Source organism: Rhizophagus irregularis, chromosome 2 (assembly GCF_026210795.1).
Source record: "Rhizophagus irregularis chromosome 2, complete sequence".
Taxonomy (NCBI): Eukaryota; Fungi; Glomeromycota; class Glomeromycetes; order Glomerales; family Glomeraceae; genus Rhizophagus; species Rhizophagus irregularis.
This window is the reverse complement of record NC_089430.1, coordinates 3713667-3854616: the sequence shown is the minus strand read 5'-3', so window position 1 is coordinate 3854616 and position 140950 is coordinate 3713667. Positions and strand designations below refer to the sequence as shown.

The 140950-nt window shown below is 29.8% G+C and overlaps 28 protein-coding genes across 28 annotated transcripts; 12 read left to right on the top strand and 16 right to left on the bottom strand.

Moving 5' to 3' along the window:
- Positions 1-26472: 26472 nt before the first annotated feature.
- On the top strand, positions 26473-27849 carry OCT59_012203 (uncharacterized protein; the record flags this gene model as incomplete). The annotated part of the gene is made up of 3 exons (XM_066134310.1): positions 26473-26625; positions 26852-27640; positions 27841-27849. The coding sequence occupies 3 exons, from the start codon at positions 26473-26475 to the stop codon at positions 27847-27849; spliced, it is 951 nt and encodes a 316-aa protein (XP_065989587.1).
- A 10679-nt stretch (positions 27850-38528) lies between these two features.
- On the bottom strand, positions 38529-39388 carry OCT59_012202 (uncharacterized protein; the record flags this gene model as incomplete). Its single annotated transcript, XM_066134309.1, has 4 exons — positions 38529-38534; positions 38608-38964; positions 39144-39175; positions 39265-39388. 4 exons carry the CDS (start codon positions 39386-39388, stop codon positions 38529-38531), a joined length of 519 nt encoding a protein of 172 aa, XP_065989586.1.
- Positions 39389-39711: 323 nt separating this feature from the next.
- On the bottom strand, positions 39712-40185 carry OCT59_012201 (uncharacterized protein; the record flags this gene model as incomplete). Its single annotated transcript, XM_066134308.1, has 1 exon — positions 39712-40185. The coding sequence occupies one exon, from the start codon at positions 40183-40185 to the stop codon at positions 39712-39714; it is 474 nt and encodes a 157-aa protein (XP_065989585.1).
- Positions 40186-42054: 1869 nt separating this feature from the next.
- OCT59_012200 (uncharacterized protein) lies at positions 42055-44857 on the bottom strand (the record flags this gene model as incomplete). The annotated part of the gene is made up of 12 exons (XM_025321809.2): positions 42055-42185; positions 42259-42436; positions 42493-42594; positions 42661-42742; positions 42811-42977; positions 43066-43152; positions 43228-43446; positions 43517-43793; positions 43890-43974; positions 44039-44491; positions 44557-44642; positions 44709-44857. 12 exons carry the CDS (start codon positions 44855-44857, stop codon positions 42055-42057), a joined length of 2016 nt encoding a protein of 671 aa, XP_025167855.1.
- A 534-nt stretch (positions 44858-45391) lies between these two features.
- Positions 45392-47554, top strand: OCT59_012199 (uncharacterized protein). Its single transcript, XM_025321810.2, has one exon. The coding sequence runs from the start codon at positions 45473-45475 to the stop codon at positions 46442-46444; it is 972 nt and encodes a 323-aa protein (XP_025167856.1). The 5' UTR covers positions 45392-45472; the 3' UTR covers positions 46445-47554.
- A 259-nt stretch (positions 47555-47813) lies between these two features.
- OCT59_012198 (uncharacterized protein) lies at positions 47814-52682 on the top strand (the record flags this gene model as incomplete). The annotated part of the gene is made up of 6 exons (XM_066134307.1): positions 47814-48231; positions 48443-48551; positions 48642-48724; positions 48789-48974; positions 49060-49206; positions 49296-52682. Exons 1-6 carry the CDS (start codon positions 47926-47928, stop codon positions 52680-52682), a joined length of 4218 nt encoding a protein of 1405 aa, XP_065989584.1. The 5' UTR covers positions 47814-47925.
- A 116-nt stretch (positions 52683-52798) lies between these two features.
- Positions 52799-54211, bottom strand: OCT59_012197 (uncharacterized protein). The gene has a single exon (XM_066134306.1). It carries the CDS (start codon positions 54176-54178, stop codon positions 53717-53719), a length of 462 nt encoding a protein of 153 aa, XP_065989583.1. The 5' UTR covers positions 54179-54211; the 3' UTR covers positions 52799-53716.
- A 289-nt stretch (positions 54212-54500) lies between these two features.
- On the top strand, positions 54501-60698 carry OCT59_012196 (uncharacterized protein; the record flags this gene model as incomplete). Its single annotated transcript, XM_066134305.1, has 32 exons — positions 54501-54611; positions 54683-54880; positions 54987-55171; positions 55249-55375; positions 55449-55529; positions 55600-55755; positions 55821-55936; positions 56021-56115; positions 56196-56344; positions 56412-56476; positions 56542-56631; positions 56709-56855; positions 56927-56975; positions 57058-57127; positions 57247-57380; positions 57463-57648; positions 57728-57818; positions 57881-57947; positions 58029-58149; positions 58249-58407; positions 58479-58544; positions 58658-58800; positions 58896-59019; positions 59101-59235; positions 59330-59375; positions 59454-59559; positions 59649-59763; positions 59859-60005; positions 60076-60159; positions 60230-60333; positions 60407-60605; positions 60666-60698. 32 exons carry the CDS (start codon positions 54501-54503, stop codon positions 60696-60698), a joined length of 3699 nt encoding a protein of 1232 aa, XP_065989582.1.
- Positions 60699-64775: 4077 nt separating this feature from the next.
- On the top strand, positions 64776-66980 carry OCT59_012195 (uncharacterized protein; the record flags this gene model as incomplete). Its single annotated transcript, XM_025321813.2, has 11 exons — positions 64776-64790; positions 64862-64981; positions 65064-65384; positions 65460-65552; positions 65611-65742; positions 65816-65901; positions 65977-66091; positions 66162-66245; positions 66323-66464; positions 66538-66669; positions 66745-66980. The coding sequence occupies 11 exons, from the start codon at positions 64776-64778 to the stop codon at positions 66927-66929; spliced, it is 1425 nt and encodes a 474-aa protein (XP_025167861.1). The 3' UTR covers positions 66930-66980.
- Positions 66981-67014: 34 nt separating this feature from the next.
- Positions 67015-69201, bottom strand: OCT59_012194 (uncharacterized protein; the record flags this gene model as incomplete). Its single annotated transcript, XM_025321814.2, has 10 exons — positions 69015-69201; positions 68844-68941; positions 68697-68766; positions 68435-68620; positions 68211-68362; positions 68020-68138; positions 67878-67946; positions 67579-67735; positions 67403-67503; positions 67015-67210 (listed from the first exon to the last, which is right to left on the bottom strand). The coding sequence occupies exons 1-10, from the start codon at positions 69142-69144 to the stop codon at positions 67015-67017; spliced, it is 1278 nt and encodes a 425-aa protein (XP_025167862.1). The 5' UTR covers positions 69145-69201.
- A 600-nt stretch (positions 69202-69801) lies between these two features.
- Positions 69802-74098, bottom strand: OCT59_012193 (uncharacterized protein). The gene is made up of 16 exons (XM_025321816.2): positions 73966-74098; positions 73709-73765; positions 73427-73591; positions 73237-73361; positions 72947-73168; positions 72705-72869; positions 72441-72634; positions 72221-72370; positions 72032-72138; positions 71820-71947; positions 71489-71739; positions 71295-71396; positions 71055-71224; positions 70690-70953; positions 70262-70622; positions 69802-70185 (listed from the first exon to the last, which is right to left on the bottom strand). The coding sequence occupies exons 1-16, from the start codon at positions 74089-74091 to the stop codon at positions 70106-70108; spliced, it is 2667 nt and encodes an 888-aa protein (XP_025167864.1). The 5' UTR covers positions 74092-74098; the 3' UTR covers positions 69802-70105.
- A 122-nt stretch (positions 74099-74220) lies between these two features.
- On the top strand, positions 74221-75931 carry OCT59_012192 (40S ribosomal protein eS4). Its single transcript, XM_025321817.2, has 7 exons — positions 74221-74301; positions 74590-74667; positions 74734-74914; positions 75025-75355; positions 75435-75576; positions 75657-75682; positions 75751-75931. The coding sequence occupies exons 1-7, from the start codon at positions 74299-74301 to the stop codon at positions 75770-75772; spliced, it is 783 nt and encodes a 260-aa protein (XP_025167865.1). The 5' UTR covers positions 74221-74298; the 3' UTR covers positions 75773-75931.
- Positions 75904-77695, bottom strand: OCT59_012191 (uncharacterized protein). Its single transcript, XM_025321818.2, has 11 exons — positions 77569-77695; positions 77428-77494; positions 77288-77342; positions 77131-77209; positions 76975-77051; positions 76865-76895; positions 76743-76804; positions 76654-76662; positions 76534-76579; positions 76388-76444; positions 75904-76315 (listed from the first exon to the last, which is right to left on the bottom strand). Exons 1-11 carry the CDS (start codon positions 77606-77608, stop codon positions 76182-76184), a joined length of 657 nt encoding a protein of 218 aa, XP_025167866.1. The 5' UTR covers positions 77609-77695; the 3' UTR covers positions 75904-76181.
- A 3706-nt stretch (positions 77696-81401) lies between these two features.
- OCT59_012190 (uncharacterized protein) lies at positions 81402-83773 on the bottom strand (the record flags this gene model as incomplete). Its single annotated transcript, XM_025321820.2, has 2 exons — positions 81402-83040; positions 83119-83773. The coding sequence occupies 2 exons, from the start codon at positions 83771-83773 to the stop codon at positions 81779-81781; spliced, it is 1917 nt and encodes a 638-aa protein (XP_025167868.1). The 3' UTR covers positions 81402-81778.
- A 709-nt stretch (positions 83774-84482) lies between these two features.
- OCT59_012189 (uncharacterized protein) lies at positions 84483-87308 on the bottom strand. Its single transcript, XM_025321821.2, has 2 exons — positions 86681-87308; positions 84483-86516 (listed from the first exon to the last, which is right to left on the bottom strand). Exons 1-2 carry the CDS (start codon positions 86996-86998, stop codon positions 84900-84902), a joined length of 1935 nt encoding a protein of 644 aa, XP_025167869.1. The 5' UTR covers positions 86999-87308; the 3' UTR covers positions 84483-84899.
- Positions 87309-89420: 2112 nt separating this feature from the next.
- On the bottom strand, positions 89421-90877 carry OCT59_012188 (Cilia- and flagella-associated protein 20). Its single transcript, XM_025323330.2, has 2 exons — positions 90320-90877; positions 89421-90205 (listed from the first exon to the last, which is right to left on the bottom strand). Exons 1-2 carry the CDS (start codon positions 90365-90367, stop codon positions 89939-89941), a joined length of 315 nt encoding a protein of 104 aa, XP_025167870.2. The 5' UTR covers positions 90368-90877; the 3' UTR covers positions 89421-89938.
- Positions 90878-91063: 186 nt separating this feature from the next.
- Positions 91064-91935, top strand: OCT59_012187 (H(+)-transporting V1 sector ATPase subunit F). The gene is made up of 5 exons (XM_066134302.1): positions 91064-91135; positions 91214-91292; positions 91381-91463; positions 91550-91637; positions 91707-91935. The coding sequence occupies exons 1-5, from the start codon at positions 91079-91081 to the stop codon at positions 91757-91759; spliced, it is 360 nt and encodes a 119-aa protein (XP_065989581.1). The 5' UTR covers positions 91064-91078; the 3' UTR covers positions 91760-91935.
- On the bottom strand, positions 91918-95084 carry OCT59_012186 (uncharacterized protein). The gene is made up of 5 exons (XM_025323331.2): positions 94700-95084; positions 93965-94633; positions 92796-93885; positions 92168-92718; positions 91918-92088 (listed from the first exon to the last, which is right to left on the bottom strand). Exons 1-5 carry the CDS (start codon positions 94892-94894, stop codon positions 92035-92037), a joined length of 2559 nt encoding a protein of 852 aa, XP_025167871.1. The 5' UTR covers positions 94895-95084; the 3' UTR covers positions 91918-92034.
- Positions 95085-95170: 86 nt separating this feature from the next.
- Positions 95171-97159, bottom strand: OCT59_012185 (uncharacterized protein). The gene is made up of 7 exons (XM_025309596.2): positions 96747-97159; positions 96516-96676; positions 96186-96437; positions 96005-96119; positions 95845-95911; positions 95717-95766; positions 95171-95650 (listed from the first exon to the last, which is right to left on the bottom strand). Exons 1-7 carry the CDS (start codon positions 96981-96983, stop codon positions 95267-95269), a joined length of 1266 nt encoding a protein of 421 aa, XP_025167872.2. The 5' UTR covers positions 96984-97159; the 3' UTR covers positions 95171-95266.
- A 1963-nt stretch (positions 97160-99122) lies between these two features.
- OCT59_012184 (uncharacterized protein) lies at positions 99123-99782 on the top strand. The gene has a single exon (XM_025321822.2). It carries the CDS (start codon positions 99140-99142, stop codon positions 99728-99730), a length of 591 nt encoding a protein of 196 aa, XP_025167873.1. The 5' UTR covers positions 99123-99139; the 3' UTR covers positions 99731-99782.
- On the bottom strand, positions 99690-100406 carry OCT59_012183 (uncharacterized protein). Its single transcript, XM_025321823.2, has 3 exons — positions 100226-100406; positions 99989-100163; positions 99690-99920 (listed from the first exon to the last, which is right to left on the bottom strand). Exons 1-3 carry the CDS (start codon positions 100325-100327, stop codon positions 99817-99819), a joined length of 381 nt encoding a protein of 126 aa, XP_025167874.1. The 5' UTR covers positions 100328-100406; the 3' UTR covers positions 99690-99816.
- A 96-nt stretch (positions 100407-100502) lies between these two features.
- On the bottom strand, positions 100503-103082 carry OCT59_012182 (uncharacterized protein). Its single transcript, XM_066134301.1, has 7 exons — positions 103042-103082; positions 102684-102959; positions 102536-102605; positions 102332-102457; positions 102160-102243; positions 101799-102087; positions 100503-101723 (listed from the first exon to the last, which is right to left on the bottom strand). The coding sequence occupies exons 2-6, from the start codon at positions 102905-102907 to the stop codon at positions 101806-101808; spliced, it is 786 nt and encodes a 261-aa protein (XP_065989580.1). The 5' UTR covers positions 102908-102959; positions 103042-103082; the 3' UTR covers positions 100503-101723; positions 101799-101805.
- Positions 103083-106188: 3106 nt separating this feature from the next.
- Positions 106189-107903, top strand: OCT59_012181 (uncharacterized protein). The gene is made up of 3 exons (XM_025321824.2): positions 106189-106359; positions 106434-106510; positions 106584-107903. Exons 1-3 carry the CDS (start codon positions 106281-106283, stop codon positions 107664-107666), a joined length of 1239 nt encoding a protein of 412 aa, XP_025167876.1. The 5' UTR covers positions 106189-106280; the 3' UTR covers positions 107667-107903.
- A 1035-nt stretch (positions 107904-108938) lies between these two features.
- Positions 108939-109417, top strand: OCT59_012180 (uncharacterized protein; the record flags this gene model as incomplete). Its single annotated transcript, XM_066134300.1, has 2 exons — positions 108939-109088; positions 109154-109417. The coding sequence occupies 2 exons, from the start codon at positions 108939-108941 to the stop codon at positions 109415-109417; spliced, it is 414 nt and encodes a 137-aa protein (XP_065989579.1).
- Positions 109418-109488: 71 nt separating this feature from the next.
- Positions 109489-109952, top strand: OCT59_012179 (uncharacterized protein; the record flags this gene model as incomplete). The annotated part of the gene is made up of 2 exons (XM_025311836.1): positions 109489-109680; positions 109755-109952. 2 exons carry the CDS (start codon positions 109489-109491, stop codon positions 109950-109952), a joined length of 390 nt encoding a protein of 129 aa, XP_025167877.1.
- A 4979-nt stretch (positions 109953-114931) lies between these two features.
- Positions 114932-120354, bottom strand: OCT59_012178 (uncharacterized protein; the record flags this gene model as incomplete). The annotated part of the gene is made up of 1 exon (XM_025321825.2): positions 114932-120354. One exon carries the CDS (start codon positions 120352-120354, stop codon positions 115066-115068), a length of 5289 nt encoding a protein of 1762 aa, XP_025167880.1. The 3' UTR covers positions 114932-115065.
- An 86-nt stretch (positions 120355-120440) lies between these two features.
- Positions 120441-122922, bottom strand: OCT59_012177 (uncharacterized protein). Its single transcript, XM_025321826.2, has 2 exons — positions 122511-122922; positions 120441-122413 (listed from the first exon to the last, which is right to left on the bottom strand). The coding sequence occupies exons 1-2, from the start codon at positions 122725-122727 to the stop codon at positions 120786-120788; spliced, it is 1845 nt and encodes a 614-aa protein (XP_025167881.1). The 5' UTR covers positions 122728-122922; the 3' UTR covers positions 120441-120785.
- A 2396-nt stretch (positions 122923-125318) lies between these two features.
- Positions 125319-126802, top strand: OCT59_012176 (uncharacterized protein; the record flags this gene model as incomplete). Its single annotated transcript, XM_025321827.2, has 6 exons — positions 125319-125433; positions 125515-125554; positions 125630-125756; positions 125835-126049; positions 126131-126362; positions 126446-126802. The coding sequence occupies 6 exons, from the start codon at positions 125319-125321 to the stop codon at positions 126800-126802; spliced, it is 1086 nt and encodes a 361-aa protein (XP_025167882.1).
- Between the last annotated feature and the right edge of the window lie 14148 nt (positions 126803-140950).

Here is a 140950-nt window from a genome sequence, read left to right as displayed (position 1 = left end):
AATACTCTATAAAATTTTATTTAAATAAATATAATATTATACTTTTTCAGTAAATTTTTAAATTTATTTTATATATTTACAATTGCTATTTATCATTTCCTTCTTTCTTTCTCTATTTATTACCTATATTTTTGTAAAAAGTAGCATTGCACCTTATTTTATTACAAATATAACATTTATAAAAGCCTTTAATTTTAGGTATTTTTTGTACTTTTTTACTTTTTTAACACTATTCATATATTTTCACTGAAGTAATTACTCTTTATTATTGAAAATTTTATTTAGATTTTTCACATTTTGAAAATTTAATTTAACATTAGTATTACTTTTATTTATTAGTATTTTATAAGAAATATTAAATATTTTACTAATAAAAATAATATTTAATATTTAAATCCAAGTTTTTAATAGGTAAATAAGTTGATCCATTAAGGTAATATAAATTTGAATTGGCACCTGCTAAGAAAAATTTGACACAGTTTCTTACTAGGTTAGTTAATAGACTGATAATAATTAGTTAATGATTTAATAAAGATTAAATAGCAGGATTTAAGAGGTTAATAATAGTTTTAATCAATTAAATACATCATATAAAATGCAAAAAGCTTTTCAACTAAACTAATAATCTAATAATCCATTACAAACTGATATATATTAGTTATTTAATAGGAGGTTAGAATATCACTGAACTGTGAAGCAGTTTAGATAATATTTTAATATCCCTATCAAATAATTGTATTATTCAGCAGCCACTAATGATCATTGTATAAATATAATAAACTATTGATTAAACAACGTAAAAAATATCAATAATAATTATGCAATAGTAATTTATTTATATCTTAATAAAAAAAATATCAGTATAATGATGAAAAAAGCATGATTCTATTTAGCTGTAAAATAACTAATATTTATTTATTAGTTATATTTGATAATCAATTTTTGAATTTAAATAGAATTTGTCAATTAAATTTAAAATTATAAACCTGATATTAACAGATATCAGTTATAATTTATTAATAATAGATTATAGGTTTAAACACTAGTAATATTATCAATAGTAAAACTTTTATTAATAGCAAATATTTTATTAATTGTAAAAATAAAAGGACTTAAAATTTTAATAATAGTGATAATATTTTTATTAACTTTTCAATCAGATTTTCTTCTAAATATAATTTTAGAGAAAAGTAGTTATTTCATTATTTTCTTATTCAATTGCAAATAAAGTGGTAATTTACACAGGTTGAAAAGTGAAAAATCAGGCATCAATCAGTCACTAATCGGTCACCAAGCCATAGCACGACATGCCATTCGATTTGCGTGATCGAGTTGCGTTTTTGCCAAATATCGTCGCACTGCAGCAGCTGCTAACTTTTGATCCTGCTGATCAGAGAATCGAAATATAGCTCATTGAATCGTCAGCAAAGACCTAATCTAATGGTAGTAAAATCGCATTTTTAGGATTAATAGTTAGTAAAAAATTAAATAAAATATAAATGATACATTTTTATTTTTATATTTTACTTAATTTCTCATCAAGTATTAATCCTAGAAATGAGATTTTACTACCATTAGATTCGTCATGTTAAGACGATTCCAATGAGCTATATTTCATTCTTTTCTGATCACTGGATCAAAAGTTAGCAAACTGCCTGATTGGTGATGATATTTGGCGAAAATGCCAATCAGGCACTAATCAGCTACCTGATTGGTGACCGATTGGTGCCTGATTTTTCACTTTTATGCTAATTTTCATATATGATTATATAAGTTTTTCTTATAAATAGCTTCTTTAAATATAGGATAATAGTTGAAATTATTATAAATTTTTATATTAATAAGATACTCTTATTTATAAATTTATTATAATAAATACCAATAATTTTTTTGCAAATTTAATCCATCTTGATATATATCTTTATACTATCATTTTTAAAGTATCATACTAATTAAAGTTGTTTATTAAAACTAAGAAGTTTAGCAAATTAATAAAATAATAATATCAAAATGTTAAAAAATACCATATATTACTCAACACCAAAAAGTATTGAAATACAAACTTTTTATCAATTAATGCTACTTAAAAACATTGAAAAATATATAATACAATACATAAATACTGAAAATCAATATGGCTATTAAAAAATGTATATACAGTCAACTTTCTTTATAGTCACACATTTGGGACAGTCCATATTTGGTGATAATGAGCAAACAGTCTTTTGACTTTATCTTTTATTATAATTTTTAAACGAAAAGTACAATAATCAAATTGAACAATATTACAAATAGAATATAGAAAAATAAACATAAAAAATAAAAGAACTAGCTTCACGATTCATACAAGTAAAGAAATCTAAACAAAATAAAATTAAGTAAAGAAAAACTAAACTATTACAGAAACGCATACCCCAACTTTACCCGAAGGCCAGTGAGAGTCAACTATCCAGCATATCCTAAGAACCAATCCGTTACCAAAAAGAAATCCTAAGTAGAGGCTGAACTGTTAAGCGGCGCCAAAAATCCAAATGCGAAATCCAAGATCCCCCACGGATTATATAAAAGGAAACCCAAGAAACCCAGGAATCCAAGGAAGCTGTTGCCAGAGAAGGTGTTGAAAATTCAGGAGAAATTTGTGAGGAAGGATGAGAAATAGGAGAAGGTCCAATAGCGGACGATTTCATTTTATTAGTGATGCCTTGAGCTGATTCCCAATGATGAAAGAAAACGGAACGGCACAACCAAATTTGAACATAAAGATCAAAGTGAAAGTCATGCAAAGGTGCATCTAAAATAGACCGTATAATGGATGATGAAAAGTAAGTTCCAAGAAATCCTGTAAGGGATATCGGTATAAGACCACGTGCGAGCCTCAAAACAGAAGGCGAAGGAGGGTCACAATCCCAACAATCAATAGCCATGAATTCTGCAACAAAGAAGTCTGGTAAAGATATCAAAGGAGTCGCGGAAAGAAATTTATCAAGATAAACAGTTTGAAGATCCAGTAGAAGTGTTTTGAAAGTATTAAAAGGACTAAATTCTGGTAAAATATAAGGACAAGTCCATAAGTGGTCTAAAGTCTCAGGAGAAGAGTTGCATTGAGGACAGAGCCAACTCGTATCATAAACATGAGGTTTTCATTTCTGGAGAGTTGTGAGTGTCGGAAGCATATCCAATAAAATCTTAATACGGAAAGCACAAAATTCCGAACGGCCATTCCGATAGGAGAAAAATAGCTTTTTGTTGTTAAAACAAAATTTGGTACAAGCCCAATCAATGTTTGAAATAGAGGAATTAAGATTGAATCTTGGTAATAAAGCAAGAGTCAAGAGATTCTTGGCATCAAAAATGTCTCCAATAAATTTCCAGATATTCATATCCACAGGTAAAGAGTTAAATTGTAAGATGCAAGGAGCCAAAAGTGCGGGCGATTGAAGGGAAAGATGTGAGTCTGTATGGGCAGCTTTGCTAAATCATCAACATGATTATTCAAAGAATCGTCAGCGTGAGCAGGAACCTTGATTAAAGTAACTTCTAGACTTTTCTGTGAAATAATAGCTTGTACCGAGAACCATAAAAGGTGGTTGGATTCTTTAAGCATTTTTGGAATAAACGGAGTGTCCATATATGTAGACCATAAGGAAATTAATTGAGCACAGTCAGTAGTGACAGTAATCTTGGAATTCTGAGGGAGGGAGTCCAATCCATGTAATAAAGCAAAAATTTCAGAACGCAATGCAGAAGGAAAAAGAGAGGGAATGATATTATAATGAGATTTAAGAATAAATCCATCAGAATTGATAGCAGTCCATGCATAAGCCATCGAAGGTAACAAATGACTAGAAAGGGGAAGGAAAGAGCCATCGATATAAAATGTAGACACCGAAGAAGGAAGTTGGATATCGGAAATACCAGGCACTTGTTTGTTCATAGGAAGTGGCCGGACTGGAGCAAAAAGATGAAATAATAATAGAGATTTGGCATAGTCTAACGAGGCGGAAAGTAAGACCGAACGAAAGTATCCGCACGTGCATGTAAGTCAGCGCGCTTCGTAGGTAATCTGATAAGACTTGATAGAGGCACATAAGAGAAGCACTTTTCAGAGGGACATCGTTTAAGCAATGTTTTGGAAGTAGAGGATCGCGGGATAGCAGAGGTACAACCTTGGCATGCAGTGAATTTGGATAATAAGTCATCAACAGATGACGCAATCCAATGTGAAATAAGAGCTTCATTTCGCGAAGCAGGATAGGTAATGATCACACGGCCAACAAGGAAAGAGTTAGTAATGCAATTAAAAGAAATAGCCCATTGAGGATTAAACAAATAATTTTGACTAATATCTATACAGGAAATAGAAGCTACAGTATGAGAATTAGGTATTCTAAATTGCGGTAAAACAAAAAAGGAAAGAGAATTAGAAATAACAATAAGATTAAATAAATAATTAAACCAAGCAGGCACAGATCCTTTGTTCGAAACTCGTTTAAGAAAGCGTAAATCTTTCCATGAAAGAAGCCGAGAGCCACACGGAGTAACCAATTGGGCAAGAAAACGAGTACAAAATTTTTTTGAACATTTTTCATGGAAATAAATAAATCTTTCGGTAAAATCGACCGGAGTGAAATCGCCGGGCGTAAATCTTTTCTCAGAAGTCGGAACAATAAAGACCACGTGATATTCAATCGAGAAGAGAATAGTAAAGAATTGAACAAAGAATGCGTTCGCAAGGAAAATGTATGGGACCATAGTTCCAAGTCAATAGTAGAAGGACAGGCATCACAGTCCAAAAAACCTTGGAGATAAGTAATCATATAATTGGCAAAAAGTTTATATGAAGGATGAGAAAAAATTTTCTGCCATAAAGCCACATGAGATGATAGAAATCGACCAAATGCATGTTGGATAGAGAACGGCAACAATGTAAAAAGCGCGGAAAGAGGAGTGACTGAGACCAAACCAGCCTTCTGTCGAACAAGAGAAAGTATTGGAGAAACCATGCGATTAATGGTAGATTCAGCAAATACTGTGGTTTGTACTAGGCGAAATTTTAGCTTTGGAAGTAAAACAACGTTATAAAGATATGTCACATGTTGTGCCAAAAGTTTTTTAGGACTGAGTAGAGCAGCCATGTCTTTGACCATGGAAATACTTTGATCATGAACAAAGCGAGAGGAAGCTGAAAGGCAAAACTAGACACCTAAAAAACGAAAAGATTTGGATAAAGCTAAAGCTTTTAAAGTAAGGGTACAAGTTGGGATTAAAGGAGATGGGAAAAGATCAAACACTACAGTTTGAGAAAATTGTTCAGAAGAAAGAAGGATATATTTAGCTGAATTGGCTTGAGTATTATTTAAAGTATAAAATTCAGCTGTAATGGAAAGGCGATCTTCAATTCCTCGTTTAGATGAAGCAATCAAAGTAGAGTCATCCATAAATGTAATATGTGAGACAGGAAGGTTATGTTGTTCATATTCAATCGGGGAATAGTCCAATAATGCAGAAGATTTCAAAAGGAAGGGATCACAAGCTTCTCGGTTAAGTGTTGTAAGCAAAGGATCCGAATAAATCACCCATAATAACGGGGAAATAATTTCACCCTGGTCGATACCGACTCTAACTCTATATCCGGAAGTATCACCATAATGAGTAATAATTTTGTTATTGCGTCTGGTGAAAAGATTGATAATAAATTTTATCAACAAAGGCGGGATATGTAAACGGATTAAAGCCAATTTGAGCATATTTAGATCAATTGAGTCAAAGGCCTTAGAAATGTCCTGGGAAACAATCCATAATTCTTGGTCATCAGTTTTATCAAAGCGGCGTTGATGAATAATTGCATCAAGCATTTTGATAGGAATGTCAGTGGATCCACCTGGTAATCCTGCAAAATTACCACCCTGAAGTATTTGGTTATCAGCTAGGATTTTTGAAAGACGAGTTGTAACGACCTTGACCACACATTTCCGAACGGTTTCTAATAAAGTGATAGGTCGCGTATTCTTTAATTGAGCGTCAAATTCATGAGGCTTCGGAATGAGATAAACAAGCGCTTCACGCCAATCAGCAGGAATATCTCCATGAACGAGGCAGGCATTGGCTAATACAAAGGACAAATTGAAAGCTTGTTCAGTTAAATGTTTGAGCATCTCATAAGAGATCTTAGAAGGAACCGGAGCTTGTTGGTAGGCGCCAGATTGATAATTGTTCGCCCATTCACTTAGGATAGGAGGCATGACCGAGTGATATAAAGACGAGTCAATATCAGAAATAGGAGTATATGCTCTATGCCAACGTGGAGGAAATTCGTCAATAGAAAAATATTGGATCAAAGGAGGAGTAACAACCGATTGGAAATGTTTGATAGCAGCTTGTTTGATATCTGAAGGCTCGGTAAGTAGTGTGGGTTTGGAGTCAATTACAACCAAGACTCTATCAAGAACGATAGAGCGATGTTCCACTGACAGGGCTGAAGAAATAAAAGAACCCGACGACGTAGAGAAATGTTCGTCTCTAAGAGCAATATAGTATTCAATGGAATCTACACGATGTTGATGAAATTGTGTGGAAAGATAAGCAGAAACCAGAGCTTTTTGTGAACGCAAAAATTTGACAAAAGCAGGAAGTGGCGTTGTACTATAAGTAGGTATAGTATAATCTGTTAAAAGAGATTTCAAAAGAATCAATTGTGTAGGTAAAGAATTAATCATTTGCGAAATTTGAGCGGGACGACTAATCCTAGTTGTGGTCAAATTAAACAATAATCTATCCAAGAATTTGTTGATAGCAATAAACATTGTAAGCTCAGGAGAATATTTATGGTGATGAGTATTGGATACATGTTGAAATGGTAAAGAATCTATGGCACCTCCAAGCATAGAACGTTTAAGAGCGTGCCAAAGTTTGTCCAAGGAAAGAGCTGAAAGTGAAGATATGGAAGGATGATGTCCCTATAAAAAATATATATACGGTTAGTATCCTGTATTTTCGTATTTTGCAAACAGTATATTTATAGTATTATTACCATATAATTACAGTATTTTCACATACTGTATATATTCGGTATTCTGCACACCGTATTATATATACGGTTTGCATACAGTATATTTTTCCAGTTTCACCCGTATGTTTTATACTTGTAAACAGTAGAAAAACCGTATGTTTTATACCAATAAACAGTATATTGTTTTATATTTTATATTGCGAACAGTATACTTTTCCAGGATAAACCGTATATTTTATACTGATAAACAGTACTTTTTTCCAGTTTAAACTGCATATTTTGTACTGATAAATAGTATATATTATTCAATTAAATCGTATATTTTATATTTGCAAACAGAATTTAAAATGCATTTATAATCAATAAAATTTTTATTAAATAATATTAAATATACAAATATTTTTTTATAAATAATATAAATAAAAAACTAGTATAAAATAATATACTATTTGTAAAAAAAATAATATTAGCAAAATATAAACAAAAAAAAAGAAATTTAATTAGTAATATTATCATTATTTTAAATATAAAAAAGGAATAATAAAAGGTTAGTAAAAAAAAGAAATTTAATTAGTAATATTATCATTATTTTAAATATAAAAAAGGAATAATAAAAGGTTAGTAAAAAAAAGAAATTTAATTAGTAATATTATCATTATTTTAAATATAAAAAAGAAATAATAAAAAGTTAGTAATATTATTAATATATTAGTTAGATATAAAAAAGTAATAAAACGATAGTAGTAATGTTAGTAATATATTAAAAAAATTAAATAAAATACATAAAAGTAAAAAAAAATATAATTAATATATGTTAACATATAATATTAATATAAAAATAAAAACATAAAACGGTGTACATATAGTTGTTTAATTAATATTGTTAAAATTCACCATTACAATTCCAGAGAGATATTAGTGAAAGTAATTGTTAATTGATATACGAGCATATCACTTTTTGTATAATTAGTAGTTTGGTACAAATATATATATTATATATTATCAAAATAAGTTTTTTATTTAATTTTTATTATTATATGTTAAAATAATTTTGGTATTCATTTTTATTGTCTTTTTTTTTCTAAAAAAAAAGAAGAAAAAATAAACAAAAAATAAACAATAACGTGTTATTAATGCATGTGATCGGCGATCAGCTGAATTTTAATTGGTTAAATGTAGAAATGCGAAAATTAAAAAGCAGAAGTATTTTTTTTAAAATTTAAATCATACAGATTGTTTTTAAAGTTTAATTAGTAATTTAAAAGTTCTTTTTTTTAATAAGAAAATTTGTAAAAATTTTTCTTAATACTGCTTAATTTTTAAATTAAAGCCTTAATACTAAATTAATTAAATTAGAATTAAGAAAAATTTGTGAGAATTTTCTTTGATACTGCTTAATTTTTAAATTAAAGCTTTAATATTAAATTAGTTAAATTAGAATTAAGCAGTATTAAGAAAAATTCGCAAGAATTTTCCTTGATACTGCTTAATTTTTAAATTAAAGCCTTAATACTACTAAATTAGTTAAATTAGAATTAACATATGGACTGATTTATGGAATTAAGTTTTTATATTCAAAAAACTAACTTTATTAAGAAAATGCTAATACAATTTACATGAAAATGATAGATTCACACCGCTGATATAAATAAAATTGATTTGATTATATTATTTTTTGATTTTTTTAATAATATCATTAAAATTAAAAAATTTAAATATAATTGTCATGACAAAATATTGAATAACTTAACGTGTATGTGTGCTAGACGAATGAATTTATATTCATTAGAAAGAGGTAATCAAGAGCTATCCATAAACCAAATATCACATGAATTGGATCACAAGTTGCTGAATAATTACGTTCAATATATTTATTTTTAACCTTTGACTTTGATCGTTAATATCTTCACATCTAGTAATTCGATTTGAATAATCTTTTTTCGTTCAGGTAGAGTAGATTCTGGGCTTTCATATGAATATAAATATATGTGTTTAACATACATGTACGCCGAGATATTAACGATTTTGTTAATTGAATAAAACTCTGACACAAAAATTTTTAAAATTATAATTCTTACCAAAAGATGATCTTTACAGGTATTATTGGGCTCTTTTTACTTTACTTAACAAGTTTTTATTTGCCATTTCTGTTTTAAATTGAATAAATTAATAAAATCAATTTTAAAAAGTAATTAACAAGTAGAATAAAATTAGTATAGTAAAAAACAAAAAAAACCATCTCAAAAACTCTAAATCATAACTCACATTTTTATTTTGTATATATTTTTACTAAAAAAAAGAAGGGAATAAGGTTAAAAATAAATGAAAAAAGATTTTTCTAATTAATAAAAATTATTAATATTTGTTTTCTTACTTACTGATTAAAAAAAACCTGCTATATATGCCTATAAACTTTTCTAAGTCACCTAACAAAAATCTGATTGAAAAGTGATTGAAAAGTGATTGAAAAAGAAAGTAGTTGCCATTGTTATTTTTGAATAAACGTTAAAAAATTTTTTTTTATTTTTTGATAGATTTAGATCATCTGATTATGTAACACATACAATTTAAGCTTGTGAAACATAATTCTTGTTAAAATGTGCAAATCTTTATGTTTGGCTAATTTCACGAATTGGCAGATATAAGCAGTATTAAGAAAAATTCGCAAGAATTTTCCTTGATATAGTGCAGAACCTCTATACTCAACTACTTATGTATAGTAACAATTGATTGATTATAAATTTCTAAAAAAAAAATTTTTTATATTAAAGTAAAAAATTTAACCGATAATTTTTATAGATATGATCATTAGCTTTAAAAATTATCAGTTATTTTTTTTCTAAATTAAATTTTGGCTAAGTTTTAGCTGTTTAAAAATCTGTAATTTAAATATACTGACAAAATTTAGTTAAAATTGAGACTAGTCTAATTTTTGCATTACAGATCTTTTTTAACCACATTTAATGTAATATTAATTATTATTTTACTTCAGATTTTTTTTTCAATATGCTAAAAAGAAAAAAAAGTTCTAATATTGCAAAAAAAAAAATTAATAAACAAAATTATTTAAGTATAGGTTAATTTAATGTTATAAATAATGATATTTAAAAGACAGTTCAGATGATAAATTTATAAACAAAAGAATTCAAAAATTAAGTAATTTTACTTTAATTTAATCAAAAAATGCATATAATAAAATATAAATCTCATTATTATGTACCTGATTCATCAATCATCAGTTTATAATGAAATACAATAAACAAATATATTATATAAATTTTTATATCATATAATTAATAAAATCCTAATTTCTGATTGGCTAATATATGTATCACATGATGCTTACATAATCTAAAAAATTGAGACTTTTTTTTTATTTTTTAAATAAATTCCTTTTAACAAATAGAGTTTAATTCTTTTTATAAAATTAAAATTCAATCATAGAATCAAATTTTATTTAAATTTTTTTAAGTTCCTATTATAGAGGTTCTGCACCGTACTGCTTAATTTTTAAATTAAAGCCTTAATACTAAATTAGTCAAATTAGAATTAAGCAGTATTAAGAAAAATTCGCAAGAATTTTCCTTGATACTGCTTAATTTTTAAATTAAAACCTTAATACTAAATTAGTTAAATTAGAATTAAGCAGTATTAAGAAAAATTCGCAAGAATTTTCCTTGATACTGATTAATTTTTAAATTAAAACCTTAATACTAAATTAGTTAAATTAGAATTAAGTAGTATTAAGAAAAATTCATGAGAATTTTCCTTAATACTGCTTAATTTTTAAATTATAATTTATAAAAATGATTTATAATTGAGTTTTGAATTTAGTATTATCAATCGGACTTTGAACTTAAAAATTAAACAGTATTAACAAAAATTCTTGTGAATTTTTTAATAATTGTGATTTTACATCAGTGAGTTTTAGGGTAGTACATATTAGCAGATACTAGTATTGTTTGATGCTTTAAAGTGTAGAAAAACTTACTCTATCACACGTCAAATAAATAAAAATTGGCTGATTTTAGCTATATTTGTCCGATCTGTGACTTTTTACAGCCGTATTACCAATTCTTAACCACATTTTTCAGTTTTTTCACTATACAAAAAAATTGTATATACATTATGAAATATATATTTTTATAAAAAATTATATTGTAATATTGAATTAAAATTTAAAAAATATTTTATTAAGCAATATTAAATAAAAAACTAATCTTAAATAATTAAATTTTAAACAAAATACATTAAGAATATAAATTTACTTGTAATTTAATGTAATACGCACAATTATAAAAAATTAATAACTCCACAAATATTAACTGTGCCTTCATTAAAATAAATATTCAAGTAGATTCTAAGCTGCTGAACAATTTTTAATTAATAAAAGAAGTCGATTTACTTTGGCTAAAGTGCTTAAAATACGCTCTGAAGTAACAAAATGGAAAAAATAAAATTCGTAAATGAGTACTGTTGTGAAAATCGTGAATAACTCATCAAGTATTAACTGTACCTTTGTAAAAATTAATATCCAAGTAGATTTTGACATGCTAAACAACTTTCAATTAATAAAAGAAGTCAATTTACTTTGACTAAAGTGCTCAAAATATGACAAAACGGAAAAAAATAAAATTCGTAAATGAGTACCATTGTGAAAATCGTGAATAACTCATCAAGTATTAACTGTACCTTCGTGAAAATTAATATTCAAGTAGATTTTGACATGCTAAACAACTTTCAATTAATAAAAGAAGTCAATTTACGTTGACTAAAGTGCTCAAAATATGCTCTGAAGTGACAAAACGGAAAAAAATAAAATTCGTAAATGAGTACCATTGTGAAAATCGTGAATAACTCATCAAGTATTAACTGTACCTTCGTGAAAATTAATATTCAAGTAGATTTTGACATGCTAAACAACTTTCAATTAATATAAGAAGTTGGTTTACTTTAGATAAAGTGCTCAAAATACGCTCTGAAGTGACAAAATGAAAAAAATAAAAGTCGTGAATGAGTACTGTTGTGAAAATTGTAAATAACTCATCAAGTATTAACTGTACCTTCGTGAAAATTAATATCCAAGTAGATTTTAACTTGCCGAACAACTTACAATTAATATAAGAAGTTGATTTACTTTGGCTAAAGATCTCAAAATACGCTCTGAAGTGACAAAATGAAAAAAATAAAAGTCGTGAATGAGTACTGTTGTGAAAATTGTAAATAACTCATCAAGTATTAACTGTACCTTCGTGAAAATTAATATCCAAGTAGATTTTAACCTGCCGAACAACTTACAATTAATATAAGAAGTTGATTTACTTTGGCTAAAGATCTCAAAATACGCTCTAAAGGTAAAAAAATTTGTAATTTAATACTACTATATAATATAAAAAATGTAAATAATTCCAAAAATATTAACTGTACTTTTATGATCTTAACAGTTTTAAACTTACTAAACTACTTTTAATTAAAAGAATAAGATTTACTTCAGCCAAAATGCTCAAACTATACTTTGAAATATATGTAAAAAAATATAATATTTGTTTATATTTTAAATTATGAGTTATTTAATTTAAATGTATTTATATTTAAGAAAAAAAGGCAAAAAAATAATTATAACTGAAATAAAAAAAAAATCTAAGTTAATAAATAAATATTAAACCGTAATACATAATCACATGTTATATATTAAAATCGAAAAATCCTATTACAAATAACCAAAAATCGGCAATTTCATGTTAAAAATCAGAAATATTATATTAAAATCAGAAATATTTATTAAAATCGGAAATATTATATTAAAATTGCCAAAAAAATCAGACAGCCATATTAAAAAGGGCAAAAATCTGATGTTTATTTATTTGACCTGTGTATATCTGTAGAAAATACGTTATAAACGTATGAATTTTAATATACTGTAGAATAATACGTATACCGTATTCTTTATTTACAATATTTTTGTGAACCGTATACAAAATACTGATATACAGTAGAAATGATATACGTTATAGACGTATGAATTTAATATACCGTATCACACAGTATGTTTACCGTATACTTTATTGTATTTTTTACTAAGCACATTTTGCGAACAGTATACATTATACTGATATGCCGTATGTAAAAATGCAAACTGTATCAAAAATACGTATATACAGTATAAAAACTGTATACATATTTTTTATAGGGTGTGTGGCCAAATATAACTCGAGACGTGAATTAACTTCATTAGAAAAGGTGTCTCAAGTATCTTCTTTTAAATTCTTATAAAGAAAAATGGTGCGTTGTTCGCTTTTCTGTTTTAATCTAGCTTTGGATAAAGTAGCGAAACATGAGCTAAAGTCAAAGGCCGTAAAGAGTACACGGTGATCAGTAAATTGATTATCATTTAGCTTAGGACAAGATTCAACATGAGAGAAAAGACCGGGAGCAGGAAATCCAGGGGATGACCAAATATAATCAAGTCTTGAAGAACCATTTTGGTAATAAAAGGTAGGACTAGGACCTGAAATTGAAGAAATATGGGATTGATGATCCGTAAAATATCAAAAAGAAAGTGATCGCAAAATTTTTAAATGATGTTGAGGAAGATGTGAATGTGAAAATTCATCTGCATTAAAGTCACCAAGAATGACAACGTGATAGTTATTAGAACGGGCTTTATCAAGCCATAAATTGAGTTGTGCAAAAATAGCATCACGTTCTTTGTAATGAATAGAATGATAAGGAGGAATATAAACGGAAATGATAGAAATTTTTGTTTGATGGAAAAAAAGATCCAATTTTAAAAGACGACCTTTCCAAGGATCAATTTTCTGAACATGTTTATGTAAGGGATGGCGAAGCAAAAGACTAACACCATCATAAGGACGTGAATTAGAAGGGGAAGGAGCCCAATAGGACTTAAAATTATACTGGGAATGTTCATTTTGATAAATAAATTTAGCACTAGAAGAAGTAAGACGAGTATCGTTTAAAGATAAAACGCCAAAAGAAGAATGGAGAAAATAATTTAACAAATGCAGCTGACGAACAGGGGAGCACAAACCATTAACATTGATTTGTCCAAAATTAATAAGAGGGGAAGAAGAAAAAGAAGAATTGTTAGGATTATTGATATTATTAGGTATCGCACTATCAGGGGGGTGAAATCCCTGTGAAACACCCAATATAAAATGGTGTTCAATCATTGGAAGGGGAGGGTTTTGAGGGAGAGAAGGAGTCCAATTTTTCCATAATCGAACCAAGTTGGGCAGAAAGATTCTTTTGCGTATTAGTAACATTAGAAATTTCCAATTGCAGACGGGAAGTATTAGCATCGGGGGTAATAATAGTAGGTCGGGAGTTAGGTAAGGGGACATGTCTTCGTGATAAGATGGAGTTAGGGTCCAGAGCTGAAAAGGATGCATCAGGAGAAGTGTCCATAAGAGAAGGGGAAGTATGGGGAGGAAGATTGAATCCAGAATTTGTGTCTTGGGTTGGAGCATCATCCCATCCATTATCATAAGAATGATTTTGATTTTCATGATCATCACGAGGCGGATACAAATCAGAGTCACCAGGGTTGTCATAATTCATCATTGATTCAAGTTCAGATAGCCTATACTCATGGGCTGTGATAGTATCATTCATCCAAGAGACAGTTTCCTCTAGAGTATTGAGGGTGATAGCTATCTTTTTGATCTGCGCCTTTAACTCATCAATGATGTGTTGAGGAAGCGTACAATTAAGGTTGTTATTCAGAGAAGTAGATGTAGTATTGTTAGGATGAAGAGTGTGCGGAGATTGGGTAGAACCAGAAGAATTTGCATTGTTCCTAGAATCGGTATTATTGTTATTGAACTGGTTGCTACAGTTAGGAACATTGGGACGAGAAGTGTTAAGATTATTATTAGTGTTGTTGGTTCTGGATGAGGACGAATTATTACGGGATCTAGAGGTGGATCTCGATCTTGAGCGGGAATTGGATGTATCATGTGATGGGTGCGAATCCTGATGACCACGTTGAGGACCAGCATTAAAGCGTGAATATAGTTTGTTAAGGCGATCATCCACTTTGTGTGCGGGACGAGGGTTACATACAGAAGGGGAGCAACCTGAACGTCCACAGACATGACATAAAGTGTGAGCTTCATTAGGAGGGTGCCATGTTAAACCTTTGCCGCGGAAAGCCACAGATAACTATTTCGCCGCCTCAAGGGTATCAAACGAAGAGAAGTTTAAATACACATAAGGTTTGGGCTTATAAGAATTAATAGAAAGGGGGACATTAAGGGCTTTAGCGTTGACTTGAGTAGCAATTTCTAAAAGGTCAGCTTCTTTTATATTTTTTGGAATCCCGGCAAGAATGGTGACATGTTCTCTTTGGCTATCACGTTGGGATTTCGAGAAAGATGCCGAACAGACACGTAAGGAATTACCTAGGCAAATGATCATTCAGATATCGTTAAATTGGGTAATTGCATCCGCAGAGGAAAATTGGATATGACCATTATAGTAATGTTTTTTAGGGGTGAGTTTACACTTGATCACAGTACCATATCGGGAAAATGCCTGGCGGACTTGTGTCTCGTTTAGGAAAAGTGGGATGTCAGTGACAAACAAAGACTTCGCTTCGTCGCTGAGTTTAACATCTGCAGGGGAATAATGAGTGAAGACTAAATCGAGAAGATCTGCACGTGGGGAGCTGACACAATCGGTAAAATCATGCTGATTATAGAAGAAGACAAGGATCTTTTTGTTATCACCTGATTCATCGCAGCGTGCGCGAGCGCCATAGGAGGAATATCGGAAGAGTGAACAATCCACTTCATCACACATGGAGCGATTGGTGGTGAATTTGGCTTTGAACGCGTCAGGCACATCGCGTAAATAAGCCGCAGCATGATAACGAGATGGTGCAGATTTGATAGCGGCGGTATTACCATCGGGGGATGGTTGGCGTTCTGGGATATCAAAGGCAACAGCTTTGCCTTTACCATCGGTGTTAGAGGGGGCATGGATAGAAGCGTCAACTGTTTCAACAGGAGTAGTAGTATTATGAAGAGAGGTAAGCACTTGGACTTTGTTGACAGGAAGACCAGAAGGAACGGTAGAAGTATGGGTGGGAGCAGGAGCTGAGGGCGAAGTTATATCAACATTCATCGCGTCATCAGAGACAGTACGCGTACGTTTATTAGGTGCGCCAGCGGTACTAGTGGGAGATAAAGGTCGGTCTCCAGAGGGAGTAGAAACAACAGGACGCGATGGCGGTGGAATATCTGGGTTAATAACAGAAGGAGCTGGAGGTGTAGTCATAGTTTAAAGCTCAGTAAAGAGGAAAGCAACTGGGAAGATATTAGTATTTTGAACGAGCACTTAGAAATTTTCGAACGAAAATTTCAAAAATAAATTTTTATTAGTATTTTCAAAAATTCAGGAAAGAGTTGCGATGATCCTCATATTTGGTGATTATAAAGAGATGTGACTATATAAAAAATTTCTTATATTAGTATATCATAATTCCGGCCAAAAATTAATATAATTTTAGCCAAAATTATACTCAAAACTTTATTGTATCGTAGCTCCGCCAATATTAATCGTAGAGAGATGATCTTACCGCCATTCGATTCGTCTTGATGAGACGGTTCTAATGGTATAAAATACATCAAAATCCAATCACTAGATTAATTTCCGAAATTAAAAAAATATTAATGGTTTTTGTGTAATAACTCTGCCAATATTGATCCTAGAGAGACAATCTTACTACCATTCGATTCGTCTTAATGCGACGAATCTAATGGTATAAAATACATCGAAATCCAATCACTAGATCAATTTCCGAAATTAAAAAATATTAAATGGTTTTTAAGTAGTAACTCCGTCAATATTGATCACAGAGAGATGAGCTTACCACCATTCGATTCGTCTTGATGAGGCGATTCCAACGAGCTATTAATCGTCTTTTTACAATCCATAGGTACCGAGAAATTTAGCAAAATGTTAAATGGCGCAGTAAACGTAAATCAAGAAATATAATAATGCCGATGCTTAACATTTTGTTTAATAACTCATCAGCCAGTGATCGCAAAAGGATAAAACTCTGCTCTGCCACTCCGATCTATTCTACCTCATTCCATTTTTCAATCGAGTTGGAAACTTTGGAAAAACCTGAATATATTTGTGCTTGCTCAGTTGGTTTCTCCTTGTGGACGTTATCTTATGAATTGGCCTGACCTTCGTTATCTTGGCATCGTTGGTCGTAAAGGACGGATCCCTAATTGGTTTACTTTTATCAATAATAATTTTCTCTCTTCTTCTTCTTCTACTTTACTTTTATCTTCATATTTTATTAATTCTTCTTTTACTTTAGCTTCTCCTTGTTTATTAGATCATACTGTTAAAGATTATTCTTTTTATCCTCAATGGGTTATTACTCTTGACTCTGCTACTCAAACTTTATCTGTTGGTCGTGTGTGTATCACTTATAAGAAACAAAACTCGGCTATTATGTCTCATTGGCTTCCTGTATCTACCTCGGCTGATGAACGATCCTATAACCCTTGTCCCGGTTGTGCTCTTAACATTCCCGCCTTATCCATGAAATCTGCCATCAGACAACGCTGTAATAGCGAGAAATGCTTTTTTAATGTAACCCTATCGGATACTGTGGGCTATCCTACCAGAAATGCCAAAGTTTTCGCGGCTTATCTTCCCATTACTCTATCTACTTCATGGAGTTATGCAACCTCCTTGGCTCTTGTTCATTTTTCGAACGCGTCTCTCGCTCTTTCTCCTCTTTTTAAGGATAGTATCGATAGAATTGAAGACACTATTTTACCACTTTCGGTGCAATCTTTGTACACAGATGGTTCGTTCCATCATGCCAATGATTCTTCGCCTTCTTCCATGACTTCTGCTTGGATCGCTCTTGATGATGTTGGACTTGTTCTGGAATCTTCTTCCATGCATCTCCCTTCTTACTTTCCTTCCGCTTTGCGTTCTGAAATTTCTGCTGTCCTGTTAGGACTGAATGCCCTTTCCCGTAATTCGTCAATCTCTGTTCATACTGATTGTAGTCAGTTAATTTCACTATGGACACGGTTTGTTGATGCTCCTTTCTCACCGAGGTTGCTCCGAAAACCTAATCATCTTCTTTGGCTTTTTATTCGACAACTTATCATGGACCGTAATCTTAATGTCGAATTGATTAAAGTCCCTGCTCATGGCGATGATATTTACAATATACAAGCGGATTCTTTGGCAAAAGACGCTCATTCGTCTTTACAACCCACTACTTTACTTTCGACATTTTGTTATGCTCCATGCTTGTTGACCTTTAACTCCCTGCCTATTGACGTGAATATTCGACATTTTCTCCGCTCTATTGCAGATGCTCGTGCTCTCTTATCTTTCTGTTCACTAGCGCGTTTTACTGCTCTTGGTTCTCCTTCACTTTTTGATTGGGCTGGTATATATTTTTGCCTTTCACAAATTAAAGGTTTTGTTTCACATAGGAATGGTCGTCCTGAATTTTGGATCTTCCGCATTAAACTTCTTTTGGATATGTTGCCTACCTTAACTACTCTTCAACAACGTAAACCTTACTTATATTCTCCTGACTGGCTCTGTCCGCAGTGTAATTCTGCTCCTGAAGATTTGAATCATCTTTGGACTTGTCCTTATATTTTACCAGATTTAAATCCCTGTTTAACACACCGGTCTGAAGTCATTAAATTTAGAGATTCTTGTTTATCTTCTTTCTTATCCTTGAAATCTTTGGATAATTCCTTTCATACTGCATTCTTTGCTTTGGATTGCTGGAACTATGAAGCTCCTTCTTCATCCTGTCTTTGGCTTACTCGAGGATTGTTGCCTGCGCATTTAACGGCATTTTTGAATCAATACTTTCCTCTCTCTGTTATATACAAGATTATTTCTCCCCTTCTTAATGACTTCCAAGTCGAATTATATGGTGAAATTTGGCTGTATCGGAATGTTCTTTTCCATGCTTGGGAGGAGTCGCAGGGTATCTCGGCTGCTTCCAAACTACGTGGCCCATCTACAAATTCTTTCCCTAATACTACTTCTCCACAGCAACACAACTCTTCTTTGGCGTCAGTTTCTCAGGATTCCTGGATTTCTTGGATATCCTCTTCTATAATTCGGGGTGGATCTTGGATCTCGCACTTGGATTTTCTGCGCCGCTTAACAGTTCAACCTCTTAGGATCTCTTTCTGGTAACGGACTGGATTTTTGGATGTTGGATAGTTGACTCACACTGGCCTTCGGGTAAAGTTGGGGTATGCGATTCTGTAATAGTTCAGTTTTTCTTTGCTTTAATTTTATTTTAGTTTAGATTTCTTTACTTGTATGAGTCGTGAAGCTACTCTTTTTATTTTTTATTCGTTTATTTTCTTATTTTTGTAATATTGTTCGATTACTTTTCGAAATCCAAAGTATAAATAAAAGATAAAGTCATAAGACTGTTTGCACAGCAAAAGGATAAAACTACCACCATTCGATTAATCTCAGTGAGACGATTCTAACAAGCTATGATACATCTTTGTACGATTATTAGATGCCAAGTTATTTAATATATTCTTTAAATAACTGTGATTATAAACGGTTCTTTTTAATATAAGATTTTTGAGGATAGGTGTGATAGTGACTATAGATAGATTGTGACTATATAGGATAGTTTTTAATAATAAAGTGTTTTGAACATTCAACTGGTGTGACTATATAGTAGAATGTGACTATAACGGGAGTGACTATAGAGGGAGTTGACTGTATTTTTAATTGAAAAACACTAATATTTTATTAGAAAATACATAAAACAATCAAAACAAAATGTTAATTAAAATTTTTTTTTAATATAAAAATTTATTGCATTGTTTTATTATACTATCTAATTACAAATTATATTATTAATTAACTAATAATGTATTTTCTAATATAAATTTATATAGTTAAATTAATTAATACAGTGTATAATAAAAATAATTATGATTATAAAAAATTCTATGTTTCAATTAGGAAGCTTACAGATATTATGTAATTATCAAAGGGGGGGAGGGTATACATGGTGGTGAATTAACCCATGGTAATTTGGCAATACACTATATAATGCCGAAATATATTACACCAGACCCGATCTAAAATAGCACATGCTGAATTGCCGTAATGCCGATTTGTGCTGATTTAGTGAATTGACGTAATGCCGAATTGCACCAATTTGGTGAATTGGCGTAATGCTGATTGGTCATAAATCATAATTGTCAAAAGTTAACTGAATTATTTTAGTGACACAGCTGATACACAACTTCCATATAAAGGTAGACAATTTTTTTTTGTAAAATTTAGGGGTTAAAGGTGTTTATTTTTTAAATCTGTTCGATTTTTAGCAAGATCATTGCCAATATAATTAATGTATAATTTCCATATAAAAGTAGGTTTTGATTTTGTATAATTTAAAGGGATTTAAGTGTGTTTTTTTTCCTTCAGAAAAACTGCGTGACTTTACCAAAAACTTCTTTTCTGATAGGATTTTTAATAATTTATAGACGAAACTCTTTTTACTAGAGAACTAGTTTTGTCATTTAAATGGAACTTATTCTTCTATTTTTATGCAATTTAACCGGTAAGTATTAAATTGCTGGCATAGTGGAATATAGTGCGTAATTTACTTACAGATACTGTACGTTACTTCTTTATTATGGTTATTCGAAGCTTTTTTATTATTATTTTTATTTGGAAATATTTCTAACATTTTTTCTTTTTATTATTTTCAGATATTGCTTTCTTGGACAGTTGACTGATGGTTAGATAATACAGGGTGATTTAAGAGAATGTTTCTTCAATTTTCTTCAGAATCATTGTTAGCAGTAAAATGAACTACTTTTCCTTGGAGTGCACCTTAAGCAATTGAGCTATATTTCTTATGGTATGTTTCAAAAGAGGGTTCCTTTATTTTTTTTTTATTTTTGGAAATATCATTTATATATATACTTTTTTTTAAAAAAAAAAATTTTAGAAAGGGACGTGACCAAGTGTCTTATTGATATACCAGTTCAGTTTTGGTTTCTATCGATAAAATTCAAATGAATTATCAAACCGAAAATTTAAGACTGTATAAGTAAGAATAATAAAACTGGATTAACTAGAAATTATGATTATTTGCGAAACTTAATTATTTTGCCAGTGATTAAGAAATAAAATATTCTCGCATCATAAGAATGAAATTCATGTAATTTTTTAATTTTATTATTTATTCATTTTTAAAAAGTGTAAACTAGAATCATAAACTTTATTAAACCTAAAATTTTTCATTATTACTTTTTAATCTTTGGAATTTCTAGGTGAAATTTTTTAATTCTAATATCGTTATCCTAAAAATTTGTATGATTAACGTGTTTGACGCCAGTTAATGATTGGCTAAAATGTAATCAGGTTGATCAATATTTATCGGAAAAAGTTTTCGCATGCTATTTTTTTTCAAATTTTCTATTACAAAAGTTAATTAAAGAGAAATTATGGCTAATGAAACAGATTCTCTTGATGAAACAAGATCTTTTCAAGATCTAAATTTTGTAGAATTATCAGATCTTCCGGAAACTGAAGAATTCAAGAAGCCTGGCAAGAAAAAAAATGATATATGGAATTATTTTATTGAAGAGGAAGCTAGAAAATTTGGCCACTCACCTAGTACTTGTGTATATTGTGGCGATGCTTGGAACAGAGGAAGAGTTCCAGATATGATGGCACATTTAGCATTATAATGTGAAAAAGTTGAAGCTTCAGTTAAAGAACAATATCTCAGAATTCTTGCACAAAATAATGAGCAATCTTCTGGTCGAATTACTACAAGGAAGCGAAAACTTAATGAAGAAATTGCAACTGGAATTCAACCAAAAATCACATCTAAATTACAAAAATCAGCAATAGATCCTGGACAACAATATCTTTGTAATAGAGCATTGACTAGATTTTTTGTATGCTGTGGCGTCCTTTTTTCTACTGTAGAAAGTCCATTCTTTATTGATCTTGTAATGAATTTATGCGTTAGTTATCAATTGCCAGACAGGAAAACATTAAGTGATACTTGGCTTAGTAATGAAGTGGCAAGAATTACCGTTGATGTTGAAGAAATACTTAAAAAACAAGAAAATCTTTCACTTGGTAAATAATTTTTTTTTATTTATTATATCTCCAATAAATATTAATATTATTTTTATTTCAATATTAAGTGTTAGACGGATGGACAAGTAGCAACCATCATTCTTATTTTTCTTTTGTTATAATTACTCCTGAACGAAAAGAATATGTAATTAAAGTTAAAGACTGTTCAAAAAACTCTCACACTGGTCTTTTTACAGCAGAAGAAATAAAGAAAGTCCTTAAAGATATAGGCCCACAGCGTTTTTCTTCAGTAGTGTCGGATAATGCTAGTGCTATGCAATTAGCTAAGAGATTAATATCTGAAGAATATCCTAAAATTTTGCCAGTCCGTTGTATCGCTCATCACGTGCAATTAATTTGTACTGATATTATGAAAAAAAATCCATTTTCAAATAATATACTTATTAACTGTCAGAAATTTGTTACTTATTTTGCTGAGTCACATCAATCTGGAGCTACTCTTCGTGAAAAAATCAAAAAAGAGTTAATTGTTGGAGGTAGATTAAAAAGTTCGGTTAAAACAAGATGGAGTACTGCTTGGGATTGCTGTACATCAGTATTACGTTTAGAAACTATTTTCAAAAATGTAAGTGAAATTGTAGTTAATTTCTAAGTTAATGTCAAATTATTAAATATTTTATTATTATATTTCTAGATGTTAATTGCTGATTCTAAAGCAATGAATCAAACTTTACAAAATTTAGTAAATAATCGAAATTTTTGGTTGAATGTTGAAAGTCTTACAACTATTTTAGAACCTGCAAAAAATGCTGTGAAGAGTATTGAAGGTAAAAATGCAACTATGGCTGATGTTTTTTTGGCTCTCATTCAAATGGCTACTGCTATCAAGGCTTTATCTACTGAAAGTACTGAAGAATTAAAAGAGTTTCGGCAAAAATGCATTCAATTTTATAATAATAGATGGAAGCAGTTTGATCATGAATTATATTTACTAGCATATTTTTTGCATCCAAAATTTCGCGGAAAAGGATTTATACCTAAAACCTATCAATTACTAATCCAAAGGAAAGCTTTTGCCTTATGGTCAAAAATGGGCGGAGGATTAAAATCAGCATTTACACTTGCTGTTCAAATGAATAATTATGATGATTTTAAGTCTCCTTATAATTTTCCTTATATTGACGAACTTCAAACTCCCCAATCATGGTGGTTAGGATGTAAACAATCAAATCATTATTTGCAAGAATTGGCTTTATATATTCTTTCTATTGTTCCTCATAGTGCAAGCTGTGAGCGTGTTTTCTCAGTATTAAATTGGTTTACCCAAAAAAGACGAAGCAGGTATATTCATAGAATATTTATTTTATTAAAATTTATATTTTTTTATTAAATTCTTTTTTATATTTATTAGACTTAAAGTGGAAAAAGTATCCAATATGGCAAGATTGCATTCATTTTATATTTTGAATGCACAACAAGAACTTAATTATGTTGGCAAAAATCTATCTGATGACGCTTTTAGTGAAATAATGCAAAGTTATACTAATTCACTTACTTCAGATTCAGATATGTTTATTAATGAAATAGAAAATGATAATGATCCTTTTGAAAATTTGGTTCCAGAAGATGAAGAAGGAAATAATGATCAATTAACCGAAGATGATTCAGATTTAATAGTAGGTAATTTGATTAAATTAAATCATACTGAGGTCTGAGGAAGAAATGGAACCTGAAAAAATTGATCATGGTGAAATGAAATTTAATGTAGATGATATTCTTGCTAAAGTTAATAGCACTAAAGAAAATGAAACGCAGTAATTACAGTAGTATTTTTTTTTGTTTTTCTTTAAAATAGGTAATTTGTAATAGTTTTTTTCTGAGTAGTAGTTTTATATATAATAAATTTTTTTGTACTGCTTTTATATATTATAAACTTATGCGATAAAGATTTATAATTTGATAAAAATTATTTGAAGTAAATAATTAAAAGTAGTTAATGATTTTAATAAAGTGCAATTCAACGGTAATACGGTATAATTTATTTTATCAATTTGGCAATTTGGCAATTTGTCATTTCGTCAATTCGGCATTATGGCAGTGCAATTTATTTCGTCAATTCATCAATTCGGCATTACGACAGTGTAATTCATTTCGTCAATTCGCCAATTTGGCATTACGGTAGTGTAACTCATTTTGACATTTTGTGGTGTAATACATTACACTGCCGTAATATTTTGGCATCACCTAATCCTAATTCACCCGCATGTATAGGAGGAGGGTAACCAAAATTTTACGTTACACTTAATAAAATATATAATTTATAAATATTATAATTTGATTGGTTATTAAATCTGACAAAGGGGAGAGGGGAGTAAGTTTATATTAAAATGAATATTACGTAATATATGTAACTCCCCTTATTATATAATATAATTAAATAAAATTAAATTGATATGAAATTCTATTAATTATAAAGTTAAATAAATAAAAAAAATATTATAAATTGCTATTTAAATTTTACAAAATAATTCATATATACAGTCAACTCTCTTTATAGTCACACATTTGGGACAGTCCATATTTGGTGATTATAAAGAGATGTGACTATATAAAAAATTTCTTATATTTGTATGTCATAATTCCGGCCAAAAATTAACATAATTTTAGCCAGAATTATACTTAAAACTTTATTGTATCGTAACTTTGCCAATGTTAATCGTAGAAAGATGATCTTACCGCCATTCGATTCGTCTTGATGAGACGGTTCTAATGGTATAAAATACGTCGAAATCCAATCACTAGATTAATTTCCGAAATTAAAAAAATATTAATGGTTTTTGTATAATAACTCTGCCAATATTGATCCTAGAAAAACGATCTTACTACCATTCGATTCGTCTTGATGAGACAAATCTAATGGTATAAGATACATTGAAATCCAATCACTAGATCAATTTCCGAAATTAAAAAATATTAAATAGTTTTTAAGTAATAACTCCGTCAATATATTGATCATAGAGAGATGAGCTTACCACCATTCGATTCGTCTCGATGAGGCGATTCCAACGAGCTATAAATCGTCTTTTTACAATCACTAGGTACTGAGAAATCTAGCAAAATGTTAAATGGCGCAGTAAACGTAAATCAAGAAATATTATAATGCCGATGTTTAACATTTTGTTGAATAACTCGTCAGCCAGTGATCGGAAAAGGATAAAACTAAGGGTTGGTCACCCTATCTCGGTGGTTAGTCACTGAGACCCTCATTAAGCCTGAGTATGGTGAGGTCGCAGGTTCGATTCCCATGACCACGGAAATAAAAAGAATTTTACTGCGACGCTACAACCAATAGCGTGAAGGTACAGGGGATTAGTGTAGTTGGACTGCATCATGGTGAATTAGTGTGTACGGTTAGGCCGCACATTTCAACTAAGGGTCATGGTGTCCTTCTAACGTTCCCTATGGAGGCCATTGGCATGTGCGCAGTCCTGTCCTGAGGTTACTACTATACCGCGGGGGGACTTCCTGTCTGGGTGGTCACTCCACGATACCACTTGGGGTCAGTAATGGCTAGATGGTCGTCCTAGATGGTAAAGCTGAGGGTGCAATGTCTTAGTGGTAGTTTGACCTTCTGTTAGGTCTTAGACCAACCAAAGTGTTCGTGCACAGAACAGGTAGCATGGCTATAGGGTTCGATTTCTCGCTTGGGTCCTGGTTGGTGATCCCTGGTGGTTGATACCCACCATAAGGGGTGATCCTGGACAGATGCCTGCTACTTCCTGTCTGAGTGGTCACTACAAAGTATACCACTTGGGGTAAACAACTGTACTATCGGTGCTGGGTAATCGCGGGCTGTAGTGGCCTTTGAGTGAGACTTAGTACCTAAAATGGTGGTATGGAAGGGTACTAGATGGTTGATGTTACCTGTCGAAAGTCCTCCATGAAAGTAGATGCTCTCTAAAGGTCGTAAAATAAATTGAGTATCAGTATCATGCAATGGGTATAGGATGAGTAGGCGGCGTGTACCTAGCTCCAGATCAGCCTAAAATGGCCCGATGGGGGATGTCTTCTATGTGGTGCTGTTACCTGAGGAATTAAGTACTCGGTTTAATGGTTGCCCATTGAAGATGATAGGACACAGAGATTAGTCTCATAAGAGGCAATGGGTGGTCTGGCCGTAAACACTTGCAAAGGAAAAGGATAAAACTAGGAAAAACTAAAAACTGAACTCTCTCCCGTTGCCCTCACGACATTATTTACATAAAAATAAAAAATTTTTTTTCCAAAGTTTTTTATTACTTTTTCTTTTATTTTTATCTTTTCTATTCTTATTCTGGCCTATGGCCTCTTCTCACGACTTCTCAACCTTGAGTTGGGATGAAGTTCTTTCCAAACTTCGCGAAGTTGAGGACCTTCGCGCTAAGTGCGCCCTTAAACAAGAAACTCTTTTTGCTCGTTACAACTCTCTTCCTGATAACTCTTCGCCAAGTCACGTGCTTACTCGCTTTTGGCGCTCATGTAGATGATCTCTTTCTGAACAAAAACGCCTTTTACACTTGCATTTGCTACTCTTTCGTCTACTGCGGATTCGAAAAGGATTTCGCTATCCCCTCGTTGACGATCATCAATCACATGATGATCCATTGATTGATAATCTACCTCCTCTTCCATTAGCTATTTGGGCTTCTAAACACGAGGCTGATCCTAATCTCATCTTAGATTTATCGTACCCCTTCTACACGACGCACCAATTGTTTACGCCCTTCACGGCGTACTCATAAATTTCTTTGTAAACGCGTATCCTCTATGATTTCCCCTGCATCTTTTAAGCGCGCACAGAAAATTAAGACTAAATTGTCTTTTACGCGTCTGGTTTTATCTCCTTCTACAATACGTTTATTGGTTCCACCTTTATCACGTCCTTCTGAACCTATAAGTCCCTTTCAAAATACATTCCTAGACTCCTCTCTTATTACTCCCCGAATTTCAGTTTCAGAAGATACTGCTGATTATGACATTAACGTCCCTTCTCCAGTCCTTTCTTTGAATTGTACACCTGCGGAACCTTTACCGGCAACTTCTACTTCAGCCCATCTTCTTCATGATAATGTACAGTGTTCATCTTACACTTTCACAATACGTACCATCTTGGATGGACGGATACGTCCTGCTCGAAATGTTAGCTCTAACCGTTTATATTCTATTCGCCGAGGCAACTGTTACTTTCTTTTGGACCCCACTCCTGATTCGGATAATTGTTATTCAGTTCATACCAATTCTCCTCTCCTTTCAACTATGGATCCATTTCAATTTACATCTGACCGCCCTTCTCCTAATTTGAAATTTATTTTATCAAAATTTTTAACCTTTTTCTTTTACCGACAAAACCGTATTCCCTCCCATGCTCGACGTAAATATTTTAATAGGTTACGCCAGCTTTTATTAACACAACGGGTTACCTCTCTTGCCCGTTGGTCATCTTCTCATCGTAATAATAGACGTCTTCTCGTACCTTTATTCAATTTCGATACCAACAATCTTGTTTTTACCTTGGCCTTTATTTTGGTTGCCCGTTTTGCAAGACTCGTGCTGCCTATGTTATGTCTCATTTCGCATGCTTGTCATATTCATGACAAAAAACTTGTTCACACTCCTTCCCCTCCTCCTTGTCCTCCTTTCGCTTTACCTTGTAATCGTGTGTCTAAAAGACACGCTGATGGTTTTTATAAAGACGTTACTTCCCGACGTCTAGGAGTTTCCTACCGCAAATCCTATGCTTTCCATCATGTTCTTGAGACGACAGTGGTTCACTCTCTGCCCGAACTCTTATCTCATATTCTGCTCACAAATCTATCTCCCACCCTACGAAGAAACAACTTGCTCGTCGAAGTACGCGTAAAGACCTTTTATCAGACCGGAGCAAATTTTCACGACATGTTGTTCACCCCGATCTTCTTGACTCTTCTATGTGGATGGCCACTAAGGATCCTGCTATAGTCATTCCTCCTACCTCCTATAATTTGACTATGTCTACTACTGATTACTCAATTGTCCAGAATATACGTAATCTTGTATCCTCACGTCCTGACGTTTCCTTCTGTTTAAAAGAACGTTCACATCAATCTTCTGTTGCGTTCGTGTCTTCTAAGTTTACAGGTTCTATCCAAAAAGTGGTTTTGAATCCCTCTTCTGTAGTTGCAAGTCATTTTATCACTGACAAACCCACCTCTGGTCCTTTTGTTGGTCCGAACTGCCCTGCTATTGATTATCAAGATTTCAAAACTCTTGGCTTTAGTCGTTCCATTATTGATATAGTCCTGAAGGATACTCTCGAATAGTGCTTCATTTATGTACCTCTTCTACAATTTCCTTTGGTTATTAATTTCCAAGCACAATACTTCCTCGGTATCAAAGAAGTATCTTCGAGATGCCATTCAATCTGTTATCACCAAATCGGCTTCCTCTTCGACATTTTCACATCTTTGGAATAGTGAAACACGGTTTTCTTTCAAACTAGGTCGTGTTAAACCTTGTGATATCTTAATGTTATTGGATGTTTGTGCACCTTGGTTTGATTCACATCCTTACCCTGCTCCTTCTGATTTCCGAACATCGTGGGAATTACCCGCTGATTTTGTTCATCCTGTTTTTTTAATGCGCTAATTGCGCTGGTTTCTTATTAATTAATTACCTTCCTTTTATTATTCTCCTTTTACACTTCATTTTTTTCATGCTTATTTTAAGCTTTCCTATTTCCTTTCCTCTTTCTTTATGAATACAAATTTTATCATTCTGTATCAGAAATTTATATACAGCGCTTTAGCGATTGATGAATTTACTCTATTGAATTACAAAATTTTACAACATTTTATGTCAGCCAGAATTTACACATAAAACTTCGGTTAAAGATTAATTCGACTAGCTTGCTAGTGTGTTCTTTTCCATGCTTGGGAAGAGTCGCAGGGTATCTCGGCTGCTTCCAAATTACGTGGCCCATCTACAAATGCTTCTCCTAATTCTACTTCTTCACAACAACACAACTCTTCTTTGGCGTCAGTCTCTCAGGATTCCTGGATTTCTTGGATATTCTCTTCTATAATTCGGGGTGGATCTTGGATCTCGCACTTGGATTTTCTGCGCCGCTTAACAGTTCAACCTCTTAGGATTTCTTTCTGGTAACGGACTGGATTTTTGGATGTTGGATAGTTGACTCAGCACTGGCCTTTGGGTAAAGTTGGGGTATGCGATTCTGTAATAGTTCAGTTTTTCTTTGCTTTAATTTTATTTTAGTTTAGATTTCTTTACTTGTATGAATCGTGAAGCTACTCTTTTTATTTTTTATTAGTTTATTTTCTTATTTTTGTAATATTGTTCGATTATATTTTCGAAGTTCAAAGTATAAATAAAAGATAAAGTCATAAGACTGTTTGTACAGGGGAAAAGGATAAAACTAGGGTTGGTCACCCTATCTCGGTGGTTAGTCACTGAGACCCTCATTAAGCCTGAGTATGGTGAGGTCACAGGTTCGATTCCCATGACCACGGAAATAAAAAGAATTTTACTGCGGACGCTACAACCAATAGCGTGAAAGTACAGGGATTAGTGTAGTTGGACTGCATCATGGTGAATTAGTGTGTACGGTTAGGCCGCACATTTCAACTAAGGGTGCGTGTCCTTCTAACGTTCCCTACGAGGCCATTGGTATGTGCGCAGTCCTGTCCTTGAGGTCACTACTATACCTTGGGGGGGACTTCCTGTTCAGGTGGTCACTCCACGATACCACTTGTGGTCAGTAATGGCTAGATGGTCGTCCTAGATGGTAAAGCTGAGGGTGCAATGTCATAGTGGTAGTTTGACCTTCTGTTAGGTGCGAGACCAACCAAGGTGTTCGTGCGCAGAACAGGTAGCGTAGTTATGGGGTTCGACCCCACTTAACGATCTAGGTTGGTGATCCCTGGTGGTTGATACCGCCATAAGGGGTGATACCTGGACGAGAAGCTACTTACCATGTACGAGTGGTCGTACAGTATACCCTTGGGGTAAACAACTGTACTATCGGTGCTAGGTAATCGCGGGCTGTAGTGGCGCTTTGAATGAGACTTAGTACCTAAAATGGTGGTATGGAAGGGTACTTAGATGGTTGATGTTACCTGTCGAAAGTCCTCCATGAAAGTAGATGCTCTCTAAAGGTCGTTAAATAAATTGAGTATAGTATCATGCAATGGGTATAGGATGAGTAGGCGGCGTGTCTTAGCTTCAGATCAGCCTATAATGGCCCGATGGGGGATGTCTTCTATAGTGGTGCTGTTACTGAGGAATTAAGTGCGGTATAATGGTTGCGTTGAAGATGATAGAATATGAAGACCTGAGATTAATTATTAAGAGGCAATGGGTGGTCTGGCCGTAAACATTAGCAAAGGAAAAGGATAAAACTAGGGTTGGTCGCCTATCTCGGTGTTTAGTTACTGAAAGCTCATTGTAAGCCTGAGTATGGTGAGGTCGCAGGTTCGATTCCCGACCACGAAAATAAAAAAGAATTTTACTGCGAATGCTACAACCAATAGCGTGAAGGTACGGGGATTAGTGTAGTTGGACTGTCATGGTGAATTAGTGTGTACGGTTAGGCCGCACATTTCAAGCTAAGTGTCATGGTGTCCTTTTAACGTTCCACTATGAGGCCATTGGCATGTGCGCAGTCCTGTCCGCTGAGGTGTTTCTATGCGCTGGGGGGAGCATATGCAGGTGGTCGCACGATACCGCTTGGGGTCAGTAATGGCTAGATGGTCGTCCTAGATGGTAAAGCTGAGGGTGCAATGTCTTAGTAGTAGTTAGACCTTCTGTTAGGTTTTAGGCCAACCAAGGTGTTCGTGCACAGAACAGGTAGCATGGTTATGGGGTTCGATTCCCCACTTCTGGGATCCTGGTTGGTGATCCTGGTGGTTGATACCCACATGGGGTGATCCTGGACGAAGCCTACTACTTCCTGTCAGTGGTCACTACATAAGCCATACTACCTGGGGTAAACAACTGTACTATCGGTGCTAGGTAATCGCGGGCTGTAGTGGCGCTTTGAGTGAGACCTCGTACCTAAAATAGTGGTATGGAAGGGTGCTTAGATGGTTGATGTTACCTGTCGAAAGTCCTCCATGAAAGTAGGTGCTCTCTAAAGGTCGTAAAATAAATTGAGTACCAGTATCATGCAATGGATTAAGGATGAGTAGGCGGTGTGTACTAGCTTCAGATCAGCCTAAAATGGCTCGATGGGAGATGTCTTACACATGGTGCTGTTACCTGAGGAATTAAGTCTCGGTTTAATGGTTGCCTATTGAAGATGATAGGACACAGACCCGAGATTAGTCTCATAAGAGGCAATGGGTAGTCTGGCCGTAAACAATAGCAAAGGAAAAGGATAAAACTGACGCTACAACCAATAGCGTGAAGGTACAGGGATTAGTGTAGTTGGACTGCATCATGGTGAATTAGTGTGTACGGTTAGGCCGCACATTTCAACTAAGGGTCATGGTGTCCTTCTAACGTTCCTATGAGGCCATTAGCATGTGCGCAGTCCTGTCCTTGAGGTCACTACTATACCTTGGGGAGGACTTCCTGTCTGGGTGGTCACTCCACGATACCACTTGGGGTCAGTAATGGCTAGATGGTCGTCCTAGATGGTAAAGCTGAGAGTGCAATGTCTTAGTGGTAGTTAGACCTTCTGTTAGGTCTTAGGCCAACCAAGGTGTTCGTGCACAGAACAGGTAGCATGGTTATGGGGTTCGATTCCCCACTTCTTGGGTCCTGGTTGGTGATCCTGGTGGTTGATACCACCATAAGGGGTGATCCTGGACAGAAGCCTGCTACTTCCCCTGTCAGTGGTCACTACGTAAGTATACCACTTGGGGTAAACAACTGTACTATCGGTGCTAGGTAATCGCGGGCTGTAGTGGCGCTTTGAGTGAGACCGCAAATGCTAACATAAAATGGTGGTATGTAAGTGCTAGATGGTTGATGTTACCTGTCGAAAGTCCTCCATGAAAGTAGGTCTTCTCTAAAGGTCATAAAATAAATTGAGTACCAGTATCGTACAATGGATTAAGGATGAGTAGGCGGCGTGTACTAGCTTCAGATCAGCCTAAAATGGCTCGATGGGGGATGTCTTCTACGTGGTGCTGTTACCTGAGGAATTAATCTTTCGGTTTAATGGTTGCCTATTGATGATGATAGAACGCAGGCCCGAGATTAGTCTCATAAGAGGCAATGGGTGGTCTGGCCGTAAACAATACGCGGAAAAGATAAAACTAGGGTTGGTCGCCCTATCTCGGTGGTTAGTCGCTGAGACCTCATTAAGCCTGAGTATGGTGGAGGTCGCAGGTTCGATTCCTATGACCAGCGGAAATAAAAAAGAATTTTACTGCGGACGCTACAACCAATAGCGTGAAGGTACAGGGATTAGTGTAGTTGGGACTGCATCATGGTGAATTAGTGTGTACGGTCAGGCCGCACATTTCAAGCTAAGGGTCGTGGTGTCCTTCTAACGTTCGCTATGAGGCCCGTGGCATGTGCGCAGTCCTGTCGCGGAGGTCGCTACTATACCTTGGGGGGCTTCCTGTCTGGGTGGTCAGCACGATACCACTTGGGGTCAGTAATGGCTAGATGGTCGTCACAGATGGTAAAGCTGAGGGTGCAATGTCTTAGTGGTAGTTAGACCTTCTGTTGTGGCCTTAGCCAATCAAGGTGCTTCGTGCACGTCGCACAGGTAGGCATACATGGGGGTTGTCATTCCCCTCCACTTCGGCCCGTTGGCGATTCCTGGTCGATACCCACCATAAGGGGGTGCCATCCGAACGAAGCCTCGCTACTTCCTGTCCGAGTGGTCACTACATAAGTATACCACTTGTGGGCAAACAATGTACTATCGGCGCTAGACGCGGGCTGCCAGTAATTGATGCCGACCTCCGTACCTAAAATGCCAGTGGTTAGGCCTACATCAGATGGTTGACGTTACCTGTCAAAAGTCACCATGAAAGTAGGTGCTCTCTAAGGTCGTAAAATAAATTGAGTACCAGTATCGTACAATGGATTAAGGATGAGTAGGCGGCGTGTCACCAGCTTCAGATCGGCCTAAAATGGCTCGATGGGGGATGTCTTACATGGTGCTGTTACCTGAGGAATTAAGTGCGGTTTAATGGTTGCCTATTGAAGATGATAGGACGCGGGACCGAGATTAGTCTCATAAGAGGCAATGGGTGGTACGGCCGTAAACAATAGCGAAAGGAAAGGATAAAACTACCGCCATTCGATTCGTCTCAGTGAGACGATTCTAACAAGCTATGATACATCTTTGTACGATTATTAGATGCCAAGTTATTTAATATATTCTTTATATAACTGTGATTATAAACGGTTCTTTTTAATATAAGATTTTTGAGGATAGGTGTGATAGTGACTATAGAGGGAGTTGACTGTATATATAAAAAATTGTTAAATTTTAATTGGCCAGAAGAGGACCCACTTACTTATAAGATAGGTCACCCCCAAACCTAAGGTAAAAATCATATATAAAATTCTTTGCAAATCCTACTATAAAAGGAAATTTTATGTTATATTATTATGATTTTTTTCTTTTTTAGCTAATTAACCAATAGAATTTAAGAAAAAAACAAGATAAAAACTATTAGTAAAGGGCCAATTTTCTATAGTGACTTTTATTATAAGTAAGCGGAATCCTACCAGAAGTTTAATTAAATTTAAAAATATTTCAACAATTAGTTATTCAAATTGGATAAAATTTTAATATGTTATAAATTAGATATTTTTATATAAGATATAAAAATTTGAAATTATTTGGCTTGCTAAATTTAGAGAGATTTAATTTTAAAGATTGTCAAAACGTAATGTAAATAAGGTTGTTTGTGTTCAAACTCTTCAAAATCCTACGATTAGTTTCATCAAAATTTTACTATAGATTTATTATAGTTTCGGCAGAATTTTAGCAGTTTTGGCATTTATAATAAGTTTCAGCAGTTTCGCCTTTTACCAAAGTTTTGCCAGTTTTTTAATATAACTTTAATATAGTTTTGGTAGAATTTCACTTTTCGGCGAAACGCCATCTTGTTTAAACCCCTAAGTTTTGGCAAGCAACCTTAAATGTAGATCATTAATAAATATAGTTCAATATTAAATTTCTCGTCAACCAGTGATTTAAATTGAGAAAAATTTTCATATATTATAAATTTAGATTTATTCTTTAAAATAAAAAAATTTTTGTTTAATTTAAATTACTGGCTAATAAGGAAATTAATGAAATATATCAACCACAATTATTTTCATTACATACACATTGTATATTGTCTAATATAAATCTATATAGTTAAATAAAAAAAATTTAAGTTTTGAGTATTCAAAAATAATTACTGCTTTTAACTTATAAGTCAAATATCTAAAGTTCTAAAAAAGATAAATAGGAAATATTAATATATTTCTTAAAAAGACATTAAAAAAAAAAAATTTTAAAAAAAAGTTTTGAAGTAAAATACTTTAAAATTTGTAATAAATGTTTAAAATAATAATGTATCTAAAAAGAGAGAAAGTTTTAAAATTTTAAAATATAAAATATGAGCTAAAATTTAATAATAAAAAAAAATGGTAATAAAAACATTTAAATATTTAGAAAATCAAAATTTCATTTAATTTTATCATATCTAAGTTAAAGTCAAAATTTCTACAAAAAAAAGCAAAAAAAAAATCAAATAGTCAAATACTATTTTTTTTAAAAAGTTTAAAAATTTTTTTAAATTAAAGATCAAATATTAAACATTTTATTAAAATAGATAGTTCAAAAAAAAATCTACCTATCAAATTCTTAAAGAAATTTAGTATTAACTGTATAAAACAAAAGGAAAAATAAAACATTAATATCATTATATTAAAAAAAGATATAAAAAAAAAATCAAAAAGATTAATTCTTACCAAAATTTTACATATTTTTTAGCTGTTTAAATTTTAAAAAAGAAAATGAAATATTAGTAATTCATTAAAAAAATATGTTTTTATTGAAATCAATACTTCAAATAATTTAAAAAAATTTTGAGTTTTAAATTTTAACAGAAATCTTTACTTTCTAAACTTTTAAAAAAAAAACGAACAAAACTTTAAGACCAATTTTGTTAAAAAAAATATATTATAAAAATTGCAAAAAAAAGAAAATTTTCTGTATCTTCATATTTTAGATCTGACTAAAAATGAAAAGATGAAATATTATTTATTAAAATTAATAAAATTAAAAAAAACTTATCAAGAAAAATCTTTGGTTTTCTACTAAATTTATGTATCCATATTTGTTTAAAAAAGGAAAGAAGGTAAAAAAGAAAGAAAAATGGAAAAAATAAAATAAAATGAAAAAGAAAGAAAAAATAAAAAAAAGGGAAATGAAAAAAAAAACAAAAAAAAAGAAAACAAAAAGAAAGGGAAAAAATAAAAAGAAAAAAAGGAAAATATAATGAAAATAAAAAGTAAATAAAATAAAAAAGAAAAAAAAAACAGAATAAAAGTAAAAGACCATCAGAAATTCTAATGTTATTATACATTTTTTTAAGTTTGTTTATAAAATATATATGGGAGGTGATCAGTAGAAAAGGGGGAAATCCAAATTTTGGTCAAAATTTTTTTTATCAGTTTACTTTGCCAATCATGGTCATGGGAACAAAATTAGCTTAATAACCAAAAATCTTAAAATTTTAAATTTCCCCCTTTTCTACTGACCGCCTCCCATATAAAAGTAAACAATTTGTCATTTTGGTTTCATTCTTTTATTAATTTTATTATTACAATAATATTCATATCAGTTTAACAAACATTGAAAATGTTATATAAATTAATGATCATTAATTAAAATAATTTTGTAGAACTATCATCAAATATTTTATTTTATAATTAAAAAAAGAAATTTTTATACAATAATACTTACACAAATTAAGTAAATTGATAGTTTATTATATGTATTATAAATTTCCATTATCATTTTCACTTTAGTAATATTTTTTTCTTTTGCATATACAAGAAAATTCATCTTAAAAATACAGTTTTCCTTTTAATTGAACTTAAAAATAGGTATAAAATACAATTTAAATAGCAAAAATATATGTAATTTTACAAAAAAAAGAAGTTTTTAAATTAAAAAAGGCAGTTAATTAAATAGTTTTTGTGTAAAATGCAAAAATTACTTTTTATAATAAAAAAAAATATTTTTTATTCCTATAAAACTTCTAATAAAAGTTTTTTTTTAATTAGATATTTTATTTTTAGGTATAATTTAATAAAATAAACAACTTTTATTAAGTTTAAAAAGATGATTATTAAGGCAAATTTTTGTTATTTATTGAATTTGGTTAAAATTTTTTAATTAAAATGCTAATAAATCTTTTTTTATTTATTAAAATAATATCATTAGATTTATCTTAATGTTATAAATTATTTTTTATTTAAAAACTTAGTTAAATATAATAGTTTTTTTGTTTATTTAAATTAAATTTTAATGTTAAATTTTAATATTATGATAATAATACTAATAATACTTACAATTTATTAAAGAAATTTAATATTTTTTAGATTTTAATTTATTTAACATAAAAATAAAATAAAAACTATTTATTTGTAAAAAAATTCATATTAGTTGTGTTAGCTGTTAAATTTATATGCTATTTAAATTATTTTGGAATGCTATAATTATAATTTGGAATGCCATAATTCATTCAGTTTATATGTAATTTATTATGTAAAGTGCCAAAATAATTTGGGATGCTATAATTGAATTTGGAATTTTACTTATAATTATGGCAGCTTAAAATAATTTAGGTAACATCACTAACATATATAATTAAATTACAAATACATATATTGTAAATAAATAAAAATAAATAAGTAAAAAAATTTTTTTCATATCTTAATAACATTAAAATAAAAGATATAAAATATTTCAAAAAAAATAAGCAAAAAAAAAAGTTGGAAAAGTTTCTTAATATTTTATAAATTCATTATATTAAAATAGGCTTATAATAGGTAACTTTCTTCAGTCAGATTGAACTAAATAAAATGAAATTTTTATTTTTTTTAAAGTTTATAAATGTATTTTTAGGAACTAGGTAAATATACTTATAATTATTAAAAATGATGTTATATTATGTAAATACAATATTACATATAGTCTAAAATTTTCAATTTTTAGTTGAATATTATGAATTTAGTCAGAACTCAAAATTAAAAAAATTTGGCCAGAATTATAGTTTAAAAATTGCTAATTTAATCATTTATATTAACTTTAATTAACTTTAACTAACTTTGGATTTTACATTATATTTACTATAGTAGACTTTAAAATTATATTATATTAATAATTTATATTGTAATATTATAATATAAAAAAATTTTCTGCTAATCTGATATTTCTACTAAATACTAATATATTTTAATAGTAAAATAAGCATTTTTAATGGTAGTATTAACAACTTTTATGGTGTTATGTATTATTGATTTAAAAGTTTTTTCCTATTATTATAAAAAAAAATACAGTTAATATAAAGATAAATTTAATTAAATATATTAGAAAATTAGTTAATAACAAATTTCAATTTTATGCAGTTTTTTGTGTAATTCAATTTTTTTTTCAAAATATATTAATATTAATAAAATATTTCTAATATTCCTAAAATTCATATAAAATTAGTATTGTATAAATAAATATAATTAAAAGTATAGTTAGAGATAAGCACAAGTACAATAGGCAAGTAAATTATAAAGTAAATAGTAAACAAATATTTATTATCCCTTAAACTGTAAGAGCTAAAATTAATTTTAAAAATTTTTGAATTTTTAAAATATCTTGAGATCTAGTGATCATAGAAAGATGAAATTATATTTGTTAGATTTCTCTTATTAAGGTGCATTTAATGGTAATAAAATAATAACTCTAAAATTGATAAATAAAAAGTTATATTAATTTATAAAATTTTAGATTTTATAAGTTATCCTGTCACATAATATTTGTAGAAGGACAATTTTATTTCTATCAGATTCTTCTCATTAAGACGCATCAAATGGTAGTCATTTTATATTTCTAGGATCAATAGATAAAAAGATATTTTAATTTAAAAAATTTAACTACCGTATATCGTGGGCCACAGTACCCTCCTATGCACAGTACCCCTTTAAAAAAATTTATCGGAATTTTAAAGTACCCGGATACTTTACATAGAAATCTTCAATTTAAAATCTTAGAATTTGTAAAATACCTGGGGTATAAATCCCGGATACAACTTTATTTATTAAAACGGAGTATTATTTATTAGTTATTCATTATTGTAATACAAATATATTTATAGTAATATACTCCTTAATCGATTCTTTATTTCTAATTATATGCAAGTTTAATAATTAGCAATTTTATTTGATAAAATGGAATAAAATAATATAAAAAAATTTACCTTATATACTTTTTTTAATTCGCTTAATCTATGACGCATTTCTCCATGATCATCAGAATCTTGGTAATCATAATTACCATCATCTTCCTCTTTCTCACTTTCACTTTTGTCATTATCTTCTTCCCGACCAACTTCAACAACAACTTTAACATCCCATTTATTCTCGTAGTTAGTTTCTTCGGGATATTCTTCTTCATAATTTTCATCGGTTGAGTTATCAAAATTTTCTAACACTTCGTTATCTCTATTCAATAAACTATCATGATCAAAAATACAATCATCTTCCGAACCATCAATATTTGTCGAAACTCCACAACTTTTAAAGGATCTTTGAATAAGATTTTCATCAACTTCATCCTACGACTCTTTAACCCATGTTGCGACTGTTGAATAAGAAGGTCTTTTAATCTTTCCCGCTGGAGTAAAAGTATGAATATTTGATATCATCCAATTATTATACCGATTTTTAACCTATAATTTCACTAATATTAGTAACTAATAAGAATAAAATTGAAGTAAAAAGATCAAATAATTACCTTAGATTTAAAACTCTTATTAATTGCAACGTCTAATGGTTGCAATTTGGATGTACAACCGCCAGGAATTACGGCAATGTTTGTATTTTTTTCCACAAATCGATTTTTCGACAGAATTTACTATAGCGCCCACGAAAAGAATCTAATACTAATATAGAACGTGGATTTCCAAAACGGTTCCTTGAAGTCCAAAACGTTCTCAACCCACCACAACATTTCCTGTTCGTTAACCCACCCTTTTTCATTAGCTCTTATGTAAATACCGTGTGGAAAATTTTCTTTCGGAATATTTTTCAGTTTGAAAATGCAAACTGCAGGAAGTTTCGTACCGTCAGATACATGCAAGTATAACTGTAAATGATGATCGTTCGCTGACCAGTTGTACGAATACTTACCGTTTTTGCTCCTTTTTGGTTTATAGTTGTATTACTCGGCAAATCAAACCACATGGGCGTTTCATCCATATTGCCTATATATTTTAGTTCATATTTATTATGAATTCTTAGGTACATAATATAACTCAAAAAAATATTTTGCTTTTCAATTAAATCTGATGGCAGTTGCTGTGCTACTGTTGTTCTACGACGCTCACTAAGGTCATATCTTCCAGAAATCCTTCAAGCCACTTATTAGAAAATTTGAACCCAGCAATACCCGGATTATTTGCTAATAATTCTGGACTTTTGGATAAGGAAATGGCTTTATTGGTAATTAATTTTCGAGTAACGGCATTTCCATTGGCTTTTTTTTCACTTATCCATGCAAATAAATCATCTTCTAATTTCAGATATCTGGCAGGTTTACCCGGATGAAGTTTAGCCACATGAGGAGCAGTCGTTAACAAAGTTCCTTTTTTATTTTTCCAATCACGCAGTTGTTTGGGCTGAATATCAAATCTTTTGGCAGTTCCACGTATATTTCTATTATTATTTTCATAATAATGCACTATCATTAATTTTTCCCTTACATTCCATTGTCTTTGTTTCTTTTGTGGTAAACGATTGCGTGTTTTTTTATTTTTCTTGTTGCCAATAACTACCATTTTACTTTTAGCAGAAAGAAAAAAAAAATGCGTAAAATAAAGACACGTAAATCAAACAAAGACATTTTTATGTATGAATAGGGGTATTTAGATAAGTAATTTTGTGTAAAATATCTTGAAAAAGTATCAAGATATGAGAAATAGGATATATTTAGAAATTCTTAACGAGAGATTACATCATAGCGATTATCCATAATACTCAGATATTATATATGGCAATAAGTACCCCGGGTATTTTAAAAATTCTGTACCCCTCCTCTGTGTATGATGCCGGCCACACTCATGTAATATACCCCCGGGTACAGGTCCAAATGCCCAAAATTTGCAAGATACCCGGGGTACTGTGGCCCGCGATATACGGTACTATTTGTTATAATTTGTCAATCATTTATTTTTAAAAAACTATTAATCAAATAATCAAATTGAATTTTTTTTCAATTTTTACTTAGAAAATATTATAGAATTTATTACAAAAATATTGGTTTATGTAATAAAATATTTTAAGGTATTTAAAAGTGTTTTTAATTAAAAAACAAAATTGCAGATAAATTTGACTGTAAAACAGTTTAAAGAATAATTGTAAGAGTTTTTTTTTCACAGTAAGCAAATATCTACTATAACTATAAAAGTCTTCTTCTACCAGTCAGTTATATAAAATATAATAATAAAAAAAACTTTGTTATAATTAATACTTATAGAAATTCAGAAAATAATAAATTTCAAAACTTATTTCTTTGAAATAGACGCTCTAAATACAAGCAAGATATATTTTATAAAAAACTTATTTCTTTGAAATAGACGCTTCAAACATAAGCAAGATATATTTTATAAAGAGTATTGCTAATCTTAACCGGGGGGATAATTCCTCCCTCCCTTAAGAATTTAAAGAAAATAAACTTTTTTTATGAAATATACAAAATAAATATAATTGGATATTAATTGCATAAAAATTTGGCAATTCTTGATTTTAAAAAAATTTTTTATCATGAAAAATACAATTTAACTACTATTGATCTTTCTATTGGCTGTTCTTTAAGTGCACACCCTCCCTAACTGCATGTGTATGGCTGGGCCCCAGATGCATGCACTTATGGAGGGGTGTGACTGTATCTTTTATTTTAAAAAATAGTTTTGGTTTTGTTACAATACTGTATATATATTCAAATAAATATTTTTTTTTATTTTAAATTTATTCAATATGCTTTACTAATGTAAAAACTAAAAAGTTGATATAATATATCATTTAATTAAGTATATTTCCAATAAACCCACCTAATGTACAGATGTAAAGAACAGAAGCAAATGTAATATTCTATTTTACTGATAAATCAATTATATTAAAATCATTAATTTTGCACTTCTCATCATGAAATTTACTAACTTTTATAACTTTAACCAAAAAAAAATATAAAACAAACTTCTACTTACTACATTCAGAAAGTACTATGATGTTAAGTTCAATTTCTAATTCATTGGTAAACCAGTAGTATTATCGTTTATTGAATTCTGATATTCAAAATTTCAAATTACTTTACTTATTCTATACCTAAAAATTTTTGTCTTTCAAAAAAACAATAAATGCTAAATTTTATGAAATAAAATTAATAATTCAAATTTCAAGAATGTTCAAAAAACTAATAGGATTATGGCTAAATAATGCATGATACTAATAATACAAGCTAAGAAGTAAATTGAAATGGAATGAATATACATACAAGCTACTGTGTTATTCTTAAGTTTTCCTTATAACATAATAAGCTTATACTTAATTACCTGTTATATTTAGCTTTAATAAATAAATTAAAAGTAATATTATAAAGTTTCAAATGTATATTCAATGCGTAAGCTATTGAATACTTATTATTTTAATTACACTTGTGAAAATTGATTTAGTACAGTTTTCACTCGTTCGCGAACATCTAAATTTTCATCATTTGTCATATTTTTTACTTTATCTTCAAATCCTAGATCACGTAATTTTTGAACTCGAACTTGTGAACCTTGATAAAAAATAAGGAATTATAAATATTGAATCTAACCTACTAATATTATTTCAAAATATTAAATACTTACTAGCAGATTTATCTTCTGTCCACAATAAATTTATGAGAACCCACACTGCAATCACACGAATTTCCGGATTATCGTGGCCCATGTAGTTTAATATACGTGTTAATATTGTGGGTCGATTCATAATAGCTGTTTTATGTCGTTCATAACCCGATGCAATATTATTTATCACATACAGTACCTAAAATATAAAAGATTAAAACGTGGAACCATAAAATCAACATGTCATTACATTACCTGTTTAATAATTTCCTCATTTTCATTCCACCAACATAGTTTATTTTCTATAATATTCATTAATTTATTTTCGCTTAAACCTTTGAAGACCTCTTCAATGTCCTAAATAATCAAATGATCAGTAATATCTTAAGTTGTAATTAATGAACAACATCGTAACAAACTTACAATCGGTTTTGTGCATGCAAGATTTCTTAATAAATTTAATGCTTGCTCTTGTACTTCGACAATTTCTTGATCGGAAATTAAACTAAATAACATTATAAAATTTATGAATTTAATGTATAATAATAATTGAGACAGATTTATTATACTTACTTCTCCATAGTTTGGTATGTTAAAACTTTCATTACCGCTTCTTTAACATCTGATTCTGCTTGATAAACTAAATTCTTCAATGCCCATATTGCATTAAGTCTCAGTGTATTATCTGGTGAACGCACTAACTCTACTAACTTTTCTATTCCACCTAGTTCCATAATCGTCTGGAAAAGAATTTAATTATAAAGTTACTAACCGGCATCTTTAATTTGAAATTGCTTAAATAAATTATATCAAATAGATGATACTCACTTTTTTCATAGGAGAGAAATCTAAGACTAAATTACAAAGTGTTGCGCAAGCTGTCGCTTGTACGTCCGTTGATTCGTCAGATAAAAGCTTCGTTTTGTCGAAAATTGTCAGCTGAACAATATTACGAAAATTTGCTCATAGAAGGTTCTCTTGAAGTCTTACTTTAAATAAAGGTGTTGCAACTCCTGCATCTACAAGGCTGGTCCGTAATATGTTAATCGACCTTGATAAGCTCCGAGTACATTGACATGCTGCAGCACGAATTCCATAAGAACGATGTGACATGGCAGCAACGATATGTGGAATAATCTTGGCTTCCACAACTAACTTTCGTCCATCATCCGTCAGTGAACTAATAGCAGCGAGAGCCATTAACGCATTCTATGGGAAATAAGTGTTTTTTAATCATTACAATTCATGATGTATTAATTTATTAATTATATATACCAACCTCTTTTAATTTATCACCATCACCTACGGGGTCATAATATGAACTTTCTTGGTCCACGACATGAGTTACAAAATCTGCTAATTTTGGAACCGCATCCGAGTCACACGCAGCCTTTTGTAACTCTTCATTATCGCGAATCAAATAAGCTAAGACGTGAGGGGCTTCTTCACGAACAGGACCTTTTTCATCAAGCAATTTTACTAATGTAGGTAATACAATTAAAGTGATGTCGTTAGAATACTCGCCAATAGCATTTGCACGACTCAGGTGGGTTAAACTATAGAAAAAAAATACCATTTAAAATAATTATTAAAGTTCCACATAACATTGTGGTGACGATAATAAAAGCATAGGAAAAAAAAATCGGGCATACCATTTGGCAGCAATTAAACGCATTGTTGATGATTTGTCCTGGATCAAATTTAACATGATCTTAACTGGGCTATCACTTGTTTCAGCTAAAAATAAATAAATCAATTAATTATGTAAACGATAAACTTCACTACTTTAATTATACTCTACATTTAGTTTCAACGATTGCTTTTCCAAATTCAGGGTTTTCCCGGCAGAGATATGCCAAAGCATCTAGTGCAGCTTCTTGTGCTTTAGAAAATCCACAAGTAAGCAACTTAACCAAAGCTGGGAAAGCACCAGCACTAGCTATTTGAATTTGTTGTTCATTAGTATCACAACAACGAGCAATAATAGTAGCAGCCAATTCAGCTGTATGTACTGAAGCAATCCTTTCGCGATCGGTTTTAGGATGGAGACTATCGGGATTAAGAAGTGTAATAAGGTCACGTAAATGATGGTCAGCGAAGATATCGTTCTTATCAGCGGTGGGACATTTATAAATTGCTTTCAATGCCCTAGCGGCAGCCTCTATAAGACGGGGATCATTTTGTAAAGAGATGCATTCTAGTAAAGGCTTGATTGCATCATGTTTTGCTATTTCGGTTACATTTTCCTCGCCTCCTGTAAATATAAATTTTAGTATTGATTTTACTAAGAGTAGAAATCTAAAAAAATAAATCTCGAACCATATGCGAAACTGCCCAACACAATCGCAGCTTGAATTTGTACTTGAGAATCCACAGTGTCCTTTGACTTCAAGAACTTTACAAGCCTATTAAGCGAAAAAGCTACTTTAATAAATTGTGTGAAATCAAAGATCAAGATCAGAATAACTTACTTAGGAATTACGTTGAGTTGAATATACAGATCTTTCTTCGTTTTATTTCCAATGATGTTATTCTTTATAAAGCGAAGGGCCTTTACACGAACAGCTGGATCAGAAGAATTTAATTCATCAACAGCTTGATTATGTTTCAAGGAATTCATAGTTCAAACTAATAGGAGGTGAAAGAAAGTGGAATAAAAAATATAAGAGCTCTAATTTTTTAGTAACAGTTATAGCATAAGTCATCATTGTACTTGCTGCCTATCACTTACAGATATATAAGTACCTTTCTTGATCCATCAGGTGACAGAGCATTTAAGATTTAGCTATCGCCACAAATTTCTGAAACATTCATGCTTGGTAAAACGAATGATATTCAAGGCAATTCCTTGCTCACTTTCAGATAAATAGTTTATTTTCTTATGATCTAAATAAAAGATCGATCACATCTCAGCGCAGTAAAAATTCGATAGCAGTCCGGTCGAGGTCGGAGAGTATAATTATGCATATCTAACTTGATGACCATAAAGGGAACAATTATTTTTGTTTGTAATTCCTTGTTGGAAAAAAAGAGTAAAACGTTGGAATTCTTTGTTATGTACCTAAAACAAAGGAATTTATTGTGTGTATATTTGCGGCGTTGAGGAAATTTGTTTGATATAAAAAGAGGGCGATTTTGCTTTTATGGATTACTTGGATTAAAAGGTCCCAAACAAATTTTTGTCTTGATTATTAATATTGAGAGCTGGTTTCTCAGAAATTCATAAAAAAAAAAAATGGATCTCCGTAAATTAATTTCCATAGTTTTAAAAATTATTTTTGCAATATTGCTACTTGTCATTTTAATATTTAATATAGTAATAGATGTTAATCGATCAAAGCTTATACATACAACAACTACAAATGAAAACGTTAAAGAACTCGTTCCACCAGCATTTTCACTATGTAGCAATAATATTAATTTTAAATTTGATTGTAATGTCTACGGGGAAACATTAGCGAATTGCGCTAATTTAGTAAGAATTGCTAATGTTTCCAACGATGAGACTTACAATTCATGGTTTACAGGTTGTAATGTTTTTCAAACCACACAACCGATGCTTTTCTCCACACCCAAAAGACAACCAAAAGACTGGGCACCTAATAATTCACCTTTATTTGTAAAATATTCGTTACAAAATGTATCTACTGCAAATTCGCTCAAAGTTGCATTCATGTTGTGGAATCCATATGATTTATCTTCTTCTGCTGGACTTGATACTGAATTATCCACAAAAACAACACCACAAATTTTGAATCCATATCGTTTAGTGCAAATGGATGCTATGAGAGAAAGAGTTTTTTCCTTTTACTGGCGAAAACATATTTTTCTCAATAACACAGAGAAATTTTATTTGGATTATAAACTTGAACTAGATGAATCTACCTCTACAACCGCATCGGGATTTGTTCATTTTAAACCTGCTTCATTTAATATGGAAGTAACTCGTGAACATAGGTGCTTTCCTGCCTTTTCGGTATTTATAATGTTTATTGTTCTTTTAGCCGTCTTTTATACAACTTATTGGGGATTATTTAGTGGTAAAGGAAAATATAAAACTTGGGGTCTCGCTCATATAATCACGGGATATTACCCTCAACAACATATTCTTCCAATGGAAAATACTCAATCATTGAAACCTACTGCTGACGATGTTTTAAGAGTATATCTTGATGGCTTAGATAGGGCAGAATTTGAGAAAAAGTAAAATTAAATGATAAGAATTGGAATATATTGACTTTGATAGTCAAACGTAATCACGTTTATAATTCTCTAAATAACCGTTTTGTACATGATCTACAATATCAATATATATATTTTTACAACTTGGTTCATCAAATCCAAACTTCAATTTACAAAACAAGTATTCAACATGCAAGCCCCACAAAACAAACTTAAGAAGATCAGATTTACATTATTTTTAACAATGCTCAAAAGAAAAAGATGTCTTACTAAATTTGATTAACAATTGTACTTTAGTGCTTGTTTGAATCACGTGGCCACACTTTATACAGGTTAAAAGCATCGAAAATTCCGAATAATGATCGTCGAGACGTAGGCTATCGTTACATTGTTTTCGCCAAAAAATAAAAATATTAAATCTTACGATCCTAAATTTCAAATATTAAGATCATAATTAATAACCATTGTCCATTATATCTATTATTGAAAATAAAAAGTTTACTGTCAGTTAAAATCTTCTCGTTTCATTTCATTAATCATGATTGCTTTAGTATTGGAAGTTATTGGAATTGTTTTATGTTTCTAATTTTTCATAATTTTTGATTAGAATACAATGTTATTGGTTATTAAAGATTTCGCATAGGATTCACCCTTAGTAAGTTGCGATAGCACAAATCCTCAATAATCAAAGATTTAAATATACATAATTTAAATAATTTTTGAATTGATCGTCACATTAACAATGCATTGATTACCAAAAATACGTTTACTATTTTTGATTTGATATTCCTAGTAATGAAGAGGTTTACTTGATTTTTTTTAACAAAATTGAGAGTTTATCTATTCTTCATATTTTTCTGGGTATTAATTGATGGGTAGCAAATCATTTTTTTTTTAAAAAAAAAAAAGTAAATCTATTAATATATAAATATTTTATAATTTTATAAAACCTTTTTTTTTCAAAACTTTTTTGTCAAATAGATTTCCTGCACCATTTCATATTTTCAAAAGGTCTATTTATTATTTTGATGGTGAAATAGTTTGTTATAAGTAGTCTAATCACTTTAATGAGTAATTTGATACATAAACTTTTGTAGTAAATAATAATAAAATTCTAAAGACTTATTAGCATCTCGTTATAAACTTTAATCTGATAATCATGATCGACAGCATAATTAGTATTAAAATTATACCCGGCGAAAAAGCCCCTTACCCCTTGGTCTTAAATAAAGCTGAAATCCGATTCGTTAAAAACCTGATTTTTACAATACAACTAAATCAGGAAAGTGTCAAACAAGCCGTTAGACCTTCCGAGAAAAACCGGTAAGTCCGAGTTTGATATTTAAACATCGTTTTTTTTTGCAAATACAAAAAAAAACTTACTCTCTTTTTTTCATAATTTCACGAAAAAAAAAAAAAAAATTTTTCTATAAAATCTTTTTTAAAGCCTTCACTTGTTATATTCAACAGCTATATTTACAATTCAATAAAACCAAATAAGCGTACATGGCATCTCAGCGAGGACGAAGAACTACCAGAAGAGCTGCTCACGACCCTGATTTTGAATATGGAATGGGTCCTTCATCGAGCGAGCATGAGATCAATGGAAGCTCACAAAATACTGTTGTGAGTGAACAAAATGATAGTGACTCAAGCTATCATGAAAATACGCCAACACCACTTAACAATACAGGTGAAGAAAACGTGAACGGTGACCGAGAAGAAGTAGTTGCTGGTCAAGAAGGAGAACAAAGTTCTTCAGAAGAAAATGAAACTGACCAATCACCAAGAGCTAGATGGCTACGAAAATGGGTATTTGAATATTTAAATATTATTGAAATTTTCTGACCAATTATATATATATTTTTCTAATAGGGTTTCAATACTGGTTGATTTTTTTATTTTATTTTTTTTATTTTTTTTGTCGAGAGAGGAGAGATTTTTTTTTGATGGAATTATAGTTTCTGTTCCCAAAAAAAAAATTATTAACGTAATATCTTTTCCTTTTTTTGGTCATTGATAGAAAAGGTCGGATCCAGGCCTTTGTTGCGTATGTCTAGATGAAGATGCAACAAAAGATAATGTCCTTGTCTATTGCGACGGTAAGGAGTGTGATGTCGTTGTTCATCAGGGTATGTACTTTTCTTTTGGTTTATAACGGAAAAACGTGGCGCAGATATGATGATTTGTGTATAATGAAAATTTCATTTAATTTATATCAGAATGTTATGGGATCACAACACTGCCGAAGAAGGAAGACCCATGGTACTGTGATCGTTGTCTTGCACTACCATCAGATGCAGTAGTAAGTAATTACAAAGATATAGATTGTTTTATAAATCAAACTAACATTTGCCTGTACCTAATAGCGTTGCGTTTTGTGCCCTAATAAAAATGGAGCTTTTCGAAAAATAAGGGCCTCTGATGAGGCTGGTGAGCCAATGGTTTGGGTTCATATTTTGTGCGCTTTCTGGATGCCGGGCATGCATATCGGCTCGGCTGCAGACTTGAGAGATATTCAGGTTGTGAATGTTGACCCTAAGAATTGGGGCAAAGTAAGTATTATTTTTAAAATACATATATTGTTTTTAATTTTATCAACACTTATTATATATTTGGTATTTTTTCTCTTTCGTTTAGAAATGTCACGTTTGCAACAGTGAAGAAGGCGCTGCAATACACTGTGATGCCGGACAATGTAAAAATTGGGTTCATGCAACGTGCGCGGTAGCCTACGGTCTCACCGAGTATGTTGACGAGGAAAATATCTCGGACCCTTATTTTATCGCAAGTTTTAATCATTTGTTTTTAATCATTTATGTTTCGTTAATCATCTATATGATAATTATATATACACATGATTTTCTTATAAATAGTACTGCAAGCAACATGGACCAAATGATCATCCTCGGCAAAACAAAATCGAAAAGTGGATTCGAATGCGAGACGATTTTCTTGCTGATGAGTGTTTAAAACGTTCTGATGAACGTAATACCCAACTTCAAGGTGGATTTCCCGGTCAAAATCTTCGGGAAATATTCGAGGATGCGTACGCAGGATACACTGCCCAACGTGAGGTACGAATTACGGATGCACGGCGACGAATCGTGCAACAAGCGTCCAAACATAATGGTCTTATCGATGCAAAGGAAAAAGCAGAGAAAAATGTTAGAGATTTTAAGGCTAAAATCCCTAATGCAAGAGGTGAAAATACTATTTTAAGAAATTATTTAGAAAAATTCAATGAGGCCATTTTATCACTAGTCCCACACATGCGGAATATTCAGGTCGAGACTCATGATGAAAGTTCAAATTACACGAAAATCGAAACTTTAATGGAATCAATGGCAATCAAGAACAATATCGTGTGGTCTAAAGAAATAAAAAGGATCGCAAAATCCATAAAAGTGAAACAGCTTAACACCAATGAAATGAGGTCTTTAAATCTCAAGAGTGTTGTTAGCGCATTAGCAAAAGCAGCCAAGGAAGAAAAAGAAAAAGCTCGACGGGGAGGGCGGCGAAATGGTGTAAAGAGCAGGGGCAGGCCAAAGACACCAAGTAAAGGAAAGGAAAAGATCGTTTTAAATCAAGAAGAAATCCCAGAAGGTGAAGATTATGACGGACAACAGACGCCCAAGAGGACAACGAGATCTCGGGCAGCAAGCATTAAAGGAAAAGAAAAGTCTGTCGAAGATGAAGGGGACTCACAAAAGAGTGATCTATCGAATGAAAATTCTATTAAATCACAACAACTAAGAAAAGTTCCACGTCTGAGAATTGTTGGTCTAGAATCACAGCAAATAACAGAAAATGCAATTGAATCAGAAACACCAAAGAGGAAGCGTGCTGAACTACCTTCCCAAGATCAATTACCAGATATTACAAATGAGGTTCAAGCTGGTTCATCAAAGAGAAAACGAGTCCAGGAAAATCTCTCTACCACGTCAACCAATACGACTGAAGCCGAGTCTATATCATCAAAGAAGAATGTTAAAAGAAATAAAAGAAAGCGAGTTGAATATGTTCAATCTGTTCAATCTGAGAGTACTTCTAATGTAGATGAACAGACGCAGGCAGTTGTTTCTAATAATAATGATCAAGTATCAGCATCGATACCAGCCGATGAAGTCGTGCAGTCTACTCCATCAAAGAGAAAATATAAGAAATCGAGAAAATCTGTTAATAAAGGAAAGAAAGTAAATGAGCAAGCTCCAGCAAGTTCGGATACTAACCAAGTTGAAGTGTCAGAGACAATTCAAGATGATAGTCCGTCCTCAACATCTGCGAGAGCAAAAAGATCAACCAAGAAAGTCAAAAGGAGCACAAAATCCAACGAAACCGCTGATGATGTTTCTAAAACTAATGATGCGAACACAACCTCATCTAAGAAATCTTCTAAAAGAACAAGCACTAAGAATAAAACTAAAAATACAAGTGAATCTAAAGTTCATACTAAGGCAAAACTTCGCCCTATCGCACCAAAGACAAGCGAAATCACTAACGTTCTTAATGTTGAAGAGAAAAGTGAAGGGTCCACTTTTCCGGTGGTTCTCAGCAAACCAAAGAATGATGCGACGAATATCCCCGAAAATAATGATACAGAAGATGGAGAATATACGCCTAAAGACGTTGCAACTACTACTTCAACACATGGCGATGTTTCAGACGTTAATACTGCGACGTTTGATCAAAGTTCTCAAGGCAAAGTCAACAAAGCCGAAAATAATGATGAAGATTCTTCTAATATAAGAAGCGGAGGAGTTATTGGTATCAGCACCTTACTCAACCCTATTGAAGACACTCCTTCAAGTACTTCAACTGTTTATGATTCTTTTCTTCATTATACGGTCAACGCAAGTACCACAAATCAAAGTTACTTCAATGGTAATGGTAATGGAAATTTGTACCAAACATCAACCCCTTCAAACAATAATGTACCAAACACAAATATTGGATATAGCAGTATTACTGCCCCTATTACGACTTCATTCCAGAGAAGCTACTTTTTGGCAGAATCAAGTTCCAATCAAACGCCATTTAGAGCTCCGTTGAGTGAGAGTGGAGCAAGCACTTTCCAAGGCTCTTATAATGCTGCCAGTCAAGGGAGTACTAGGTATCCTTATACTACCCTTAACCAAGGAAATGCTACCACTTATACAAGAACTTTTGGTTCAGTGACTAATCAAGGTGGTACAAGTACTTTTGTGGCAAGTTCCTATGCACAAATAAACCAAAATAATCCAACTATGTTTACAAATTCTTATTCAAACGTTAACGAAAATAGAACTAGTACCACATTTACGAATTTGACAAACACTGGTTCAGTACCAGCTATTAATGCTTCTAATTTAGGTGGATTAGGTGTACTTCTTTCAGCAGCTGAAATGGTTGAATCTCCGAAAACTACTTCGTTTAGTGTACAAAAAAATAATAATAATGAAGTCAAAAATGAGTCAACGACAGAGCCTTCGCAGAATAAATCTCAAATTCCTGATAAAGCTGCAGTAACAACAACATTCTATGATAATGGAAAAGTATGTACCAACACAACTGAGGGAGTCGCTTCCCCTTATCAAACAGGAAGCGTAAATTTCCTTAGTTTCACTGGTCCGAGTCCTTATCCTAATACAAATACAACTGCTACTGCTCAAGATGACAGCGCAGTTGCAGAAACATCTTCCGAATTATCAAAAGAGAATGATACTCAAAACGTTGAGACGGTTAATGCACAAGATGAAAGTACGAACGATGAACCAGTTCAAGATACTGCAAATTCTGAAGAACTAATGTCTGAACAAAGCACAGCGACAAAACCTAAAAGAAAACGAGTTGGCGGAATAAAGAAGAAAGCTGGACGTAAACCAAAAGCCAAGCTCACGGAGGAAGAAGCCGCACAGTTTCGAGCACCTATACCTCAGCCAACTTGTACAATCTGTAGACTCGTAATACCACCGGCCAATGATCAACCTTCGGCGACTTACATTACTCCACAACGTGCAAGAGAGTCAATGTTGCTCAAAGGAAGAGACAAAGTTAACCGAATGGTACGCTGCGGATACTGCAGCAAATGGTACCATTTGGCTTGCATGGTTCCTCCTAGACGTACAATGCCCACAGGAGGATATGTTTGGCGATGTGCGGAATGCGACCATCCATCTAGCTCCACAAGCGAAAGCCCAGCAGAGCATTCTGGTAGTGGGGAGGCTCCTTCTGTTCCTACGATTCCTACTAAAAAATGGAACTTAAGATCTGCAACCAGATAATTATATATAATAAGGGTAATAAGCTAATATTCAATTTTAATAAAGTACTTAGACATTGCAAATTTAAAAAAATTATTGATTTAAATTTCCGTATTCATTGTAAATAAGCAAGAATTCTGATTTATAAATTTAAGAATTTATTATTAAGATTTGCAATAAGACTATGAAATCCAAAAATATTTATTCTAAGGTCATAAGCGAGATGATGTTTAATTATTTTTTGAATTCAAAGATTAATCTTATCCATAGCATTAAAAATTATGGTACAATCAAATTCTATTAAAAAGCAACTTTTTAATTTATGAAATTAATAACTGAGTTCCATAACTGCCAAATAACTTTGTTTAATCTTCCCAGCCATTTAACCAAAATTTCGAAATTATGCACAGATTTCTGTGAGTCCGATTTTCGTTTAAATTCAAAAGGAATTACCTTTGAAAAGTTGGTAATAGAATTCCAAAACTATTTTTTAACAGTAAGTAAATTACTATTATTATTAATATAGGAATAGCTGATAATTTTATGATTTAATCATTAGTTATATAAGTAATAACTAGCAAGTACTTTCAAATTGCCTCCGTATTCTAAGTCCAAACCAGATTACAGAAGATGGGCCTATTAAGTTACTGCTGCTTCTACAAGGGAAGTTACATGAAAGCGTAACATCAATCGTAACAGGGAATTTAGAATTAAACCAATAATTTGTTTCTTTTATGATTTCCTCTAGAGAATGATGCGACATTTGATGATGTTTCTTTACTGAAGGTTATTGCAACTCAATAGCTCCTTAATAAAATCAAAAATTATTTGTCTATTAGGTTTTTGTTATGTTGTTATATTACTTCTAATATTCCCATAATGAAATTTATTGGCAATATAATGAATATATTAAATAATATTGGAATCCTGGTAAAAGATAATCGAATTAAATTAATTAATAGTTTTATAATTTATAATGCTCTCCTTTTGTTTACAGCACTCTTAAATTTACGATTTATGTTGACGATGAATTTTTGATGATTCTTAAAGATAAATTAGATAACCCTACAAAGTACTTCTCCACCATGATTTTGCTCAATAGCTTCTTTAATTTCCAAGACACCACGAGATGTCCCAATGATAGCAATTTCACCGAGCTTTAAAGGTGGAATAAATTTAGCCCTCTTTCCAGTGGTCAGATTTTTAAGCTCTTCAACGTTCATATATACTCTTTTTGAACTCTTGCTAACGCAAGACATATTTTGTAAAACTGGTTTATTGTCTCGATATTTAAGGTCAAGCCATAACCTTCGACTTGCAATATTGTGTGGTTGAGTTTTGACAACATTTTTATCTGGTTCAAGGTGATTACCACGTTGTACAGAAGAAATAAAACCCTGCCGATAAAGGATCATGGAAATCGCAAGGTTCATTTTTGTATCTGGAACAGCAATACTTTGTAAACGGGCTCTAAAGCCATTTTGAACGCGTGCACAAATTTCATGAACTACCACCATCGTCGAGAGAAATTTTTTATAATCTAGATCATCATTATATTGGATAACAGAGACGTGATGTGGATGATGAAATTTTCAAAATCACGTGATCGAACGCAGATGATCAGTCACATGTATAATTGGTTGGTGTAACCCTGATTAGGAACGTGAACCACCAAAAACTGTTGCCTGTTGGTCCATTGATTTGATCAACTATTCCCATCGAACAATTCAAGTAGCTAACAGCACGACTCAACATTGGAGCAATACGTGTTTGTTCGCGTAACAACTCATAGTTGAAGTAACAAAGTAAAATATTTATTTCTAGAAAATAATTATCGAAATGGCTACAGGTAAGGGAACGACTTCGCGCCCAGCCAGACTCCAGTTCAAACAAAAACTCGTCTCGTCACAGAAACCATTTTCCACTGCAGAACTATTAAAGAGACTAAAGGTATCTAGCAATTTTTGCTTAGCGAGTTTTACATTTCGTAAAAATTGGTTTTATATTAAAATTTTGTTTAGAATTTATTTGGAGAAGTTTCCGTTATGGATCAAGATCAGGTTGACTTAGATTCTTTAAAAGGCGTGACTCGCGACTTAATTAATGCAAATTTAATAGGCCATAAGGATTGGGGAGTAAGGGCTTATGTAGCTTGTTGTATATCGGATCTGCTAAGACTTTACGCACCAGATGCACCATATACGGTCCATGAACTCAAAGTAAGGAAAAAAATAATCTTAGCTAAGTGCAGTAATTATTTTTCGCGTTTTATTTATATCAAATTTATTTAATTCTATATTTTTGATTTCTTGTTTTCTATCGTAGGACATTTTTGTATTTTTTGTTCGTCAATTGCAAAATATTGCCAATAAAGATGGACCTTATTTTGATTTATATTTTCATTTGCTTGAAAATTTAGCAAGAGTTAAAATAGTATTATTGATATTAGATCTTCAAAACTATGAAGAACTTTTGACTGAATTATTCAGAGATTTTTTTGATATCATTAGGTCAGTTGATTAGTTTTTTTTTGCATCAGTTAATATCTTCATACATTTTTTTTCATCTTAATATATATCTAATGTAGGTCAGATATGTCGAATATTGTTCAATCACATATGATAGACATTCTTGAACAATTAATTAATGAAAGTAATGGACTGCCTCAAGATGTGATCGATATAATACTTGCACAATTTTTAAAAAAACGAAAAGTATTTATTTATTTGTATCTTTATTATTTCAGTTATTTTATATTTTAATTGATACTTTTGTGAGTTTATCTAGGATGAAAATCCAGCAGCTTATAAATTAGCTAGCGAGGTTTGCAGGCATGCAACAGACAAATTACAACGATATGTTTGTCAAGTAGGTAATTTTTATGTTATTTTCCTATACTTTCCATATCAATTTAGTAATAATGAATTGTTACGTACAGTATTTTACAGATGTTATTGTTGCAGCCGGTAAAAATGGGACATCTGCAGAAGAACTGAATGATTTCAAAACAGCCCATGATCTTATTAAAGAGTTAAATAGGACAGCACCGGGCTTATTGTTAAACGTTATACCCCAATTAGAAGAGGAATTGAAAGTTTGTATTTTAAATAATTTAAAGTTTCAATTTGCATGTATGGATCCTAATAACGTGTATTTTAGTTGGACGATACTCCTTTACGTCTGCTTGCCACACAAGTTCTTGGAGAAATGTTTTCCGAGAAAAATTCCACTTTAGCAAGTCGTTATGACAATGTTTGGAAGATGTGGCTACTTAGGTTGGATTCTCTAGTTCTTGTCTGTTATTTATATTAATATTTAATCTCAATCCTGGTCAAATATAAAATTTATTCGACATAAAGACGAAACGATAAAATACCGGATGTCCGATGTGCTTGGACAGAATATTGTTTGCCTCTTTATATTAATCATCACGAACTGGCCAAACAGATAAATGGTATGAAATATAATGATCTTCTATACTTTTGCTTAACTTAGCGGTCAGTTTAATCTTTAGCATATTTGTCATCATATTAGAGGCAATAATCTCCAAAATATCAGATCCTGACGATAAAGTTAGAGTTGCTGTATGTAAAGTTTTTGGGCAATTAGAATATGAGTGTGCTTCCAAACTTGTGGGAAAAGAATTATTTATTGAACTAGCCAAACGATGCCGTGATCGTAAAGTAAATATAATGTTTCTTTTGTCGTGTTTATAAATATATAATACATTTTAATCAAAATTTTGTGTAGCACGGAGTTAGACAGGAGGCAATTAAAGCTTTAGCGCGATTATATAATATGGCTTACATTGAAATGTATGCAGTGTTTTTTAATAATATACTTTCAGTGAAAACATAACCGAAATTTTATATTTTAATAGTGTAGATCATGATGCGAACGCGATTGAAAAGTTTGGGTGGATTCCCTCAGAAATACTAAATATTCTTTATATAAAAGATAACGAAATTAAGTAAATAAATTTTTTATTTGTTTTTTTTTTATTTTCCTTATTATATAACTAACTAAGCATTTCTTTAACTCTTTTAGTGTTTGTGTTGAAAAGGCAATGTACGAGGAGATATTAACATCCAACAATGGAGATTCGGCGCGTATGGATCGAATCATTGTTGTCTTTGGGTCACTTGACCCAAAAGCTAAGAAAGGATTCTTCTCTTTGTTCCAGAGGCAAAGAGAGTATGTTTTTTGTATATATTTATATGAGTTTCTTTCTTGGGTTAATTTAACTGATTTTGTATAATATTCAGAGCAATTAATGACATGGAGACATTTCTGAAGCTTTGCGAAAAATACAATGTATAATTTATTTTTATATAATAATTGTTGTTAAATTTAATTTTTATCATTTTTAAATATTGATTATTTATAATTTATTAAGGATGACTCCAATAATGAAGATAGCGAAAAACTGTCGAATATTTTGAATCAAGTCATTGAACGTATTTCAGGTCAGTTTCCTAATTATATTTCTCGAACATGTATAATTGGAACATTAATTTTCATAATAAATATTACATACATATATTTTAAGTTTGTTCAAAAAAATCTTACATTTAAATAATAATAGGCAAACTCCCTGATTCAGAAAAATCGAAAAATCATTTGTCAGCATTTGCAAAACTTCGGGATACTCGTGTATATAAGTTAATCAGAGATTGTATGAATCCACAATCAGATTATAAAACTGTCCGAAAATCTGCCGTAAATATGTTTATTCTTTTAAAAAAAAAAAAATTTTGAATTTCTAACTAGTTAAATTCATAATAATCATTTATTTTATTAGAAAGATGCGATTAAACACATTGAACAAATAGCCGCATCATCACTTGAAACATTTTCGATCTTGATACGACGTGTTAGTTTAACAACCATTAATAGGGACTTGGTTCCTTTGCTTATGAACAAAATTAAATCCGTTGATGGAGAGCAGCAAAATGAGCACTCGATCATAGCTCATGAATTGTTTACGGTAATTTGAAAATGACTTATATTAGATTATTTTTGTTGAAGAAGAATAACACAAAAACATAACTTATTTCAATCAATAGGATATATCTTCCCGATTTCCCGCTATATTTCGATCACATTTTGAAAAGCTAACTACTCTTCTTAAGGAAGAAGATGAAAGCTCGATGATAGGTAAATTTTATTTATAACATTATATACAATGTTTTACTAATTTTTATTACATCTCGTTCTAGTTGAAGATAGCCTAGAGGCACTTTCTAAACTGGCCAAAGCATTTCCTGATGAAGCATATCAGGATAGGTTATTAATTCTCATTTGATTTTTATCCATTTTTATCAAAGTATTATGATATTTGCAACTGACAAAATTCACTTTGTGCAGTGAAACTATACAACGTTATATGCAATTTGCACTAAACGGGTCTCCACGTCAGGCTAAATTTGCGGCCATAATTCTGACTCATATTCGACAGAAACAACAATTATGTAGTGATTTATTCAAAGTAGATACAAGATTCTTTTTGACAAATGCTTTACTATTATTTATTTGTTATTATATTCACCAATTATGTTTTTTCATTATTTATTTCCGTAATTCTCAGAAAATTATCCCCAATCTTATGGTAACTTCGCCAAATATTTTATCGTATCTTTCTGTGCTCAGCCAATGTGCACTTTATATGCCCACGACATATGAGCAACAAAGTGATACAATTACGAATTTCATAGTCAAAGAACTAATTATGAAAAATCGTAATAAGGTTTGTATTAAGTTTATGAAATCCTTGCTTTATAATTTATAAAATAAATGATATGTTGTTAAATTAAATAGGCAACTCCTGGAGATAAAGCCGAATGGGTTGACGATGACGAGCTTGATGACGAATGTAAAGCAAAGGTATTTAGATGTAACAATCTATTTGCTTATGTTGAAACATCCATATTTCGTTGACTATTTAAGCATTTCGTTTTAAAATCGTCGCGATTTTATAAACAATATTATTGTAATAGGTATTGGGTTTAAAAGTTCTCGTGAACCGTTTGCTTGCTATAGCAGAAACAGAGAGTGCTCAAGATTTAGCAAAGCCTGTTTTTAAGTTGCTTTGGACATTAATAAGAGGAGGCGGTGAGCTCATTTCTGATAAATCTACAAGGTAATTAACCATTTGGCTTGTTTGATTCTTAGCATTTGTTTAAGATGTTTCATGGTAATAATCAATTTGATTGGCTATTTTCTTAATTCTATAAGACCATCATTTCAGAGTCGTTTACGGTTAGTTGCTGTACACTCTGTATTGAAACTTGCAAGGAAGAAGATTTATGATTCAATGATTTCTGCCGCAGAATTACAAGAGCTAGCATTAATGATACAAGTATCTTTCTCAATTTTTAGATTATCCTTTGAGTATTTTGATATATACAGTATTAGTAATATTTTTCATATAATTAATTAGGATCCATGTTATCATGTTCGTTTTGCGTTCGCTTCACGGCTGATAAAATATTGTGGTGGATATCATCTTAACGCGCGATTTTTATCCATATTTTTTTTAATTGCGCATGACCCGGATGAAACAATTCGCGAAATGGTAATATATTAGTATTTAAAATAATAGTTGCTCCCGAATTATCCAAATCAAATAACATATACTCGATGGATATATTACAATTTTGCCGTATTAGGTCAAAGTTTTCCTGATAAGACACTCTCTTGCATCAAAGGCAATTCGTAAGTACTCCATTTTTTTTCCTTAAATTCCTCTTATTATATTATATACAAAGCTTTTATTACATTAATCTAATATAGGTGACAAATCAATGCATTTCGAAATGTCTTTGGTTCGGCTTATTCATCTCCTTTCTCATCACCCTGATTTTTCCCGTGAACCAGATATTCTCAATGAATTTGTTGCGTGAGTTATTATTATTTGTTTCTAATTTCAATGTAGTTAATGTAGTTTAATTTAATATAAATGAATGATTAAATTATATATTTTTACAGGTATATAGACTTCTTCTTAGATACTATTGCAAATGCCGAGAACGTATCTTTCTTGTTATATATAACTGGTAGATTGAAACAAGTTCGCGATGCGCAGACTTTGGATCAAAGCGAGGTTATACATATACACAACGTATTGAATAATAAGGCATCAATATGTAATAATATATAACGTAGATACTTATAATTCTTAAATCATGATTCATTTAGAATTTATACGCTTTGAGTGATTTGACTGAATACCTTATCCGTATTAAGTGTAAGTCTTGTTCTTGGAGCTTGCCTACATTTCCTGGACATGTCAAACTTCCCGAGGACTTATTTAAAAACCTACCGAACCCTGAGGTTATATCGGAGGTTTGTGCATATCTAATAGTAAATTTACTTTTACGAGAACTATTTTACTAAACTAATGAACATATTATAGATTATGAAAAAAAGTTATATTCCCAGTGAGTTTTTAAAAATATTAGAGAAGAGACATGCTTCCACACACAGTAAAAGCGATAAGGTCATTTGAGTTTAAACTATTTCATTACTATATCGAGAATATGAATAAACTTTTAAATTATACTTTATAGCCGAAAACAATTAGAAAAGGGCGAAAGACCTCAAGTCAAGCTCCTAAAAAGAAACGTAAAATTAATGCAGATACTCGGGGAACTCCGTCTATCTCCACTCGAAAGTAAATACTTATTTATCATTATTAATACGTACAAGATTCAATTAGATCAATTTCTTTATTCTTATTTATGTAGGTCAGTTCCAAGGGCTGCTAAGTCTAATATAAAATCAATGGCAGTTATATCAACTAGCAGTGATGATGATTCAGAGAAATCTAATGATGTTTCTGAAGCAAGCGATATAGAAATGAAAGATTCTGAATCTTCCAACGTAAATCAAAGTGAGCAAGGTCACGAAGGTTCAGAATATGATGAAATGGATATTGAGCCAAAGGTATCTATTTTTATTATTTACATTTTTTTTATAACTTACTCTAATTAGGTTTTTTTATAGATACGACGTTCGGGACGAAAATTAACAACATAGTATAATACATACATTTAATATTTTATTTCACTTTGTTAATTGTAATGTTGCATTAATATGAGCGTTGGCTTTAATGAAAGCGATAGCAATGTTTTAAATTCCGCAGAAAAATAGATTTTTAAAAAGTATCGGCTAAGTTTAAATTTTACAATTTTATTATAAGAAATATGTTGTATATTTTTCACCGATCGTTTTGATCGTTTTATAAAAAGATCATAACATGCAGGTAACAAATATAATGTATATTATCAAGTTTGATACTAATTTTAATAATTTTATCCGAAAAAGAGAGCGTATGTAATATGTCTAATATATGAGATCATTAAAGAGATCAGCTGTTTTTTGCTTAAGCCAGAATTTACAATAATGTCTAAAAATAATAAAATTCTGGCTTGCATTATTTATGTTTACTTTGTTCATTAATTTTGCAAACTAATTGTACAAATCCTTTTCTTGATATAATGATTTTCCACATAGTTTGCAATTTTTTATCGCATTTTTATATAAATTATGATATTTACTGACTAGTACAAGTCAAACCGAAGTTGCGGACTTTGGAGTGAATCTAATCAAGGTTTGAATCTGAACCGATTCAGTTCAAAGTCATGACTGTGTTAAATCTTATGTAAACATGGCATCACATTTGTAATTCTAATTTTAAAGTCATTAAAATATTTTATATACATTGCCTACATTCAACGCAGCAGATCATCTGATTTCTGCGAAAGCCAAATAACACGTGGAAATGATAGTGATACAGGAATGGCCATCCTTAACCTGATCCACCGGTCCAAATGCTTATCCTGGGCCAGTCAAATTTGATTGGCTAATTTCAATCAATAAAATCAATAAAAACAATTTTTTTTTACTTAGCCACACGAGTTTATATACACACAATAATACATATTAAAAGTTTTTTACCACACATCTTTTACTTATAAAAATATTGTAAGTATTATAACTACAACTATTTAAACATATGAAAATATAAATATAAAGAGTAAAAATTAATTGTGTGAACTCGTTCTTTAATATTTTTTTTAGTAACTATGAATACTTCCGAACCTGAACCACAACAATCTTCTGAATTAAAAATTTCGGATATATTTAAAAATCATGAAGAATTTGTAGCAAGAGTTCAAAATTACGCGTCATATTGTACGGTTGAGTAAAGTAGGTCGTGATAAAGAAAAAAATATTATAAGAAGAACAATCTTATGTTCACGCGCAGGTGTTTCTGAAAGTAAAGAGGATAAAGTCAACTCAAGAGATCGTAAATCTCAAAGATGTAATTGTCCATTTTTTATCAGAGCTTCACTTGATAATAATAGTGGACTTTGGCACATTTTAGCCATGAATTTGGAACATAATCATGAAATGGTTGCTCCTGAACACAAAATGTTTCTTAGTAGTGAAAGAATAATTCCTCAAGAAATTAAAGATCGAATTATAGTTTATCATCAAGCAGGCTGTAATGTACCAACTATTCGTTCAATTCTTAAGCAAGAATATAAAGACTTAGAAACATGGATCTATAATGATATTTATAATTTCATATATCAGTTAAATGGTAAACAAGAACAACGCTTTTTTGAAGCAGAAGAATTTATAAATATCTTAAAACAACTTAAAAGAGAAATTGATGGATTTGAATACGAAGTTAGAGTTGATGTTGATACAAATGAATTACTTCAAGTAATTTGGATGTATCCTGATCAAAAGCAATATTATAGCAGATTTTTAGATGTTATTGTTTTTGATAACACATATAAAGTTAATAGGTTTAATATGCCATTTGGGATTTTTACTGGAATAAATAATTTTGGTCAAAGTTTATGCTTTGCTGGAACTTTAATGTGTCGAGAAACAATAGATAGTTTTGTATGGGTATTTAATACTTTTCTTAAGTTTGTTAATAATTATTCACCTAAAGTGATGCTTACTGACGAAGACAAAGCAATTTCTCAGGCGATAGAGATCACATTTGGACAAAATACTAAACATGTTTTATGTATATGGCATCTTTGGAAAAATGTCATCAAAAATATTGCTAATGTTCTAGGAACAAAATGGCGGGAGTTCACTAAATCATTTTACGATTGCATAAGAGAATATGAAGTTGATAATTTTATAATTAAGTGGCAGCAACTTAAAGAAAATTTTCCAGATTCAAAATCACATTTAGAAAGAATGGATAAAATAAAAGAGAAATGGGCGCCTTGCTTTATAAGAGATACATTTTTAGCAGATATGACAAGTACACAGCGTGGTGAATCTATGAATAATTTAATGAAAGGTTATATGGATGCTTCCCATTCATTATTGGATTTTTTAAAAGCATTTGAATCAGCATTAGAGCAGCGTGAAAATGATTTACAATTAGCTAAATACAAGCAAATTCATGAAAATGTCACTTTTAAAACATTAAGTCCACTTGAATATCAGGCCTCAGAAATATTAACGAATTATGCATTAAAATTAACGCAAGAACAGTTATTACAATCTACGAGTTATTTATGTATTGAACTATTAGATTCAAGGTATGTTATATATTATAAATATCTTTTTTTATTGTAACAATGTACTAATACTATAAAATGCATGATTTTTTTTAAAAAAAATAGAACTGAAACGATGCAAACTTATCAAATTTACCGTTTTAATCATGAAACCAAACCTGGAAGAAAAGTGGTACATAATGGTGAAACAAATCATTTTGTATGTTCTTGTAAATACACTACCTTCTCAGGAATTATCTGCCGACATATTTTTTGTGTAGCAACACAACTTAATTTAAATAATCTTCCAGAATCATTATTTCATAATCAATAGAGAAAAGATCCAAGTAATCTTGTTTTAACGCAAAATTTTCATTTATTTTGTAATAATATTCAATCTCCAAATGACAAAATTATTGAACGTGTTGAAGATTATGAATATTTGTTATCAAAAGTCTTTCATGAAATAAAAGGATTGGTAAAAAAGTACCCGGAAATGGCACAGGAATTTTATACTACAAACAATACGTTATTACAAAATAGAATAAAAAGTGCAAATAATCAAAAAACTTGTAAAAGTACAACAAAAAATTTAATTAGAAATCCCCAGACTGCTACTAATAATTCAAAAAAAAGAGGTATTTGTAATTGTTTTTTTTAAATTAATTTTTATTAATGTGATTATATTATTAATACTAGTTTTACTACGTTAAATTAGAAAAAAAAGTAAAGTAATGAATGACTTATCAAATAAAAAACGGAAAACAAGATCCAATAATAGCAGTGGATTGTCATTACAAGAAAAAGAAAATATTCCCAAATATGATGATAAAAAAAATGATAATATTAACGCATCTAGTTCAATGCATAGGGTATTTCAGAATTTACCACAAATATCAGTGACGGAATTAATGGATATGGAAATAGTGGAAATAGACAATGGTTTAAGCAAAAAAAAGGTATAGTCTTATCACTATTTATTATTTTTCAAATTTAAATATCAAAAAGGTATTAAAGATTAACTATACATTACTAGATAATGAATTATTTTGTCTTTTTTGCAATCAATCTTTGCCTAATCCTTTACCAAAAAAGTTGCTTGATTATTTGAAAATATTACAGAATAAAGGTATAAAAATAACATTTATTTATTATTATTTATCTTTATGATTATAAAAATTTTCTCAATTTATCGTTACATATTTGTTTGTTTTTAGATAAAATATTAGAAACTGATCGCGCGGAATTTTGTTTTATGCACTATGCAGAAACTGCAATTGTATAGTAATTATTTTGATGTAAATAATCTGTCAATAAAAAATTTTTTAATAGTAAAATGTAATTCTTGCACGAAATAAATACATTATAAAAAATTATGCATTTTTTAGTTGAAAATTTAATTTTATTCTGTCTGTATTTTGTATATAAAATTCTACAAAAATATAACAATTTTTGCCCAATCAAATTCGAGGTCCAGGATAAGGATGCTCTACAGGAATACTACATAACAGTCACATGTTTCAACAGAAATTTTTTGTAGATATAATAATTTTGCATCAGTAGTTATCTTCTTGTTAAAATGGATAATGATGAGGTGAAAGCTTATAAAAAATTTTGAAGATTTTTGATTAAATTAATATTTTTACAAATTACATTTATTTGCAGTTTCCGCTCAGGGCTCACGAAAGTGATGAAAAAGCCGAAGAATTCATGAATACCAATCTTGAAGCTAAGGCTAAGAAATATAAGGAGTATGAAGAAGCAGCAATAAAATTGAATAATTTGGTATCATTCCGGGCGCATAATATGCTTATATACGCTCTATACATTCATCATCTCATTTTTTTATATCAATTTATTTTTTTAGGTTTTTGATACAAAAGACTGTCCATTTTACGTTCATTCTTTTCGAATTCATGGTACACAAAAGACGCGTCAATCTCTATTTGAGTCGGTGGTTTACTCTGCGTTACAAGCTCGCACATTGGGTTCGATCATCGATGAAGTTCACTTAGCTGCAGACAAATTAAATCGTCTTGACATTTTTAAGCATATCGATGTATTTCTTGATAAAAGTAGTGACCCACTTGCACAGCCTGGAGCTATCGATGTCATCCTATCTACAGAAGAAAAAAGTAGATTTTGGATAAAGACCGGGACTGAAATTGGCAATGACGCGGGAAGCGCGGTATGTTATCCTTAAGTATTGACGTAAGAAGAACAAATGCATTATATAATTTATTGTTTATTTTGATTTCATTAGAATATTTCCTTAAATATTCGAAATGTTTTTGGTGGCGCAGAAACATTGGAAACCTATATGTCAGCTGGAACACAGACTTCATACGTATTTGAGGTATGTACTTTTGTCAGGATTAATATAATTCAATTATAAAAATTTACATATTCTCTAGTTTTGTTTAGCAAAACCAATTAATGGGAATCCAGATTCCAAGGTTGACATTTCGGCATATAGACTAACAAAAAATAATCAAAGCTTTAGTTCCCATGATGAAATATTACATGGAATTGCATTAAGATGGAGAGTACGTTACCATAAGAAACATCATTCTGGGATTAAATTTAAATAATTTTAAATAATTTTTTTTTTGTTAATAGGTTCTTTCTAAATTAGGATTTCACGAATTAACTTATGGAACGTCATGGAGGCAAATTTGCAATATTGCTAAAGATGCAACATTAAGGCAAATCATGTTTTAAAGAAATTTCCTTATACATTTTCTCTTAATATTGTTAATCAAATATATTTATGAATGTAGTATACGGGAATCGGCAGGACATTCTTTAAAATCGTCTGTGGCACATACTTTAGTGCGGGATATGCGTGACGATATAATGTTGCCTTCGCGCGGTTATTACATTAAATTATTTCAGGTTTTATAAAATATTTTGTTCATTTATTCGCAAAATATATGAAACTAAAATATAACTAAAAATTATATAGGAACTCGCAGGATTTAATGGAGACGTTTTCTTTGTTAAGAATGAATTTGAGAGCCAAATTAACTTTCCTCTCGGTAAAGGTTTTGTAAGTTCATTGATATGTTTAATTTTTATATTATTTTAAATTATTGAATTAATTAATTTTCAAAATTGTGTTAATAGATCTTTAGCGCGTCACTAAGGAATGGATTATTATTCCCATTTAAAACTCAGCAATCAAAAATTAGCGATAGATTTTTCCTTGGTGGTGCGCAATCAGTGAGAGGATTTAAACTGAATGGAATGGGTCCAAGGGAAGATAAAAGTACGTAAAAATTTTATAACTCGAGTTTTTTACTTGATTCTATTACTGTTATAATTTTTATCATGGAATTTAGAGGATTCACTTGGAGGTGATGCTTACGTTGCGGCAGGCGTAAGTCTTTTCACTCCATTGCCTAAGTTGAGCAGACATCCAGTAAAAGGACATTTTTTCGTAAACGGAGGAAGTTTGATGCAAATAAATCCATGTAAGTATTTTATAATTTATTTCATGCTTTCTTTCATTGTAAATATGAGGATTCAATTATCGTCGGCCATTTTAGCTCAACGACTTGCTGTTAGCCTCAATAATCTTGCAAAAATGCCTAGTGTATCAGCAGGCGTGGGAGTTGTGTACAGAAGTAGCATTCTAAGATTGGAAGTAAATTTCTGTTTGCCATTAATAGCAACAAATACTGATAAGTTAAAAAAGGGTCTACAATTGGGGTTAGGGTTTAATTTCTGGTGAACAAAATATTTATTATTTAATAAAAAAAAACGTATATCATCAGTAAATAAATATATATATATGAAAATGTTATATTTTCCAGTTGTTATCGTTTAATTTTCCCTTTCCCATGATTAGGCGTCCAGGGTCCTAAACTATCATTAGCATAAAAATCCATTGGATAGACGGATTGCCAATCAATTGCATCTAATACAACTGATGCTTCATATGGCGTTAATAATGGCTTTGGAAACGCATAACCCCAATCTATCGACAAGCGTGGACATGCAATTTGAATCCATCTATAAATTGTGTAGAATAAAGAAATCAAAATTATTGAGAAATATTAAATACTGTATTTCTCCAAATTAAGCATTTCCTCTTCGCACGCCACAACAAAGATATTTTAGACCAAATCTTTACAATTCTGGCCAGGAGTACTTAATTTTCGGGTATTGAGGAATAAGGTATTTTAAAAAATTTAAAAAGCTTACGCATCAATATCTTGAAATTGTTCCAATTTATCAGGAAATATCTCAGATAGCAATATGCAAATATAATCTAGGCCACGAGATTTCATTTTCTCTTCAAGGTACTGTAATTTCCCAATCATGAAAATATAAAAAAATTTCATCTTTAATAACATATCTTAGTTACATTCTATAAATACCTCTAATACTTTTGGACTTCCTTGCCTGCCCAAAGTTCCTAGGATTAGCCCAAATTTTTTGGCTTTTTTGGCCAAATCAATTGCGTGTTTTCTTAAGGAATGCATTTCCGCGTGATCATAACGTTCTCGTGTAAATTTCTTGGAATACGGATCATAGCTAAAGTAGATTAAGTACAAGTAAGTTAAAAGTCACTATCATATTATAATCGAGCTGGATGATAAATTGACATTTTCTGACTGTTCACAATGTTATTTCATTACAGTACGATCACGATATATATTTTTGATAGGATCATTACCGAAACGCGGGTATATCTGGGTTAGCAATCATTATGGATTCTAAATGGAATCTGCCGTCACCAAGATAACTAAAAGCAATTATCCCAAAGAGAAGGTCAATTAGATAAGTATATTATACAAGTTTATTGGATGATTACTTACATTATAGCATCTTGTTCGCCTAATTTTGGTGATGTACAACCCAATATTTCTCCAGGTGATAAAGGTTTTGCTTGTGGTACAAATAAAGAATAATCATTTTCCAAAGGTTTTTTTGCTGCCTTATTTTAAATTTTTTTGAAAAATTAATTATTATTATTCTCTTATACCTTTCTATTATAAAATTTATTTACCTGAATAGCGGCAACAAATTGAATAGTGCCAACAATGGTCAATTTTTTACCATTCTCAAAATTTAGTTTTATGGTATTTATGAAATGATCCGTATCAATACTAATATCTACAAAGACATATAGTGTCTTTATGGTTGTAATGTTTACGGGAACTGATAATTTTAACATCTTAATTAGCTAAATTTATAAAAAAGAACTTCATCACTTAGATAAAAATTATTAACCTAAACAACTATGTCCATAATGTACCATAAAATCACATTCTAAAGCTTTAGCAGTATAATCATCTATACAACAAGCTCCATATGTTACGTCTCCCATTATAATTATTTCAATATTACAAAAACTTTCTAATATGTCTGCAATAATGCATGCAAACATCAAAAGGCCTTCCGGAAATTGTAATGCAACTAATCCCATAAATGTAATAAAAATTATAAGATTAATAACTAATACTCCAATAATAAGAATTTTAATTTATCAAACCTTTGGTAGCCTCAGAACGTTTAATATGCCATACTGTTTTGTGGATTTCAAAATTATAATTTGATGGAAGCTAAAATGATTTGTTCCAAAACATTTAATTATAAACACATTATAAAAATTTCAGACACGAAGCGATTAAGTTTTAACCTGTTCAATCGCTTTATTTAATAAAGAATCATTTAATATTTCAAAAGGAATTTGATTTACTATTCGACTCGAAGATTTAAGTTTTACTGGCGAATCCTCTAGATACCAAAATAAACGTTTATATTAATAATAAGGATAGAACATAAGAAAAAATATATATTCTTATAGTACCTATAGCAATAATAGATTTGCTATCCTCAACATTTGCCACTTGTTGAGCTTCTTCCTGCTTTTTCTTTGCAGCTGCTTTCCCAATAAAACGTTTACGCGACTTTTGAACTGATCCATTTATTTCTGACATTCTTGGGTAGACACGCGATTAAAGTTTAATGATCTACATGGATGACCAATTTTATTTAAGCACATGATAAATTAGGGTCAGAAATTCGTTTTAAATTTCAATATTGTTACTCGGACATTGACATATTCATAATAAATAAAATTTTTAAGTGCATTAGATTTGATGAATTTTTTGTATATATTGTTATATTGAAAATTATAAATCTAATATTAAATATATTTATAAAAATCTTTTATAATTTTTATAATTTTTGCATTTTATATATGAATTTTAATTCTTTTAACTAAAGAATTTGAAGAATTTGATTTTTCTCGGCAACCAATTTTTTTTAATAAAACTAACATAGAATAAACTTAAATTTATGATTATTCAATTTTAATTAAAAATTATTTATATTTACAGCTTAAATTTTGATCGCTTTTTTTTCAAATTAAAAAAAATCGATCAAAAGACAATAGAGGGCTGAAATTTAATATATATAATGTATAACATATTTGACAACAATCTTACAAAATTTGAAGAAAGTCTAATCACTGGGTTTCTATTTTTACACATTTTGTAATTCCGATTACTTTTTTCGAGAACTGTAGGTATGATTTTCCGAAGATGAAAAGATAAATAGCCGCTATGATGTTTTCAGATGATAAAGATAGGAATTTTAATCTAAATAATATAAAATTCACGATCATGCATGTTAACTAATAATTATTTACAGTTTTTTCTGTAAAAAAATTTCATTTCTAACAAAAATAAGTTGATATATAAAATTAATTTCAATAAACAATTTTATCTATTTCATAACTAGACAAAGAGTTTTTCACAATTATATAATTGGTCATCTTTACAATTCACTTCTCTAATCTCATAAATATTTATAAATCATTCAATTACCAAATATAAATTATCAATGACATTATATCATTAATAACATAATAAAATATTTCGTAGTGCTAAATCATTATTATTCTTTATCTTCTTCCATAAAGTCAGGATTCTTACGTAACAAGACAAATCCTTCAAGAACGTGAGATAATGATATATCTATTTCGTTAAAAAAAAAAGGTTAAAGTAATACATTATTAATTATAATAAAAACATTTTTTACAAAAAAGGATACATTCTTCTGTAGCCAATTCAGCACGTTCTGAATGTGCCAGCAATACAGGTGTTGAATGTGTTTGAAACCCAGTAATAGTCTTTGGTCTTCCTGCTTGTCCTACTACATCAACAGCTTGTCCTACACGAACAGTAACTGGCAAACTATTCAAATCTTCATCAAGAGTAATCAAGAATCTTGGATACATCGCTGTAACCAAGTAATATAAGAACCAATGGTTTCTACCCAGTATAAATGTCTTAGTGTCAGTAAAAGCAACTAAGGTTGCTAAAAGGCCGGCTATAGCAACAGGCGACATTAATTGACGATCAGAATGATATGGATTAATTGATATTGTCCCTTTACCCATATGTAATAACCCCTAGAATATATAACTCGTCAATAGAATATTAATATACTGGCAAAATAAGTAACAATAAAATTTATACCTGTGAAATTCGAACCATAAATAAGCAATTTGGTTCTTTATGATAATATGATGCAAGTTGTCTCAACATTTGTGCCAATCGTGCATTATTTGTTCCTGCACCAACAAGGCCCATAGCAAAAATAGCATTAATAGCAACATCCGCATCATTATCATGAGAATATTTACTTAACGTTTCAAGGACATTAAGAAGTGGATTAGAGGCACACAGCAATCCTAATGCAAGAGGAACTGCACGACGAATCACTGGTTCACCATAATGCATCTGTGTGATAAGTGAAATTATTTAAAAATATAATATTCTTGAATTATTCTAATGAAAGATATATATATTAAGTAAATACTTAAAAAAAAAAAAAATCTTACCAAATGATTGAATGTCCTTAATGCCATTTCAGCACCAATATCTTCACCTATAGCTATCAGAGCTACACCTAATACAGCAAAAGCCTGATGCAAATCATCCTCTTTCTCTTTATCTAAATGGTCATTGCACGCGTGTAACATATCCTGGATTTTAAGTACATTTCCAGTTCCTTAATAATATATATATATGGATTAGTATTTATCTAATTAAGCCATTCAAAGTTTTGTTAATTAATTTACCTGCATAAGAACAAATTTCTACCAATATTCTGACCTGTTTACCAATAGGGTGCTCAATAGCTTTCAAAGTTTCAAGAGTTGCTTCAGCAGCATCTTGCTTTCCTATTTATTTTAAAATTACTTGTAAGTTGATGTTTTCTCTCCATTTAAAATGGACGATATTATAAAATAATAACAAAAAAAACAAAGCTTACCAAGATATAATAAAGCTAATCCGAGACCCATAAACCTTCCCCAAGTTTCTTTTAATTGAGATTCGTCACGTTCCATCATTGTTTGTAATATTGTACTTGTAATATCTCCATGGCAAGATCCTACAAATACCAACCCCAACGATAGAGCTGCAAGTGAAGCAATTTCCATATTTAATGTAGTATCACTAATGAACGGAGATAATAATTCTTGAACATCTTCTCTGTGGGACCCAGAATACGCCATACCAAGTCTAACAGGTAAAATCGCAATAATCAATAAGACTTTCCTTACACAATAATAAAAAAATCGTATTTTGCATATTTATCTTACCCAACTATAGCGCTAATTCGCATCATTGCTTTTGGTTTTTCAATGTGTTCTGAAAGTAAAGCAAAAGCTGGATCATTCTCATTACGAACTCCAGTATTTATAAGCCCGATGGCAAGAAGAGCACCGGCCTAAACGAAAATGAAAACATCTGTAGATCAATTATTGACATTAAACGTTACTTTCTTTCGGTGTTTATTAATGTAAGAACTTACTTGAATATGATCTTCACTAGAGTATAAATATTTATCAACATGCGACAATCCGAGATCAACATCCCATAACATAATCATACCGATAGAAGCAGCTGCGCTCAACATTCCTACAAATTAAAATAATTTAAATAATTTTATATAAGTATATATAAATTTTATTATGCTAATAATATATAAATAATTCCTTACCATGGTCTTTATTTTTATAAATCCACGTTGTACCATCCTCTATTGAGATTAATTTATCTTTAGCAAATCCAGCATTAACAAAAGCATTTACAAAAGTGGATGCTAAATTTTGTCGTGCTGAATCAACACTTCCGCTCGTAAATCCTGGTCCTTTAATTATATGAAATAAATGTTATTTTAATATTAAAATATAAAATAACAAGTAAAACAGGCTACTAACGAATATTTTCTAGATGGCTCTTATAAATATCTTCTGGTGTCTTTGGTTCGAGAACATCTAACTCTTTTGCAAGAGCAATGAAGTGTTTAGATAGGTGTGAATTACTCAATATCTCCTTAAGATCTTCATCTTCAATCTCGGGGATGTCAATTTGTTGCCTTCCCAATTGAAAAGCGATTTGCTTTTGCAAAAGTCTTTGGAAAACAAAAGTAGTCAATTAGAACCTTATAATCATGAATGATAATAAATATAAAGAAAACGTACGCATCTATATGTCCCGCTGCTTCAAAATCTTCCTTTATCAAATCATGGTCTCCAAGCCGAATAGCTAGTGACACAGCTTCAGTATATTTATCATGCTGACGATAAATTTGATGAGCTGTGCGTAAAAATTGTATATCATCTGGGGGTACTAACAAGTTAACACAACTGAACATACGTACATAATAATTCAGTAATGTAAAAATAAAAAAGAACACTTGAAGTGGTTTCTTGATAATCTGTACCTAACCATATAGAGGCAAACACGTGCATATGTATCTTTATCTACATATTGAGGTAGTTGGTCAATTGCTTCCAATTCTAATAGCAAGTCAACAGCGTCGGCTTCAGCATTATGTTTTAAGAAAAATGGAACAACCTCCAAAGCAAGTGCCATGAGATCGTCCGTGCTAAGCTCCTTCTCTGTACGGGAGACATATTCTTGGCCGATTTCGGTTGATAAATGTCTTGAAATTATAAAAATATTATTAATATAAATGTTGAATAATTCAGGATAGAAACATTGGATACTCACCTCACGTATTCGTGCCCCCAAGAACCTGGATCTTCACGTGATCCTTGCAATCTATATTTTAAAGATTCCCTTTTACCCTCATCGTAAGTCATTGCTAACACTGATAAAATGTCTGCTAGAAATAACTAAAAAAAAAAGATATATTACTATAAAAAGTTGAAAATATGGATCAATAATCGTTTGTCATTACTTTGTTATCACCCGGTGGCCAATTCTGGTAAATTTCAGTTATGGTAACGTAATGAGATCTTAAAAACTTCAATGGCTTTGGAACGGAGGTCATTGAACTGGTAGACGTACGAATCAACGTTCGAAGGCTTTCTAATGCTGGTCTATGAAGATTAACATCTCCTTCCTATACATGATCAATTGACCAAATTAACAATTTTTTTCTAAAAAAAAAAGAAGAAAAAAAGATCTTTCCAATCGATTTACGATAAATTAAATAAGCTGATATTAATATTTCTCTCACCTTCAATCTTTCTACTAGCATTTCCAACTCATTCTTTAATTGGAGATCTTCTTCCGACTGTAAACATGTAATAAAGTTATCAAAGCGTGTTTAGCGTGTAGAAAGGTTCTACCAAAATATTTTAGGAAGAAGGTGCGTATCAACTTAGCGAACGCGATTTACGAGTTCCCAGTCAATTATTAACTTCAAATAAGCCCGTCAATAATAGTGTGTGATTGTAACGACGCCTAGGTAACTAATGTTCAAATAAAACTTACTAATTCTTCGACTTCGTCTTTTTTCTCTCCATCGGTTTTAGCTTCATTTTCCTCCTTTGCTTTTTGTTTATCCTTACTCGAAGGTTCCTCAGCTGGAGTGACATTTTTTACAGTGTCTCGAGCCATTTTTAACAAATTTTAAGTACAAAAAAACGAGAATCTTTATTGTCGTACGTTATTCTTAGGATACACGTAAGCTTTTTTTTTTTCGAAATGATCTTATATATCAGATCTACGTCATCATTTTATTTTTTTAATTATAAAACGTCTTATAATTTCGAAAAAAAATAATTCCTCCTCTTTTGCTCATTGGTTTAACTAAAAAAGTTAGCAATGGTATGTCCTCAAGATAAATTGCGTCCCTAGATTTCCTTTGATGCACCGCTGTTCTTTCTATCAAAATCGATTGAATGATTTTTTTTTTTAATAAAAAAAATTTTTATAAATATCAATTATTCCATCCATCTGTGATTAAATGATAATTGTCAATTTTTATATTACAAAATCGTCCTATTTATTTATTTGGCTCTTCGCGTTAATCAATTGTCAAACATAAATCAAAAAATTGGTTTGATGTGTATCTTGATTGTATATAATTCACTGATTTTAATCTTCAAATGATAGGCTCGCGGACCAAGGAAACATTTGAAACGACTTAATGCTCCAAAACATTGGATGTTGGATAAACTCACGGGGACTTATGTATGTATCCGTTCTTAATTTTTTAAAAAATTGACAATTTATAATTAATCGCGGTTGATTGATTAGGCCCCAAGACCGTCTCCTGGTCCTCATAAGCTCCGTGAGTGTCTACCTCTTGTTATTTTTTTGAGGAACCGCCTCAAGTATGCCCTTACCAGTAAAGATGTCCAAAGTATTTTGATGCAACGTCTTGTGAAGGTTGATGGCAAAGTTCGAACCGATTCAACATACCCTGCCGGTTTTATGGGTAAGACTTTTGAATAACTTTTATTAACGTATATAATTATTTTTTTTAAAAAAAAATAAATAAATTAAATAATAAATAAAATAAATTAACAATCAATATTTTGTTATTAGATGTTATTTCGATCGAAAGAAATGGCGAAAACTTTAGATTAATTTATGATACAAAAGGTCGATTTACTGTTCACAGAATTACTGCGGATGAAGCTAAATATAAATTAGCTAAAGTTAAAAAAGTTCAAGTTGGTTCTAAGGCCATACCATACATTGTAACTCATGATGGTCGTACCATTCGTTATCCTGATCCTCTAATTAAGGTTAACGACACAATCAGATTTGATTTTGAGACTAACAAAATCACCGAATTTATCAAATTTGAAGTCGGAAATATAGCCATGATAACAGGTGGTAGAAATATGGGAAGAGTTGGGATTATCACGCACAGGTTCGTATTGCTATTAATCTTTATTAAATATTAGTGAATCATAAACCTTTGAGCATTTAATTATGTCTTATGTTTATAGGGAACGACACGTAGGCGGCTTCGATATTGTACACATTAAAGATTCCGTTGATAGACAATTCGCCACTCGTCTTATAAATGTCTTTGTCATTGGTGAGGGCAATAAACCGTGGATTTCGTTACCAAAGGGCAAGGGTGTTAAAGTAAGTGTTAAGTAACCATTTAATTTATGAAATTTATATTATATTATATTAATAACAATTTCTATAATTTAATTTAAAAGCTCACAATTGCTGAAGAACGTGATAGGTATGTTTGTTATATTTGAATTCATAATTACCTTTAATATTACTAATTATTTTATATTATTTCAATAGACGTCGTGCTTTGAAAGAATAAAAACGATTATAATAAAATTTATTTTAGTTTTTTTTTTGAGAAAAATTATTGAATAATTTTACAGAAGAAAATGCATGTATAAGGTTATTTTTCTTGAAATAAATTAATTGATCAAATTAATAAAATAATATATATATATAAATTACTCATAAATGTCCCAAATCTTTATTATTTCTAAGTTTGTTTCTTATATAAAAAAAAGAATGCCCACAATGTATGAAATGGAAAAAGTAAACAGCAATTTACAAAAAAAGTTTTATATGTTACAATTTATAAAGGAAAATAATATGCCAAGACTAAAATGTTCTTAAAATGGGCATAAAATTTTTTATCGTACTCGTTAATTAAAATTATTCTAAAAAATCGAAAAATTAATCTTCAAATAAGGTTGAACTAAATAAATTTAATTTTAGTCTTCTTCATCTTCTGAAGACATATAATCATCCATATCTTCGTCAATATCTTCGTCTTCGTCAGACGCATACCAGAAATTTTCATCTTGATCATCGTCAGCTTGTTTCTTCTGAACGACGAAATCATCGGCTGCGGAATAAAATGCGTTAATCTAGAATATATTCATTACGAACTTTGTAAAATATTTCTAAAATAACTTACTGCTTGTTGGTATTTTCAATCCTTCTGGAATATCCTTTTTTGATGCTTCGACTTGAGCTATTTTCAATGAAGGAGTTAAAAAAAAAAAGAAAAGAAAAAAGGAAGGAAAAGCAAATATTTGAATTTAATTATCCTTTAATACTCACATCGAACAAGACTATTATAAGCCTCTCGATCTAGACGATACATGACCTAGAGAAATTCCGATTTGAACAGTAATTAATATTATTCCTTTCAAAAAGCTGAATGATAATCTATATACATACCCCGGCATCCTAAAATTAGAATATTTGTTTATTAGTTAAAAATTATCTAATAAATAAATAAAAGCATATGCAAGAATCTAGGTACATACCACATTGGCCGGACTTGAGCAATTTGGATCTGACATTAGACTGACAATGCTGATCAGAATACCTATAAAAGTTAACGGTTAGTCACGTGAAAATAATTACATACAAGTAATTTTAAACATACTTTCAACGCTCTGAGTGGGGTTCCAACGTTCCTAAGAATCAGAATTAAAAGAAGTCGCTTAGTTTTACATATACTGGCGCGATTAACTTTATCTTTCTCTTATAACCTACAGCAGCAGTCTCACCACTAGTTGGGTCATCACCTGGTGGGTGAAGAATAGATATGCAAAGTCTTCCGTCTATGTAGACTAATTATGCAATTATATAAAAAATTAACTAAGGTTTTTAAAGATTATAATGTAAAATCATCAATTCATCAATTCATACCATTAGGGTGGAAAAATTCGTTGTTGAATTTGAATGTTGGTGGGTTAAATGGGTAATCGTTAGGGAACTTGAGAGTTGCCTTCAAATCAAAAGAGAGTGTCAGTTTACAGTTTATTTTTAAACAAATTAATATAATAAACCTTTATGTATTAGCAACCTTAAAGTAACCGCCTTCATAAATCGTATTTGGTGCTCCTATGATACCTACGTCCCTGTAAACGAATAATTAAGAATAAAAAGACCAGATCTTCTTTTAATTAATTAAAAGAAAAATATAGATAAGCTAAGAACTGTTACCATTCGAAGACGTTGTCTTCATCGCGCAAAGCAACTGTAAACCCGGGTACCGGATTACTTGTGAGTTCTAAGAGCAAAAATGTAATTTTAGAAAATGAAGCCATTCTTGTTAGTCAAAGAGACATCTAAAAGAATACGCACCTTTAAACTGCTTCAGCAAGATGTTGGCGGCACTAGACATTGTTGGTGGTTGGGTTGATGTTAAAAAAAAATATGAATATAAGGAAAAATAAATGTAAGGTTTCTAAGTTCAGTTATATGGCGGCACAAGTTTAAATAGCAAATCACTTGCTTTTGGACAAGGAAAAAAAGTCCGCAACACGTGACAATTTATGTAACACTGTGTTCCCTCTGATATTGAGCAAACAATAAAATCCGCACTTCTCCGTAACGCATAATCCTTTCCTAAAAAAGCATTTTGTTCTTTGTTTAAACGGGTAAATGAGCGTATTTTCGGAACATTTCATTTTTATAACGGTTTAAATGCGACAACGACAGGAAACAGAAAACGAGAAATTTTATATAACATGCATAAATTCGATCTACGATCCACTTTTAAGTATAAATTCAACAAAACCACACTGATCAAAAATTGAGCAAAGAAAAATTTACCATGTGATATATATATTTTTTTCATTTAAATAATAACCACTAAAAACCAACTATTATAAATATAATAAGTTTGTTACTCTGAAACCGGAAAAAAATTCCATTTAATTAAACTTTTTAAGTTTAATTAGGAAAATTTATTTCTTTATCCGGGTGACCCTCTCAAAATTAAATTTTGATTGGCTGATTAAAATTCCACAGTTACGTCATCATCAGTTAACTGTTCTCAAGTATCTTATAAAATACTTTATAAAATAAAGCAATTGTTTTCCTAAAAATACACATTTAAAGAATATAAAATATAAACAAATATTATAATTTGCTTGTATGTATAGTTCTGAATAAGTCAGATGATATCAGATAGATGTACAGTACCTTTTTTTTGATTTCTAATATATAAATAAATTCTTAACTTAATATTGGATCAGATTATAGCTTTAATTTAATCAATTAACCTGTTAACTTAAAAATAAAATTATCAAATACATTAATTTATATTAAATTTATGAAAAAATGCTAAAATAACATTTTTTTATATTAAATTTATGAAAAAAAATGCTGAAAAAGTACTTTATACATTTGTTTATATACTGTAGATTAAACAGGTTAAATCAAATTAGAATATCTAATCCAATCAATTTAATTTATTTTAAAAACAGATCAGTTTAAAATTTTACTTTAAAGTATAATTTAAAAATCTAATATATAATTCCAAAAGTTTTATAAAATATTGTATTATTATTAAAATATATTATAGTCAACTCTCTATAAATACATTACTTATAAGTGCATTTCCTTCTTAAATGCACACTTTGATTCAGTTCCAAGTATATATAACTTCCTAATTATTTACTCTTTATAAATGCATACCCTTTGTAATCACATGTTTTTATTCAGCTCTAAAGAGGATGCATTTATAGAAAATTAACTGTATTTGTAATATTTTTATAATTTTTTGTATATATAAATAGTATAAAATAATAATAAGTTTTTTACTTCAAATCATCAGGAGTAATCATCACCATTAGCTAGAATTATCAAATTTTATCAGCACTATATATTTTTAATGCTGGTCAATCATCATAATTTCAATCACAAAAAAAAAAATTAAAAAAATTATTAAGAAAAAAATTTCAAATAATAAAAAAATTTAAAATAAAAAATAAAAATAAAAAAATATAACCCTAATATTATTTTAAAAATCTATATTTTTATTAAAAATTATATTATATAAATTTTAAAATTATTATTACTTTTTTTAAAAATATTAATAAAAATAAGTTAATTCTTTATTAAAAAGAATGGGAATTTAATTATTTCTCATCTATTAATTGCTTGAACATTTTTTTTAGCAAAAGAAAACTAAAGAAAAAACTTGGTTTTTTTAACTTAAAGTATTTTAAAGTTGCTTTTAAATATAATAACTTCAAGAAGAATTCTTTTAAAACTCATTTAAGCTAAAAACTCTTAGTTTTTAAGAAATTACATATTAAAGTAATTTTTATTAAAATATTTTTATTTCTGCAAAACTTAAGTTCTCATCATATTTTTTAAAAGTTATAACAGTTATATACTAAATAATAACTGGATCTTAAACATTGCATTAGTATAAAGTTTTCTTATTAGTTTCTTTATTTTTAAAAGTATTACAAAGGTTTTTTCATAAAATACTAGTTAAAGTATATAGCTACATTGTAATAATAAATAAAGGTCTAGTATTTATTCAATTTTTTTCTTTGGAGTTTTCTGAGAGTTATAACTTTCTTTATATTAGTTTAATTTTTCTTTTTTTTTAGCATTTCTGAATTTTATTTTTTAATATTCTTTTAAAAAGGCTAAAGATCATATTAAAATATAAATTATTTGAATTTGAAAATTTAATATTACTAACTTTTTTTAAAATTTTATATATCAGTCAAATAAAAGGAATAATATATATAATTAGTAAAATTTATTTTAAATTTTATTAATTTGAGTTGATTACTAAAAACTAGTTAAATTAGTAATTAGTAATTTACAAAAAAATTTAATTTATTAAATCTGATGTATTCATATAAATTTAAATAGCATAAAAGTGAAATTTGAGTATACTATTTAATATTATTTTACACTAGTTTTTTATATTAATATATTAAATATATCTATTAATAAATAGTATTTCTTCAGAAAAAGTACTTTCATCTTTCTTTAAAATTTGGATTGTACCCTTTAAATTGGTCTAAAAATCTAGAAGATCTAAATATATACCTTTTACAATTCAATAAATACAACCTGATTTTACCAACTTGCTATTTTACTTAATAGGTAAGGGGAATTTAATATATTATATTTCTTTTATTTGATTTTTATTAATATATAATAATACTAATATAGTGGTAAAGTAGTTTTGTTAATTTATTTTACTTAAACTACAGTATTTGTATACTAAGAATTAGTAGTAGTATTTATTTTCTTATCTATATAATTTTAATAACTAACTTAATTATATATATGTAAAGTTCTTTAATTAGAATAATAAGTAGTTTATTAATACTTTATATTAAATTAGAGTATTTGTATACATGTATACTTATAATTTTTCTAATTTTCTAATAAATATATAGTAAAATTCAAAAAAAAAAATTTTTTAATAAAATTAATTTTTTAAAATTGTAATATCTTAAAATATAATAAGTTAGTGAAATTTTTATTAAAATTAAAATAAAAAATCTAAAAAAATTCATTAAAATAAAAAAATTAAAAAAATTTATAAAATAAAAGAAAAAAAGTTCAACTATTAAATCTATTTATTTTAAAATAAAAAATATATATATATACATATAATTTATTTAAAAGAACTAATAAATTGATTTCACTATATTATTTTTAAGTTTTCAAATCTGGATTCAAACAAAGCTTTTACATAATCCTTTTTTATGTTTCATATACTGAAATATATATTTTAAAATATATTATCTCGCTTTATTACTAGTATGACTAGATTACAAAAAAGTTTTTTAGTTTGTTTCTTTTAGTTGAATATTATATAATAAGTCATTCTAGATAATTCCATTTATAATGAATTATATAATCAAGATAATGGATCCATGTTTAGATATATTATGCGCCTCTTAGATCTTAGATCGAACAATAAAGAGCTTATCAATTATTCTTTAATCATATGATTTATAATAGAATTAAACATATTTAGCATTTTAGGGATCCGTGAATAATTCGGATTGTTTTCTGATTGTTCAAAATATCTGATTAGATTTTCAAGTTTATTCGCTTGAAAAAAAAAAAAATCTAATAAATTTCCGAAATTTTCAAAATTATCCGTAAAGTTTATAAAATTTGCATATGTTCATTCTTAGCATGCATTTATTGATGATAAAAAAAAAGGTTTAAATACTGATTATTTTTATTACTAATTATACATATACATATATTAAGACATTAAGTATATGGGATTTTTTAAAATTCATAAATAAATTAAATATTAAGATTATACATTTGAAAAAAAACAAATGATTTTACAAAAGTCAAAAACATGACAAAAAGATGATGCTTTAAATTAATGTCTTTTTTTCAATCTATTATTTAAAATACAACTTTGCTTTTTATATTACAAATCAACTCGTCAAATTCAACTGTCACGTGCTACGTGATATATGTGGACTCCGAATTTCGAATTTCGACGAATATCGATTCTAAGAACCCACTCACTCGCTCACTTATTATATGACTAATTGTTTCACTGCTGCTATAATTTCATATTTGTTTCAGTTGGTAGTGATTGTATTGGGGTCGAGCTTGGTACGTCTGTGACTGCTGTGGCTGATGAATTATAAAGTTCCACAACGATCTTTAATAATTTTTCGGGCTCAATTTTTGTTCCATTATCATCTAAAGTATGATTTAAAATAAGGTTGATCGCCTCAGACATTTTTTTTCTATGTTCCTTTCTAACATCGGTTTCATTAATGACAGTTTCTCTTTTTTCGTCATCAAAACATAAAATATCTTGTGGATCAAAAGTTAGTTCATTATTCGGAGGACATAATGAAACTTCGGAATGTAAAGCTTTTCCTCGTTGTATTAATTCTTCTTTTGAAACGACATTTCCTAAAAGATCTAAAATTGGTAGATCCGCATATTTTGGCATACTACCTCCAGGTAATTCAGATAATACTAAATCCTCTTCCATTAAAGGTACACCAAAAATATCGTTTGGTTTAGACCCTTCAGTAAGATGAATGTGAGTTCCTGCTTCAGCATGATTAGTAGAAAAACTTGCAAAATTTTCATAATTTGGATAAAGCATTACATATCCACGAAGGTACACAAGTTCTATTAAAAATCTTTTCCAGGAATTCTTCCATCTATTTGATCGAACTTCAGGAACTGTAATATTTTGTAATTTAGGTCCATTCCAATCTTGTAATCTTGCAGGGAAATAATCATGAAATTCACGCCATATTTCAGGAAAGTATACAGCACCCCAACTACAAGGTACTTGCCAAAGATATGGGGAACGAGGTGAATAATTTGTACCTTCAAGAGAAATAGTAGGATCGAACGGTCTACGTCCCAATAAGTAAAGTTCATTAATTTTAGATCCATAATAACTAATTCCAAACATGCGATTACTATGAATACGATCAGGCCCATATCTATATTTGAGAATGTTATATTTTGTCCACATAAAGAAATATGGAGAAAGTTCAACATCATCTTCTAACATCACAGCATAATCATTATCATCTCTAGGATAATATGATTCCACAACGGCTGCCATCAATCCACCCTGCACAATACGATGACGAAGACTCTTTTGTCCAAAAGGCCACTCAAGAGTGTGACAAAATTCTTTTGTTACAGGATCCGCTCCTCTATCCATATTAATTGTAAGTTGAACTTCATCACCAAAATAATGAGAAGACTTAAGAGACCGAATAAGACGCGCCAATGAATCTGGGCGATCTTGTGTAATAACTTGTATTTGGATTTTAACTGTATTCCAATCTATTTTTATAATTTTAATTTAATTAGCATAAATAAACAATTATTAAAAAAAAAATAAAAATAAAAATAAATACGTACATTTAAGTGCTTCAACCGGTAAATGTGTTAACCAATTCAAGTGTTTAGTGTCTTCAATCGGTACAGATATAGCTGTAACATCTAAATTGGAAGCTGCAATCAAAGCAGATTCAACTCCACGCATAGCATAATTATCTTGATCTTTAATATATAATAGAACTTCTGGACGAAGTTGGTTTAACATATGACTTATTTCTTGAAAAACTAATTCTAAAGTACCAATTCTATCATTTGTTTTAATATCTAAATCATAAATGAACACTTCACAAGAAGAATTTTGTTCATTTATTAATTTTGTTAAAAGTGTTTTGCTTAAACCACGTTTTTGACCTGTTACTATTACATGTGTATTAACATTCTTATGAGTTGATAGTTGACAAAAAGTAGGTTGTAAAATTAAACCTTGTTTTTCTCCATCAACAACTACTATAATGTCATTTTCTGTAGATATTTTTTTACCTTTATAATTTAAAGTTTGTTTGGTAGGAGTAAAATATTTATTTCCTTGTAAATTTTGAAATGTAACTAAGATGAGTATTATAGTTATAAATAACGCAAATATTCTAAATAATTTTGAGGTTGAGTTTGGAAATATTCGTAAAGATAACCAAGTTGTTTGAGCTTGTTTTTGATAGGGTAAGGTATATCTATGCATTTTTATTTTATTTTTTTTTAAAATAAACTTTTTAATTAAGAGAATTAGTAATAAAAAGAGGATAAACAATTAATTTTCATAAGAAACTGGTTTTTTTTTAAAATTTTAAATGAAAGGATAACGACACAATCAATTCGCTTTATAATTATCTAAACGAATTTGTGTACCATATGAATCACAACCAAGTACTAATGAAAAAATCGATAGTAAATTATTAATAATTTTTCGTTCTATTTCAAATTATTTATATAAAAATTTGTTAATAGTGAGCCGAATGTGTAACTTACCATAACCAATAAAGTATAAAATATTTGTTTTTTTAATTTAACACAATAACTATAAACAGATGAAAAAAGCGCCTTAATAGTCATCAGGCATTTAAAAATGTTACACAAACAAAAATTTTTCCCATTTTTTCTTTTAAAATCTAACAAACATAGTCATATGCAAACATTGTTTAGCAGGTATGGAAATATTGAATCAACATATCAAATACTGTTTCAAAAATAAACTATTATTATAACCGTTTATCAGCGAAACAGATATTCTCGTCCGAAGAACTTTCTCTAAAAATAATAACGTTTCATAATTTCATTAATGGTTCCAAAATTATTCGTATTTATAGTTATAATTGCAAGGAAAAAAAACCGAATTTGGCATTTACAATTAAAAAAAAAAATTGAAATTATATTAAACAAATTAAAGTTTTGATGTTTGACAAATAAAGGTTCAGAAAAAAAATTTTTTTTTCTAAAAACAAAAAAGCCTATAAAAAAAAAAAAAAAGAAAGAAAGAAAAAGCAAAATTACAAGCGAGTACAAAACATATGATACAGGAAAAAAGAAAGTTGATGGTTTAAGGATAGTAATAATGTGATCATGTGGCGGCTAAAAATGTCTTTTTTCCAAAAACCAAAAACTGTCTATATGCTACCACCACAATAAAATGCTATTTACAAAAAAAAAATAAAAATAAAAATAATATATATATATATATTCTGCAATCAGCTTTTTTTAAAATGTTATAAAATGACGTGTTATGTAGCGTGAATATCTCTTAATATATACAAATCAACCTCATATATCAAATATAAGTGTTTCTGCAGAAATCGTATGATAAATTTATATTAGGGTATTCCGTCATCCCTAGAACGACTTTTTCTTCCACTAGAAGTGATATGATTTAATGCCATAACCATTGAATTTCCTTCGATTTTATTCCCACCAATTCTACCTACAAAACTTGGTCTTCTGCTTAATCTGTAATTGTCAAGATCAAAATCTTCATCTTCCGTATATTCAGCAGCTGAATAATGACCGATAAGTGGTAAACAACGATCTTCACGATCTGAAAGAATTGCATCTAACTCATCGTCTTCCATGACCTCATCATTATCACCACCTTTACGATGTTGATGATGTTGTTGCCTTCCTGAGGATAATTCTAATCTCACAAATTTTTCCGTACTCTGATCTTGTATACTTTCACTTCCATTGCTACCTGTAAAAACTGAAGATGATTGATCGTCACGTTCTTCTTCTTCCTCCTCTTCAGAAAACACTTCAGATTGTTCACCTTCACCTTCTCTATATTCAATTATACTACTTTGTATATCATCCTTATCTTCTAAACTTCCACCTGTTACGCTTGTACCTTCAATACTTCCACTATTTGTACTAGTTATGGAATTTTTTCTTTCTTTGGTAAAATTTTCGGATATGACGGACCTACGCTTAATTAAGTTACCAGGACGATGATGAATACGACGATCATCATCATCATCATCATCTTGTTGTAAAGGTTGATGTTGTTGTAATTTAGGAGATAGAGGAGGAGGGAATTGTTGAGAAGATTTATGATTTAAATGAGATAATTTTTCTTCACGTTCACGTTCATTAAATTTCGCTTTTCGTAATTCTTGTTCCAATTCATCAATTCTTTTTTGTTTTTGAGAAATAGTAGCACGTAAAAGGCTAACATTTTTCTTATGTTTTTCTTCTAATTGTTTTATAGTAGAAGCTTTTTCAGTTTCCAATTCTTGAAAAGAAGATTCAACTTTTTGAGTATTTTCTTTTGAATTTATTAATTCATTTTGTAATTCAATAATTCTATCTTTTAATTCATTTAATTTTGAAGTAGATATAATAGATTCATTATCAGAAAGACAATCTTGTTTTGATTCAGCGGAAACTGATAAATCATCCCTATCTTCCATAGAACCAACTTTTCTTACATCTTCAAGATTTCTACGACTTAAATTTGCAGGTTCAATAGTTTTACCAGCCAATTGATCACGTAAAGATTGATTTTCTTTTCTTAATCTAACAATTTCTTCTTCCTCCTTTTCTAATTGTTCCATTGTTTCTTGAAAAGTTTTTTGTAATTCTCTACCTTGTTCTTCAACCAAAACAACTTTATTTGCCCACAATTGCATTTCATCAGTAAATTTAGCAGTAGAATCATGTAAAAGTTTTTTTAATTGAGAATTAACCTTATTTTCTTTTAAAAGAGCATCCTTGAGAGTTTTTATATCACTTTCAAGAGCAATTAAATCATCTTGATGATTTTGTTGTAATTCTTTTAAAGCTTGAGCGGTAGTATCATGAACTTTTTGTAATTCACGACGTTTTGTACGTTCTTTATTAAGAAGGTATAAAAGTGACCTAGTTGTTGCGGCCTCATCGGGATAATTATTGATTGGAGAATGTTGTTGCTGTTGTGACATTGTTGGTAATTGATTACGCTATCAATAATGATAAAAAAAAAATTAATTAATTAATTAATTAATAACGAAAAATGAGTTCATAAATAATTTCCAAATTAGAGGAATAAAAGGATTCTTTTTTTTTTTATAATAACCAATTTAAAAATTTTGCATAAATAAAAAAATTTAAACGTGAAACTTACATGATTTGGTTTAAATAATTCGTCATCAGTTTCCCATTTACGTGTATATCTTCTTCTAGAAGTCAAACCATTATTCTCTTCTTCTTTTGTTTCAATTGTTCTATTCGAAGAATAAGAAAGACCATAAGTGGAACTTATATTTTTTCTATGACTACTCTCTGATAAACGTCTTGACCTTCTTGAAGTATAACTATCACTCTCCTCAGTTTCTTCAATAGACGAAGTATAATCATGGTGATAAGGTCTCGACGTGTGTTTAGTGACACGAGTGGTTGTAATTGAAGAATTATTATTATTATATTCTGACATTTTTAACATTCGTAGTAAATTATATATATATATTTTTTTTGGAGAACTGAACACTATTAATTTTCTTTCTTTTACTTTTTTATTAAAAATTTATTAACTTTTTCTCTAAAAAAATTTTGGTTTTCTTTTTTTGGGTGACCAGCTCCCGTTTATTATTAATGTAATGTAAAAAAAAAAAATTTTATTTTTTTATAATATTCTCTATATGTCCAATATTTTTCCAATATATATATATTTTGGAAAAAAAATTGGATACTTTATATTTTAGTCTATATTTTTTTAGTATAATAAAGGAGGTTTTTTTTTTATATTTTTCTTTTAGTTCGTTTTGCGCCCGATGGCTATCTATATATACTATTAGTATAAAGGAAAAAAAAAAAAAAAAATCTTGGGAAAAAAAAAGGGTTATATCAATGTTTGTGATATAATAGTGTAATGAATAAAAATAGTGTAATTGAATGTGTTGTTCTGTAATCTGTATGTATGTAATACGTGCAGTAACAGTCTGTGCTTAATTTATTTTGTGAAACCAATGTAAAAAAATATTTTTATTTTTGGTAACAATTGGATCTCTTCATCATACTATAAAAAATTTTATATAATTGAAAAACAAAGAAATTTTCAAAACTTTTTTTTGACTCATCGTCGAATGATTAAGAGTCATAACCACTTTTTTTTTTGTTATAAATTATATTAACAATGATTCATAATATGTTATATTTAATGTATCATGGTATCATAATAATATATTCAATGTACTGTAATGTTTAATGTATCTAAAAAAAAAAAAATTCCCTTTAAAAACAATATTTTACTCACATTTCGTCCGCGGTTTTGTCACTGTGTTACAATACAATGAATTTGAAACATACCTCTACAAACAGATTTTCCGAGTGCAGGGAATTAACCAAAATAAAATGAAGAAACTATAATAATATATTTCCGATTCCTCCTTTAAAATTTCTTAAACGTTATCTCAAACGCAGTTTCAACTTTTTAAAATTCTTTGTATTGAAACCTTTATTTTTTTCGTTTTAAAGTTTCTTGTAAGAAAAATATTAACAAATTTTTTTTATACAATATATAATATTAATATTATATTATATTATATTATATTATATTATATATAATTTTGTAAAAAAAAAAAATTTTAATGATTTTATCAATGAATATTTTTTTAGAAATTAATTAGTTGTACAATCAAGGAGTTCAATCTAAACAATCTCCACTTTTTACGAACTAAATGAAAATCTATCGTTTCTCAAAAAAAATTATTTAAATTAGGTAAACGCGAAAGCCGCCCCAAAAAAAAAAATAATTATATAAAAGAAATATTTTATTCCGTATATACTCTTGACTTAATTCGGTAACTTGTACTTCAAGAAACTTTCGTGTTTTAAATGATTTTGCTTAAAGGAGATGATGCTATTGCCCCAATTCTACTTGGAAAAAAAGAAGTGTCTTTGTTTACAACTTAATAAAGGGTGAGAAATTTTTTTTTTTTTTTTTTTTTGTAATGTATAACAAATAGATAAAATATCACCTAAAACGATTATAATCTTCTCTCGCTTATTTTTTCTTACTTGTTAATTTCTTACTCGTTGATGATTTTAAGAAACTTATAAAAACTTTTCGATAATAATATATAATATATATATGATAATATAATATTGATAGATTGGTAGATAATAAAAAGGTAATAATATAATAAATAAAATTACTGTTATACAATATACAATATACAAAGTACATCATAAAATTCTGTCAGCATTTGCACGTGTTGCGAAACGTGTCATTTAATTCTTCCGAAAAAAAAAACCATGTGATTTCTTTATTTTAAAAATATTAAGATTTACACTAATAATTTCTCTATATACAACTTAAAAGCCAGATTTTTACGAGTATGATACGAGGAGGATTTCGGGCCAAACTAACCCATTAAAAATCATTAAAGTATTAGTTTGTTAAATTTTCTAATTATAGAATTTATGAATTAATTTTCAGTTTTCGGATTAAATCTATACTTTTTTAACCTTCATAATAACTTGATAAGATGTTTGTACTTAAAAAGTTTTAAATTTGTAATAATTATTTTTAATTAATTGCAGAAAAGAGAGAAGTAGTTCAATTTTTTTTTTAAAAAAAAAATTTTTTAAAATGAAAATTTTGCAATCTTTTTTTTTAAAAAAAGAAAATATAGATAAATTATAAAGTATATTTGAATTTTAGAATTTTGGAATTTTGGAATTTTGGAATATGTGGAATTTGGGAATTTGGAATTTGGGGGTTTTGAAATTTGAGATTTAACTCATTTTGAAATTTGAGATTTAAACCATTTTGAGATTTGAAATTTTGAGATTTTAAAACATTTTGAGATTTGAACATTTTGAAATTTTATTGATTTATGTTGTGAAATAATAAAAAAAAAACTGAAAAAATTTAAATTTTTTAATTATAATTTAAAAGTACATTATTGATGCTAGTTAACCTTTCTTAGCTTTTAACGAGTAATCATGTCTGGCATGTCATATCACTTTTTTTTTAAATGCAAAAAAATAGTAAAAAAATTTACAAACATAATTTGACTAAAATTATAATTGTATCGTGTGATAGGTGTTGAAGAGATAATCGAACAGATATAATGTATACTATATGTAAAATACACATCTTACATGTATTGGATATCTATTATGTATCTTGAAAATATCTGCACCTATCTTGAATGTGAGAGTAAGTGCAGTATGCTGGTTGGTCTGCTGATGGTCTTTGAAGATCTGTGATCTGTTGATGGATTTTTTTTATTGGTTCATTTTTACATAAACATTTAAAATACCTATTACGTTCCTTTGCTAGTAATAATATAACTAACTTTTATTGATAATCTAAATAAGTGAATGCTAAAAAATAAAATAGGCTTTTTCACAAAAGTTATCTAAAAAAAACGTTCCCTTATTTTTGATTTTGTTCTTCATCTTCCTTTTCTTCAGGTAACCATAACTTCATCTCGGGTGGTAACTCATCTTCAGCATAAACTCTATCAGCAAAATAAACTCTTCTCAATCTGCAATTCGCATGTATTTGTACTCTCAAAGTTTCTACGTAATTTGTACTAAATGCACGACGTGTAAAATCTGCCAAGTTGAATTGAATTTGATTCCAACCTTCATCCATTCTTAAAGGCATGGTGCAAATATAAGGTTTAACCCGTGTAGATGACTTATTTGTTTTTTTTTTAAAAAAAATAAAAAATTTGTTTAATTTGTTTAAAAAGTTTTAAAAACCAACTTCTTTTTTTTAAAAAAATAAATCTTTTTAGAAAAAAAAAAATACCTGAAAATTTGAAGCTCTGAATCTTCTTTTGATATTTTTATCATCCATAATTTGAACTTCAAAAGTAAAATATTTTTTCAAGTTTTTTACTATAAGAACAAGAATCGGTAATTTAATTCCAAGTGTACGATTTAATTGAGAAGGACATGTTATATAGGTAGATTTAATATCTGGAGAATTAATTTCAACTACAATAGATTTTATATCATCATCCGTTACTCGTGTAACATGGCTTCCTTCATGTTGAGAATTCGTTTCCGTATGCCATATTTGAAGAGGTTTGTTACTATGAAAAAAATATATATATATTTTTTATTTTTTAGTAATTTACTTAAAGTATTATGTATACACATAGAAAGTAAAAAAAAATTGATACTTTTTCCATTTTCATTTCTTTTGAAGACAAGTTAGTAAAATTTCAAATTAAAGTTATAAAAAAAAAAAAAAGTTTCTTTTTAATATATTTATTAAAGTTCTTACCCAAGGCTATACAAAATTGATAGAAATCCGGACTAAAAATAAATTTTTTTTTTTTATAAGAAAAAAAAAATAATTTTTTTGTAAAAAATTATTTAAATAATAAAAAAACACATTATACCTGAAAAGTATTGCGAAACATTTTTTTTTTGTTTTTCAAAAAGAATCTTTCGTCATGCTATATTTACTTGCAGATCAACCGGATCAACCAGATAATCTACTCACACAAGTATAAATAAGAGTCAAACCCTTCAAACCCGCTTTTTTATTTTGGTTCAAAATATGGCACAATTAGCTTCTTTTAAAGATCGTAACTTTATAGCCGTTATCGGTGATGAGGTTAATAACGGATTATTTTATTTGGTTTTTTTTTTGAAAAATTTTTTTTTTGTTTATTTCTGTTTTTTTTTTTGATAGGATTCTGTAACAGGTCTTTTGTTGGCTGGCATTGGTCATGTTAATGGTCCCAAAAAGAATTTTCTCGTTGTCGATTCAAGTAAGAACTTTTTTACCCGATAAATATTCTTTTATTTTATTTTATTTTATTTATTAATAAATTGGGGTATTCTACATCTTTTATATAGAAACGCCAATCTCAAAGATAGAAGATGCTTTTATTGAGTTTACAAAAAACAAAGAAATTGCAATTATTCTAATCAATCAACATGTTTGTATAATAAGAAATAATTCAAATTCAAACTTTTCAAAAATTAACTTATTAATATTTTAAATTTTTAATCTAAATTTGATAAGGTCGCTAATGATATTCGTCAGCTTTTAGATGATCACGATCAAGCTTTCCCAACAGTACTTGAAATTCCATCTAAAGATCATCCTTACGGTATTATCTATCATATAGATATTTTTTTCCTTTATAGATATATATATTTATTTTTTTTATCTATTTCAGATCCTGAGAAGGATAGTGTTCTTAAACGTGTACAACGTCTTTTTGGAGAATAATAAATAATTTATATAATTGTCTATTTATTTTTTAAAAAAAAAAGTTATAATTTTTTTTTTCGTCATTTTTATTTAATATTAATGTGGCATCTTTGTTTTTTATATAGGATGAATTTTAATGTATTTTTATTTAACGAATAAAATAAGTTTAATTATTTAATAAGAAAGTCAAAAAAGGATATCCTTTTTTATTATAATTATTATTTTATTTTCATTATTACGTACAAATGGTTGGTATATAATACTTGAAAATATTACCTAATTTTACAATTAAATTATTCAAGTGGAATACCTTCATATTCGTTATAACCTAAAGCAAGATTCATATTCTGATGAAAAGAAGATAAAAATTAAAATTAAATTTTTTTTTTTTTAAAAAAAAATTTTGATTTAAATATGAACACATACCTGTAAAGCTTGAGTGGCAGCACCTTTCAATAAATTATCGATGGTACCAACTACAACAACTCTTTTACCAGAAGAATGTACACCAAATCCGCCAATTTTTACAAAATGTTTTTCAGAATTCTCTTTTACAAGTGGAATATCATCTACAACTTTAATAAGTTTTTCTCCTGAATATTTTTGTTCATATAATTCTCTAATCTCTGAAGATTTAAAAGTTTTGTTTAAAGGAATGTTAACAGTTAGATGAATTCCTTGAAAGAAAGGTGCAACATGTGGAATAAAATTAACTTTTGTTCCTAAACGATGAGAAACTTCGCGTTCATGAATATGATCTGTTAAAGAATATGCTATCAAATTGTCTTTAAGGAATGCTGGATCATTTTTTGGTGATGGTTTTGTACCAGCGCCTGAATAACCTGAAACCCCAAATACTGTTGGAGATTCTGAGATATATGGAATTAATGGAGCAATTGAAAGTTGTGATCCCGTTGCATAACAACCAGGATTTGAAATTCTGGTAGCTTTACGAATAGTATTACGATCTCCAAGTTCTAATGAATTAAGATTTTAATTTTAATTAATAGCTAATAAAAAAAAATGTTTAATATTTTTTTTCTGTCTTACATACCAGGTAAACCATAGGTCCAATCATCAGTAAACCGATAATCTGCACTCAAATCAACAATCAAACTTTTGTCAGTTCGGCTTTCATTAACAGCTTGGACAAATGGTGCACAAACCCCATTGGGTAATGCCATAACCCAACAATCAACTTCGCCGTTCTTTTGCATCTCTTTAATTTGTTCAATTTTCAAATTAACATAAGACAAATTATCTTTTGTATATTCAGTCAATTTTTGTCCTTCAAGTTCCCGAGAAGATACATGAGATAAAGAAATATAAGGATGAGAATTTATAAGTGAAATTAGATTACGTCCAGTATATCCGCGAGCCCCAATTAAAGCAACTTTTGTTGGACTTGTAGACGTAGAATATTGACGACGCATCAAATTAGGATAGTTTTTTCTAGCAAAAGTTGAATATGATCGAGAACTATTACTGAATGCATTTCCAGGTTTGCTACCGGCTTTACTAGATAAAAAGCCATTAATGACGTTGCTAACATCAGCAACGTTTTCGATACCATACCAAAACAATGTTTTACCATTTCGAGTAAAGCTACCATCAGATCTTTTAAAGAACCAAGATATATTCTCATCATTCTCATCTACAATCCAAGTTAATCGAGAATAATCTTTTTGTATCATAGTCCAAATGTTATCTGTTACATTGTTTAATATACCATTTTTGGATGCAATAAATTTATCAAGGAACGGAATACCATCAGGTTTAGAATTTTCCTGTGTGACAACAGCTAAAACTTCATAAGGTTCATCGCTATAAATTGCATGAGATTTTTTTCCAAGTTGTTTAACATATGAAGCAGGATCAGAAGAAATTTCGGAATTTTGTTGTAAAATTTGGTGTAATTTATTATTATCAGTTTCATTAACAGAATTATATTTAAATAGACGATATCCTCGACGGATTAAAGTTCCAGCTCCACAATCTGTGAACAATTCTTTATGAAGCTGACCTGCGGAAGTAATTGCGACAGATGAAGTACGAGGTAAACGATCAAGAAGTTCTTTAATCTCTCTAATCTTCAATCTTGTACCATATTTCACCCATGGTTGTTTCATATAATTTTCATATTCCTAAATTATTATATAAATTATTTAAATACGCCTTGTCAAAAAATAAAAAAAAAAATAATTAAAGATTAAGAAAATTTACCTCATCAAGATTTATAACGTCAATTTTTTTACCAGTTTCGCCATGTAAAAGACCACCTTTTTCACTTAAATAGATGATTTTTAATGGTTCTAAAACTCTAGCTAATTCACCAGCAGCTACATCAGCATTAACGTTTAAAATTTGACCAGAAGGGGTTTCAGCTAAACTAGTCAAGATCGGCAGTGCACCAGAATTAATACTTGCTTCAATAGCCTTTTTTTGGACACCGGTGATTTTTCCAACATATCCATACTTTTCTTTATCTAGATAATCGGCAACAAATACACCGCACGTAATCGGTCTCGCAGGAATGTCTAACCTTTCTAAAGCCTCAACTAGTTTAAGGTTTTCTTGTAAAAAAACTCCTCTTGCAATTTCCAAAGTTTTAGCATCCGTAACACGAATACCATCAATATAATTTGGTTCAACACCCGCATTTTCTAATAATTGATTCATTTGTGGCCCGGCTCCATGTAATACAATTGGATATAATCCAACTCGATTTAAAAATGTTAATGATGATGCAAGAGTATCTAATTCGTCTGATAAAACTGCTCCTCCAACTTTTATTACTGCAAATTTTTGTGATTCTACCGAAGCAAAATGTCGAAGATATTGCTCGACTTCTTTTCTTGAACCTATGCTATACAAAAGTCTTATAATTGTTTCCTATTGAAAAGGAAAATCATGTTAATTTTTTTTATTTACTTTAAAAATTCCTCACTTCAAACTTACTTTTTCATTCTTAGAAGAATCTCTTGTATAAAGTCTATTTTGTTGCAAATTATTACTACGATTTTTTTGTTGTATTGTTTGCCATTTTCTTGTAGATAAAGTTGATAATGAACTTATATATTTTGCTTTATATTTAAATATCGAAAAAGTTTTTGAAAGTGAAGTAGAAGAGGAACGACCTCTTGATATTAACATTATTAAATTATTTTTAAAATTTATTGATTTACAAAAATTTTTTGATACAAAAATTGAAATAGAAAAAAAATAAAACGAGTCTTTTTTTATCAATTGCAGTAAAGATGGATATTAATCTATTTAGATTGATGTATTCCATCCAGATCAATGTGGCAAATCATTAATTTGCGATTTTCCAAATCAAGGTAACAGGATTGCACAATTTAATTTATATTGTAGATCAGATACCCACTAATTTTGAAAATCCTGTTTTTCATCATGAAATTGATAAAATTTACATAAACATGCGTCATTTTATTAATGGATGAATAATTCTGTCAAACCACAGATGATAGATATCTGCATGCATTCCATAATCATCATCTGAGTTTTTTACTTTGATTTTTTAGATTTTCGTTTTGCCTTATTTTTCTCGGTGATGTGCGTCTTTACACAATTAGTTGTAATAGGCGATTTTTTTCCTATAAGTCCATAAAGTAATTCAATTTCTTTATGATAATCTGATAATTCATCATCAGGTCCAATAGGAGTTTCTAGAATCAATGGAATTTCATTTAATCTATCATCGTTCATTATTAAACGAAATGCTTCTAAACCTATATGCCCTTTCCCTATATTAGCATGGCGATCTCGTAATGATCCTAATTCGGTTTCTGAATCATTTAAATGCATCCCTCTTAAATATTGAAATCCAATATGTCGAGAAAATTCCTGCATAGTTTCTTCATACGCTTTGTTGGTACGTAAATCATACCCCTAACAAAAAGAAAATTAATTTATTTTTCATTTTATTTTATTTCATATATAGAAAAAAATGATTACCGCAGCAAAGGCATGACATGTATCAATACAAACTCCAACTCGATTTTTATCTAAAAATGAAAATAAAAAATAAAAAAATTAGAATGTAAATTTTAATATGAATTAATGGCAATATGAATTTATTTTACCGTCTACTCGTGAAATGATATCCGCGAGCTCTTCAAACCTAGATCCAATAATATTACCTGAACCTGCCTGTAATATTTTAATTGTATTAATTACAAAAAAAAGAGAGAGAAGAAGAAGAATTGATTTTATATATCAGAAAAAAAAATAATAAACACGCACCATATTTTCGATAACACATGTTACATTAGAAGTTTCCTTAAGTGCTCTATTAATACAATTTGCAATATGTTGTATAGATTGTTCTTTGGTACAATTTCCAACTGTTGAACCAGGGCTTTTTTTTGTATAATCAGTTAAAATGGGCACGAGCAAATGTCATGAACAATTATTATGTACTTACTGAAAATTATATAAAGTTAGTCCTAATAATTCACAACGTCGTAAATCTTCCAAAAAAGCTTGATAACTTTTCTCGCGTTTTTCTTGATCCGGATTACCTAAATTAATTAAATAACTTCCGTGAGGTAAAATAAATTTTGAAGCATAATTATGCTGTAAGCAATTTTCTCGGAATGCTTCAATATTCTTTGGATCTAATGGTGGAGCTGTCCATCTCCTCTGATTCCTCAAGAAAACTGCAAAAGCATTTCCTCTATTTCAAAAAAAAAACTATGAGAATTCATATTTACGTTCAAAAAGAAAATACGCGCAATTACACATTAAAATTTACCCGATAAAAAGGCTATTGGTTATAGCATTTTGTACACCTCCTGAAATACTAACATGTGCACCAACGTACTTTGTAATATTACTTAGTCGTTTAGCAAACATGTCTTGAGTTATTTTAGTTTTACGCGATTTCTTCTCAACTCGTTCAGGTTTATTTTCCAACTTTAAATAATACAATATACGCTGGTTACTTTAGTATAAATAATAATAAATTTTACAAAACCGATAATACCTTTGTCTCGCCGTCTTCACTTTTAGCAGCTTTTTTTTTTGTATAGTTTTCTTTAGTTCTCTTAACTTCTTTGTCTTTCTTATTTGGTTTAATATCCTTCCTTTTGCGTTTTTTATTCGTAGAACACGTCTCTTCTCTTTCTTTTCCTTCTTTCTTTTCCTCTTTCTTCACATTCTTATTTGGAGACTCTTCTTTTCTTATTTCACATAACCTTTCTGACCTTCTCAGACTTAACATATTTAGAGATTACAATCGATACTTTTGAAATTTGTTTCTCGCTTGATAAAGTGTTTTAAAATGTCACAGGTAAGTAATGTTGGATAAACTTTGTGATCGCGTTTATCGTAATAATTGATGTAATAACTGATCATGATCAAAAGTTTGGGATTAAACCCTGGAAAATGGATTGATCCGGATTTTCCTATATTTTGTCTTCCATATTTTATCCCATATTTTTATTCCAGATTAATTATTTAAATTTCACCAATAATTACAATTATCAAACAAAACAGAAATTTTCTTTATAGAGGGTGATCAAAATTATCTGGCCAGTTTATTTTGCTAAAATTTTGTAGATCATAATGTGAATGTAATATAAATAAAATACTTATAATCACAATAAACAATTTCCAATTTCAAAACCTATTGTATAAATTTTATAAATTTTACAATTTTGTGCAAATAAATTTAAAAATCTTAAAAATATCATACTTCTGCCAATATCAATCTGATAAACCTAAGCTTACTACCATTCAAATCGTTTCAATAAGACAGATCAAAAAAGCTATAAATTATAAAATTTCAATCACAAAATCAGAAAATATTGCATGTAACATTTAGACTTTTTAAGTGTAATTATGTAATGAATATTAATCTTACAATATTAAATTATTACCATTCAAATTCTTTCAGTAAGACAAATCTGATAAATCCAAAATTATAAAAATTCAATCACTAAATCTTAAAATAACCTTAATATACAATTTTAAATTTTAAAATTCACAAACTTTACAAATTTGAAAAATTTTATAAATTTATATAGTATTACATTTGCATAATGCCTGTAATTAATATGCAATATTATAACATAATACTTTTTCAATATTATACTTGTATATTTTATTAAATTTTCTAATAAAACTACTTGAAAAATACTATGTTAAAGGTGCATTGAAAGGTATTCTTCTAGAATATTGTAAAAAATCTTTTAATAGTATATCTCATGGAATTGGCAAATTATTTTTACAAATGGAGATAAAATTTATTATTAAATAATTCTGATTGTCTTCTGTATTTTAAAGTTACAAGAAAAGTTTCTAAAATATAAACAAAAAATCTGATTACATGATTTAGAAATATCTGTGATCAATTTTAGGATAAATATAAGATAAAATCAAATTCAGAATAAAATATAAATCAAATACAAAATAAAATATAGATCAAATCTAAAATAAAATATAGATTAATCCAAGATTTAATAATTGAATGTAATGTAATTTTTGGTAAAATTTGAGGAATTAACCTGATGAATTATCAGATTCAGAATAAAATGGATAAAATATGGAAAAATCTAAGATAAAATATGGATTAATCAATCCATTTTTATTTTAGATAAATCTGAAGTTTAATTTTAGACTTTTGATTAGTAGTATTGCATTTTATATAAAATAACTGGCTTACGGCTTACTTACTTTTACTTATTATAATATATTAGCAGTTCTTCTAATTTAAGAAAAAATTTTAAAGCCTTCTAGGTTTACTTGTTAAACTTTTTTTGGATATTATTATAAGAAAATTAATAATAGCATAATTTATTATATAAAGTATATAGAACTAATAAAAAAAATTAAGATATTTATTATAAATTAAAAAATAACTCTTATTCTGCATTATACTATTCAATTTAAATAAAAAGCAATAAAAATAACAAACTATTCAATTGTTTAAACTACTTAATTATTCTTTAATATAAATAAAAATTAATAAATAGATTAAAGTAAAATTATCAGTTAAACTAGCTTAATGAGATTTAGCAAAACTTTCTAAATATAAAAGTTTTATAAACTATTAGCAATAATTTAATTGTTAATATAAAAGCAAAATTAAAAAAAAAATATAGTAAATATTATTTTGCTTTCATTACCTTTTAATAAATAAAAATACCTTTTTTTAAAACAAATTGGGTATTATTATTTAATCCTTATCATATGATTTAATAAAAATTTTTAATTGGCTAATTTTATAAAAAATTTATTATTTTTTTTTTATCTATCTTAAGATTTTTAAACTGTTACTTTTTGATAATCTTTTTTATTGCATATAGTATTTTTTTTATGTTTTAAATTAAATAACGCGACTAATGATCAGCTGTACAACATTCTTTTTTCGCTGAAATGTCTGTACGAAAAGATATAAGAATAACAATATTTCCCAATAAACCTTTTCAAAAATATACAGAAACAATTCTTAATCAGATTGAAACTTTTGAAAGAAAAAATTTTCCAAAAAATGAAGCCATGGCTATTAAAAAAGAAGTTTCTAAAAGAACCAATACATTATTGATTGCTTATTACGAACAAGATATTCTAAAAGAGCAAAATACTCAAAAATTAAAGTCAACAAGTAAACTAAATGGCAATCAAGAAAAAGGATCAAATAAACCAAATAAAGTTATAACAAAAGAAATCATTTTAGTTGGATACATAATATATTCAAATATTTCATCCACGCAGATGCCAGTAACAAGAATATTGAAATTATGTGTGCATCATTCTTTTAGAGGAATTGGATTAGGAGAAAAATTGTTAAGGAGTGTATTAGAAAGAATGGATGTACCTAAAAGAAGTAACGCTGATTTACACGTTGATGTTGAAAGGACAGTTGCAATTAATTTATATAAAAAAGTTGGGTTTAATATCATTAAAAGAATCGTAGATTACTATGAAGTTGGAAGAGATGCTTGGTTAATGGAATTTATTAATTAATAATTCACCATAAACAAATAAACAAATCTATTCAATTTTATTTATTTATTTTTACAATTAATGGAAGTTCTATTATTATTAAAACGTTATAATTTGGCTTTTGGAATAGTAGCCAACACTCCGTCTAATTTAGTAGCCAACATCATGTTACCCTTAATCTTAAGTTTACCAGCCATAAAAGCTTTTTGCCCTATGATGATTTTAAAGTTATTTTTGTAAACAGTAAAAACGATTTAAAGGAGAACTTAATTTACTTACCATTAAGCTTCCCTGAAGCCAATTCAACAAAGGTATCGTCGGTTAAATTGATGATAATATCAGGTTTAGCGGAACCTTTACCAGTTTGTACCGTTCCACCTTTTTTTAGGTCCATTGTCCAAATTTGTTCTTTTCCTTCATTATTCTTTACGTTAAACTCAAAGATTGCATTAACCTAGAATCAAAATGAACTTTTAAATTTCCTTAAAAAATAAATAGTCTAGTATTTTTTAATACCTTCTTAATGGTTTCCTTTTTCTTTGCTTCATTATCACTAATATTAACTTTAAGTTGTTCAAATATGGACGAAGATTTATATCCGTCAACTTTTACAGACATTTTAATTTATAAAAATTATTTGTAAGGAAGAGATAAATGAAAAGAAAAATATACGACTTTATAATAAAAAAAACCGATTTAAAGTTTAGATCTTGTAAGTTGATTGGATTTAACTATTTATATTTACATAATCTTGAATTAAACAATGTATGTACATCTAATTAAATTGCTCAAACTGATGAAACAAACAATTACATCACATGAAAATTTATTATCACATCACTTTATTTTGCACGCTTTTATCAAATAAAATAACGAAAAAACTTACCAAATGATTATCAATTAATTTGTATCTCAAATTATATATAATTAATTATGGTTTAAAAATAATGAACTTTACATTAGTAGTCTGGAAAAAATAAAGGATATAGAGATTTACAATACATTTATAAATTAGTATCTTTTAGATACCTTCTCGATTTCAACTTTATATGTTAATGACATATTTCATCACCATAAGAAACTTGTTCATAATTACATCGAATTTTTCTTTAGGAAAATTTTCAGGCTAGTTAATTGGACGGTTGCTTGTGTTTTAAGTGTACTTTTAAATTGTCCACAAGAAATGAATTATTAACTTTCTTGACCGGTTTAGTTTTAAGACGGAAAACTTCAGAATTTTTTAGGGAGCTTCGATTTATTTCATTAAGAGCTTCACGCGTCTTGAGAATGTTTCATAAAAGATCTTCTTCATCTAAAGTCTTCTAATAATGTCATTATTGTTCAGTTCTTTGCTTCACTTAGTATTGAATTATTAATATTCTTTTGAGAGGGCCTAGAATGGTATTGAGATCCTTCGGGTTTGATTATTTTCTTTCTTTCTTTCCTTCTTTTTACCACTAGGAAGACTTCATGTTGTTTTTATTGCTTCAAAATACGAACTTGCTAATTTTCAATGTCTGAAATGCTACCCATGTTTAATATAACATGCAAAAAGTTATGAGATCGGTAATAGAAAACTGTATTGTGCTTAGATAAACTTTTTTTTTTAATTTATTCAATACCTACTTTTGAAAAAATATATATCAAAGGGAAAAAAGAAAAGAACAGAAACAAGCAACATAACAGTAATGAAATAAAAAGAAAAAAAGATGAAACAACAAATGCCATGACCTTCACCTATTTTATAAGGAAGAATTGACATCTCGTATAGCTTGAAAAGTCCATACTCGAAACTTCATTTTTGAGTTACTATAATCAATGCACTTGAGATAAGCTAATCATCATTCTTCAGAAGGTTCATCGCTTTTCTTTTTCGAAGATCTTGCTCTATCGTTTACTTTCCTGAAACACAAAAAAAAAATAAAATAAAATAAAGAAAATATCTATCACAACATAAGCCTCAATTAAAGCAAGAAAAAATGAATTTAGAGGTCAAATCTGTCTTGATAAATCCCTATAATATAGAAAAAGCATTTGAAGTATAATTATTAATATTTAATTTCAAAAAATCAAATCTTTTAATACTCACCTCCAATTCAACGAGAATAACTTCGAGATCTTCTGGAACGACTATGCGATTTTCTTCTTCTTGAATAACTGCGACTTCGAGATTTTCTTCTATCTTTTGACCAACTACGGCTTCTAGAACGCGTAGGACTTCTTCTTCTATAACGTGGTGGTGGCGAGAATGAGGGTGTACGGCGATAAGAATAGGAATTACGGTATCGTGGTCTATCTCCCATATATTCTCCAGGAGTAGGTGTATGCGGTCTTTGAGTTAACGAATAATCGACACGCATATTTCTACCATTGACTTCCTAAGTAAATTAATAATAAAAATTACATCGGCTAAAAAAATAAATAAATAAAATTTGGTCGTATCTACATACCATGCCATTTGTTTTGTCCTTGGCTATGGTTGCCTCTTCAACTGAATTCATATAAACAAAACCAAATCCACGAGAACGATCACTCTAACGGAACGTTTTATAATTATTATGCATTATTAATGTTAGTTTAATATACATTTTGTAAAATACACATTTTATGACAAAATCATACCCGATGATCATAAACAATAGTAACATTATTAACTCTTCCATAGCGTTCAAATATATTTTGTAAATCTTTTTCTGTAGTCCTAAGACTAAGGTTGAAAACTCCTAGAACATGGCTGGGATCAGGTTCCTTCAAAATGCATATTAAAATTAGAAATAAGTATTTGACCTTTTTTAAATAAAAATCTTTGTTTTATTTATAACTTACATCTCTTCTACTCACTCTCCTCCTTCCCCGGCTTCTATCACGACTTCTATCACGGCTCCTAATAGGGCTTCTAGATATAAGAAAGTCTTAACTTAGAGAACTTTTTTTATTTATAGGTAATTAAAAACTTAGTTATTAGCATAAACACCTTCTTCTTCTCTCTCTACTTCTCGAACGACTTTTACTTGAAGAAGTTTTAGAGTACGAGCGACGCTTATGACGGCGAGAAGAACGCGATTTTCGCGGGCTACGACTGCGTGATTTGCTGCGAGAATAAGATCGGAGACGTGGCGAACGTGAACGTGGGGCTCGCGAGCGAGAATGGCCACGCTCACGACCGCGTTCACCGTTTGAGGGTAAAACGTCTTGCATGGATGTATTCTGTGACAAGATAAAGGTTCTTTTTTACAATGGCAGGATCTTCCTTTTTAAAAGGATTCATAAAATTCAAAAAATTTTTTAATAGATAATGAAAATAAACGGACACATAAAATATAAAAACTAACACTTATTGGTAGTGTAGAACTTGGTTCAAGTTAGCTTGCATGTATGTAAATAGGCGATTCCAAGGTTATAAAATCATCGTCCAAGTATTGGTGACGTCATAAACTTTCCACCAATCAATTGGATAAATTTTGTGTTACATTAAATTACCATTAATTTTTTTTAAAAAACCGCAGCACATTCGATGATTTATTAAGAATAAAAAAGTATCAAAAATTACAAATATAATAAATATAATTCAACTATACTATTAACATCCTAACATTATTAATCATCGATATTATAAAGAATACCCCACGTGTGCACTGTCGGGTGGAAATTACGCTCAGAGAGGAAACGATCTCTCTTAGAAAACGCCTCTCTTTCTACCACAGGACCTACTGCACCACGGAAAAAATATTTTTTGAATTTATCCTGTAAATCAAAGAATTAAAAGAACCCGATCGCCCCACAACTTCCCCAAACACCCAAAACCTAATAAACCTCGTGAACATCCAAACCCAAACTGTAGGATCCGTTCGCACAACATATTCAAAAACGAAACAGGCCGATAAGCTGTTTGGACGTCCGTTAATTTATTATGCTGGTAGGTGGTAAGGTTGGAAGTAGCCCCATTATATTGTAAGCACGTATTAACCGCCAAAAAATACATATCTTCTATAGGACGGACAGTGGGAAAACGCAAAGAAAGCTGTTGCGCTAAAAGTCTAAGTAGTCCCCGGCTATTAACACATACCAACATATAAGCTCTATTCAATATAATTATATAAAGAAATAATGAAAAGAAACAAAAATAGAAAAAAAGTAAAATCTATATCTATAATCCAGCTCGCATCTACATGTTCAGCAGTAGTCCTTTGGAAATATTTGTCGCGACCCTCGGTGTGGTAGAAGTAACAAAAGATGAGTATATTTCCACGAATTAGTTCTACAATCTCGGTTAAACTTAAGCCCGTGTGTTGAGTCATCAAGTTCGGCAAAAATTCTAAATGGGTTATCCGTTCCGGTTATATTCCAAAATGGAAGTTATCTTCCACATCTTGTTGTACATCTGGTAGGCAAAATTTACCTTCTTGACCCTTCTCGTATTACTTTCTTGACCCAGTCAAAATATGCATGATTATGTATGACAAAAATGTTCCTTTCTTGAACTGAAACGCGATATGTGATAAACAAAAAAGAAATATTTTATTTTTTATTTATATTTAACAAAAATAGCGTGCAATCTGTCTTTTGCGAGTTGCGAGCATGGTCAATACTTTTTTATTTCTACAATATTGATAAAATTAAAATAATTTTATTTTATTTACAAAAGATAGCCGATAAATAGATTACATTTAAGAGAAATACATTAATTAGGTAATAAATACTAGCATAAAACTAAATATTAAAATAAAAAAAAAATTAATCATTAATGATAATGAAAAATTATGAAAATAAGAAAAATAACAACACGTTAATGTTTTTTTGCAGGTCAAGAAAAGAACATCTTTGTCATACATAATCATGCATATTTTGATCTAGTTAAGAAGCAAAAGTATCGTTCTTATACGATCAGGTCCAAACATAGTCATTCCAAATCATCATCGTCTCATTTAATAAACTCAAAATTTTATATGCTCACTATTATTTTTTTTTCTACTATCCAGAATTACACAAAAAATTGAATAAAAATATCTCTGATATCACATTGTATACATACTAGAAATCATGAGCAATTGAGCATGCAAACAAATATAATTCTTGCCTATGTAGATTGAAATGGTGTTTCTATACTGATGCACGCCATTTTTTCGTTAGTCTAAACTACCCCCAACACTAACATCTGGTTTCATTTGTCTCAATCATCGATTATCCTGGGTAAAATAAAAATGGCCACTAGGCGTACTTATACACATGCAGTATCAGAAATAATAAAGTTCCGTCGAAAATTTATGTTGTTTGCCCTTCTTGATTTTAATAAGGTCCTTGGGAATCCTGGCGAAAAAATTTGTAAACCAAGATGTCATTTCATTGCAAATGCACAGCATAACCGAAAAAATATATATATACCAAAAATATCATCACCAAGGTATTGGCGTATTGCGCATTATTTTTTCCGGATGTTCGTCATCGAATATGAATTTCTCAGTGAAGGAAGGGTAAATGGCGCAGGCGCAGCGCCACAGCCACATGTCACGTGATATAATATTGGAACTGTGTCACAAACATTATACTCCATTTTTCAGTTTATGTTTTCGAGGCTAAAATTAATAATTTTATCATAACGATCAAAATATTATATAGTATTTTCATATTTGTTGACTACGTGTAATTGGTTTTTTTTCGTATAGTAAAACAATTGTAATTATAAATTTAGTAATTATATATAATATAAACAAATGTAAATAAGTCTTGAAACTCTATCAATTTGGCTAGGTCGTTCTACTTCTACTTGTGAGAGAGCGCGTGAGAAAGGATAGGGAGTATAATGTCTCCAGCGTAACCAACAAAAAAGTTCGGGCACGTGATATATAGTGTGGTGTCTAAATTTTGATTGGTTAATCATGTGTAACATTTTGAATTTTTTCGCGAAAGACTTAATAGGAATAAAATAAATTTTTTAAGTTTTAAATAGTTTTATTATATTTTTATTGATAATACTGTAAACAATACAGACTTTATAATTATTAAAGTAACATATACCTAACTAAAAATATACAAGTTTGTGCTATTTATACAAAAAACGTCAAAATATATAAAATTAATATATATAAAACTTTAAAAGTATGATAATGCGTATTAGGATTTATTTTTACTTTGTCCGACCATAAAAAAAAAAAAAAAAAATACTGTATAAATACTAAAAAAAAATTTCAAAGAAACGTAAAATATTAATAATTTATTGTTTATAATATATGTGATAAAAATAATAAAAAAAGGAAAAGACAGTATTCATATAATATATTATATAATATAAGTTTCCAAGGTTTCCAAAAAATATTGACGCGAGAAAAAAATATTTATTTATATCGCATCAAAACACAGAGCAGAGCTGTGGCGCTGCGCCTGCGCCATTAACCTGGTACACATTTCAATGATCACATAGTGACACGACCCCATATATAGATGACTATATAGATCAACGGTTTTTCTCATGAGAATTTTTCATATTAATCATTTCTTTTTGAAACTGATTAATTATATTTTTTTAAGTGATCGAGTGATTAAGTGATTAATAAAAAAATTTTTAAATACTTATATGATCAATATGAGTAACTCTACTTTTCCCACTTGCAATGCCCTACCCTCGTCTCAAACAGAGATGGATGGTGAACGAAGTAAGTCTTAGAGCTTTTTTTTTGTTTACTAATTTATGAATAAAAGCTTCTTTACAAATATTATTTTTTTTTAGATTTGCAGAGAAATATTTTTAATGGCTCAAAATTGCGGAGAACTGCATCTCTACAATACGTTTTTTCTTCATTTCAGGTACTTCTCAAAGGGTTTATTTCTTATAAAAAGTCATGCATTAACGTTTATACTCTTTGATGATCTACATCAGAATCAACAACGCAATCTACTCCGTAGATCGCAATCAAATCCCGATTTCAGTGATAAGAACACTCGGGTCTATGATGATAACATTAACTACGGTGTGGGACTTTTTACTTTATCTATCTACGAAGAATTCTCTTCCAAGCAAAAGGAAGACAAGGAAGCGCAGAACGAAAAAGTTTATGAAGCCAAAGGTGTTTTTACGCAAACACCTAAACCAGATCACAAATTGGATAAACATCCTACAACCTATAAACCAGGGGGAGATGTGCCCGACATCTGTAAATGTCTCTTGGAAAGTCAATCACAAACAGATAATCGCAGTATCATTCGGAGCATCAATAGCGGGAAGACGCAATCCCAGAAAACACATGGTCAAGTCTCGGCAGAGTACCGATCTGGCCAATTTCCCTTTACATATCCTTCCACGAAATCAGGATCTGGAAGTGATGGCAAGGCGAGAGCGTTGGGACCATGCCAATTGTTCAGAAATGAACGCATGGACTCACTTGAGTCAAGTAAGGCCCAACACTCCAATTCGGACTCTCACAATAGACGTAGCAGATGGAACGGCGAAGTATCCCTGCCTAAATTGCAAGATGTCCCGTGTCACCTTCTTGATCAACTGAAGGATGAACTTCACGCCTTCACGGAACGAAAGAATCAGCGGTTTCTTAATGCGAGTTTTAGAGAACGTCTTGCTAAAACCTTTGGAATCGCTGAAATTTTTCCTTTATATCTAGACCGTTCTGAATATGTAATGTGGTTTTTAAATGAAGATAAATGTTTGCATATGTGGAATGACATGGAGAATAGTTTGATATATATGGGATCCGACTTGGAAGAAGGAGTCAAGAATTATCTAATACATCCGGATAAGTTGTGTTATGTCATCGAAGACACTCATGAGAGGGTACCCGTAAATGAAGAAGAACGTCGTTTGGATGAAGAATTCAAAAATCACATGGAGGAGATAGGGTTTGAGAAGATGCTTTTGGAGGCTAAGGCTAATATTATGGCTTCAAAAGAAGAAAAAGCAAGAAAGAAGTTGAATAAGAAGTTGAGTAAGAAGTTGAGAAAGAATAAATAATTCAATCACTTCATTGCTTAAAAAGACATTATAATTTGCAATATACAAGAAGAAGCTGATCGATTACAATATAATTCGAATATACTGTATGTCTGTATTGTTTAATAATTATTATTCAGGAAACACATGATAAATATGCAATATTGTAATCTTAATTATTAAAACCTTTTAGAATTGTATAATTTAGAATTAAAAAAGCATAAATAAAACTGCAATCTGCAATCTTTTACATCACAAAAACTTTATTTTTGTAAAATGATAAACGAATGATTATTTGATTCGTACAAGTACAACCTTACCACTAAATACCACATGACTTGATCATTTGTGTAATTATAATTCAAAGAAATGACCAATCGCCAATCAATTTTAATAAAAAATAATTTTTTTTTTTATAAAGAAACAACGTCTGAAAGACTTGTAAAACATAAATCTAAAATGGCAGAAGATCCTGTAATAATCAACGAAGAGCTTGTTGAAGAAGTGTTAGAAAAGGTGTAATAGATATTTGTAGTCATTAGTGTCGGCAAATACCGATATTTCCAATTATAGCATTTATCCTTGATATATTTGTTTATATATATACTAAAATAGGACAAAAAACGTTTATTAATACTAAAATTAGTATTTATTTTCGTTATCATTGATATATTTTTGTACTATTAATTTATGTTGTTTTAATAGTGGCCTGTTCAAAATATTGCTAAATTTGGAAAGAATTTAACATCTTCTTATTACTTAGAATTTCAGGAATATCCTAATACGTCCGAGACTGGTTTTGCGAACATTTATAATGTATCAGGATGGAATGAAGATGAAGCGTGAAAAGTATTTGCGTTAACCAATATCCAATACTCATATGGAAGAAACAGAACAATTCGCACAGTAAAAAATTGAGACTTTTTTCCAAATGTCGCAGTAATTAAAGAACAACGTAGCTTAAAAGTATGTCAATATGCATCTAAAGAATTAGATATTGGCCACACATCTGTAGATCTCTTTTTGAAAATATGTTTAATGCAAATGAAGAGTTTCACAAAAAAAACTACACATAGGCCGTTCTCAAGCGCCTCCCTCAATGTGATTGGCCAGTGATTGAAGTGATGCTCAAGTATCACGGTCAATTGAAATAAATTGGAATAAACATGGTGATCGACACTTGAACAATCTCTTACTTTTTTTATTGAGTTTTATTATGCATCCAAAAAGAGAACTAAAACAACTTTTAAAAATTTTGTTCCAACCACTCATTTCTCTCCTTTTAACAACATAATGAATAATTTATCCTTACAACAACATCAAAATTCCACTACACGACCTTTTGCTGAAAATGAAACAATAAATCATATAGATCCTTTGACGCCAAATGAAATAAGATATCCAGTATATATGGACCCTTTAAATGATACAACAAGATATCCGGTAAATATTTATTCTTTTATAATTATACTATATGAAAGATAATAAACTTGAAATTCTTTTTATAGATAACCTTGCAACCTTCTCAACCTTCTCTTATTACTCATCATGTAACTCATAATCAAGAAAATCAATCACCTTTTAATTCTGTAGCCATAAATAATCAAAGTCCTATCCAATCAACTTCTACATTTATTAACTTCAATCAACAAACAGATGGACAACATCAGAAACTCGAATGCTTATTGAAGAAGTTAGAATGCAATGGCAAGCATTGCAACAAGTCAAAGATCCAAGAGAAAAGGGCCGAATCTGGGATAAATTATTACTAACATCCAAAAGTCAGATATGGCAAATCCAACTTTAAAGGAACGTACAAAGACATCAGTTCAACAGAAGTGGGATGCACTTCTCCAAAAATTCCAATAAAATTGAAAGCACTGGTGGCGAAGCTATTCAAAATGACTGGGAGTTTTTTAAGGATATGGATAGCTTTTTAAGAAAAGATCTGAGTATAGTTGCACCAATTACAAGTGACTCAATTTATGGGATTAAGCGTAAAGAACAAGAGAATGCTGAAGAACAAGTCAAAGAGGTCAATGACGTTTTAATATTTATTTTTTTATTTTTTTTCTAATATCTAATCAAACCATTATTCATATCATATAGAATGACTTTAGACAACAAAAAAAAGCACGTTCTGAAGAAAAAAAAACAAATATAGAAGAGATTCGAACTCTTATTAAAGAACAGACTGATACTATCGCTGAAATTATGAAAGAACAATATATTCATGCTTCTGAAGTTCAGCAAAAGCAGCATAATGAACAAATGGAACTATTTAAAATGTTTCTAATGAAATTTTAATTATGAGCAGTTAATAATGTATATGCAAATAATTTTATTGTAATTAATGAAGCTTTGTAAGGTTTAATAATGATTAATTAATTATAAGATCTGCTAAATATTCTCTCTTCTGAGTACCCGCCATCTCTTCGATTTCTTCATTTTCTGCTTCATACTCATTATTACTATTTATATCATCATCCATTTCTCTATTAACATTTTCTGAAGATAATAAATCTCCCATATCAATACAAATATTATGTAAAATACAGCATGCATGTATTATTTTAACAATCCGTTCTATATTTGTACAATAAATTTCTTTCAATAAAATTCTCCATCGTTCCTTTAAATGTCCAAATGCCTGCTCAACAACCATTCGCATTAAAGAAAGATTAAAGAACTTTATTAAAGTGACGTTCTTGAGCAGATAGCATATAATAATTAGGAAATGCTTTCATTAAATATGTACGGAGAGGATATGCTGCATCTGCAATAATGTAAAAACCACCTGGAACTCATTGTTCGGGATGCAACAAAATTTCATGATAAAGTGAAGAACGATAAAACACTCTGGCATCATGTACACTTTTTATGATAATAGTAAATAATAATAAATTAATTATTAAAATAAATAAAAATAAATAAATAAATAATAATAAATGTCTACTAACCTGCTTCACCAGCATGTATATAAGTAAAGCGTCCCTGATGATCAACAACTCCAAGAAGGTTGATAGAGTGAAAACTTTTGCGATTAACATAACAGGCACCATTCTCAGAAGGTTCATGAATAGGTATATGTACTCTATCCATTGCACCAATAACATTAGGCAGTTTGCGATGCCCTAGACCAGTTTCCTCATATTCAAATTCTTGAGGGGCAGAAATCAGGATATTTGGTTTATGGGTTAGGTAAAAGTATAAATAAGGAAATTAGAGTAAAAATTGGCAAAATTAATAAAATTTATAAAATTAAAAATTTACATAATCGTAAAATCATGTGATAGGATATATATAAATATGATTTTCACGGATATTACTATTGCTAAATGTGATTCTCATGGCCATGCAATTCGTCCTTATTCTAAATCTAATAGTGCTTCTAAAAATCGATCAGTAAAATTACTTACAGATCCTTAATTTATTCCAAGTGTTTATTCTAACAACATTTCTTGTTCCAAATCCAATTTGCTTAATTGCCATTAATTATCTGAATGGCAATTTGCTTTCAAATACGGAGGTGTTGCATTAGAGACATCTAAAGTAAAAGCTTGGTGGGTTTCTAATTGAGTTACAATAGCACAAAAAGTAGTAAGAGTTATACGAAAGTAATGCTTAAAAGAATTATAACCTTCTCCATCTACTAAGTATGGGAAAACATCTGTCCAGAACCCTTTAGTTTTAGGTCTTGGCTGATGTTGCAATCTTATACTGGATGGAAAATAAACTGTTGATAAAATTATATTTGTTATGGTAAGGACAGTTAAAAGATGATCAGATCTTTGCATTTGTATATTTTTATTTTTTATAATAGCTTCTAATATAAAAAGTAATATAATTATTGATTTTTGTCGGTACTGAAGATCCATAGTGTAAAATGGAAAGTGAAGGAAGTAAGGCGCATGAGCAACCTCTTTTTATATTCCATTATTTTCTATTTTTGGTAGCTCTATGAAAAAAAAGATGGTTTATAGCTCCAGGTTTTTTTAACTTAAATGATCTTCACACTTTGCCTTTTTAGTCAATGATTAACTTATTGAGGGAGACACTTGAGAACGGCCATAATAAAGTTTAGTGCATGAATATAAATGGTAACCATTTAACAAAAATGGAAAATGATGTAACATTAAACCAATTTTAGGAGAACTCATACAGGTTCTTATTTTTATATTTATTTTTTTATATTTTTTTTTTATATTTATTTTTATTGATTCTTTTGTTAATTTACTATTTACAGGTAATGGGTTGATATTATCAAAGAAGAAGTTTATTGAATGCGAAAATTGGAAAGCTGGAGACAAAAATCATCAGTTTTTGACAATTCCAAATAATATTGATTTAGAATTGTTAGAAACTATATTTAATGAAAATTCTTATCATTCTCATAATAATGATTTTGAAGTAAATTTTAATTTTTCTAAATATAAATTTAAAACAGAATAATTGATATAATATTTAAATTATAAAATGATAAAAACAATACAATAGATAAATGTTTTATTGTACAACCTAATAATGTACAATCTGATGAGTGCAATTAATAATACTTTAAAAATTTAACTATTAATTAATAATTATATTTAAAGCATTTTTGCATAAGTGTGAAAATGCTATTATTAAAGAAGTTATAAATAAGAAATCAAACCCATGCCCTGCTATTAAATTTTATTATATAATTCCAGTTAATTTAAAGGAATGCCATTTATTACAATTGTTTCAGTAGGTTAATATGTAAATGCCATATAATATTAAAGCACAACTTCAAAGAATAATTAATAATAAATATACAGTCAACTCTTTATAAATACACCTCCCTTGGAACCAGGTATAAGAGTGCATTTAAAAAGGGTGTGCATTTATAAAATACATATAAATCTATATGATATTAATTTAAAATTAAAATTAATTTATATATAATAAATATAATTATATATATAAAATATTTGCAAAAACATTTTATAATGTAAAATATGCTTAAAATTATTTATCTGTTAAAGATATTATAGAAATTTTTGAAAATAAAAAGTTTTTCTACTATCAAATTCAGAATGTAAACTACATATTTTTAAAAATTTTTAAAATTAGACACAACTGAAATGTAAACTACATATACTATTTCATTAAATTATATGATTTATATACTTATACAGGAGGAATTTTATATATTTATTATAATACAGAATTGACAATTGGTATTAAAGGATACCCTAGTCCCCTGCTATAAGCATTACTTCACAATATATTAACTACCCCTTAAAAGATATAGTAGAGTATAAAAATTACATTTCTAGTTTAGTTTAATATAATTAAATAATATATAAATAAAATACAATTTCCACATTTCATAATATTAAACAATCAAAATATAAGTTAATTTCCACATTTCTTATTTCTTTTCATGTTAATATCATCATTATTATGACTACATCTCAAAAGGTACACTCATTTCTATATTTATATTCAAATATATTAATAAAATAAATATTTTCTTACCTAAATTCATGATTTATTGATCAATTTTCAGAAATATATATAATTTGAAGTAAAATAAAATAAAATTGTCATATTAATTAAAAATATGATAATTTGTTTTTAATTAATTCATGTTTTTATTCATAAAAATAAAATTCAATAATTTTTAGATAAAATAATATTTAAGTATTAACTATTAAATTAAAATTCTGGATTTTCCTTTTTCTTTTATAAAGAATTCAGAGAATTCTTCTATTTTTCTAAATTATTATTACATGACTTACTAAAAGTTCACTCTTAAACTTAATTATGAACTCTTCTATATATCTAAAATACTAGGATACTTATTACTTTTTACTAATTAATTTTCTATCAAATTTTGTATACTACAGTGTGATTATACTTATAATTAATAAAGTGATTATAGAAGACATATTTTATATATAAAAAAATTGGAACTAAAAAATGTATACCTTCAGTTAAAAAGAAGAGTTCTTATATAGGAAATGCCTATAAAGGGGTTAACTTTATTAGATGCTAAGATATACATAAAAAATAACTTTTTAAATTATTAAAAAATAGGATTTATAACTTATTTTAAAGATGTCTGGAATTTTGCTAAAGATTGTTTCATTTAATTACAAATTAAATATATATAAAAATTAATATGTAAAATGTTTTACTGATTATTAGTAAATTTAATAAAAATTCTTTTCATTTCTTACAAATTGCAAATTAACTATTTTTAATAATAATTTGCAAAATATTTTTTATAACTTTATGGCAACCTATTAGAATTCCAAACATTTAATATATAAGTTATAATGGACTTCTAACCAATCATCATTTTTTGCTAAAACTCTAAAAGTTGTTTTTTGCAAATTTCTTGGCATCTGGTAGTCCAATTTTGATAAATTTTTTTTTAATTGTAAAGTTTAATGAGAGTTATAAAATAAAAAAGTTTATTGAAATTGGATTATTAAATGCTGAAAAATTGCATAAATCTAATTTTTAACTTTTTAAAAGAAGTGTAATTATGATTTGTTTTAAAGATATCTAAGATTCTAACCTATTTTCCTATTTTTAGAGTTTTGGGATTCTAACAAGAGTCATAATATAATATTACAGTGACCTCTATAAGTAGGTAGGTCCCAATACCCTTATACATAATATCCTCCTTTTTTCTGAAAACAATCTCCATTTTCTTATTTAAACATTCTAATTTTATATGTAAATAATTTTTTAAATATACTACAAGTTTTTAAAATCCTTGTAAAAAATTTCGTACACCGGGTATAGCATCAACCAATCCGGAGTACTGTAGGGTAAAATTTATAATTCCATAATTTTTCTGGTCATGGATGCAGCAGATTTCTGGAATATAATAGATGAAAATTAATTTCCAGACCGGATTTTTCAAGTTTTTTTCCATGCTGGTTTTATGTGCTTGGATAAAACTTTCCGTATGAAATTCTTGTTTATTCTCTTGAATATCAAATTAACTGAATTGTCAATTGTTCTAAAAATCTTCAGTCATTATTATTAACGGATTATCAAACAAGTTATTGTCTATTCTCTCTATTGTCTTTATAACCTCCCATATAAGTCAATTACAAGTATATGCTAAATTGGGTTTTGGGTAGCTAGGATTCTTTTCCTAGATAAAAAATAGGAATTTAAAAATAATGGTTTTGGACGTCACGAAATGTGCTCAGATTTTGTAGCACAGATGATTTATCTCGCGTAAATATAAAATTAAGTCGCCGTATTTTATAGTAAGATGCACTATGTTGGTCATTTTTATAAAATTTGTTTGCTTATGATATGCACATCGAGCAGTTTATTCAAAACTTCTATAAATAGATGTCTAAATTATAAACGATAGAATTATGAATACTTATGATTACATTAATACGTTAAATCTATATACAATTAGTTTCTAAGTATATCGAGTAAAGTCAATAACGGGTTCCAATCCCATAATATCAATGTGATTATCATATGTTATATTATTACTTCCAGTACTTGCTGAAAGAATTCGTTCCTTTACACGTTTAATTTGTCTTAAACGATCTTTCCAATTCGATACATATTCTGTGTTTCTATTACCTCCGCTTTGTAAAAACACTTGAGCAAATATGTTTGCGTGTAATGCTATTTGGCGAACAAATGCTGGTAAAGCTGATGCTGACACCATTTTAAATTCTATTGGCCCAATTTCTGGCATATCTGAGCGACGCTGCATTGTAACTTTGAAATATGAATTCTTATTATAATTTTTATTAGTATCATCTGTTCTTGATGATTGTAAAGTTGAAATGGAGGATTGTGAAGAGTATTGATGAGAATAAGGAGAGATCACAATATTGATAAAATTAAAATGACTTGGTAATGTATCAAATTCATATTCTTGATCCGAATCATTAAATACTATTGTAACAAAATCATTACCAATGTGTCGTTTCTTTCCAGCACATTGAGGATCGTGTGCCAAATTCGTTGGCATTAAAGTAGCACAATGAAAAATTACTTGCGTAATATCATCTTTCCAATAATAAGTATACTCTCCATCTGTATCATACTCCGTATCCAGACCTCCTGTATATATTTTTTTACAATTTTTTAATCGAACCAAGCTCCCCAGTTTATTCAGGAATTCTATGTAATCTTGTGATCCATGAATATTAGAAAGAATTTCGATTTCTTTAGTCTGATTCTTTCCAACATATAATACACCAATTTTGTGAAAATCTACAACTGGTGTATGATCTAATACTGTTAACGCACGATTTGTTGATTCATCATCTGGTAAAGGTCGAGGAGCATCCTTAGAAATAAAATCAGGATAAGGAGAAAATTGTAAAAATAAAAAACTGGGATCAATATGAGGATCATCCTTGCGATATATGTTCTTATCAGCAATCAAACTAGCAGGATCTGTAAATACTTCATTAACAACATGTTGCTCTTTTTCCGAAAAATTTGACATATTTGTATGATCCTTTAAATTATTATCCTGGTTTTCGCTATAGATATTCTCGGGATTCGGTGAGAGTTCTGTTTGCGAAGTAGAAATTCCAATATCTTTTTCTAAAGTTTCAGTATAAGAACTGATCTCTAAATTTAAATGTGAAGAGGCAAGATGTGCTGAAATATCCACTGGTAAATTATCCGATTCAATAACAATAGAATTTTCATTCTTTTCAGTTTCTTGCGGTTCTATAAGAAGATTTGTGTTTTCGATAATTGTACGATTATTCGTTTTTCCTTGTATAGAATCATTAACAGTAACGTCCGACTGTTTAGATTTAAAGTCAATTGCGCTTTGAGGAAGGTTAATAATATATTGGAAATCAGGATTATAATGGGAGATTAAAGTTGCAGGTAAAGTTATGAAATCTGTATCTTCCATTTTGTTTCGATTTTCAACTTTACATAAAAAGGATGCAGTACCGGATGGTCGACGAATTATAATTTCTGCCCATCCAAACGACTTCATTGTACGCATAGTTAGTAATGCGTTTCCTTGAACCCAGGTACGTGAAATGACTTTATCCTTTCCTTGTTCTAATAAAATTTGGTTAATAAAAGATTTTTCTGGTTTGGGATCACAATTAGCAAATGAGTAACGTGCAAGCATGTCGAAACACGTTTCAGTCTGTTCATCTACTTTTGAATTTGATCCATTTGCAAATAATAAACCGTGAACAATGAAAGTCACATACTTTCGACGTTCTGGAAGCCTTAATAACATAAACCAAAGATAAATCACATGATATGCCATTACTCTTTCATATTGTGATAAAGCATTGGTACTTTGTGAAATATTTACACCCGAATTTGATGAAGTATTTGGTTGTGATGTAGTACTATTATTACTGTTTGGAGCTGAAGCTGATGAGACCGTCTGGCTTTGGCTGTATTGTATATATTGCATAGCGATACCAAATACACGCTTGTAATCAGCCTCTGTAAAATTTACATATAAATTTGGAAGTCTTGCTAACCCAGAAAGAAATTCAAGAATATGTACACTCATTGACGCTGTTGTTATAATCTGCGATAACTTATTAAGAGTATCCGGAAGAAGTTTTGTAGATGAAAGTGGTAATTCGAATAAGCATATATTGAGTGCATGAATACAAGGTTTTGCAGTATGTGCCCATTTCTGTAAACCAACATGAAAAGCCAAAATTAATTCATCTCGCTGTGCTTTATTAAATAGGTCATTATAATTTATGAGAATAGTTAAAGTTTGATAAACTATAACATGAACATCTACTCTCTTGATATCAGATGGTAATGACACGCCTTCCGCCAACCGATTATTCAATACCCAATCGCATAAACAATTTCTTAATGTACGGATTTGTTCAAAGGATGAACAAAATAAATGCTTATTGCTTAATTGTATTGGAAGAAAACACAAGACGTAAGAATAAATCTCCCAATCCTTATCTCTGGTAAGGATATCAATTAAACATTGCAAATATAAATCAATTGGTAAGACAATCGTTTCTCGTTGCAGTTTAGTGCCTTTGCTAGTTGAATCCGATTTAAACCTGTAATTGTCTTGAAGAACATCCTGAATAGCATTAACTTTATTACAAAGTACATACGGACTTGGACGTAAAGCTGAGATCTTAATACGTAAAATTTCGGGGATTTGCCAAAGACGTTCGCATGACGTGACCATTTCTTCCTCGGGAATGTTGTTATTATCTACCTGGGGTTGAGTCGATTTATTGTTATCTCTTCGATCAAGAAGTATTGAAGCCACATCTTTCAAGCTAGCTCTTCGCTCAACCTTTCTTTTAAGACTAGTCTTACGCTCAACTCCTGAACTCGTAGAACCAATACTGGTAACCGATTTTTCTGAGATTGTAGAAGTAGAAGGATAATTATACTCATTGATTGATTTATCCCGATGTAAAACATATGCTCCGCTCACAACGTCCATGTCCTCTGTATAATATATCCTGTAATCATTATCAGCTCTCATACGAACAAGCAGCTGTAACAAAGCAAGACGACAAGTTACAGGAGTTGAAAAATCACAAAGGAGATTTATCATTTCTTTGAAGATTTTAATACTTTGCTCTGGTGAATCTGCTTTGTATAGACAATGCTGAAATATGTTGACAAGACCATTAATTGAAATTGAACTTTTGCATTTCGTAGAATGAGATGAACGTCGTGTGATATCAGGTTGATTTAATTGACAAACACAAGGAGTACACTGTAATAGGATTTTAAGTAAAGGTGTAAACCACCGATCTGGTAGTTCCTTTAGAATAGATATTAAAAATTCCATAAAATTATCTATAACTTCGGGGTCATCATCTTCAGGAAAATCAGTAAACATCGGTAAAATAACCGCCTCAAGAAGTTTATCCTGATAAAAATCCTTTGTAATTTCATAGATTTCAATAGTCATAGAGAGGACTCGTTGGCGAATTTTCGAAGGAACTTTGGCGATGTAAAATGTGTTTACCACATCAACTAATAATACAAGCCAATCCGGAGAGGATGGATAAAGAGAATGTTCTAAATCATAATAATCAAGTAACATTAAAATGGTACTTTCTGACACATAATCCCTTAGTGACTGAATGAGATTAATAAATCGTAAAATTGGACCTTCAAAAGAGGACGACATGTGAAGAGACTGTATCTGAAATATGATTTTACTATAAGCACTAACCACTGTTGTTAACTCATTATCATCAACTGAATTAATTTTTATAATATCATCACTCATTATTGTATTTCTTCTTGCTAAAGATCCATTATTTAACACATAATGCTTAGTATTATCTAAAATGTCCATAATGATTTCCCATTCCAATGGTTTAATGTCTTTTTCATATCTTGAGATAAGATAACTAATTTGCATTAAAATTTCACCATGTATATTGACATCACAGTAGTTCTTTATTGCATGTCTCATCGCAGAAAGTACAGTAGAATAAGTATGCGAAAGAGAATCAACCTCTTCCGGTCCCCATATCGCCCATGCTAAAAATAGAACTGAGCCCCGTAAGACCCGTGAAGAAGTTAAAGGCTCTACACTTTCCAAATTACTAAATAGAATTTTGATTGCACTGTATGCACAATGACTTTTTAAAAGATTTCGCATAATATGCCAGCTCGTTTGTGAAATTGAGCCTTCTTGATTAAGTTTATCGCATAATACATCAACATATGATTTTAACGAAGATGATGGAACATAACCAAAGCGCACCACCACATCCCAAAATCTCAGACAACATTCAATATCTGAAACATCTTTAGATTTCTTGCATGCAATTGATATATCCTCAATAAGCCGAGAAATATCAGGTTCCTCAAATTGAGCAAAATTAAATTTAATTACATTAATTAATAAATTAACAACTGATTGTAACCTTGTGGGTTCTGAGTTTTTTTGTTGTATAGTTGTATCAGAATCCGATGCTTCTGTTATCGTAGCAGAAGTTGATGACCTGTTTGATGATGTTAACGTTGGAAAAGAAGTATTTGATTCATCCTGTTGCGAAGAAGTTGTGGAAGATGATGATGATGGAGGTACAGATTTTGCATGTTCCTTTTGATGATCACTTGTTAATTGAACATCTAATTGTTGAACTGTCTCATTAACCCATTCTGAAAGTAATTTTACTAAATTTTTCTCGAAAGGAGAGATATCTCTACCATCTTTACAAAGTTCTTTTAAAGCCAATAACCTAATCTCGAAATCTTCTTTGACATTATGAGATTTGATACAATCATAAAATATTACTCGAAGGAATCCTAAATTATCACTATGTTGACCTTTAATACAAGCTATCATGAATTGGAAAGCAACATTTCTCGCATCAAATGGCATATCAGGGGAAAGTAGATCTAGGTCTCTAACACAAACCCAGACTTCAGTCATGTCTGAAAAAGTATATTGTGTCACTATGTTACATAATTCTCTGATAAGTTTAATGAGCGTGTGTAAAGGATATGGTTTTTGTAGTTCTTGTACAAGAAGCTTAGTGTCTATAGGTCTTCCCTTAGGGTTATTGGAAGGTGGTATCTGTTGTTTTTGATAACTTTTACCATTTATCTCATTGGATTCCACGTTAAGAGAAGTTAAACCTAAAGTGTCTACAAGGGAAATGTCTGTTCGTGAACGTCCAAATACTTCACGTAAAGAAAAAGCACGTTTAGGAGGAGATTTTGTTTCATGTGCATGTGCCATAGTTAAGAAAGCCTTACTAAAACTAAACAGCAATAGTTTTATCACTAAAGTAATTCACGTGACTTAATCAAGCAAAAAAAAAATATCAGATATCTGATATGGCAGATATGGCACTTATTTTATTTTATTTATATACAAAAATGTTTAACTATCTAATGTTCTAGGATTACTATTTTTTTCCTTTCAGTTTATTATCTACTTTTATACTTTTTTACAAATATTACAATTGAACCCACAAATATATACATTTTTTTTTATTCGATATGATTATTGTTGCGATATGTAAATTAATTACTGACTTGTTTAATAATAATAATCTTTACTTGCTTTAAATTCAACCTCTATATAATATAGAATAATAATAATAATAATAATAATGGTTTTATGTAATAGTTTGTGAAAGAAATACTATTATGCATTAAATCTCTGCATTAACCCCGGACCTTTTTTTTATTAAGCTTTCTAAGGCGTCGCTGCTGTTCCGCGCGTTCTTCATCATCATCTTCTTTCTTCGCAAGACGGGAGCTGCGTGCTTCTTCACGAAGAACCTCATATCCAGACACCTCCATTGCGTCGTCATCATGATCGTCTATCATCCCATATATTGGTCGTCTTCCAGGACGAACTATTGAATGGATAATCGAGGACAGATTCCGGTTAACTGTTGCTTCATCCAATCTACAAATATCGAGTTCATTACTCCCAACATTTCTTCTTTTTTGTGCTCGAGAAGAAGGTGAAACTTCTGAACGTTCATCAAATGTTCTTTTCTTAAGTGAAGTTGATTTTGTAGCCTCACTTCTATTTGTCATTGTTTTCTTTGAAGCATTACTATTTTTGGAACGCAAGTCTTCCATTCGATTATGTCGATGTTGAACTTCCGCTTTGGAGACTCTGCGTGCCCGCTCCCTTTCTATTTCTTGACGCCTCTTTGTTTCTGCTACACTTTCATGATGACGTTTTTGCTCTGCAAGTTTTCCTCCCAGTTTTTCACTTTTTTTTTCTATTTCCAATGTTTGTTGGCGTTTGCGTTTCCTTTCTTCTTCCAATTTTTCTTGGCGATTGAATTCCCATGTTCCTTTAAGTTTTCTTTTCCTTTCCATTTCTTTATGTTGCAAAAATTTTTGAAATTGTTCTAACCCTTTTTTCAAATAATGAGGGTCTGCGATAACATCTAACGAGGTTATTTTTTTATTAATAATATTTTTTTCATTAAGAAAAGCTATATGTGCACGAATTTTCTGATCTGTTTTCGGGCCTTCCTCATTCCTAGCAGCAGCGATTTCTAATCGGGTGTAAGTTTTGCCATAATTATTAAATTTTTCAATTCTCTTTTGAGCTAGTTTCTTATTACCGTTTGGTTTTTCCATATCTTGCTTTAAAAGCTTTCGAAGCCTTTCCAATTCAAATTCTTTCGCAATTTTTTCTATAGTGATCATCCTATTTTTATCATTTAAAATTTCTGGTGGTAAAAATAATTCCAAAGGCTTATATTTCTCATCCCTTTCTCGATATGATTTCCATCGCTCAACATATTTTTCAAATTTTAGTACTGATTTGTTTGCACTCGTGCTTGATGGAACTTTGTTTCCTGTCACATCTTTATTAACACTAGTTTGTCTGCCTTTGTTATTAAGCAAAATACCTTTAGTAACTTTTGAAGTTGATGTCGAGGATATTAAATTTTCTTGACGAATGGCGGCAGATTTCTCTTTGTTAGGTCCATAGTTAATTTTAGATGTTAATCCGGAAGGTTTTGATTTTTCTTTCTGTTTTTCTTTGTTAATAGTCAAAATTTCACTGGTACTTTTTAAAGTCGTTGTAGTATTTGGCTTTGTTTTCTTAACAGAAACTTTCTTGTCCTCGCTACTTACCATATTACCATTTTTAGAAGTCGACACATTAGTTTCTATTCTTTTATGATTTACTACAGCGGTTTTGTCATTTTTGACGGAAACATTGCCGCTAGGACTTGATGTTGTTGTAATTGTTGACTTGACTTGTTTTGAAGTAGCTGTCTTCTTATTACTCATAGAAGTTGTTGCGGTTCTTGTAGGATCTAGAATTTTTGATGGCAATGTTCCATTTTATAGTTAAATTTGCTGATTAAAAAATAAAATAAAGAAATAAAAAATAAATTATATATAAAATTTTACCTGAAGCTAACTCCAACTCCATACGTTGACGAACCTTCTTTTCTAAATTTTCGATGGCAGTCACGTCACCAACAGCCTTAAGTCTCTTCATTTCACGGTATTCTTCCATATTAAGTTTAAGTGTTGGTTCCTTTAAAGGGACTTTAGATGAGGAAGTTTTGTTATCTAGATTGGACACTGAAGTTTTATTGTTGACTGTATCGGTTTGTGATGACATTTTGTAGGGTGTAGGTTTACAAGTAAAAAAAAAAAGGTATGTGGTATATAAATTGTGGGTATAAAAAGAAAGTCTTCTAAATTTTTTTCGATTTTGCAAGTTACTGCGGTGATCAGATATATATATATATTTTTTTAAAGAGATTAAAGAAGTAAAAAAAATGACGAAGTCTTATAAAAATTTTCTCTTTTTTTTTTCCAGATTCTAAAAATGTTAAATGAAATTAATTTCATTTTCCATTGTAAAACCAAAACCAGTTTGAATGTAAATTTGCAAACGTCACTGCCGCAGTTTTGAGTCATTACGTGCATCACTGTATGTTGTTTGTTCAATATCTTTCTTAATATGTGAACTCATTGCTCATTAAGGTAAAAAATGTGATTTTAATCACAAGCATTCTTTATTGGTAATTTATAATGAGGGAAAATGATCTTTTGATTTTTTTAATTTTTTTGGAAAATAAATTAGTGGGGCAAAAAAACTTAAAGATCTACCGGAAAGAAAAGGAATTTAATGAAAATTATGTGGGGTAATAAAAAAATGAAATACATGAGGATATGTTTCATATTATAATTCTCTTTTTATTCATTAGGCGCGAATTTTACTTGAATTAGTTCATATGATAATTTAGATTTTGGAAGTTACATCGTCGATTTATATATATTATACTCATAATCGTTATTAGGGATAGCGTGAACTCAGGTCCAAATCATTATAATTCTGATTATATAATATTACAGCTTGCTAAATCTTCGTGTGTGAAACAATGACAATGCGTCTAATAAATTTATCGATCGCTTGACACGTAATTTTATCAGTTTCGTTTATCAACTACATATCGGAATAATTAGGAGCTTGTGTTCAATTAATTCGCTTTATCTTTTATAACATCAATTTTACAATTTTACGCGATAAATACTAAAATTTATTTTCCTTCTTTTTTGATAATGATCATCATTTTTTGGGTGAAATAGCTCTAATATTTATTATTGTATTTTTATTGTAGCTATCGTTTATATTGAACAACGACATCACATTCACTTCATGAGATCTGTAAGATCTTCAGGGGTAACGCCGTACGCGCTATATAAATATATATACTGTATATAATATATAAACAAAAAAAAAAACTCGTTAACTCGTATTTATCACACAATCTCACAATCTTACAATACAATAATCACATAAACTTTATTTACGAGATAAGGATCACGTTTTTTGAAATCTACAAAATTTCGGTACAGTATACTGTATATTTTATTCAGATATATATATATATATATATATTTGTTTCATGTGTTATTGCTTCCGAATTTGTCGCTGAGCCATCCCTTCACGCGTGAATTCTAAAGTTTTATTATTGATCACGTGTTCTCCTTTCGAATATTCGGATTTCGGATATTCAACAAATGTTTATTACACGTATATTTCACCATTGAAAAAACATATCATCAAACTAGTTTAATTCCTGGATTTGTCAGATATTACGATAACAAATCTACATGCAAGGGTTTTTTTATCAATTCATCCAATAATCAAATACCAATCAAAATGAAGACGCTGATTCTTAAAAGGCTAGACTAAAAATGTAATTATATTGCATATATGCGCATTATTCTTTACGCACGTGGTGTAAATAAAACGGCGCGTTGACGCATTATAAATATTGAACCTAGTCACTTGATAGAAGAAAGTTTTTGTTTGTCATTCTTGCTCTTTGGTCAGTTATAATACTTACTGATTTCTCGAAATGAACAAATTCGTGATTTAAAAATATCCTATTTTAGTTTTCATAAATTCTTATTTGCTTAAAACACAATATATCTATGAGAATTAAATAATGCAGGAATTCTCAAAATTAAAAAAAAAAAAATAAAAGCCTCGAGCGAAAATGAAAATTTGTGGCTTGTTCTGTGCAATGTTACCTCACGATTTCAATCTCAAATTTTTTCTCATGTGAACTTTACAGTTTACTATGGGATTATTATTTTTAATTATCTCCGTTCGTCATATGAGTAAAGAACCAACATGCATCTCAAATTATCTCAATTGATCATTTGACAAACAATAGTTTTAAACCTATTATTATCACTATGTGATGTTGTACCATAATCTGTAATCTGCGTATCTGTTTTTAAACGTCCGTCGTCATAATGCAAGTTGCGAAAAAATTAGATTCTTAAAACATTGCATTATATTCATAAATTATATTGATAAAATACTGGTCAGCTGGTAAGGAGCATATAAACTCAGTAATTATAATAATAAAAAAAAAATTTTTTTACAATATATTTATTATTTTTTTTTTCCGACCCCTATCTTTGGAAAAAGTTTTATCATCGCTATCGTTATCACATTTTATAACTACCTCATTTAGCCCCCCTTTTCTTTTTTTGGTTTCTCTTTTTTTAATTAAATTTTTTTTTTTTAAACCTTACCTCTGTCTGCGTGTACTTTTTTTTTAATTTTTTTTATCTCGGCCACCATCCTTCCTTTACTCTTCTTTTTAACGTTACCTTTATTTTGAGTCTGTGTAAAACGATACCGATAAATAGTTATTGTTTCTAAGAGAAAAATTATTTAATAATATAATGTCCGACATTTGTAATTCAATATCGTCTGACGGAATAGCGTATATACAGTGGATACATACAATTTTTGGTTCTTGCATATATAACAGCCAGGAAGCAGTTAGTGTTTTTTTGGGTAGTTATTAGATTTATTTGTGATATGTTTCGTACGATATTCGGTTTCTAAATATTTTTTTTTACTTACATATTTTTACAGGATATTTAACTCTAGCATGTTGGCTGAACGCTCAACTTCCGTACGTTTCACTGTTTTTTTTTATTTAATTCGAATCGATCTATGGATTAAACTAATTGTTTGCCTTTTCCTCCAGACAAATTATAACAAATTATAAAAATAAATCGGTAGAAGGACTTAGTTTACCGTTTCTTGTAAATTGGCTACTAGGTGATATTACCAATTTATTGGGAGGGATATTGACAAAGCAATTAAAATTTCAAGTAAACAAAATTTATATTTTATTATTGTAATTACATGTACGTATATACACATACATATATTAATTCCTCTTTTCATAGATATATCTCGCCGCATATTTTTGTACCGTAGATCTTTTTCTATTTTTTCAATATTTTTATTATACATGGTTCCGAATTTCAACAATAATAACTGAATCTGGTGAGGATATACCGGTTAGACCTCTATCTATTCAGTCGTTTAAAGACTCTATACTAGAAGGTGCAAAAAAGAGTTACACTTTTCCTACAAGAAAGAATCATTCCCATCAACGACTGTAAGAGCTTTTTGAATATATATTTTATTACTTTAGATCACGTGAATGTTATAATCATTATTATATTTATTTTATATTTAGATCGTCAATGGTATTTGCTGTACTTCTCTTCACATTTCATTCTACTTCCTCCATATCGTCGTCTTTTTCCACATCTCTACCATATCATTCCACCATTCATGATGATGAAATGTCATTTGGCGGATATATAAAATCTTTTTTTGAACGTAATTATGAGTCCATAGGAAGAATTATGGCTTGGATTTGCACAGTATTATATTTGACTAGTAGAATGCCACAAATATGGAAAAATGTATGTTTTTAATTATAAATAATATATATATGTAGTAAATAAGATGTTTTTCTAAAAAAAAAAAATTTTCCTTTATTTCATAGTATACAAGAAGATCAGTCGAAGGACTTTCTGTTTTTATGTTTATATTCGCAGTCCTTGCCAATTTGTCTTATACCACATCAATCATCGTAAATCCGGAATCAAGAACGAACCCAGACTATTTTCGCAGAGAAATTCCCTATATATTAGGATCCATTGGCACATTAGTATTTGATGGTACAATACTTGTACAATGGTATATTTTACGTGATCCAGAGCACCGACATAGAAGACGAAGAAGTAAACGCTCTGTCAGTTATGGTAGTGATAATATAGGGTATCATCAATTACCGATGGATAATGAAAATTATAGTAATAGAAGAAGAAGTGGTCAAATAGACGGTGGAAATTTTGTTTAAGATATTCTTTGTTTGGAGTTTATAAGACTTGTAGTTCTGAGTCGATTATAATTTTTATTTTATTTTATTTTTTAATTTCTATTTTATTATGATAATTATATATGGTGGCCGAGATTTATTGTTTTACATATAGCTACTACAAAACTTTAATGGAAAAAAAATCCACACTTACGATATTCGGTGAAGATTCATGAAATTCCACTCAGATTTTTCGTTGACAAAAAAAAAGCATTTCAAAAATTTTTTTTTATTCATTGTTTTTTTTTTCTTGTAATATTTTACATTTCCATCCCAGCATTTTCCCTTTTTTTCTCAATTACTATGCAGAAAATTATCCCCCTTTCTTTATTATTACCTTTCCTTCCGTTAATGAATAATAATCTAATATATAATAATATATAAGAAATAATATTTCTTTCTTAATTTACACAATCGGAAAGAATTTGCTCCATTTTTTAATTTTTGGAAAGGCACATTTTGTCCTTTATTTTTGTATGTCCTTAGGATATACTCTTTTTTGCGGGTTTCTTTTTCTCTTTTTTTTTTTTTTTAAAGAAAAGGAAAACCGGATATTCCATTTTTAAGCAACTTTGAGACGTTTCACCACGATGAAGAAAAAAAAATTAACTTCTTTATATATTATTATTTTCTTTTTTTTTTGGTCGCAGGATGACTATACATATATATGTATATAAAAAATCATTTAGTTTAAAAAAAAAATTTATAAAGGTGTCTTATTCACAATATTCTATCAATATATTATTAAAATTAATAACATATAAAATAAAAATATTCGGTTTTTTTGGCAAGGTGGTTAATTATAGGTGTAACTAATGCAAACCTAACCTCAAGTTATTGAAATTGTATAAAATTATGGATTTTTTTTTTTTATCGCTACGGCGATATATTCGCTAGTCCTCAAATGTCACGTGTTTAGACTATTATCATGTGATTAGTTTATCGTTATTTTTATTAAAGTAAAGCAATAACTATACAAATTAATTATTAACAATTATTAACATATTACTATTATCTTTTCTATTGATACGATACATTCTTTCAATTAATACATTTTTTCTATTGATACATTATTTCTATTCATGCATTCTAATTAATTATTCCCGACCAACTTTCACATACGGATGTTAAATTTCTTGTTCCTAGTTATAGAAATAAAATTTAATGTAACTTGCGTAAGAAACCATAATATTTACATACTCTGATGATATAGTACCTTGCAATTTTTTTGATAGTGGCCAACCTTTCCACATTTTCTGCAATGTCGTTGGTTTCTTGACTTAGGTTTAGGAGCCTCAGTGGATGACTTGAACCTTTTAGTACCCAATGGTCGTCCTTTACCACATCTTTTCTTCGGATTTCGCAATGTTGGCGTTAAAGGATCAACATTTTCTTAATCACTTATTTCATCCTCTGGATTAATTTCATTAATTTCATTCAACTCTTCGAAATCTGATTCCCCATCTTCCATGAATTCTTGTAACAGATTGATAAGCTGTTCTGATTTAGAATTAGATCCTAAAACCTTGTTTAACACTTTTTTATACATTCCATGTAATTTTCCATAGATGAGTTTCTGTTCCATAATTGTTTGTCTATCTTCACAAAACTCATTATTGTATTGATTAAATAAACATAAAGTCATATTAGAATCGGAAAATCCATCATAATTATAAGTGATATTTTCATATATAAATTTGTCAGCAACTAAAAACAGTTCTTGCATAGCTTTTTTAACATCTTTGTTGTCATCATACCATCAAGAAGGAATAAATTGTACATGAAAAAATGCTGTTTTAGTCACCAACATTACCTGAAAGTAATGTCTACTACATACAATTCCATTTTGCACAATAGAGAGATATGAACACAAATAACCTTGATTTTGTAATAATAAAACATGGTGTTTGATATCCAATGAATTGCCAACTTTAATAGTCCATATTTTCCTTATATTAGGCGATCTAACAATTGATTCAAAGTGGCATTCAGAATATCACCAGATAATTGTTCAGTTGTAACTTCAAATGATTCTTCCTATATAGTAATTATACGCTCTATAATAGGAACTTAAAAAAATTTAAATAAAATTTGATTTTATGATTGGATTTTAATTTTATAAAAAAAATTAAACTCTATTTATTAAATGGAATTGATTTATAAAATAAAAAAAAAGTCTCAATTTTTCAGATTATGTAAGCATCACGTGATACATATATTAAACAATCAGAAATTAGGATTTTATAAGTTATATGATATAAAATTTATAAAATTTATTTATTTATTGTATTTCATTATAAACTGATGAATTAGGTATACGATGATGAAATTTATATTTTATTATATGTATTTTTTGACCAAATTAAAGTAAAATTACTTAGTTTTTGAATTTTTTCATTTATAAATTCATCTGAACTGTCTTTTAAATATTCACTTGATGGTAGTATATAATTATCATCTATAACATTAAATTGATCTATATTTAAACAACTTTATTTATTAAATCTTTTTTTGCAGTTTTAAAATTTTTTTTCTTCTTGGCATATTAAAAAAAAAATCTGTACATTAAATCTATATATTAAAAAACACTGCAATCACGTGGGCGTTATGTTTAGATTAACCATATAAATAAGTCATTTGAATTGTGTAACCATACTCCTATTCGTCACCAATATTACACAAGACCAAAAAAAGCAATTTTATTTCTGGCGAAAAAAGGAAATTTTGTCTTCTGTTAGGGTGGTGACATATATTACGTAATATTATTTTATTATAGACGCTTACCCCACCCCCAGGTAAGATATTGTGATCACGTGACTGTAGATCACTTTCCTTTTATAGAATCGTGCATCAATATTTCATCAGTATTTCATCAGTATTTCATCGGTTTTTTTTTTTAAAAAAAAATAATCGGTTTAAAATTCAATTTCATTATTTTTAATACTATAAAACACGATAAATAAAAATGATATGAAACAATGTTTGATATAAAAATTTTATCCATTTTATTTATATTCACAAGTTTATATATATAAAATTCTCAATTCCCCACATTCTTAAATTCTAAAATAACAAGTCCAAAAATCTTAAACGTCCGTATAATCAAAATATGACATTAATCACAAATGAATCAATGATATTCCATGAAATATATAGTATAGCGATTGCAACACCTATTACTGTTTGTAGTTGCGATTCGCATTTTCTCATTACAAAAGGAGAAATTGAATTTGCCGCAAAACTTCATCCAGTTATATTTAGGTTTTAAACTCTCAACACGTCAATAAATCTTTTCCCATTTTATATTCCCAAAACTTTGCAAGCTGTTTTCTTTATTAACATTAAAATACAAGAAACTTGAGTAGTTACAGCTTAAAATGAACCGTCAAACCTTCTTTCTTAGCCCCAAGTTTAATAAGAAACCGATTTATAATTTACAAACAAATAAGTACCAGGAATTCACCAATACTTACGTATATAGTTATGGTTAAGACTGGAAACGGTGACCCTAACCGCGCTGAACTTTATGAATCAGCAACTAAAGAATGGAACAATATTAAAAGAAAGGATAAACCGGAAATTGATGACATTATTAGAGGTTACCTGGCCACGCCATATAATCTATGTGATATACAAACAGTAAGGTCAAAATCATCCGGGTCTAGAGAAGAATCCCTTCTAAATCTTTTCACGTTTCATACAGTGGATCCTGTTCAGGAAATCTCTGTTAATGCATCAGCTCAAAAAAAGGCAGCAAACGAGATACAAATAGCTGAAAAAAAGCTTACCGAGTTTGAGCAGATCTACAACATCACAACCGATTCTCAATTTTGGCTTGATACTTATAAAAAAATAGGAGATCTTTGAGATGAAATCAGATCTAATAAGGAGAGAATCATTAAATTAAAGAAAAATGCTAGTTATTCTCAAAAGTGCAGAGAAAAAAAAAGAAAAATACTTAACGAAAATCAGGAAGTAATACAATATGACAAACCTGGTCGTCCTTCACTTCTTTTTGAACATCCGAATTTACATGATCATATCCATGATTCGATCGAATTTGGAGCGGCTGACGAAAAACGACAAAGAGAAGTTGTCAAAGTCCAGATCATTAAAAATTTGCGCAAAACCCTTGAAGAAAATTATCACATTTATATGGCGAAAACCACATTGAACAATTACTTGTTGCCTCAGCAATCCAACTCCATCGCTGCAAGAGCACATCATCATCCAGCATGGGTCGCAGTAGCTGGTGTCTCACGTACCAAAATACGAGATCATCCTGATGGTCATTATTGCCTTGCATCTGTTAAAAGCGCAAGACAATTTGCCACCGTTTTTGCCGACAAAGCTGTTATTATTTCGCAAGATGATAAGGCGAAGATAGGTCTTGGAGTACCCGCTGTAGGTCAGACATTTCGCACTTTGCAATGCATACCGGTTAGGTGTGGCTGGCCAACGATGATTTTTCTCTAGGAAGTGGGCAGAAGTTAGTTCCATCAGTTTACCTTATGATGAAACCAAATGAATCGAACGATGAGTTACGAACGGGATAACTTGCCATCTTTGTACGTTGTCAATGGTCCCTTGGTACATCCTCGCTCTCACATATACAAGACCTCGAAAATCTTGCTTTGGATCCTAAATATAGTGATGTGTTAAAAACAAATGGGGAGGTTCGACCTATTTGGGTATTATTAGTGGATGGAGGTCTGGACGAAAATCCAAGACATCTAAAAAACATTAAAAACTACTGCCAACTTTTTTGAAAATTCGACTTAGATTACCTGACTGTGCGAACACATGCTTCAGGTCAGTCCAAGTATAATCCGGTTGAAAGAGGCATGGCAACACTATCCAGAAAGTTGGCTGATATCATGCTACCGGTTGATCATTTTGGATCACACTTAAATACACAAGGCAAAGTAATCGATCTGGAGTTGGCTCTTTAAAACTTTCAATACGCTGGAGAATCACTTTGCGATATTTGGCGTAAAGATCTGATTTTTGGAAAAAGCGTTGATGCACAGTATGTTGAAGAGCTTACTAATCCATTTGAAAACCTAGAGTTTGAGGGAACAGTCAAAGAAAAAAGAAGAAGAGCGAAAACAACAAAAGAAGAAACAAGAAAATGAAAATGACATACCGGAATGTTTTGTTCCATGGTCATGGATCGAAAACCATTGTAATTTATGTCAGTATTCTCTCGATATTAAACGTTGTACAAATGCAAGTTGTTGTGGGCCATCTCGTGCAAAAGAAGCTACAGAACTTCTTCTCTTGAATAATGGTTTTTTGCCCCCAATTACGAAAGCTAAAGACAGACATTTCACAAATTCCATATATCTTCTTGAGTATTATGACCTCTTGAAAATTCCTGGGTATGATTCATATTGCCCGTCGCTTGATCAAACAACCTATTCGCGCCTTTGTTGCTCAGTGTGTAACAAATACTTTCCAACTCTTGCTTATTTGACAAAACATAAAAAAGCAATGCATCCAGCAAGCCGGGGACGACCTAAGGGAAAATCCAAGAATAATTCAAATTCTCTTGATGATTCCTCTCTTCTTACTTCACAACAAAACGAAATGTGTTTAAGGGAATATATGTCAGATAATGAATGATTGTATATAGCTTACTGTTTCTCGAATACAATGCATGGATATAAAACAAAATTTTTTTTTTTTTAATAACTCTTTATTAATATTGTAATTAAACGAAAAATATCAATGCATTCGCAATTACAACTAGGAAAAATTTTTCCATTAATAGTGACCTAAAAACAAATTTTATTTTGTTAACGTGGGAAACCATAGTAACACAAATGACTAATAAATTCTAAGCCACTAAATCGGTTATATACTTTTAATGATATCACGTGATCCATATTAACGTAAGATTTTTCGTGACCCCCACCCCTAAAATATTACGTAATAAATGTCATCGCCCTTACTTTTCAGAGAAATTAAAAAAATTGTGTTGCTCAAATTTCCAAAAAAGGAAATTCTTTGCAGATCTTTTAATTCTGGCCGGAATTACATATTAACTGTTGTCGTAGACAACAGATGAACACTAATATGATTAAAAAAACCTGTAATACAAAAATTTAAATTAGTCTCAATTTTGACTAAATTTAATCAATATATTTAAATTACAGATTTTTAAACAGCTAAAACTCAGCCAAAATTTAATTTAGAAAAAAAATAACTGATAATTTTTAAAGCTAATAGTCATATCTATAAAAATTATTGGTTAAATTTTTTACTTTAATATAAAAAAATTTTTTTTTAAGAATTTATAATCAATCAATTGTTACTATACATAAGTAGTTGAGTATAGAGGTTTTGCACTATATGATAAATTGTTTATTAGTAATTATTAATAAATTTGTATGTAAAATACTCATAATAAATCTACTTAACAATTTACCTCATGTACGTCAACATCTTAAATTAACTGGTTTGCCACATAATATAAGGATTGATTCATCTCATTATGATGCATTTTTAATATTATTGGCGTAAGAAATTCTTGCAAGCATTAACCAATTTTTGAAAATAAAAAATTTATATCATTTTGATTTTTTATATGAGGAATTGATAGATGCCAATATTAAAAATGTAATATATAATTGATAATTACTATCTTGTGTTGTAATAGTAAGGGTTGCAACCTATTAGTACTACTTTTAAAGTTAAAGTGTTGTAATATTACAACACTTATAATTATTCGAAAATTTCCTTTTTGAAAAATAAAAATTACAAAAATAACACTGGTCAAAAACTATGCAAACAATTCATGATAGTCACAAATTTTATTTAAGTAGTGAATTTCAATATTAAACAAATAAACATTAAAATAGCACGATACAAAAGTAAGAGCAACATAACAGTATCACTACAAACTATTCAGAAAATAAACTAAAGTAAAACTAAAGACTACAGACTAAATAATCCAAAGTGTCGTCCTCTAAGCTATATTTCAAATAAAGTAAACGCTACTGTACATAAGATTTACTTCCTACTTAACTTTTGTAAAAAATGCCAAATAGGAGTGGACAACTGGTAAATTTAAACATGCCATTAATCTTTACATAAATTACGTAAAGGGAGTAGAAAAAAAGATAAACTATAAAGAATAACTATTACATAAGGTTAAGAAGCTCATAGATAAATACCTAATTGAGCAAAAATGAAATTCAAAAAGGAATAAAATAAAAACACACAAAAAGAAACATGGACTGGATTACAAAAAAAGAACATAACATAACAATAAAACTACTATTACAAACACCAGAAAAATAAAATAAAAGAAGAAGCTGTTACGAACTCTAGATCTCAGATGCTATATCCAATTAAACGTGTGATGAACTATATGTCACAAAATTTTGATCATAAAACTATGGTGCAAATAGGGTGGAAGATGTAGAAGCCTAGTGACCAGTACTGACTACAAAGAGTTAGTAAAAAACAAAACTATTCTAATATCGGTAGTAGAGGTAATAAAGCCAAAAGGAAAAATCAAATAATCCAAGTCCAATAGTTTATCCAAATAAGGAAAGAAAACGTGATCAATTATATAACTAGGGAACAGGAACTATTGGGAGTCCAGAGCGAAAAGCGACTTAATTAAACATAGGTAAATTTAACTAAACACAGATAAATTTGATTGAAGCAGAAGGTAGTTAACGAACGTAACAAAATAGCTAGTCTAATTAATTATTTATATAATATGTTAATAAATTAGCCACGAGGTTTATATTATAAGCCACGAATAACCATATTTCGTACAAATGTAATATGATGATAAGCCACGAGTTTTACAAAAATAAAAATTTATTTATAAGTATTCGAAAAAAAAAGTCAAAATAATTAAAATTCAACGTTTGTAATATTAATTCAATTCAAATCACTATCAAATAAAGCGAAAAATATAAGATCAAAATGTCTTCAATGAATAAAATGTAAATGTTTTTTTATATGTAATAAATTACCTAATAACAATGTAGAGAACAACAATAAAGAATAACAATAAGTGTGTACATCATTCACAGGTCGAAAAGTGAAAAATCAGGCATCAATCGTCACCAATCAGTCACCAATCAGGTACCTAATTGGTGACCGATTGGTGACTGATTGGCATTTTCGCCAAATACCATCACCAATCAGGCAGTTTGCTAACTTTTGATCCAGTGATCAGAAAAGGATGAAATATAGCTCATTGGAATCGTCTCAACAAGACGAATCTAATGGTAGTAAAATCGCATTTCTAGGATTAATAGTTAATAAAAAATTAAATAAAATATAAATGATACATTTTTATTTTTATATTTTACTTAATTTCTCATCAAGTATTACTCCTAGAAATGCGATTTTACTACCATTAGATTCGTCTTGTTAAGACGATTCCAATGAGCTATATTTCATCCTTTTCTGATCACTGGATCAAAAGTTAGCAAACTGTTTAATTGGTGACAGTATTTGGCGAAAATGCCAATCAGTCATCAATCGGTCACCAATCAGTCACCAATCAGCTACCTGATTGGTAACCGATTGGTGCCTGATTTTTCACTTTTCGACCTGTGATTTAAACTAATTATTCTCGATTTAGCTATAACATTGGTCATTTTCTCAATGCCACATGAATGGATTGTTCTTGACAGTCATTTTCTCAATGGCGCACAGATGGATTGTTCTTGATAGATTGCAAAGCTTATAAAGTAAAATTCTACAAAAATATAAAGATTGGAATTTTTTTTTTAAGAAATGGTAAATTTGATTATAAAGATCAAATATTTTGAGAAATGTCAGACAATACATATGAAAACGTTAATCCCAAAATGATTCGAAAGCAAAAAGCTAAAGCACAGGAGACGTCAGAACAAAGGCAAGCTTGACTAAATCGAGAAAGTGAAAGAAAATGTCAAAAGTGAGTGAAAGAAAGTGAAAATAAACGTAATGAACATCTAGAAAGTCTTCGCAAAAGAAGAAATAATAAAAAAGAAATGGAAAAGGATGATGAACGTGTTATTCGCTTAGCACATGAAAGTAATCGTAAACACGTGTTGAGAGCTCATAATAAGAATCAACTACAAGATTAGCAAATAAACAAACCAAATGATAATGAACATATTCAAAGAGAGCTTAATAATAGAAACATGCATGTCAGGTCAACATCGTCTACTACTATTAGCGAGGATGATCACAAAGTATTGCAGAAATTTCGTAACAAAATGGATAACATTCAGTATAATACTTGCCTCGAATATAACGAATGGATCCCCGATATGACTCTCATCATGGGCAAGTATCGTCATTGCTACAATGACAAAAAGATACCAAAAAAATTTTTTGCAGATAATAACATGGACCCAGGCGAGGTTCCTGATGAACTTCAGGGACTTACCAATATCGAAGAAATGCTCATTGCGCAGGTTTTTATGGTGATGTCAGTATATCGATTACGAGGTGGACAAAACGGCTACAAAGGCAATGTGATTAATTTTCTGCATGACGTTCGGGAGTTCACAAGGCACCTTCCACGAAATCCTTCATCATTAGACGTTCTAGTAGTGCGACGAAAATTAGCAAACGACATATCAGGATTTAGAGATTTCATCATACACCGCAAAAAAATAGCAAAAGCGCTATATTGGTTAAAAGCAAATAACCCTTATTATGAAGATATAATCATTGACGATGAAATACTTAAATCATTACCTCAAAATGGTTCTATCATTAATCAGATACATCAGATAAAATCTGACCAAATAATCGATGAGATGGATGATATTTGAAACAAAAAACGGAAAAACGGCATGACGAAATGCACGCAATAACTCGTTCATTTGTGCCTGCCATACCTTACAATGTAAAAAGAAAATGCCATTATTAACGACACACTTGATCGCATACAAAGTAACGAGCAACTAGTATTGTGGCCTGAGATCGATAAAAGTCCAATAAACGAATTCCAAACACCAGGTATATTGCGAGGGCGTTTCTGACTCTATATCTATACAGAAAAGCTAATCTCAGATCCAATCGTTTACGAGATATCAAGCTAGCAGAGTATTTTAAACACTTACTCTGAATCAAAGATGGATGATTTGAACGTCACTTGAGATGGAACTACTTCGCATTAAATTCTATGATGCGATGACTAGCTATGTAAGAAGAAAAGGTATACGTCTGACAGAATTTAAGCGAAAAATAGCTTGACGTTTCCAACATTCTAGAGATGATATCCAATGGAGATTAACAATTAGCAGACAGAATAATGAGATACGGTAAAGGGCTAAGAGGGACAAGGCAATTTTGGATAGCAAGACGTGGTGAACTTACAGACATGATAAAGCAAATAGGACACAAAAGTTTAATATTTTATAATTTCAGCGCGGCAGACTTTCACTGGCCTAACCTTCATCGACTCATGCTAGATGATGAAGACACTCAATCAAAAGTTATCAATAACTCTCATATCACGGCTTGGTTCTTTACCAAATGATTTGAAAGTTTTTTTAATGATGTGCTTAAGGAAAAATGGGACCTTGAGGACTGGTGGTTTCGGTATGAATGGCAGCACAGAGAGAGCATCCACATGCACGGTATTGGAAAGAAACGCAATGCACTCACTATTGAATGGAAGGATTTAAAAAACAATGAAGAAGAGATGAAAAATGTAATTGATTACATCGATTCTATAGTCACCACAATAAATCCAGTAATACATGCACCCATACCTGAGAAGCACCCATGCCAAAAAGATAGCAGCAAAATTGATGACGGCTTACAAGATTATATTGAATTAATCAACAAACTTCAGCATCACACGAGATGTAGCCCATCGTACTGCATACACACAAATCGTGAAGAAGTGCAAACATGTCAATTTAGGTACCCTAAAGAACATATTGAAAGCACATTAATACGTGATAATAAAAATGGGCAGCCAGAATTACTTACGGCAAGAAATGATCCTTACATTAATCCACATAACAGAATACAGCTACAGGGATGCAAATGTGGCTTTAAAGCCTATTCTTAGCATTCACACAGCGCTCCAATATATATCAAAATATACCAGTAAAACGGAACCAAGTTCACTGGCATTCTTTGAGATCTTCAAGCAAATTCTTAACAACAGCAATCCTGACAATTCTTCACTTTCTTCAATTCAGAAACTCCTACTGACCTACTCAACAGCGTATTGGAACACGACATATCAGCTCAGGAAACCTGTCATCTTCTTAATGGAACTGCACTATATCATTTAAGTCGTTCCTTTGTATATTTAAATGTTAACGAGGAAGAGTTAAAGTGGATCCAAGGCACAGGTAGTAGAAATAACGTAGAAGACACTGGACGTACAACTCAATCAGCTTTAAAAAGATATTGGGAACGACCAGAAGAATTAGAAGATTATTCGTTATTTGAATTATACCTTACGCATAGGTTTTCCAGGGGTCAATAGAAAAGTGTAAGAAAGAAAACATAGTTCGTGTCTGGCCTCATCCATCATCTTATCATAACGGATATCAATGGGAGGCTTATTGCAGAGTAAAAGTTCTACTCCACGTCCGACATTGCAATATGCAAGTACTTACGAAAAACGGCAATATCAATTGGTCTACTTTATACGATCAACATATAGATATGATAAATAATGCATCACAGAACTTGCTCAAACAACCTGTTGACGATGAAGAGGTTTATAATGAAGAAAGTGAAGATGAACTACCGTTCGAAGAGGACGAAGATGAGGATGAGGAACAATATACGTACGACTGGATGCGGCTTGTGAAGATGGGTTTCAAAGCGATCATACATTGCGCATCCGATCTTAGTTCTCGTGATATAGATCAGAATCACAATTGGATAACTGACGCATAACAAAACTACTCCAATAACGATATTGCTAGTGTTGATGAATTCATTAAGAACATTTCGAATTCTGGGATATTAGACGGAAGAGAAGTTGATATTGATTCAATAGATTATCGAAAGTTAAACAAAAATCAAAAAAATATTCCCGCGAATAAAATCACATTACAATGATATTCTCAATGGGAAGAAGGTCAAAAGTGTTAAGGATTATGATAATGGGAACCGCTAGTACGGGAAAGTTGTATCTTATCAAAATGATACGGCAGAAACTTCACAAAATGGCAGGAACTGACACTGATTCTCCAATTCTGGTTATTACACCTACAGAAGTAGCAGCCTTTAATATAAATGGATCAATAATACACTCAACGCTTTCCATACTGATACGCAACCCAAAAAACCTTGAACTTGATAGCAGGCAACTGAAACAATTACAAGAAAGGTTACAAAAAGTAATTTATCTAATAATAGACGAGAAAGCATGATCAGACGTCGAATGCTTGCGATAATAAATGTGAGATTAAGACAGGCTTTTCCTGAAAATTCCAAAGAGCCCTTCGGAGGAAGATCCATCATATTACTTGGCGATTTTGGTTAATTACCGCCAGTACTTGACGTTCCTATATTTTCCAAGAACACAAGTGTAGACGGAAATTCTAATAAAGGTATAGCTGCATATAAACGTATAAGAGAAGTATTCAAGCTCGACGTAATTCTAAGGCAAACAGGTAATTCAAATGAACAAAAAGAATTCTGTGACATACTTCTAAGGATGTGTGATGGGGAAAGCAGCCTTGATGATTGGAAGATACTCAGTATACGGTTCAAAGAGAATCTAAATCAGCAGGAACGTGAAAGATTTTCAGATGCTGTATTCTTATTAACAACGTGAAATGATGTTGACAAAATTAATATAAAGAAGCTCAGATCTTTGAAGCGACCTGTGGCCAAGATTATGGCAGTTCATACCGGTGAAAATGAAGCCAAAAAAGCCAGTTCAGATGTGGCAAAGGAACTTGAACCTCAGTTATTATTGGCAAAAGGAGCTCGAGTAATGCTCACAGCAAACCTGTGGACCAAAGGAGGATTAGTGAACGGATTGATTAGAATCGTTCATGACATCCTGTTCAAAAATCAAAGTCCACCATCACTTCCAGCAGCAGTTTTCGTCAAGTTCAACGCATATGAAGGACCCACCATAATATCAACAGAAGGAGACCATATTGTTCCAATAGTGTCCATTAAAAGAAGTTGGGAAGGTAAGTCTGGGATGATATGTTTTAGACAACAAGTTCCTCTCTGCCTAGCATGGGTAATAACTGTACACAAAAGTCAAGGTCTGACGTTGTCAAAGGCCAAAATCAATATTGGAAGTAAAGAATTCACTGCTGGACTAACATTCATCATGGTATCATACATTCGTTCTCTTAATGACATTTATTTCAGACAATTTACATTTGATAGACTTTAACATATTAAAAACAGCAGCAGGTCAGGAAAGGAAGGCGGAGGAAGAACAGCTTACTTTCAGGATAGCTTGATAGAATTGTATTATTTGTTTGCAAGACACGCGTTGTCATAGAGCTTAATTATTTTTATTTAATTTTTATTGTTTTGAATAAAAAGAATATATATAAAAAAATATAATAAATGGATCATTTAAAATTCAGGTTAAATAAACAATATTACATTTATTTTTACATTTATTTTTTTCGTTACAGGTTGTTTTAAATTTTTTTATTTTTTTCAAATATAAAATAGAAAATTGAACAATAATTAAAATCAAACAAAAAAAAATGATTAATTAAAATCAAACAAAAAAAATGATTATTAATTAAAAAAATTAAAAATAAACAGTATGACGTGATCATCAAATGAAAGTAGTTGTTTTATTTTTATAAAAAATAAAATTACATGCATAAATAAACCGAAAGAACCAATACGATTGTATAAGCATCAACTTATACAGTGAGCAGGCAGATATCAGGATATTTGTGAAACTGAAATGAATAGTATATAGTCCTTCGCTTCACTCTGGACTAATAAAATTGATCAATATATCAAAAAGAAAAAAAAAAAGATCAATCACATGACTAGGATGATCATTTAGAAGGAATAAACTGATTTTGGTTTATTTTTCAAATTTCCAATATGTGCAGAAAGGTGGTACAGGAAAAAAGAAAATAATGAAAATAAAATAAAAGGTAGTGACAGAAAGAATAAACTAAAATATATACAAAGTAG

Excerpts from the sequence above, each read along its gene's own strand:
- OCT59_012199 (XM_025321810.2), top strand. The coding sequence starts at position 45,473 with ATGGATCTCCGTAAATTAATTTCCATAGTTTTAAAAATTATTTTTGCA.
- OCT59_012197 (XM_066134306.1), bottom strand. The coding sequence starts at position 54,178 with ATGGTGGTAGTTCATGAAATTTGTGCACGCGTTCAAAATGGCTTTAGA.
- OCT59_012193 (XM_025321816.2), bottom strand. The coding sequence starts at position 74,091 with ATGGCTCGAGACACTGTAAAAAATGTCACTCCAGCTGAGGAACCTTCG. Across the intron at positions 73,592-73,708 it reads TGCTAGTAGAAAGATTGAAG|GAAGGAGATGTTAATCTTCA; the intron begins GTGAGAGAAATA and ends GATCATGTATAG. Across the intron at positions 70,954-71,054 it reads TAAGGACATTCAATCATTTG|ATGCATTATGGTGAACCAGT; the intron begins GTAAGATTTTTT and ends CTTATCACACAG.
- OCT59_012192 (XM_025321817.2), top strand. Across the intron at positions 74,668-74,733 it reads ATAAACTCACGGGGACTTAT|GCCCCAAGACCGTCTCCTGG; the intron begins GTATGTATCCGT and ends TTGATTGATTAG. Across the intron at positions 74,915-75,024 it reads ATACCCTGCCGGTTTTATGG|ATGTTATTTCGATCGAAAGA; the intron begins GTAAGACTTTTG and ends TTTTGTTATTAG.
- OCT59_012191 (XM_025321818.2), bottom strand. The coding sequence starts at position 77,608 with ATGTCTAGTGCCGCCAACATCTTGCTGAAGCAGTTTAAAG. Across the intron at positions 77,495-77,568 it reads CTTGCTGAAGCAGTTTAAAG|AACTCACAAGTAATCCGGTA; the intron begins GTGCGTATTCTT and ends TTTTGCTCTTAG. Across the intron at positions 76,896-76,974 it reads CTAGTGGTGAGACTGCTGCT|GAACGTTGGAACCCCACTCA; the intron begins GTAGGTTATAAG and ends TCTGATTCTTAG.
- OCT59_012189 (XM_025321821.2), bottom strand. The coding sequence starts at position 86,998 with ATGTTAAAAATGTCAGAATATAATAATAATAATTCTTCAATTACAACC. Across the intron at positions 86,517-86,680 it reads AATTATTTAAACCAAATCAT|CGTAATCAATTACCAACAAT; the intron begins GTAAGTTTCACG and ends CATTATTGATAG.
- OCT59_012188 (XM_025323330.2), bottom strand. The coding sequence starts at position 90,367 with ATGGATGATAAAAATATCAAAAGAAGATTCAGAGCTTCAAATTTTCAG. Across the intron at positions 90,206-90,319 it reads TCAGAGCTTCAAATTTTCAG|TCATCTACACGGGTTAAACC; the intron begins GTATTTTTTTTT and ends AAAACAAATAAG.
- OCT59_012187 (XM_066134302.1), top strand. The coding sequence starts at position 91,079 with ATGGCACAATTAGCTTCTTTTAAAGATCGTAACTTTATAGCCGTTATC. Across the intron at positions 91,464-91,549 it reads TTATTCTAATCAATCAACAT|GTCGCTAATGATATTCGTCA; the intron begins GTTTGTATAATA and ends AAATTTGATAAG. Across the intron at positions 91,638-91,706 it reads ATCTAAAGATCATCCTTACG|ATCCTGAGAAGGATAGTGTT; the intron begins GTATTATCTATC and ends TATCTATTTCAG.
- OCT59_012186 (XM_025323331.2), bottom strand. The coding sequence starts at position 94,894 with ATGTTAATATCAAGAGGTCGTTCCTCTTCTACTTCACTTTCAAAAACT. Across the intron at positions 93,886-93,964 it reads ACGTTATAAATCTTGATGAG|GAATATGAAAATTATATGAA; the intron begins GTAAATTTTCTT and ends ATAATAATTTAG. Across the intron at positions 92,719-92,795 it reads TTGGACCTATGGTTTACCTG|AACTTGGAGATCGTAATACT; the intron begins GTATGTAAGACA and ends TTAATTCATTAG.
- OCT59_012185 (XM_025309596.2), bottom strand. The coding sequence starts at position 96,983 with ATGTTAAGTCTGAGAAGGTCAGAAAGGTTATGTGAAATAAGAAAAGAA. Across the intron at positions 96,438-96,515 it reads ACCAATAGCCTTTTTATCGG|AGGAAATGCTTTTGCAGTTT; the intron begins GTAAATTTTAAT and ends TTTTTGAAATAG. Across the intron at positions 96,120-96,185 it reads CTAACTTTATATAATTTTCA|CCCTGGTTCAACAGTTGGAA; the intron begins GTAAGTACATAA and ends TACAAAAAAAAG.
- OCT59_012184 (XM_025321822.2), top strand. The coding sequence starts at position 99,140 with ATGTCTGTACGAAAAGATATAAGAATAACAATATTTCCCAATAAACCT.
- OCT59_012183 (XM_025321823.2), bottom strand. The coding sequence starts at position 100,327 with ATGTCTGTAAAAGTTGACGGATATAAATCTTCGTCCATATTTGAACAA. Across the intron at positions 100,164-100,225 it reads AAAAGGAAACCATTAAGAAG|GTTAATGCAATCTTTGAGTT; the intron begins GTATTAAAAAAT and ends TTTTGATTCTAG. Across the intron at positions 99,921-99,988 it reads GGCTTCAGGGAAGCTTAATG|GGCAAAAAGCTTTTATGGCT; the intron begins GTAAGTAAATTA and ends AAATCATCATAG.
- OCT59_012182 (XM_066134301.1), bottom strand. The coding sequence starts at position 102,907 with ATGCAAGACGTTTTACCCTCAAACGGTGAACGCGGTCGTGAGCGTGGC. Across the intron at positions 102,458-102,535 it reads GGAGAGTGAGTAGAAGAGAT|GAACCTGATCCCAGCCATGT; the intron begins GTAAGTTATAAA and ends TGCATTTTGAAG. Across the intron at positions 102,088-102,159 it reads AGGACAAAACAAATGGCATG|GAAGTCAATGGTAGAAATAT; the intron begins GTATGTAGATAC and ends TAATTTACTTAG.
- OCT59_012181 (XM_025321824.2), top strand. The coding sequence starts at position 106,281 with ATGATCAATATGAGTAACTCTACTTTTCCCACTTGCAATGCCCTACCC. Across the intron at positions 106,360-106,433 it reads AGAGATGGATGGTGAACGAA|ATTTGCAGAGAAATATTTTT; the intron begins GTAAGTCTTAGA and ends ATTTTTTTTTAG. Across the intron at positions 106,511-106,583 it reads ACGTTTTTTCTTCATTTCAG|AATCAACAACGCAATCTACT; the intron begins GTACTTCTCAAA and ends GATCTACATCAG.
- OCT59_012177 (XM_025321826.2), bottom strand. The coding sequence starts at position 122,727 with ATGTCATCACAAACCGATACAGTCAACAATAAAACTTCAGTGTCCAAT. Across the intron at positions 122,414-122,510 it reads GGAGTTGGAGTTAGCTTCAG|ATCCTACAAGAACCGCAACA; the intron begins GTAAAATTTTAT and ends CAAAAATTCTAG.